A 144,179-nucleotide genomic window follows, 5' to 3' on the forward strand; every position below is an offset into this window, starting at 1 on the left:
GGTGGAGGCATTGATTAATCTTAGCTCCTTTGAAGAGGGGTGAGTTTTTACAGTAGGAGCAATAATCTACATCCGCGGGGCTAGGTGATGGCCTGGGATCAGTTCTGACAAACCGGAACGGAGGAAGGGGGTCTTCAAAGGATTCGTGGTGATGAAAGGGATGGATGGAGGTGTTAGTACGGGATGTGGTTCCGAGGCAGGGCCGCGCTGAAGGGGTGGTTTATGGCCCAAGCATGTGAGTGCAGGGGCTGTCAGTGCGCGAGGGATGCTTGCGAGGTCAGAGAGACGTGCTGGTGATCGGCAATGGGCAGAGAGGCCATGGTACTCAAAATGGCTGCTGCTTACGCACATGTATGAGCCTGGAAAAGGGACAAGACAGCGCCGATAATGTTTATGCTGCAACCTAGATTTTAACAGTCCTCCCTTTTCAACATATCTAGCCATCTTGTCAATCAATATCTATCCCCATTATGTTACGGATTTCCACTTCGTATAAAGCTTTCATCCGTTTAGCTTCGAAGTCCAGAGTCTTAGGGCAGATACAGTTCGCAAAAAGTGAGCACAGAGGCGGCAAGCATTGAACACCCAGGCAGAATCCACATATTATTACAATCGGTATCAATATGATCATAAACAACCTCCACCCCCAGTCTTTCACAGTACTCCAAAACCAGCTCCCAAACGACCATCTTTCTTGTTCCTGGTATCCCTCTGAGGAGAGTCTGTGGAGATGTTCAATGGCCTTGTAGACTGAGGGCGAATTGTCCGGCACGTAGGTGCAGCAGCTAGATCCGATGATGCGGCATGCTCCTCCACGATCCGCTAGAACCACATCTAGAACAAGACGGTTCTGAAGAGCCACCAGGCGGACCGCCTGAAGCTCGGCTGTGTTGTTCATGAGGATGCCAGCTGTGATGTTCATAGTCGTTTCAACTGCCTGGGCCAGATGTCGGATGGCGCGGCTGTTTTCCATCGGGCCCCAAAATGGAACGAGTCCCTTTACTGCGTCTAGGAACTGCGCTCCAGTGGAGTCTGCTTGTTCAATGTCCTTTGCTCGCTTTTGTCGGTGATCATTTGCTGGTGCCACATATGTCGGAGGAAGGACAAAAGCGATGTAGCAGGTGCCTTCCCAGCCCCTTGGGAGCCAGGTGTAGGCTTTGGTTCCACAGACAAAGTACATATTCGGGGAGGTAACAAAAGAGGGTGGATCAGTTGTGTGCAAGATCTTGGTGATGAGGCAGGAGCTGTGACCCACTGGTTTTGTCCCATGACCTTCAATGCAGACAAGGCCTGAAACATTCACCATGGAGAGGGCCACAGTCAATGTGGCGGCAGTTCGCTTCCAGAGATAAGAGAAGGTGGGTCTGGCTAGATTGTTAAACACCTGCATTTAAATTCGTTCCTTTTCAGGGATGTTCATTTGAAAGGTGGTGTTGGATGTCAGAGGGCAAAAGGGAGCAGAAGTTTTTCCAGTCTTGTTCAGCCACAACTCATTGTAGAAGTGCGAAATGGTTTCACCAGACGTTGCATTGTCCTTGTAACTGTCTTGCAAAACTATCAGCCAGGCAAGGCAGGACCCATGAACGGAAAAAGGCGAGGGAATGAAAGGGATAGAATGTTCAGTTGCATGTGGCAGCAGCCCACAGATCCAGCAGTTTGTGGCATTGGCAGCAAGGTTATGTTGGTGCAGCAACTGTACGAATTAATTGTTCCAGAATTCCTTGCGTCTTTCTCGGAGCTGGGGTGAAAATGAAATAAGGTAATGTTCTTTCATACTGGTAGGCTGTGCAGTGGTTAACAATGTCTTATGAGCGGGTACGTTTTCTTCTACAATCCAGAAGGTGGCCATGAGGAGGAGGCAAAAGAGAAGGGCGATGAAAAGGGCAATAGTCTTTGAGCTGTGTATTTTGTCAGTCTTTGGGTTTTTGTAGTGGATCTTCGGACGTCCGGTTGCTTCCATCATCTTCGTATCGGGCGCTTCCATCATCTTCAAGGGACTCGGTAGCGGGCAGAACCACAAACTTCGTTTAGCCTCTCTCCTGGTAGTCTTAGTAGTGTTAGGCTACCGTTCTGAGATTTGTAACTTAGTCAGTGGTTTGCTTAGCCGAAGCTCCCTCCTTTCGTCACAGGTTATACCCTTCTCTGGATGGCACAGTGGGATCGGGAAACTTTGCCAATTCGAGTGTCTCTGTATCAGGATAACAGCTCAGGGATGGTCGGTCTTTGTTCAGGAGCTCTTCTTAGGTGTCGACGTCTTCAGTTGTTGTCAGAGCCGGGGATATTTTCTTACAATGGTGCGCATGGAGCCAGTTCCGCTTCCCCTCCACTCGAAGAGCTGTTCGGGTGGTGATCAAGACTTGCCAGGGGCCCATCCAGCGGGGTTCCAGACTCTTTGCATGCTGGAAGTTCTGTATCAAAACGAAATCCCCTGGTTGGATGTCGTGTCCGGGGCCCCTGGAAGCATCAGGGATGGCCTGCAGCACTTGTTGATGGGTAACAGACAGTGTTTTGGTCAAATTATACAGATAGTCAGACATTAGGACGTCCGGGACGTCATGAATGGATGTCGGTTTTGATGCGGACCAAACGCACATAGGTCGGCCGAAGACGACCTCATAGGGGGTCAAGTGGTGTTTGGTGGGGGTGGAACGCATTGATAGCAATGCCAGAGGGAGAGCGTCTGGCCAGTTCAGTCCTGTGGTAGCCACTATCTTCGCTAGTTTGAGTTTCAGTGTGGCATTGTGTCTTTCAACCAAGCCTGCAGATTGGGGGTGGAAGACCGCATGAAACTTTTGTTTTACACCCAACCCTTTCAAGATGAGTTGGATAACTTCGGCTACGAAGTGGGGGCCATTGTCACTCCACAGAATTCGACAAAGGCCGTAGCGAGGGAAGAATTCTTTCAGTAGTACTTTCACAGTGGCAATGGCAGTATTGTCTCGGGTTGGATAGGCTTCTACCCACTTGCTAAATACGCATACGACCACAAGTAAATATTTTAGACCTCGGCACCTTTCTAACTGGATGTAGTCCATCTGTAGGACTTCAAAGGGATGATCGGGGACCCCAAACCCTCCCGGGGGTACGACAGTTCCATTCCCAGGGTTGTGTTGCAGGCATATCAGACATTGTTGGACCAAACGCTTAGCTGAGTCTGTGATCTTGTCATTGTGCCAAACTTTGGAAACGAGTTCGGCCATGGGGGCAGATCCTATGTGTGCAGGGGAGTGTGCCATGGTCAGTATGGGGATCAGGTACGAGTTGGGTAGCAACCATTTGTTCGTGTCTTTCGTCCGCCAGCAGCCTTCATCGTCTTTCAGTCCCACCCGTGCCCATTCAGTCAATTCGTGTGGTGAGCTGGCCATTTGAATGTCCCTAATAGTTTTCCTAGCGTCCTTCCATTTTTCTGCTTGTGACCTGGTCACGTACATGCGTGTCGTCGTCCTATTCTCGCCTGTGGTCCGGGCAGTGATGTCAGCCAGTGCATACCCCTGTCCAATGATGTCCGTCACCTTTTTGTGTGCCTGGCATTTGATTATAGCAAGTTGTTTGGGGAGGAGAACTGCTTCAGTCAGAGCGGAGACTAGATCTCCATGTAGGATGGGTGTGCCGTGTGAGGTCAGGAATCCCCTCTCCTTCCATAAGAGCCCAAAATGGTGAACCACCCCGAAGGCATACTGGCTGTCCGTGTATATATTTGCCGTCGTCCCTGCTGCTAGAATACACGCTCGTGTGAGGGCAATCAGTTCCGCCGCCTGTGCGGATCGCTGTGTGATGCGGGCTGTCTCAACTACAGTTCGGGCTGTGGTAACTACATAAGCAGCTGAGGTGGTGCCGTCGGGGAGTTAGATGCAAGAGCCGTCTACCCATAGCTCTCAGTCAGGGTCTTGGAAGGCGGTGTCTCGGAGGTCAACCCTACTCCTAGTCTGTTTGTCCGAGAGGGTCACACAGTCATGTATAGGGGACACATTGGGGTTGTTTTCAGGTAGGGGTAACAGAGTGGCTGGATTCAGAGTGGTGCATCTTTTCAGTGTGATGTGGGGTGCAAGCAGAGTCAGTTCGTACCCAGTCAGTCGTGCACTAGTCAGATGTTGCGTCTTAGTCTGGTTCAGGAGGGTGTCAACCGCATGGGGCACTAACACTGTAAGGGAGTTCGAGAGCACAATTCCCTCACTTTGTCGGATAGAGACAGCAGCGGCAGCTACAGCTCGAAGGCAGGCAGGCAAGGCTCTGGCTACGGGGTCAAGAGTGGCAGAGAAGTAGGCGCAAGGGCGTTGCTTGGGGCCGATGGACTGAGTCAAAACAGACAAAGCGCACCCCTCCCTTTCGTGAGTGAAGAGGGAGAAGGGCTTGGAGTAATCTGGGGTTCCTAGGACTGGTGCTGAGCAAAGGGCATCTCGTAACTCTTTGAAGGAAGATTGGCATTCGGGGGTCCAAGGGAGTGGGAAGGGGACATCTTTAGCCAGCAGGGAAAGTAGTGGTTTTACAATAAGGCTGAAATTTGGCAACCATTGTCGGCAGAAGGAGGTGAGGCCTACCAGAGAGTGGACTTGCTTCTGAGTCTTAGGGACGGGGGTTTCTAGAATGGTCTGAATTCGGTCGGGCGTAAGCTTCCTCCCGTCTTTGGACAAGAGGTGGCCTAGGTATGTCACTTGGGGTTGGCAGAATTGCAACTTCTTCTTGGAAACCTTGTGGCCATTTTCCGTGAGGAAGTGTAGGAGTTGGATGGTGGCTGTGACTGGAAGTGGAGTGGTGTCGGCAGCCAAAAGGATATCATCGACGTACTGTATCAACACCACTCCATCCGGTAACTGGACTGCATCCAGCTGTCTCTTGAGGGCCTGGCTATAGATGCTGGGACTTTCAGTGTAGCCTTGGGGTGCTCTACAAAATCTATATGAACGGGCTTTTAAGGTGAAGCCGAAGAGGTAGCGGCTGTCTGGGTGGATGGGGATGGAAAATAATGCGTTCTTGAGGTCAATTACAGCGAAGGTGGTGGCAGTGGACGGAATCAAGGTCAGAATGGTGGTGATGTCTGAAACTACAGGGTACTGAGGTACAACTACTTTGTTAACCTCTCGTAGGTCAATGATGAAACGGTACGCTTTCTCATCTCCCTCACCCTGCTTCTTTACAATAGGTAGGATAGGGCTGTTGCAAACATTGCTAACTACTTCCTCTACCACTCCTGCATCCACTATGGACTGGATAATCTTTACCAATGCCTTCCCGCCCTCGGGCGATATCCGATACTGTGGAAGTTTTGGGAGCACTGCGTCCTGTCGAACAGTTATATGTACAGGGTCAATCATCATGCGTCCTACGTCCGAATCAGTTTTGGCCCATAGGTACAGAGGTAGGGCGTCGAGTAGGGACAGGTCAGCATCAGTCATAGAAAACATGCATCGTGTGGGACAGGGTCTGAGCAGATTCGGGTTGTCGTACAGAATGACTCGAACTCCGTCCTGTGAACATCTAATAGTAGCTCGGAAATGTTTCAATAAGTCAAGTCCCATAATGGCGTCGGGGGTGTTGGAGGAGAGCAGAAATGTTGTGTCAGTGGTGTTATTCTCTAAGTCAAAGGAAATCGGTGTGGACAAGGGATTAGTGGAGGGCGTTCCATCAAAACCTATTGATGTTACGTGTGAGCCAGACAAGGGTGCCCTTGGAATCAGTCGTTTAGATAACGCACTACGTGTCGCTCCAGTGTCTACCAAAAAAGGAGACTTTGTGCCCAGGACCTTAGTGGTGACGTAAGGACCTTGCTGGTCAACATAGAGCTCGACTGGATCCCTCCCTTGCCCTTGGCGGTCCTATGCAAAGTCATGGGTGTTTTTGCAGTCAGACTGTTGGTACTGGTTCTGTCGGGGACGGTCAAATGTATTCGGTCTGCCTGGCCTGTCGTTGTTGGTGTCGTTCGTGTACCCTCGTCCCTGTCCTCTATTTCTTGGCCTGCCCGCTACATCTCTTGCTTCCCTATTTTTGTTCATTTCTAGCAGGACCGGACACTGGGACTTCCAATGACCGAACCCTTTACAAAACGCACACTGGTTCTCATCTAAGTCTTTACGTCCAGCGTAGGGTGCGGATGTACGGTCTCTAGGGGGTGGATTTCTAGGAGCATTTGATTGATAACTTCCTTTGTAAGGTTCCTTTCCTATGGTCACCCCTTGCAACTGTGCGATCATCACCCTTCCTTTCAGGTTCTTTTTCTTTTTCTCAGACGCCCTATCGTTCTTGTTCTTTTCATGCTCATAGTACTGGGCCATCTGAAGGATAGCCGCAGGTTTGGAGGCCGCCCAACTACTCTCACTAGTCTGTAGTTTCTGTGAGACTTCCTGCGACAGACCTTTGATGTAATTCTGGACAAACAGATGATGTCCGGATGCAGTGGTCATGTCCTGGCCACTGTAATCGGAAAACACCGTCTCGAACCGGGAGAAGTATTCTGATACGTCTTCCTGGGGTTTCTGGCGGCAGGCCGTTACTATCGACCAGTCCACCTTCTTTTCTGGGATCAGGGTTTTCAATTTCTGGACGATCTTGTCCGGGAGTTTTAAAATGGCTTTTAAGGGTTTCTGTCCGGGCTCTCGTTGCCTATCTATGCCATCGAGTTGTCCCCAGGTGTGTCCGAACAGCTCAAGGTGGTCAACTTTCTGGATTTTCTTCCACACATCAGCTGGCAGACATAGCCCGAAAAACAAATCGATGTCCGCTAGGGTCATAATCGCGAACCCAAGGCTGTACCTAGGTCAGTATAAAAGGCAGTGGGGTTCTTTCGTGAATCGGGTAAGGATTTTCGGAAAGTCAGGATGTCTTGTCGATCCCATGGTTGGTAGACCCAGTTATAAACTACCCTTCCCTTCGCATCTTGGTGATTAATGTCATCATGTGTTCCCTGTCCTCGTGGGGGAACCCAGTAGGGAGCGGACTCCTTTATAGGCATCATTGTGTCAGTTTTTTCTGCTCGGGGTTCAGTCGCTACAGGAGTTGTAGTCTTAGCTTCTAGCCTTTGTTCAGTGAGGTGGCGGAAGACTTCAAGCGTGCGCGTGAAGAGGTCCGTCACATCTCACTCGCCTTCGTCTCCAATATCGACTTTCCTATATAATGCCGCTAGACTCTCAGGACCCTTATCTTGGTACTTGTCCTCATAGACATTAAGGGTGTGGGAGCAAAATCGCACAACAAAATGTCGTCTGTGGCTATCGGCATATGAATTGTACATATCTGTTACATATTCTTCGCTCTCCTTCCGTTCCAACAGTGTTCTCATTATCTTATCAATCCCTGCTCGTTCACTTTTGCTCAACCGATTCATTCTTGTGGTATCTTTCCTTCTAGTCTCAGGGTCACCTAATGTTACAGCTAGTGCTGTATTCGGTACAAGGGGCTCGGCCGGTGCGGAGGCCGTGAGGACCGAGGTCCTAGTACTATTCTCACTTGCATTTGGGGTTTGTGGGTGTTGTACTGAAGGTTGGGAGGGAGCATATGGAGGGGGCATATAGATGATTGGGGGACCTAGTAATAAATCATTGTTCGCTCGTTGTTTCGAAGGTAACTCAGGGTAGAGCGTAGTGGGTGTTCTAACGGGACACTGGCCCGATGTTTCGGACTCTTGCTTCTGTTTAGCTTCCTCTCTCTCCTTTATCTCTTCCTCTAACTTTTTGGCGGCAAGGTGAGCTGCTTTTCGCAACTCTTTCTCTGCTCTTACTTCAACTCTCTTTTTCCGTTGCGCTGCTTCTTTGCGCCACATGCCGATACTATCAAGCATGGTAGGCGTTGTCTTATTGTTATGAAGGGCTGTTTCTAGTACTTCTATTTTATTGTCATCAAAGGATCCTATCAGTGGCCACTGACTTTCCTGATCCTTCTTTGTATATTCATGCCATAGCTTACTATAGGCTACGGCGACTATTCCGTATTTAGTGAACATGTCCTTATTAGGGGTGCCTTCCAGTGGAGCTGGATGGTTCATCTCTAATAAGCGGACCGGGCTGAACCAACTACCAATCAGTGGGGAGAAGATAGGCATGACAGATTACAACGGGTGGACAAAGGTCCGCGTTACCTACCCTTCACTATCTGCAAAGGGAGAGAGAATATTTCTATTCTTCCCCGTTTGCAGGCAGAGAATGTCTCAAAAAGCAACCAATGAACAATACTAGTATTTTCAGACAATCAAACAATCATTTCACAATTCGTCGTGTTACACGACCTTACCCGGACCGCATGGACAGTTTCTCGTCTTCCGCTTCCAGCGCCCGATCGTCCTCTATTCTCCGTTATTGCTGCGGCACTCTTGATGGTTCCCAGTCAGGACCGTAGATCACTCGAGAGAGGTCTGCTCGGAACCGGTGAAGTCCGGATGATCGGCTGCCAGACGAGGGTCTATCGGGCAGGAGCTCTTCCCGATCGTTGCAGTCGTTCACTCTGTCGTCAGGACCTCTCCCACTGGATCCACGTGTCGCTGATGGGCCCCACGCTTGGGACGCCAATTGTGAAAAGGGAGCACTTTCAATCGATAACCTTTAAGTATTGCCCGGCGTTAGTTGCCTCTCATACCACTCGATAATTATCAAACAAAGAGGCAGGCGCTGGAGACTGGAAGGCAGGAAACAGAGGTTTATTCCGTCGGAGCAGAACACATCAGATCAGACAACAAGGTATTGTCTTGAGGTGCTCTAACCGCATCTCTGAGGCCTGGCCTCTTATACACAGGTTTATGGCTTTTATTGCAGTTTATTACATGTAGCACATTCTTGTAAATACTTTGATGTATGGAAAGACATCCTCGGAATCCCCGCTTCAGGCCCGTTCCCATACATATCTACAGTAGAAGTCCCCACCCCGATCTCAGTAGGTGATGACTATCGCGCAGCTGGACATTCCGCCGGTTCCCGGAATGTGTGCGGTCGATCGGATCTCATGGGGTGGAGGCATTGATTAATCTTAGCTCCTTTGAAGAGGGGTGAGTTTTTACAGTAGGAGCAATAATCTACATCCGCGGGGCTAGGTGATGGCCTGGGATCAGTTCGGACAAACGGGAAGGGAGGAAGGGGGTCTTCAAAGGATTCGTGGTGATGAAAGGGATGGAGGGAGGTGTTAGCCGGGTACGGGATGTGGTTCCGAGGCAAGGCCGCGCTGAAGGGGTGGTTTATGGCCCAAGCATGTGAGTGCGGGGGCTGTCAGTGCGCGGGGGATGCTTGCGAGGTCAGAGAGACGCGCTGGCGATCGGCAATGGGAAGAGAGGCCATGGTACTCAAAATGGCTGCTGCTTACGCACACGTATGAGCCTGGAAAAAGGACAAAATGGCGCCGATAATGTTTATGCTGCAACCTAGATTTTAACAACTGGGGCTTGACAACTACTGGAGAGTGACACGTGATCATAGGTCATGTCCGAGTCAAGAGAAAGAAAATGGCATCTGTATGGTTCTCGGCCTACTCTGTTAGCACTAGAAACACAGGAAAAGAATAAACCTTTTCCTTCCAGTTAACACATAGACGAGTTATGCTATGTATATACCAAACAAAGAGGATATATAGATACATCATGCTAACATAATATATGTCCGATACTCCTCATGTAGGGGAAATCTAATTTTTATCCCTCAGAGAAGCTTCCACTTCCATATATGAAAGACCCCTGCACGGCTACTGCAGGTGCCCAGCCCGCACTTTGCATGGGAGAGAAGCTTGCACTTCTGTATATGAAAGACCCCTGCCCCGCTACTGCAGGTGCCCTGCCGGCTCTTTGTTTGGGAGAGAAGCTTGCACTTCTGCATATGAGAGACTCCTGCACCGCTACTGCAGGTGGCCTGCCCGCACTTTGCGTGGGAGACAAGCTTGCACTTCTGTATATAAAAGACCTCTGCACTGCTACTGCAGGTCCCCTGCCTGCTCTTTGTGTGGGAGAGAAGCTTGCACCTCTGTATATGAAATACCCCTGCACCGCTACTGCATGTGCCCTGCCTGCTCTTTGTATAAAAGACCCCTGCACCATTATGGCAGGTGTAGTGCTCGCACTTTGCGTGGGAGAGAAGCTTGCACTTCTGTATATGAAAGACCCCGGCACTGCTACTGCAGGGCCCTGTCCACTGTTTGTGTGGAAGAGAAGCTTGCACTTCTGTATATGAAAGAACCCTGCACCGCTATAGCAAGTGTCGTGCCCGCACTTTGCGTGGGAGAGAACCTTGCACTTCTGTATATAAAAGACCCTGCATGCTACTGCATGTGAAAGACCCCTGCACCGCTATGGCAGGGCCCTACTTGCTCTTTGTGTGGAAGAAAAGCTTGAACTTCTGTATATGAAAGACCACTGCAATGCTACTGCAGGTGCCCTGCCTGCTCTTTGTGTGGAAAGAAGCTTGCACTTCTGTATATGAAAGACCCCTGCAATGCTACTGCAAGTGAAAGACTCCTGCGCCGCTATGGCAGGGACCCTACCTGCTCTTTGTGTGGAAGAAAAGCTTGCACTTCTGTATATGAAAGACCCCTGCAATGCTACTGCAAGTGAAAGACCCCTGCACCGCTATGGCAGAGCCCTACTTGCTCTTTGTGTGGAAGAGAACCTTGCGCTTCTGTATATGAAAGACCCCTGCACTGCTACTGCATGTGAAAGACCCCTGCACCGCTATGGTAGGGCCCTACTTGCTCGTTGTGTGGAAGAGAAGCTTGAACGTCTGTATATGAAAGACCACTGCAATGCTACTGCAGGTGCCCTGCCTGCTCTTTGTGTGGAAAGAAGCTTGCACTTCTGTATATGAAAGACCCCTGCACCGCTGTTTTGAATGTGGCTTCCCGCCAATAAGCCACACCCAATCACTGCACTCCCACCTGGGAGGCAAATATATCATTACACCTTTGAATAATATACACTTTTAAGCATGTCTTACCACCCCTGACACAGCAAGACTACAACACAAAACAAACAACACCTTTTGAAAAGGAGTTGTATTTAACAAAATGCAAAGACTATCACTTTTAGAATAAGGATTGGGGTTTATTACATAATTCTCTCTAAACAAAGCCTGTCTCAGATACCAAATGCATTAGATTCAAATATATGTAGCAAACCTATAATCTAAAGGCATGAATCAATAACTGAGCAAACTTATAATCTAAATGGCATCGCAGACTGGATGAAGCTCAGTCGCCTGAAACTGAACTCAGACAAGACGGAAGTCCTCATCCTCGGCCCATCCGTCTCCGTCTGGGATGACTCCTGGTGGCTCCCTGCTCTGGGCCCCCCACCCAAGCCCACGGACCACGCACGCAACCTGGGCTTCATCCTTGACTCTCACGATGGCCATGCAAGTTAACGCCGTTACCTCCTCCTGCTTCAACACTCTCCGCATGCTCCGTAAGATCTTCCGCTGGATCCCCACTGGAACCAGGAAAACGGTCACCCAGGCCCTCGTCACCAGCCGTCTGGTCTACGGGAACGCCCTCTACGCTGGGACCACCGCCAAACTACAGAAAAGACTCCAGTGCATCCAGAACACCTCAGCACGACTCGTCTTGGACATCCCCCGACACAGCCACATCTCTGCCCACCTGAGGGACCTGCACTGGCTCCCCGTCAGCAAAAGGATCACGTTCAGACTCCTCACCCAAGCACACAAGGCTCTCCACGACTTGGGCCCCGAATATCTCAACAACCGCCTCACGTTCTACACGCCAACCCGCCAGCTCCGCTCCGCCAGCCCCGCTCCGCCAGCCTCTCCCTTGCCACCGTCCCACGGATCCGCAGAACTACCACCTGAGGAAGATTCTTCACCTACCTGGCAGCCAAGACCTGGAACACCCTCCCCACCCACCCACCTACGACTCACCCAGGACCATCTCTCCTTCAGGAAGCAACCGAGCAGTAGCAGCCCCTCCCCTCCCCCTGCGCCTTGAGACCCTAGCGGGTGAGTAGCGCACTTTACAAATACTCTTGATTGATTGATTGATTGAATCCATAATTATACTGAATAATAAACAAGCAATAACCGATATAAGGTAAGATACACTGGACGTCCTGCAAGAGATCAGAAAGATATATATATATATATATATATATATATATATATATATATATATATATATATATATATATATATATATATATATATATATATATATATATATATATATATATATATATATATATATATATATATATATATATATATATATATATATAGTAGAGGATTGCTCTGGATGTGCACCTCCCACACCACAAAGAAAACGCCTCAAATGATCACAGCCACTGGTTCACATCACAATGGCAATAACCACAAAACCCAATACATCACCTCATGCATACACTGCCCACTTCTGGCCGGGGGAAGTCTTCACACAGCCGGGAAACAGAGCTCGAGAAAGACACGTCTGCCCTCACGCGGAATCCAAACTCCCAAACTTCCACTTCCACCAGCCCAGTGGAGGCTCCCCCTTTTAATACAACTGAAAACGTTGGTCGAAGCTTCTAGCAAGCCTCGCCTCCTTTTCCCATCAGATTCCGTACCACTCCGTGCCCAGGACACAGCATTGGTTGATCAGGCCTTTGCTATGACTTCGAGAAGGAGCCTGTACATTCCTCTGATAAGAACGTTTCTACTAGCACACAGAGTGCAGAAAACAAGTGAAAGCAAAACATCTTCGTGCAGGACAGAAAGGCCCAAAGCAAGATGGAATTGAAAAGCAAGATCACATGAGAGCATGTCAAAGGCAATAGTCAGCACTGCCATAAAGCAAGGTAAAGTCAGAAAACAGAATGGTCAAAGCCAATAATAAGAACTCATAATTCTCACCAATGACACGTTCCTACACAACTGCACGCCTTCAAATGCACATCCTACACGCTCTACTCTTGGCAAGACTGTTCCACTCAGTAACAGCTCCCACTGAAAGACAGCAAGATTACAGAACAGAAGAGAAGCAGGCAAATGCAGGACCATCCTACATTAAGGAACACACTAAAATCAATTAAAATGGTGGTGCGAGGGTCATCACAAGGTGCCAAAATCACAAGAGAGGCTCATTTATTACAACCACTGTGGCAGGTGCCCTGCCTGCTTTTTGTGTGGAAGAGAAGCATGTACTTCTGTATATGAAAGACCCCTGCACCGCAACTGCAGGTGCCCTGCCTGCGCTTTGTGTGGAAGAAAAGCTTGCTCTTCTGTATATGAAAGACCCCTGCACCGCTATGACAGGTGTTGGGCCCACACTTTGCGTGAGAGAGAAGCTTGCACTTCTGTATATGAAAGACCCCTGCACTGCTACTGCAGGTACCCTGCCCGCTGTTTGTGGGGAAGAGAAGCTTCCACTGCTGTATATGAAAGACCCCTGCACCACTATAGCAGGGGCCCTACCTGCTCTTTGCGTGGAAGAGAAGCTTGCACTTCTGTATATGAAAAGACCCCTGCACCGCTACTGCAGGTGTTGTACCTGCACTTTGTGTGGGAGAGAATCTTGCACATCTGTATATGAAAGACCCTTGCACCGCTACTGCAGGTGTTGTGCCTGCACTTTCTGTGGGAGAGAAGCTTGCACTCCTGTACATGAAAGACCCCTGCACCGCTATGGCAGGTGTTGTGCCCTTACTTTGCGTGGGAGAGAAGCTTGCACTTCTGTATATGAAAGACCCCGGCACGGCTACTGCAGGTGCCCCGTCTGCTCTTTGCGTGGGAGAGAAGCTTGCACTTCTGTATATTAAAAAGACCCGTGCACCACTACTGCAGTTGTCGTGCCCGCACTTTGCTTGGGAGAGAAGCTTGCTCGTCTGTATATGAAAGACATCTGTACCGCTACTGAAGGTGCCCTGCCCGCTGTTTGTGTGGAAGAGAAGCTGGCACTTCAGTATATGAAAGACCCCTGCACCGCCATAACAGGTGTCGTGCTCACACTTTGCGTGGAAGAGAAGCTTGCACTTCTGTATATGAAAGGCCCCTGCACCGCTATGACAGGTGCCCTGCCTGCTCTTTGTGTAGAAGAGAAGCTTGTACTTCTGTATATGAAAAACCCCTGCACCGCTACTGCAGGTGCCCTGCCTGCTCATTGTTTGGGAGAGAAGCTTGCACTTCTGTATTTGAAAGACCCCTGCACCGCTACTGCATATGCCCTGCCTGCTCTTTGTGTGGGAGAGAAGCTTGCACTTCTGTATTTGAAAGACCCCTGCCCCGCTACTGCAGGTGCCCTGCCCTCTGTTTGTGTGGAAGAGAAGCTTGCACTTCTGTATATGAAAGACCCCTGCCCCACTACTGCAGGTGCCCTGCCTGCTCTTTGCGTGGAAGAGAAGCTTGCACTTCTGTATATGAAAGACCCCTGCCCCGCTACTGCAGGTGCCCTGCCTGCTCTTTGTTTGGGAGAGAAGCTTGCACTGCTGTATTTGAAAGACCCCTGCACCGCTACTGCATATGCCCTGCCTGCTCTTTGTGTGGGAGAGAAGCTTGCACTTCTGTATATGAAAGACCCCTGCAACGCTATGGCAGGTGCCCTGCCTGCTCTTTGTGTGGAAGAGAAGCTTTCACTTCTGCATATGAGAGACCCCTGCACCGCTACTGCAGGTGCCCTGCCCGCACTTTGCGTGGGAGACAAGCTTGCACTTCTGTATATGAAATACCCCTGCACCGCTACTGCATGTGCCCTGCCTGCTCTTTGTGTGGGAGAGAAGCTTGCACTTCTGTATATGAAAGACCTCTGCACCGCTACTGCAGGTGCCCTGCCTGTTCTTTGTGTGGGAGAGAAGGTTGCACTTCTGTATATGAAAGACCCCTGCACCGCTATAGCAGGTGTCATGGCTGCACTTTGCGTGGGAGAGTAGCTTGCACAACTGTATATGAAAGACCCTTCACCACTACTGCAGGTGTCCTGCCTTTTCTTTGTGTGGAAGAAAAGCTTGCACTTCTGTATATGAAAGACCCCTGCACCGCTATAGCAGGTGTTGTGCCTGCACTTTCTGTGGGAGAGAAGCTTGCACTTCTGTATATGAAAGACCCCTGCACTGCTATGACAGGTGCCCTGCCTGCTCTTTGTGTGGGAGAGTAGCTTGCACTTCTGTACATGAAAGACATCTGCACCTCTACTGCAGGTGTTGTGCCTGCACTTTGTGTGGGAGAGAAGCTTGCACTTCTGTATATGAAAGACCCCTGCACCGCTACTGCAGGTGCCCTGCCCGCTCTTTGTGTGGGAGAGTAGCTTGCACTTCTGTATATGAAAGACCCCTGCATCGCTATAGCAGGTGTTGTGCCTGCTCTTTGTGTGGGAGAGTAGCTTGCACTTCTGTATATGAAAGACCCCTGCACCGCTATAGCAGGTGTTGTGCCTGCACTTTGTGTGGGAGAGAAGCTTGCACTTCTGTATATGAAAGACCCCTGCACCGCTACTGCAGGTGCCCTGCCCGCTCTTTGTGTGGGAGAGTAGCTTGCACTTCTGTATATGAAAGACCCCTGCATCGCTATAGCAGGTGTTGTGCCCGCACTTTGTGTGGGAGAGAAGCTTGCACTTCTGTATATGAAAGACCCCTGCACCGCTACTGCAGGTGCCCTGCCTGCTCTTTGTGTGGGAGAGAAGCTTGCACTTCTGTATATGAAAGACCCCTGCACTGCTACTGCAGGTGTCCTGCCCGCACTTTGCGTGGGAGAGAAGCTTGCCCTTCTGTTTATGAAAGACCCCTGCACCGCTACTGCAGGTGCCCTGCCTGCTCTTTGTGTGGGAGAGTAGCTTGCACTTCTGTATATGAAAGGCCCCTGCACCGCTATAGCAGGTGTTGTGCCCGCACTTTGTGTGGGAGAGAAGCTTGCACTTCTGTATATGAAAGACCCCTGCACCGCTACTGCAGGTGCCCTGCCTGCTCTTTGTGTGGGAGAGAAGCTTGCACTTCTGTACATGAAAGACCCCTGCACCACTACTGCAGGTGTCCTGCCCGCACTTTGCGTGGGAGAGAAGCTTGCACTTCTGTATATGAAAGACCCCTGCACCGCTACTGCAGGTGTCCTGCCCGCACTTTGCGTAGGAGAGAAGCTTGCACTTCTGTATATGAAAGACCCCTGCACCGCTACTGCAGGTGTCCTGCCCGCACTTTGCGTGGGAGAGAAGCTTGCACTTCTGTATATGAAAGACACCTGCACCGCTACTGCAGGTGTCCTGCCCGCACTTTGCGTGGGAGAGAAGCTTGCACTTCTGTACATGAAAGACCCCTGCACTGCTACTGCAGGTGTCCTGCCCGCACTTTGCGTGGGAGAGAAGCTTGCACTTCTGTATATGAAAGACCCCTGCACCGCTACTGCAGGTGCCCTGCCTGCTCTTTATGTGGGAGAGTAGCTTGCACTTCTGTATATGAAAGACCCCTGCACCGCTATAGCAGGTGTTGTGCCCGCACTTTGTGTGGGAGAGAAGCTTGCACTTCTGTATATGAAAGACCCCTGCACTGCTACTGCAGGTGTCCTGCCCGCACTTTGCGTGGGAGAGAAGCTTGCACTTCTGTATATGAAATACCCCTGCACCGCTACTGCATGTGCCCTGCCTGCTCTTTGTGTGGGAGAGAAGCTTGCACTTCTGTATATGAAAGACCTCTGCACCGCTACTGCAGGTGCTCTGCCTGCTCTTTGTGTGGGAGAGAAGCTTGCACTTCTGTATATGAAAGACCCCTGCACCGCTATAGCAGGTGTCATGGCTGCACTTTGCGTGGGAGAGAAGCTTGCACTTCTGTACATGAAAGACCTCTGCACCGCTACTGCAGGTGTCGTGCCCGCACTTTGCGTGGGAGAGAAGCTTGCAATTCTGTATATGAAAGACCCCTGCACCGCTATAGCAGGTGTTGTGCCGCACTTTGTGTGGGAGAGAAGCTTGCACTTCTGTATATGAAAGACCCCTGCACCGCTACTGCAGGTGCCCTGCCTGCTCTTTGTGTGGGAGAGTAGCTTGCACTTCTGTATATGAAAGACCCCTGCATCGCTATAGCAGGTGTTGTGCCCGAACTTTGTGTGGGAGAGAAGCTTGCACTTCTGTATATGAAAGACCTCTGCTCCGCTACTGCAGGTGCCCTGCCTGCTCTTTGTGTGGGAGAGTAGCTTGCACTTCTGTATATGAAAGACCCTTGCACCGCTATAGCAGGTGTTGTGCCTGCACTTTGTGTGGGAGAGAAGATTGCACCTCTGTATATGAAAGACCTCTGCACCGCTATAGCAGGTGTTGTGCCCGCACTTTGTGTGGGAGAGAAGCTTGCACTTCTGTATATGAAAGACCCCTGCACCGCTATAGCAGGTGTTGTGCCCGCACTTTGTGTGGGAGAGAAGCTTGCACTTCTGTATATGAAAGACCCCTGCACCGCTTCTGCAGGTTCCGTGCCCAATCTTTGTGTGAAAGACAAACTTGTGCATCTGTATATGAAAGACCTGTGCACTACTACTGCATGTGTGTGCGATGGAAGCTTGCACTGCCGCTTTCCGTGCCTTAACTGCTCTGTGTGTGAGAGATATATATGCACTGCTGCTTCTTTTTCTCGGAGTACACCTTGCAGTACACTATGTACTTCCTTGGTGTACAAAGTTTGCGCTGCTGCCATTTTATGGCTGTTCTGTGCGTGTAAGGAAAGATTGCCCTCTTTAGTTCCACGGTGTACCTAGTGTACTTGAGAGAAGTTTGAATTGCTTCTTCTTTTGCTGCACATGTGTGCGGGGGTAACTTGTCTTGCTGCTACCCTGGATACAGAGGTGGTGTGTATGACTGAAGCTTGCCCTGCTGGGACCTTTGCTGTCCCCTGGCTCAGAATGCCATGGCCACAGAAGGACTCAGGCCCTCAATTCTCAATGGCAGAGATAGGATCCATGACTCTATCCATGCTCTGGCGGCTTTACCATGTCCTGATGTTTGCCAAGACCGGCCAGGACAAAAGCCCACTCACTGTCCCATGAGTGTAGCGGATCCCAGGCCCAGTGGTCATCCCCTGACCATGTCCCACTTGCATTGATATAACTGCGCTGGACCCGTTGTCACTCATCGTTCCACGGTCCGCACTAGGATGTACCGCAAGACCCGCCACTACCCAGGGCCACAGGTTGCACCTAAGTCGCACCAAGCCCACTCGGCAGGCTTTAGCCATGAGAGGGCCTTGCAGAACCCAAACACATAAACAAACAGAATCTGGGTGCCTGGTCATCTCCTGGCCCGTCCTTCATGCCCTAGCATTACTGGGACACAGCCCGCTTTCGATGTTCTCAACAAGTCATCACCCAGGCCCACAGCCAAGTGCTACCTTCATTCTTGGATGCACACGGACCCTCATACACTAGCTGTACTCTGGCCCAAACAAAGAGGCTCAAGTACCTGGGGACACTTCATTTGCTGAGATCACAAGGGTCCAAGAACACCTTCTTCGCCCTGACCTCACCAGGATTCAGAAAGCCTCAACATTATCCGGGCCCATTTAAGCAGGACCCAGGCCCATTCTTCGTGTCTCGGCATGTCTACAACCCAGACAAACTCCTCATGTTCCTCAGGTTCCATGTCCACTAGCCATGTATTGGCAAACTCAGGTAGAATCGAGGACCCAGGCCCATGTATCATGCCCTGAGATTTCCAGGATCCAGGCATACTCCTTGCATTCTTACTGTGCCAAACCCCACCGCTGCGCCCGGGTCCATTCTTCTGGGATCTTTAAGGGCTAGGCCCACTCACCATGCCCCTACTACCCTAGGACTAAGGCCCATCCCCACACTAGGATTCATGTCTGACTCACCATAACCTGGTCCATACCAATATACAACAGGACCCTGCCTCGTTGACTCGCCAGGCCCATACAAATATACAGAAGTGCCCTGGCAGACTGATACTCCAGGCCTATGTACATAAAATATACAGAAGGACCCTGCCTGATTGACTTGCCATGTCCTGGTCCATAGCAGATTGGCTCGCCATGCCCACGTCCACACCAATATACAGAAGGACGCTAGGGGACAGAATCGCCATGCCAAGGTCCATATGAATACAGGGGAGGACCCGGGCTCACTCTTCTTGCCCTGTGACCTCTAGAATCCTGGTGCACTCGTATTAGGGCTCGCGCTGCAGGATCCTGCAGTCTCAGCAAGTATTGATCTGCTCACAGATCATCAGTCTTGCTTCACGGAAGCCCGATCGTGTTATGACACTGAACAAGCCCCGCAGATAAATGCCTGCTCCCTAGCAGCCCTGCTCTCTATCGGGATACCTGCTCCCTAGCAGCCCTGCTCTCTGTCGGGATGCCTGCTCCCTAGCAGCCATGCTCTCTATCGGGATACCTGCTCCCTAGCAGCCCTGCTCTCTGTCGGGATGCCTGCTCCCTAGCAGCCCTGCTCTCTATCGGAGTGCCTGCTCCCTAGCAGCCCGGCTCTCTGTCGGTTTGCCTGCTCCCTAGCAGCCATGCTCTCTATCGGGATACCTGCTCCCTAGCAGCCCTGCTCTCTGTCGGGATGCCTGCTCCCTAGCAGCCCTGCTCTCTATCGGAGTGCCTGCTCCCTAGCAGCCCGGCTCTCTGTCAGGATGCCTGCTCCCTAGCAGCCCTGCTCTCTGTCGGGGTGCCTGCTCCCTAGCAGCCCTGCTCTCTGTCGGGGTGCCTGCTCCCTAGCAGCCCTGCTCTCTGTCGGGGTGCCTGCTCTCTAGCAGCCCTGCTCTCTGTCAGGATGCCTGCTCCCTAGCAGCCCTGCTCTCTGTCGGGATGCCTGCTCTCTAGCAGCTCTGCTCTTTGTCGGGATGCCTGCTCCCTAGCAGCCCTGCTCTCTGTCAGGATGCCTGCTCCCTAGCAGCCCGGCTCTCTGTCGGGATGCCTACTCCCTAGCAGCCCTGCTCTCTGTCGGGATGCCTGCTCCCTAGCAGCCCTGCTCTCTGTCGGGATGCCTGCTCCCTGGCAGCCCTGCTCCCTGTTGGGATGCCTGCTCCCTAGCAGCCCGGCTCTCTGTCGGGATGCCTGCTCCCTAGCAGCCCGGCTCTCTGTCGGGATGCCTGCTCCCTGGCAGCCCTCATCTCTGTCGGGGTGCCTGCTCCCTAGCAGCCCTGCTCTCTGTCGGAATGCCTGCTCCCTAGCAGCCCTGCTCTCTGTCGGGTTGCCTGCTCCCTAGCAGCCCTGATCTCTGTCAGGATGCCTGCTCCCTAGCAGCCCGGCTCTCTGTCGGGATGCCTTTTCCCTAGCAGCCCTGTTCTCTGTCGGGATGCCTGCTCCCTAGCAGCCCTGCTCTCTGTCGGGGTGCCTGCTCCCTAGCAGCCCTGCTCTCTGTCGGGGTGCCTGCTCCCTAGCAGCCCTGCTCTGTCGGGATGCCTGCTCCCTAGCAGCCCTGCTCTCTGTCGGGATGCCTGCTCCCTAGCAGTCCGGCTCTCTGTCGGGATGCCTTTTCCCTAGCAGCCCTGCTCTCTGTCGGGATGCCTGCTCCCTAGCAGCCCGGCTCTCTGTCGGGATGCCTGCTCCCTAGCAGCCCTGCTCTCTGTCGGGATGCCTGCACCCTGGCAGTCCGGCTCTCTGTCGGGATGCCTGCTCCCTAGCAGCCCTGCTCTCTGTCGGGATGCCTGCACCCTGGCAGCCCTGCTCTCTTTCGGGGTGCCTGCTCCCTAACAGCCATGTCCTCTGTCGGGATGCCTGCTCCCTAGCAGCCCTGTTCTCTGTCAGGATGCCTGCTCACTAGCAGCCCTGCTCTCTGTCAGGATGCCTGCTATGGCCAGGCTACTGCTGGGGATGGAGACGAGGACTGCACGGGCTTAGTACCAGTCATGGCTCCCACTGGGAGATGCGGGCACTCGTCCCTGATTGTAGAAAGCTTCACCCCCTCAGCACTCAGTGCCCACTTTGGATCCCATTACAGAAGCAACACACACTCTCCAAACGGCGGATTGGGGCCGGTAACATTCCCACCCAGGTGCACGCTCCTCTCTTCGAGATTCTATGATCCGGCCCTGGGTGGAGTGACCTTTTCAAGTGCATCCTCAAAGCCATCACTCGAGAGGAGTCACGTGGGATAATCAGTGCGAAGCCCCGAGTCCCCTGCACTGAGAGGCAGTGACGTAAGATTAGGCATGAACTTGGATTGAAAAGTACCGAGTGGAGCTTGCTATATTGCTAAACTGATGTTCTTAGTCTAAAAGTGATTGTGAACACATGATTGCAATCCAGAGGGGCTTGAGAATCTTGCACCTCCATATTCACATTTACTTTTAAAAATGCTGGGGTAAGGGAAGGTTTTATGCTAATATGCAGAGGAGTGCATTGGGGGACTCAGTGCATAAAGAGTTGTACTGGCGGGACCCAAAGTATAAAGAATCAAACTGGAGAAACCCAAAGTATAAAGAGTTCAATAGGAGGCCCCAAACGTAAAAAGAGTTGAACTGGAGGGACCCAACGTATAAAGAGTTGAACTGGAGAGACCCAACGTATAAAGAGTTGAACTGGAGAGACCCAACGTATAAAGAGTTGTACTGGCGGGACCCAACGTATAAAGAGTTGTACTGGCGGGACCCAACGTATAAAGAATCAAACTGGAGGAACCCAAAGTGTAAAGAGTTCAATAGGAGGCCCCATACGTAAAAAGAGTTGAACTGGAGGGACCCAACGTATAAAGAGTTGAACTGGAGAGACCCAACGTAAGGAGAGTTGTACTGGCGGGACCCAACGTATAAAGAATCAAACTGGAGGAACCCAAAGTATAAAGAGTTCAATAGGAGGCCCCAAACGTAAAAAGAGTTGTACTGGAGGGACCCAACGTATGAAGAGTTGCACTGGAGGGACCCAGTGCATAAAGAGTTGAACTGGAGAGACCCAACGTATAAAGAGTTGAACTGGAGAGACCCAACGTATAAAGAGTTGCACTGGAGGGACCCAGTGCATAAATAGTTGAACTGGAGAGGTCCAACGTATTAAGAGTTGAACTGGAGAGACCCAACGTATAAAGAGTAGAACTGGAGGGACCCAATGTATAAAGAGTTGCAAAGGAGAGACCCAACGTATGAAGAGTTGCACTGGAGGGACCCAGTGCATAAAGAGTTGAACTGGAGGGACCCAATGTATAAAGAATCAAACTGGAGGAACCCAAAGTATAAGGAGTTCAATAGGAGGCCCCAAACGTAAAAAGAGTTGAACTGGAGGGACCCACCCAACGGATAAAGAATCAAACTGGAGGAACCCAAAGTGTAAAGAGTTCAATAGGAGGCCCCATACGTAAAAAGAGTTGAACTGGAGGGACCCAACGTATAAAGAGTTGAACTGGAGAGACCCAACGTAAGGAGAGTTGTACTGGCGGGACCCAACGTATAAAGAATCAAACTGGAGGAACCCAAAGTATAAAGAGTTCAATAGGAGGCCCCAAACGTAAAAAGAGTTGTACTGGAGGGACCCAACGTATGAAGAGTTGCACTGGAGGGACCCAGTGCATAAAGAGTTGAACTGGAGAGACCCAACGTATAAAGAGTTGAACTGGAGAGACCCAACGTATAAAGAGTTGCACTGGAGGGACCCAGTGCATAAATAGTTGAACTGGAGAGGTCCAACGTATTAAGAGTTGAACTGGAGAGACCCAACGTATAAAGAGTAGAACTGGAGGGACCCAATGTATAAAGAGTTGCAAAGGAGAGACCCAACGTATGAAGAGTTGCACTGGAGGGACCCAGTGCATAAAGAGTTGAACTGGAGGGACCCAATGTATAAAGAATCTAACTGGAGGAACCCAAAGTATAAAGAGTTCAATAGGAGGCCCCAAAAGTAAAAAGAGTTGAACTGGCGGGACCCAACGTATAAAGAATCAAACTGGAGGAACCCAAAGTATAAAGAGTTCAAAAAGGAGGCCCCAAACGTAAAAAGAGTTGAACTGGAGGGACCCAGTGTATAAAGAGTTGCAAAGGAGAGACCCAACTTATGAAGAGTTGCACTGGAGGGACCCAACGTATAAAGAGTTGAACTGGAGGGACCCAATGTATAAAGAGTTGAACTCGAGAGACCCAACGTATAAAGAGTTGCAAAGGAGAGACCCAACGTATGAAGAGTTGCACTGGAGGGACCCAGTGCATAAAGAGTTGAACTGGAGGGACCCAACGTATAAAGAATCAAACTGGAGGGACCCAACGTATAAAGAGTTGCAAAGGAGAGACCCAAAGTATGAAGAGTAGAACTGGAGGGACCCAACGTATAAAGAGTTGAACTGGAGGGACCCAACGTATAAAGAGTTGAACTGGAGGGACCCAGCATATAAAGAGTTGCAAAGGAGAGACCAACGTATAAAAAGTTGCACTGGAGGGACCCAGTGCATAAAGAGTTGAACTGGAGGGACCCAACGTATAAAGAGTTGTACTGGAGAGACCCAACGTATAAAGAGTAGAACTGGAGGGACCCAACGTATAAAGAGCTGAGCTGGAGGGACCCAACGTATAAAGAGTTGCAAACGAGAGACTCAACTTATGAAGAGTTGCACTGGAGGGACCCAACGTATAAAGAGTTGAACTTGAGAGACCCAACGTTTAAAGAGTTGCAAAGGGGACACCCAATGTATGTAGAGTTGCACTGGAGGAACACAGTGCATAAAGAGTGAACTGGAGGGACCCAACGTATAAAGAGTTGAACTGGAGAGACCCAACGTTTAAAGAGTTGCAAAGGAGAGACCCAATGTATGAAGACTTGAACTGGAGGGACCCAACGTATAAAGAGTTGAACTCGAGAGACCCAACGATTAAAGAGTTGCAAAGGAGAGACCCAACTGTCTAAAGAGTTGCACTGGAGGGACCCAGTGCATAAAGAGTTGCACTGCAGGGACCCAGTGCACCCAATGTTGTGTCTCTTCTCCAGGGAGGTATGGAATTTGCAACTCTTAATTTTTTGTGAACGGAATTGCCTGACGCAACCCATCTCAATGTGCACTGGTTATTATGCCTCATTTCCAGGAGGCACAGAATTTTCAAATCTTCGCGTTTGAAACCTGAAGCGCCTGGTAAGCCTCATACCAAAGCACACCAGATGCTGTGTCCCAGATTGCCTAGGCAATGCCCTGATCAACGTCTACTGGATAGGGTGCTTCCTCCCATTGAGAGGCTCTGTTACTCCCCATTGATTGGGTGTTCCCTTTTTGATCCTCATCTTGGCGGACCAACTGCTGTCTCCACATCTGGTCCCTTCCGAAAACATCTTGGCGTCGGTAGTAGCAAGAGAGAGGATACACTGGGTTGAAGGAACGCTTATGAGACAGTTTAGAAGCAGGTCAAGAGACTGCGTGACTCCATTGTGTTTTGAGACCTGTGGGTGAACTTCCTGATTGGCTGCTAAACTCCCCTTGTTTACGTCTACCTCCAAATAAAACTTGCTACATTTCCCCACGTGCTTTCCAAGGACCCAAAATAAGTGTGACTTTGGCCGCGTGCAGCCTAGTATCGGGGAGGTGGGGCTGGTTATCTTCCATCTGGAGGTATAGGAAAATCAGGGTGCACTTGTGAGTGGAAAGAGGACAGGGCCACGGAGTCTACAGGGTGTTATCCAATGACCTGCTGGGTACCAGTAGCACTGCATAAGGGTGCAGAGATCATATGTGTGCAAGAGCTTTCCATATGGACTGGCTGATCCCTGTTGCACCGTGTAGCAGTGTAGAGTGAGTGTGTGTTAGTGAGAGGGATAGTCTGCAGACCGCCTGTGATTTACGACACTGACCAGCGTTGCTGCTGTATACGTTGATTTCAGGCCAAAAGTACAATATTTTTTACATTTGGTTTACCCGCGTGGCTTCACGCGCGGTGCTGCTAAAAAGTGTTCTATTTTCGTGTTCGTACATAGCTTTGATATCGTTGTGACCTGGGGTGTACCCTATAACCGTATGGGAATGTATTATCAGGATTGCTAGGGTGGGCCTGGGGTGGACAGCGTGTCGCACCGCATAAGGGTACTCTCTGTATGGGGGGGGGGTTAAATTAGAAATTGTCCACATTGTGAATACTATTGATATAACGATACGAGTGGGCCTAGTACTGCTAGTAATATTTCCAAATGTGTTTTATGCCGAAAAGTATATGATGTTCATGTTATAATGACTGACTATTTGTGTTTAAACATTATTTACATCCATCCTGTGTGAAGTCTCTTTTGTGACGCTCTGGCAAGTATTGTGATGAACACATAGCATCCGAGGAAAGCCTGGCTGCTCAGTGTCAAGCTATCCAAGGGTGAGCACAGGTTATACAGCGAGCGTAATCACCTGCCCTTGCCAGGGGCAGTAGGTTCTGCCTGGCTGGGGGCATCCCTTCAGCCAACCAGAAAAGGCCGGTGCCAACATTTGGCGGTCAGGCGGTGGGATAGGACCTGCATTTGCACAGCAGCGCGTAGTGAATGATTAGGGCGCCACGACTTATTTATTTATTTTTATTTTATGTAGCTTGTAAAGCGCACAGCTACCCCCGGAGGGGTGTCCCGGCGCTGGAACCTGAGTCTCAGAGGGAAGGAGGGGAACAGACAGGGGAAGTGTCATGAAGATCAGAGTCTGGAAAAGAGCCAGGTTTTGAGTCTGGCCCGGAAGACAGATTCAGAGGAACAGAATCTGAGATCAACTGGCAGGGAGTTCCAAAGTTTAGCAGCGATGACGCTGAATCCTCTGCCACCCATTCTGGAAAGTCTAAAGCGGGGAGAGATCAGGAGGCATAGGTCATTGGATCTTAAGGATCTGATGGATCGGGATATTAGAACTCGTTTTTTAAGGTAGTTAGGTCCGCGATCATTGATGGCTCGATGAGTCAGAGTGAGAATCTTAAACTGAATTCGGCTAGCCACCGGGAGCCAGTGCAGTTCCCTACGATATGCGGCAACTGACTGACGATAGGAAATGTTGCCAATCAGCCTCGCTGCCGCATTCTGGACAATCTGAAGCCGATCAGTCAGGTATTGGGGAGCTCCGGCATAGAGACTATTGGCATAGTCCAGATGGGACGTAATGAGAGCGTGGGTGACTGTCTGGCGGGAATCCAAAGGGAGATAGGGAAGGATTTTCCGGATCATGCGCAGCTTTAGGAAGCAGGCCGATGTGACTTTTTGAATCTGGGTTTTACAGGATAGAGAGTCATTGAAGTGAAAGCCCAGGTTGCGGGCCGAATGGACCGGAGAAGGGGCGGGATCCAATGCAGTAGGCCACCACCAGGAGGAGGGGATAGAATTTTTCTGGTTAAAAAACAGCACCTCTGTTTTGTCAGCGTTGAGTCGTAGATGGTTTTCCGACATCCAATCACTGATGTTGTTAAGACACCGGCGGAAGCTGGAGAACGCGGAGTCAGAGTGGCCCCTAAAGGAGAACACTAGCTGAGTGTCATCAGCATAAGAGACCACCCTGACTCCATAGGACTCCACCACGCCTGCCAGAGGGGCAAGGTATATGTTAAAAAACAGAGGGCTGAGGGCAGAGCCCTGTGGCACACCGCAAGATAAGGGTTTTTTCTCCGATCTGAAGGGCCTCAACAGCACCCTTTGACTTCTTCCAGAGAGGAAGGACTCGATCCACCTGATGGCAGTGCCGCCAATGCCCATCTGCCGTAGTCGGTCAAGGAGGATGGAGTGGGATACCGTATCGAATGCCGCGGACAGGTCGAGGAGGACCAGCATGGCCTCCTCGCCTCTGTCCACGCACTCTCGAATGGTCTCCGAGACCTCCAGCAGAGCCGTCTCCGTGCTGTATCCTGCCCGAAACCCAGATTGCGAATCGTGCAGTAGTCGGTTGTTCTCCAGGTATTCCGTGAGCTGCAGCTGCACGGCTTTTTCCAGAACCTTAGCAGGTTTGGGGAGGAGGGATATAGGGCGGTAGTTGGAGAATACAGTGGGATCGGCGTCTGCCTTTTTTAGAATTGGGATCACCAAGGCTTCCTTCCAGGTGGTAGGGAAGAAGCCATGGTGCAGAGAGGCATTCCAGATGGAGAGGAACGGGTCGGCTAGCAGAGGAGCCAATTCACCCATAGTTTTGGCCGGAACGGGGTCAGTGGGTGCGCCAGACTTGCAGAGAATGAGTAGTCTCAGAGCATCCTCCCGGGCAAGTTTATTGAAAGCATGAAGGGACGGGGAGTTAAGGGGATCGGTAGACTGGGTCCGAGGCATTGGCTCTGTGGGGAAGGAGACGCAGAGTTTATCGATTTTTTCAAGGAAAAAGTCCGAGAGTCCTTCACAAAGTTTCTGGCTTGCTGAGACCTGAGTGGTCCTAGCCGGAGGGGTGATGAAATTTTTAACAATGGAAAAAAGGGTTTTTGAAGAATTTTTGGCCTTGGCAATTTGGAGCGAGAAGTGGTCTTTCATGGCAGTTTTTTTGTGTTTGAGAAACTTTTTCAAGGCCTCCTTGTAGGCGAGCTTAGCCTCAGGATCGTAATTTAACCTCCACTTCCGTTCAAGTGCTTTACAGCTACTTTTTTCCTCGCGGAGGGAGGTTGAGAACCAGGGAGCGGAAGGACGGGATCTAGAGGAAGTAATGAGTTTCTGGGGGGCAATGTGGTCAATAGCGTTGATAAGGGAGGAGTTGAGCCTGGCGATATTAGAATCGATATCCGGGGATAGATGGTCCGACTGGAAATGGAATATCGGGTCAAGGGAGGCGCAAGTGACTATGTGCCACTTCCTACCCAGCTCTTTCCTGGGCACAAGAGGGATAGAATTGTGGTCTAAGGTCAGAGAAAAAGGGATAAGGTAATGGTCCGACCATGTAAGAGGAAGGGAGGGAGAAACAGTAATAGTGGGAAAATTAGCGAAAATGAGATCCAGGGTATGACCCGCCACATGAGTAGGGCCGGTAACAAGTTGAGTAAGATTAAGGCTATCCATGATTTCCAGTAAATTATTCGCTTTTGTGCAGAGGGAATTATCGACATGAAGGTTAAAATCACCTAGGGCCAAAAAGTATTGATGTTTCAAGGCTAGATCAGCTAACTGGTGGGTGAGAGCGGTAAGAGAAAGGGAAGCCGCCGTGGGGGGGTTATAGATTAGAGAGCCTGCTAGAATGACAGCCGCAGAATCGGAAACTGAAAAGTATAGGGCTTCAATGATACCAATGTTGGTGAGTTTGGTGATGGTCAGCTGGAAATAAGATTTAAAAATAATAGCTAATCCGCCTCCCGATTTTCCCCCTGCACGATTGACACATTTTATGTCATAGCCAGATGGAATGGCTAAATAAATGTCCGGGGAGGATGAGTCAGTCATCCAAGACTCAGTGAGGAATAAAATATCCCACTCCTCGGAGGAAATCAACAGCCAGATGTCATTGGCATGTCGGGGGAGGGAACGGCAATTGAGTAAGCCTGCTTTCAACGTCCGATGATTAGACGTTGAGAGCTGCGGCGTGGGCTCAGGAAGCGAATGGGGAAGGAAGGACGGGAGAGTGAAGTTGCATTGAGAGCAATGAAATGGAGCTGATTCAAGATGGATGGGATTGCAGGGGGAAGTAGTCGCACAGGGGGAGGGGTTCAGAGAGTGGAGCTGGGAATTGGTCCAACACACACGTGCAGAATCATCAGCATGGGCAGGGGGACAGGCCCTGGGCCCGGTCCAGGCCCGGACGGGCCCAGACGGGCTTGCCTTTGGCGCGCCTTCGGCGCGCAAACGGCGCGCCCGCTGCGCCCGTCCGCTGCGCTTCCTGGCGAGGCACATGATTTATACCTAAGCGGGAGGGCGTCACGGGGGCGTGGCCAGCTGAGGTGGGCGTGTCAGGGACGCGTCTCGCCCTCAGTGATGGCGGCGAAAAATCGTTGCAGCGCTGAGAAACGCTGTTCAATGCAGGGGTGAGTAGAGCTTTAGTTAAAACACAACACAATCAGAGTAGTTTTTAAAAACAAAGGGTTCACTCCCGGCTTCCGCCTCAGGAGACTCACAGTTCGTCAATGCAGCGCTGTCAGCTGTGCGCGCAAATTAAAGGTATTTCAGGGGGCGTGGCCAGCTGAGGTGGGCGTGTCAGGGACGCGTCTCGCCCTCAGTGATGGCGGCGAAGAATCGTTGCAGCGCTGAGAAACGCTGTTCAATGCAGGGGTGAGTAGAGCTTTAGTTAAAACACAACACAATCACAAAACACAAGTTTTGTGACTTCACGAAGGCAGGAGTGTTCTTTTTTCCCACAGTGTGCCTAAAGGATGGATTGGCCTCGGGGTCGGTAACTGTCATTCCCTATAGACCTCTAGTTCTGCTCTCTCTCGTTTGCCACCATGCCTGGGGTCCTACTTGAGGGGGACTTGTTTGAGATGGCTGATCTTGACGGGTATACGGGGACGTAGCTTGAAGAGTTCTGCCAGGAGAGGAGGGTGCTTGAAAGGGGAAGCGCCACAAAGCTGGAGCTTTAGAAAGCCATACAAGCATGTGCATAGGCCCACCCAGGGGGGTTAGCGAATGGTGAGAGCGATCCTGAGTGTAGGGAGGGATTGGAACTGACCCAGGGGTTTCCAAACAGACTAACTGGGAACGGGGAGCCCTGGTCATGCAGGATGGGGGATCTCCTTGGCCCCAGGTAGCAGGACATGCCCCTGGAGGACACACTGCTACCTGGGGCATGTCCTCTGAAAAGCCGAAGGACAAATGGGAGGCAAGGATGCTAAAATTAGAAGTTGCCAGACAGGACAACGAGCAGGCCCTAGCGCTTGCTAAATTAGTAAAAGAGCAGGTCCTTGCCAAATTGGAAACCAAGCAAGCCCTGACTGAGAAGAGGCTAGTCATGGAGGAGAAAAAGATGGCCCATGAGCTGAGCCTCAAAGAATTGGTTATTCGAACCCTACAAATTGGGTTTATTTGCAGCAACGGTGGCGGCACACCTGCAGATCCTGATAGTGGAAGTAGAGGTTGCATCTCCAAAAAGATAATACCAAAATTCCTATTAGGGGAGAAAATCAGGAAAGGGCTGGAAACCTATGAGGTAACTCTAAAAGCGCACGGGGTTCCTGAGGAAATATGGGAGGTAACTTAAGTCAATTTGTGCCTAAGGTGGGGAGAGACACCCTCTCCCTGCTGACACGGAAGGCTATGGTAAGAAGTTTGGGAGAGGACCCAAACAGTCTGCTCCGGAGGGGACGGATCTCTGACTTTACGCTATAAAGCCGTGGGGGATAGTCCTGAGTGCCTCACCACAGGTGGCAGAGATGCATGTTAGTGTAGGCAGTTCCCCGTGGAGCTGGGTGGGGAATTGTTCCCATTTTCCTTCTCAAGGTGGGAGGGTAGGCGGGCGGGCATAATCCCAGGATGCCTCATGATCCTTCTCAAAGGGATAGGGGATTCGGCGACGGGCCGACCCCCAGGAAACGTCATGTTCCTTCGGAGACGGGCCACAGCTCGTACGCCTTATACCCAGCCCCTGGGCCTGGTGCATTCCCAAAGAGAGCACCATGTGGGGAAACTGGCCTGTGCCAGAAAGAAGAAATCCACTCAGGGAGGTTCCCTGTTGCAGGAGGATGGGGAGGGGTGACCAAATCAGCAGCCCCCCAGTCCGGGACCTGGGAAGTACCCATCCCAAATAAGGGGTACAGGTTTCCAAGAAAGGGGGCAGGGGAAAAAAGAACTTAACCCAGTCCTCTGTCCAGTTCTCGAGTAAGGACTCAGAGCTAGAGAACCAGTTACAGGAGGCCATCTCTTACCCTGCCCACCGTCAGCGAGGCCAAAGGTCCTTGGGTGGCTGGGTGCTGGGTTGAGTGCTATTCCAGTGAACTAAGGTGGCCTGGGGACTTGGACGGAAGTAACACCCCCTGGATGGAGGGGGACACTCTCATAGGTGGGCCCCGAGATAGGGGCAAAAGAGGTCCTTCTGGGATTGTGGGGCCTAGAGCTGGGTTGGGTACCACCGCAGTGGTGGGCCATCATCCACGATCATTTGCCCTGAGCCAGGCAGTTTATCAAGGGAATGATTCAACGGCCCAGGCTTTCGGCTAGGTGAGGGTCATGTTGGACATAGCTCTTCTTAGGATTTTTACCTAAAAACGTTTCGCTTTTTCCTCCTAGTCTTTGCCAACTCTCTCTGCATGACCTTAGGAATCTGGGCACCTTCCCATTGTACTGGACAATGCAGCAGGAGCACTGTAAATGCAGACCAGAGCGAAAGGAGCACTGCAAATACAGACCAGAGCAGGAGGTGCACTGGAAATACAGAGCAACAGGAGCACTGCAAATACAAAACACCAGAAGCACTGCAAATACAGAGCAGGAGGTGCACTGCAAATACAGAGCAGGAGGTGCACTGCAAATACAGACGAGAGTAGCCGAAGCACTGCAAATACAGACCAGAGCAGCAGGAGCACTGCAAATACAGAACAGCGGAAGCACTTCAAATACAGAGCAGCAGGAGCACTGCAAATGCAGACCAGAGCAGCAGGTGCACTGCAAATGCAGACCAGGGCAGCAGGAGCACTGCAAATACAGAACAGCAGAAGCACTTCAAATACAGAGCAGCAGGAGCACTGCAAATGCAGAGCAGCAGGAGCACTACAAATGCAGACCAGAGCAGCAGGAGCACTGCAAATACAGAACAGCGGAAGCACTTCAAATACAGAGCAGCAGGAGCACTGCAAATGCAGACCAGAGCAGCAGGAGCACTGCAAATGCAGACCAGAGCAGCAGGAGCACTGCAAATACAGACCAGAGCAGCAGGAGCACTGCAAATGCAGACCAGAGCAGCAGGAGCACTGCAAATACAGAACAGCAGAAGCATTTCAAATACAGACAAATACAGATAAGAGCAGAAGGTGCACTGCAAATACAGACCAGAGCAGCAGAAGTACTACAAATACAGACCAGAACAGCAAAAGCACTGAAAATACAGAGCAGCGAACGCACTGCAAATACAGAGAAGCAGAAGCAATGAAAATACAGACCAGAGCAGCAGTATGGCTGCAAATACAGACATGAGCAGCAAAAGAACTACAAATACAGACCAGAACAACAGAAGCACCTCAGTTACAGACTGAATCAGGAGTACTGTTGATGCAGAGGAGTTCGTCAGATACACACTGGAGGCAGGCCTTACTCCAGGGTTCTGGATCTGGGAGTGACATGAAGAGGCATGGGTTTGGCAAGAAAATGTTTGGAGTGAGCAAAAATCAACAAACAATTTTGGGAGATCTGTTGTTTTACACTGACAGCAACGTAATATCTATCCAATTTTGACATATTGAAGAAGCAAAAATAACATTTCTAATGGGGCATGGACAATGAGTCTAATGTATGGGCCCTTTGTCCATGCCCTGGGCCCATTGATTAAAATGTGCTGCAAACAGGGATACAAAGCACAGAGGAGGGGTGCCGACCATGAACATGCTAGGAGCATCTCTGCTCATTGCCCATTAGGCATTGCCATCCCCAGGGATTACACAGGCAGGAGGATTTTGGCTACAGGGAGTGTCTGTTGCACGAGCTATGAATGTGACTGTGATATGGTACCATACTTTACCGTAAACTGTAAAACAAACTTTGGGGCATATTAACTAGAAACTGGCAGAGCGTGGTGTTACATCAAAATTGGTAACGCCACGTTCCGTCAGTTTCAAAATGCAAGGATGCGCTGTATTTACAAGAATGCGGTGCATCCCTGTGTTTCCCCTAGCACTGGTGCTGAAGAAGCTGCCTAGCGTCAGCGCAGACACCTTTTTGCCATGTTGCAAGGGATCGGTTGCTGCAGAACGCCGACCCTTTGAGAATAGACACGTCGTAGTTTGCGGATTCATTCCGGTTTACGAATTCCTTGGGCTGAGTCAATTACGATTTTCTACCGCTAATTAATCGGGACCACCCACCAAAACCTTTGGATATTGAGTATGCAGAGACTGTAAGCCTGCTAAATCAAGATAACTTAGTTCTACATCTCCGTCCTCTGGACAAAGGTGTTATTCAGTAACCTTGGGACATAGAGTGAAGAATTCTACTTGGTCCTCCATTTCTACTGGGGTTCACACTACTCCTTTGGTTGCCCAATGTTTTAGTCCTGATGAAGACTCGCATGGCCACGGTCCAACTTACCTTTAGGCTCTAAGACGAGTCGAAACGTTGACGCTTTTTTGATTACCTGGATTGTGTAACACATTTTCTAGTGCAATATAATTTTGGAAGCAATGTCTCCATTTAATGAAAATTGTGTATAGAACCTATATCACAGGCCAGGTCACACAAAAAAACATTGTATTGTGTCAATCGACAGATTTTGAATATAAATTTGTAAATATATTTGTATGTCCTTTGTCCTTCTTCCTTTCTATTAAGCACTTCATTTTCCTTATCTTATGCACGCTCGCTTTGGGCAACCTGAAAACTCTCTTATATAGAGATAGTGATGAATGCAATGAATTAAAATTGCTCCTGAATTTGTAATGATTGCTGTTGCTCTTTCTTTATTCCGTATACACTATAATACATTGAATGTACAGGGTTGATCTGTGAGACATATCCCATAATTAAGTTAATTTTTTATCATGTATTTATATATTCGATTCTAGTGAAAGTAATGGTTGAAGATATTTGAATAATGTTGCGAGGGTGGCTGTGCTGCAGGGGTGATTGTTTTTGTGTAGAAAAGGACACCTTTCTGCACATATATAATCTTTACAGGCGATTTGCTGTTTCCATGTGTGCTGCATTTCATGGAAAGAGCAAAATATTTTGCAGCAATGGAAATAAATATTTCCATCAGTCAACTAACTTAACGATGCTTATTCTAGCAGTCTCAGAAGGATGAAAGGCTGTGATGCCAATTCTGGGATTCAAACCACTGGCCTGCAAGGTGTATGTAAACCCCAGCTGGCAGGGGCGGCTCTAGGTTCATGGTGGCCCTGGGCAGGGAGCGTAGGTAGGGGGCCCCGGGAGAGGGGGTCCGAGCAGGGCGGAGCACGAGGCCCGTCAAGAGGGGGGTCAGGGTGTTTGGAAGTGGAACAGAGCCAGAGGCCGCCAAATCCCTGCCAGGGGCTGCCACGCAAATATGTATCCATCCTCAGAGGATTATTATATTAAGGATCTATATTGGCGTGGCGGTCCCTGGGGTTTGGTGGCCCTGTGCAGGTGCACAGCTTGCACATGCCTAAGGCCGCCCCTGCAGCTGGTGGTGTAATGCTGCCACATACACTTGAGTACACGAAAAACATGTGAATCAAATAAAATGAGTCATCATAGGTTGTCAGATGCAACAATTATCTTGCTCATTTTGCAACTGATTTTTTTCCCATAGTGCTGCAACTCAAGAATGGCCGCACGATAGAAAGAATATAAAACAAACCACTACCAAAGTACATGCTGTAAGTAAATTTTTATTTATTTTTGTTGTGTAAAGAAAAAATATTTTTAGATTTTTTTATGCCATTTTATTTTATTTGACTCCTAATTACTTTATGGTGGGACCTTTGGTTTTAATGAGTGTTACAGCGTGCCACTGCTGTTCATATGTCCATGGGAAGAGAAGAGTTGCCATTATATCGGTTTACATTCCTGTTAAGCTCTAACCTACCCGCACAGGCACGTGCCTGTGATGGAAGGGGTGAGATTATAAGTCAGTGTGTGTTTGGCCCTCCAAGCACACGTGAACAGTGGCGTAGCAAAGGATGTTACGGCTCTGGAGCAAGCAATTACAACATGCCCTCTAGATCGGTGGTAAAACATAGGCTTAATTTAAAATAAATGTACCCCGGTGCCACTGCACCCGCAGTACTATTGATAGCTATTAACCTGCCCGTGAAACAGTCATACAAACTGAGGTTTTTCACTTGTGAATGTGCCTTTGAGTGGTCCATGGAGCTCCTTCGTGTGACCCTCCCGGGCCTGCAGTGCGGACGAGGCGCACTGCAGCCGCAGACCCGGACAGGGGGGAGGAAGCGGTGCGCACTGCAGATTTATAGCTCATTAGGAAAGCGTGGACTCAAAGGGTCGCTAGCTAGCGCCGCTAGCTTGACATTTAATGGAACCACAAGAAGCGTACAAGGCCACACACAGACAGACAGACAGACCGACCCTGGCCTTCACGTCCCTGGCCGAACAGAGCTGCGAGCTCCATCCACACCAGCAGCGAAACATAAAACGACGTCCCACCGTGCAGCATTTAGTGATGCCCGGACTCTGAAAAATGCACCTAGTCTTGACATTCTTTATTTTAAAAAAATGCAGCGTTCCTTAGCATAGCAGGGGCCTTGAAGAGTGGAGCCCTCTGCACCGAAGGGCTGCAGGAAGCTGCGTCACGCCCCCAGCCGTCACCTCTACCGCACATGACGGGAATGCACCATTTCTTGCCTTGAAAGCACATTCTGTTGCTGAGCGTGCTTCTGTGAAGCAGAAGCTCCACCTTGTGGCCGATCTAGGAATGTCATGCACGCAAGTGGAAGCCCAAACGGATCTCTGCAGACAGAGACTGCGGAGGAACACAAACTGTAAATACGTCCTAAAGGATAAATATTACAACTCATAAAGAATAATGGATCTGTACTCGTGTTCATTTTTTCTTCTGACGAATACAAAATCCCTACCAACTTTTTCCATACACAAGAGGTGAAAATATAAACCGAAACAGACCATGCACTCGCAGTAACCACGTACAAAGAAATACCGCACCTGCATCTCGGAGGGCACAGTGGACAGAAAGAAACATACACGGAGCATTCATGCCTTCAGAAACGCGAGATTCATTGTGCTGGCAGACAGGACTGCAGAAAGCTTCTCGGATAAGAACACTGTCACTTTAATTGTTTTGGTTTATCCCAAGTGTTAAGGTAATTTTGCGCATGTGAGTTCATCCCAATATATATGTATCAATGACGACCACTGTTAAATTTAACATGCTTATTTCGGACATATGCCAAATGGGGGCATGGGGGGAGCGATGAACAGCAGAAGAAGGTAAAGAAGCAGTGCAGGCACATTCCTGGCTCGCTCCTGCTCTGCGTCCAGGCTGGAAATCTATTTCACATTTCCTTATACTCAGACGGGGGGGGGGGGGGGGGGTCACAGGGCAGTAAAACAGCCCACTTCAGTCCCCGCGGTGCAAGGGGTCCCCTTCAAGGGGCCCCACATTCAGTCAAAGCCTATGGATGCAGAACTCCCTGGACAAATGCCTTTCCAAGAAGAGGCGCACAGAGAGCAGTTTCGTGCAAAGAATTGGAGCGGCCCACGCGGCTGTCCTGGAAAGGTCTGCAATGGTAATCTAAACCTTTTCTTCTTCTGGAATGAAAATGAAGTGTCTTCAGAGACGAGTTCCTGTGCGCTTCCGATAACCAGGAGACCCTCGACTAAGTAGCAGCCCGGTGAAAGATCACCTTATGTCACAGACAGATGCTGAGACCCCCGAGTGTGGTGCTTTCTAGGTTACATGCTATAGCTGGAGAATCGGAACGATTGTGTAATGTTTCTCCAGATAAATAATTATCAGGGCAAGGCTGAAAGACCAGAAATACGATCTCCTGTTCAAGTTGAGTTTTTTAGGAGCTTTGAAATGAAGGAATTTCATGAGGCCAAGGTTGTGACTGTTGATTGCTTCAAATGGGCAACCAAGAGTGGTCTCGCCCAAACTGGTTTTGTGTCTCTTGATCTTCAGTTTTCGTGAGAGAACAGGCATACAAAATGTTTCTCTTTCGGCTTCATAGTTTCCCCTCGTCATTTGAAGCTTGTCTATAACAATGAGCCACACCTTCCCCTCGTATCTCCTCTCTCTGAGCCTTCCCCCTCTCCCTGTCTTTATGGTAAGCCCCTCTGGGTTCATGCAAAGGGAAGAAGTCTCAGACCTTCTGAAGCTTCCTCGTGCAATGATGGGGCAGTGTTGTGTGTTTTCTACATGGACTTTGTTGTTTTCCCTATGTTACGCTTGCTATGCACGATGCGCGTTGTGGGCCGCTTTTCCTTTTCACACGTTACTAAAGCACAAGCTTGTTTTTATGACACTTATAAGTAGCTCAAGTTTTTTGTCCTTTTACCTGGGATTTATTCTGCACAGCCAAGGCAAGGTCAAACAACACTGCTTTTTGTTATTCTCTGTGGTCGGACACTAGCACCTGGACATAATAGAAACACCCAGATGCTGTCTTTGAAAACACATGTTATGTCATATAACCCAGGGCATGTCCTTCTAACAATATGGATAGCAGAGACAGCCAGACAGAGCAAAGATCCTAAGAAAAGAGAGGTGCGTCAGCTGGGATGTAGAACAACTATATATGAATGTTAAGGTATGGGGTCCCGCTACCAAACTCAAAGATCTATAATCTATAATCATTTAGCTTTCGTAGTAAGGGTGGGGGTAGGCAACTCTCTCAGATAATATGACAGAACTCTTTATTATATAAAGTCTAATAGCTATGCTAATGACAATGCTGACCCGTATCTGTTTGCTAGTTGTGGTGCAACTAACGCACATTAGAGCACATTAGTTTAAATAAACACTGTAAACTTTCCTTGCGTCTCTTTTCCATTTATTGTGGACAAGTGCGAGAACAAAAGGGGGTAACCTGCTACCGCGATCCTGAGAGGGTTGAGAGTGTTGTGTTCTGGGGTGCCAATCACTTGTATCTCTGGAATGGTTAGGAGGGCAAGTGAGGCACTATGAGCTAGTCAGATTCAGGCCCGTAGATGCAGATGGGGTATGATGACTCAGTCCCTACATGCTGACGTTCTATGGTCCCAGGCATAGTTCTGTTCCTGAGCAGAATCCCTGCAACAGCAGGGTGCACACACCGCGGTTAGGCTCTTCATTGTAGATACTCAATCTAACCACAGATTCCACCCCTTAGAATATGACCCAGCCATCAACTGGATCTGGAGAATTCTGTAGCTGTGCTCCTGCCTCTCAATAGGTGGCATGCTGTGTTGAAATGTAAAATCTGATTCTCTCGTTTTTTGATTAAGCTGTGCCTCATCCATTTTTCACCCCTGCCCTGCTTTCAGCCTGGCTCTCTTCTTGACACCGCACCTGCATAAACATTGGTAAAGAATCTAGATTGGTGCTTTGTAGGCTGTGTAAACATGCAGAGTCAGCGCAAAAGAACAGCTGGCAATTTGCTCGAGGGTAATGGTTAATCCTCAAGTAAAGTCTACTCAGAAAGCATATCTTGTTATTCAGTCTTAGGATGTAGCAATTGCACAAGACACCGAGGCTGTCGATTCTTGCGGTTACCTCATTTGTGTGTTTTTCCCAACGCTCTATTTACCTCTGGTCGTCCCTTGTTTGTGATCTCTTGCTATAAAAACCCATGTAACCATCATTCAGTGTGCTCTCTCCTTGAGTATCTCTATGTTGCTTGTTGGACGGAGCCCCATTCATGAATGATAAATAAATGACCTAAAGTTTGTACTTCGCTCCACTGTTGATTTCTCCTTACTTGTTAAGAACCTGTGGGCTAAGGGTGACCCTGCACCGGTGGGTTATTAATAATCAACTTCCGCAGTTGCAGCTTGACACTGTCTCCAAACCATCCTGGGAATGTCAGAGCAGAGCCATATATTAGCACCACACCAGCATTCTGACGCCAGTTTCTGTACTAAAGCTTTCAGAGTCTGTGGATCTCATGAGCCCACAGACACGAAGCTTGAACAATTGTTGGCAACAGTGGGCTAAGTACTAACTTGGGACCTTATTAGATGTTAAAACGAACAACACCACAGCACGGGGAGGTGAGAAGTTAGTGAGAAATCTGCAATTAGAATATCCACCAGAAAGTGTTACAGAAGCGAAGTAACTTGTTCTTCTGATGCATACTTCTAACAGAAGATTGATACCCTTAGAATAGATACTAAAGCAATAGATACTTAAGGTGGAGGTTATGTGGCTAGGACTCAGGCCAAAAAGTCTTGAAAAACAGAGCAGACAGACCAGGCAGATCTCGCTGTCAAGGTAGTAGTACTTCCTGAAGGATCCTTCAAACACCCACACATGTATCGGCACTCCTCGAGCTAGTGCAGTGGCAGCAGAATTGATTGATTGGGGCAGATGTAGATGAAGTGGACTATCCACCTCAACAACGCCCTCTTCTGCACTGCCCTGGCCTTTTATGTACCTGATAAGTAAATGAAGAGCTGATTACTTCTGCACAGCGCTGCCCTTCTTTGCACCTGAGAAGTGAATGAAGACCATTGTTCGGTCGATGTAAAAGCTCAATGCCTGCTTTGCATCAAGCAATGGAGCCTTTTCTCTTTCGAGGAATAAGGCAGAGTGAAGAATGCGGGTAAGTTGAATGATTGACAAACATGGAAGGGTGTCACAACCTTAGGGAGAAAAACCGCTGAATCTTCAGCACCAACTTGTCAGGGAAGAAGGTAGAGTAGAGCGTTTGTACAGACAGCACTTGCAGCTCACTCACAAGGTGAATTGACATCATGGTGATAAGGAAGACTGCTTCTTAGTGTCTAGAGCCTTATGGAGTCAGTGTCTCGGGCACCACACCAGGACAGAAATTTGTCCCAGTGCCCAGATTAGATGATTTTTGTGAAAGTGCGTATGGAAACAAGGTTAATATCCACTACCTCAGTCCTGCCATCAAATGCATTTAGCTACCGTTGTTCAATTACCAAATATGGAGATTCATATTCAGGCCCCTGCCTTGCTGCTGAGAAGAGAGGTCCTCACATAGCGGAAGCTTGATTAAAGGGTCTTTCCTGATCTTTTTCAGAGCCTGAGGCAGGAGAGGTATGGGTAGTAAGGTCTACAGGAGTCCCTTGCTCCACTTCAACTGGCACACGTCTTCTGACAAGTGCCTTGTTGGAACTCCAGTGCACAAAATTGCTGACACTGGGCGTTCACAATGGAGGCAAATAAGTCTAGCCTAGGCTCCCCCTAGAGCTATGTAGATGCCCTGCACCACCTCGCGATGGATCTGTCACTTGAGATGTGACAAATGATGCCTTCTTAGTTTGTCCACTGTAGTGGTCAGGGACCCTGGAACGAGGTTGGCTACCAGAAAAATGTGGTGCCATTCCAACCCCCTCCAGAGGGTCAGAGGCTCAAGGCACAGGGTGCATGGCTGTAGTGTTATCTATGAGGATCTGCACCAGCCTCTCCTTGATGGATTTCAGGAAAGATTTAGAGAGCTAACCGCATCTCCAGAAGATTAATATAGAACAGGCAAATAGTCGGAGAACAGAGAGCTCCACCTGCCCCGTTGATGCCCAGCCTAGCAATGCTGCGTCTTTATAACTGTAAGATTTGTGTGGGGAAGGGAGAGTGGTCTCCCGTAGGTAAGGGTCATACAGGGACTACCAAAGATCCTGAGCCATCTCCATCGAGACTTGGATTGTATCCGGGAGGCAGCCCCAGTGCTGAGCCCACTGGGTTTTGTGGTTTCTTTGCTGGGCTCACATGTGCCACCTGGCCTTGTGGATGAGGAGGATGCAGGAGGTCAAGACACCAAGAAACCTTAAAGTCATTTTCACTGAGACCCAGGAATGATCCTGAAGCATCAGGATCATCCCTGAATTTCTTAAACTCACTATTGTGGAGACGTAGCCTGGAACGTCACGATGTCCAGAATTGCACCAATGAATGGGAGTCACTGTGTGGTACTCAGGTGGAACTTCAGCCGCTTTATGGTAAAGCCCAACAATGCCAAGATCTCAGCCATTGTCCTGAGGTGATCTACAAATGCATGTGGAAAACCTGCCTCTACCAGCTAGTCATTGAGGTACAAGACATGAACACCTGCAGGGCAGAGGTAAGCCTGACGGAGAGCGTGGCAAACTGAAAGGGTTTCTGGTCTACCTTGAACTGCAGGTAATGCCTGTGGGACTGCAGTAGGTGTATAGAAATAAGCATCCTGTAAGTCCAGGGACACCATTCACTCTCCTGGGTCTAGGGTGGATAGAATCTGAGCCAGCGTGAGCATTTGGAATTTCTGACCTGATGGATCTCCAGACAGGGATTAATGATGTGTCTGCTGCGGGGATGAGGATGGCCTTGGGAACTTGGGACCAGTTGAGGAATTGTTTCTGAAAGAAGGCACTTTGATGGAAGTGCAATGATTATCCCATAAGTGCACACTTCACATGACTTAAAAGTCGGGACCAGAATCCAATGAAACCTCTTGTGCAGGTCTATGACAGGCATCTGCCTCCTGTAGTCCCAGAATGGTTTTCAGAGGGGTCATGATTACTTAGCACACAATAATAATGATAAGAGTTGGGTGCGGAGCTCTGGATCAGTGTAAAAATATTCAGAAAGAAACCAACTGATATCAATAAGGGGGCACTTACATGCAGCTCCATTCTGCACTTCTGGAGCAATGCAATGGCTATGCAGAGCCACGTGACTCCACCTGCCAGCACACAGAAGTGCTGTTGAGATTCTCCACATTCAGTATGGCGTATGGGAATATTTTAAAAGTGAAAAATCTGCAACTAGTAGTATCCATGGGAAATATACTTACTGAAGGTTAGAAACTTTTTCTTTTAATGGATACATCTTCCTGCAGATTCTTCACCTTATATAGGAGTACCAAAGCAACACCCTCTGCATGGTGGGATTGAGTAGTGCCGGTTATCCAAGGATGCCATCCAGCACAACTCTGGGAGAGTGTTCATCACTGCATGCTTGCTCTGTAAAGTTGTAATTTTTAGCCAGAGTATACAGGAAGGACCATTGGCAGCTAGTAGATGTTACCCCCTGGAACAACTATATTGAGAGATGTGGAAGCAGCCAAGGCTGTAGTAGAGTGGGCATGAATATCCTTTGACCACCATGTAGCAGAAATTGATACAAAGGATAATCCAATGTGAAATTATGCTTTTGGTCACTCCCTTGCCCTCACGCGGTGCTGCTCACAAAGAACTAATCATGCACTCTGTCTTGTTGAGTAGGGCCTTTATAATAAGATAGCACACGACTACGGTCCAGTCAAAGTATGTGCTCCTCCTCGTTCCTTCCCTCATCTGCATGAGGGAAGAAAGATTGCAGACTGATGGCCTGACCCAAATGAAAATCAAAACCCACTTTTGCTAGAAAAGATAGGCCAATGGGAAGAAACAATTTATTTCAGAACACCCCGAATGGTGGCTGAACTGAATGGCCCTGAAGTTCTCCAAACCTAGAGCCAAAGCTTTTGCCACCAAGGAGACAATCTTCCAAGTGAGAAGTCGAATTGGGTAACTGTGCACCAGTTCCAATGGAGATGCCATGAGAAAAAGTCAACAGAAGATTCAAATCACACTGAAGAACAATGAACAGAGAGGAAACAAATACAACAACCCTTTCATCTAATGCGACATCAATCAATCAATCAGGATTTATAAAGCACTACTAATGCCCCAAAAGGGTATCCAGGCGTTTGCCGGTCCCAGAAAGGCTCAATCTAACAACCAGGTCTTGAGGGCCCTTCCAAATTCCAGAAGTGAGGTGATGGTCCGGAGCTGTGTGGGGGGCTGTTCCAGGTCTTTGCTGCAATGTTTTCAGACGCACTGCATTTTGACTGTGACACGCCTCATTTGCAGCGCACAAAATGCAGTTGCCGCGCATTCTCCCTTACCTGCAGGGTGGGTGGTCGGGTGAGTGTTGGCAGCTTGGGGGGCCCAGGTTAATGGTGCAAGAAGCACCATGGTTGTGTTTTTGTTTGGTGTCCTGTGTTCTCTGCGTCATCTTGGTTTTATAAATTACCCAATCCAAGATGGTACCATTCCCATTTGTCCCTATGGGTGATCCCCAATTCAAGATGGCAGCCATTTACTTCCTGTGGGATGCTTCCTGTTCCCCTTCCAGTATATAAGGCAGCGGCACCCAGTCTAAGTTAGTCTCTTGTGTTTCTGACTAGTTTTTCTTGTGCTTTGCTTAAGGTTGATTTTCTCAGCATTTCCAGATCTTCTGAATTCTTCTTGGATGTTTTTGTGCCTTCAGCTTTTCCTCCTTCAGAAGTGCTTGCTTTTCCTAGTCATCTCTTGGCTTGGGACACTCCCTGTTGGCAGGGTGGCTTCCAGAAGAGATCGCCCTTCCTTCAACATCAAGTTCATTAAGGAACCATAGCTGACCACCACGCCCAGCCATCAACAGATGGAGAAGAAGGAGCGCCATCCACTTCTACTTCAGTAGATGCAGGGAGTGTGGGCAGGTGATAGGGACTCGTAGCGTAGTCTTGTCGATGGTTGATGGAGATTCAGGCGATGGTTAATGTAGGCGGGTTCCTGGTTGTGTTGAGCCTTGTGTGCATGGACCAGTAGCTTGAATTGATACGTCTTCTGTACGGCGAGCCAGTGGAGTTGCCTGAGGTAGGGTGTGATGTGGGTTTATCGGGGGAGGTTGAGGATGAGTCTGGCTGCGGAGTTCTGTATGGTTTGAAGTCTCTGTAAGAGGTGTGCAGTTGTTCCTACATAGAGAGCGTTACCATAGTCCAGTCAGCTGGTGATGAGGGTCTGTGTGACAGTGCGTCTTGTTTGCAGGGGTTGCCACTTGAAGACCTTACGTAGCATGCGCAGAGTGTGGAAGCAGACAGAGGAGATGGTGTTGATCTATGAATTCATTGTGAGTTTGTTATCAATGATGATTCAGAGGTTTCTGGCATGGTCGGCGGTTGTGGTTGCAGAGCCTAGATATGATAGCCACATGGAGTTGTTCCATGGGTTGCTGTTGTTGCCGAAGAGCAGAACTTATGTTTTGTCTGTGTTCAGCTTCAGGAAGTTGTTCTTCATTAAGTCGGCAACGCTTGTCATGTATCTGTGGAAGTTGGTCCTGGTGGTTTTGGGCCATCAGTGAGTACACGAATGAGTTGGGTGTCATCAGCATAGGATATTATGCTGACACCTTGAGCTCTGACAATGTTGGCCAGCAGGTTCATATATGTTTTGAAAAGTGTAGGCTAGGTTGCACCACAGACTATGTCCTTGGGTTCAGAGGTAAAAGGTGGTTGGCAGACCCTCTGTGTTCTACTGGAGAGGAATGAGATGATCCATCTGAGTAAGTCCCGTTGGATGCCGATGTGCTGGAGTCTTTCAATCAGCATGTGGTGGGATACAGTGTTGAAGACTGCAGAGAGGTCAAGGAGGATCAGTGCTGCTGTTTCTCCTCAGTCGAGGAGGTTTCAGACGTCATCGGTGGCTGCGATTTGGGCGGTTTTGGTATAGTGATTGCTGCAAAGCCGGATTATGAGGTGTCGAGTAGCTGGTTCTGCTCCAGGTGTGTTGCGAGTTGCTTGTTGGTAGTCCTTTTCAGTACCTTGGCTGGGAATGGGAGCAAGGAGATTCACTGGTAGTTTTTGAGTTTGCTGAGGTCGGTGGACGTTCTTTGAGTAGGGGTCTGATTTTGGCATGTTTCCAGGCGTCGGGGAAATGTTACAGTGATGATTGAGGTTTTGAGGTGTTGAGCAGGGTGGTGAGTTCCTGGCCGATGCTTTGGTTTCTGAGGTTGAAGATGTGGAGTGGGTATGGGTCTTCGGGAGCTCCCGAGTGGAAGGATTTAATGATGGGTGTGATATCCTGGGCAGAGATGTGGTTCCAATTAGCCAGTCTGTGGTTCATGTCAGTTGCAGTGGTGGCAGATCTTTTGAGGAAATCCATAGATGTAGTTTGGGATTCAAAGTTTCTGTAGGTGGTTGAGGTCTGTCCATGGAAGAAGTCAGCATGATTGTTGCACAGCTCTTGTGAGAGTGTGATGTTGTTTTAGCTGGTAGCTGGGTTGGAGGATTCCTTAACGATGTTAAAAATTTCCATGCTGTTATGGATGCTGGTTTTGATGTGCGGGCTAGTGCTGTCTTCTTTGTTGCCCTCAACAGGAGGCTGTAAAGGTTGAGGAAGGTCTTGAAGGCTGTCCTGTCTGAGATTAAAGAAGACTAGAGGGTCCGTGGTAGAGCTAAATACGAATGGAGAAGGAGGCAGGGAAAAACTAGGTAGAAAACAACAAAAACCTCCCCAATACCAATTATTTAAGGTACGGCAGTGTGTCCATGATATGATTGATTCAATTTTCTAAGAGACCAATGATATTAAATAAAACACACAAGCAATACTCAATATATTCAGACAGCCTGATTCATGAAAACCGGATTCTGCGATTCTCAATTAGCGATTAACTGCGAATCGCAATTGAGAAATCGCAGAACGGTATTCATGATGTTTTGCGATAAAAAAAGCGATTCGCACGCGGCCGCAAAATCCGTTTGCGATTATCGATAATCGCAGAAAAATCACTATTTCCGGCTACATCCGTGTCGGATTTGCGATATCGCAAATAGAGATATCGCTAATTGCGAGATCGCAAAAAGCGAGATCGCAAAATCGCGAGATCGGGAAAACGGGAAGTCGCATTTCGAGCACAGTGATGACATCACAACCAGGAAGCAGCCAGTTCCCACCCCCATTCACCACAGTGAGGCAGACCTCAAGTCAGCAACTGAGAGAGCTCCTGCAATTTACCTTGGATTACCACTTTCCAACTACACTGCAGCCATGTCTGAGGAGGCAGCACCTGGGCCCAGCAACACCACAGGGCGCAAGAGAAAGCTAAAGTTCTCCGAGCAGGAGTTGGAGCACTTAATTGAAGGGGTGGTGGAGAACCACTCCAAACTGTTCGGGAAGGACTCAAGGAGGGTGCCCGAGCAGGAGAAACGCAGGATCTGGGTGGGCATCGCAGCCGCTGTGAACTCTGTGGGTGTGGCCGACAGGTCACTCGACGAACTTAAGAAACGTTGGTACGACCTCCGAGGTTGTGCCAAAGAGAAGGTAGCTGAGAGGCTTGGAGAGTCCCTGGGCACTGGAGGGGGAGGACCTACAGTCCCTCCAAACACCCGCATGGAGGATCAAGTAGAAGACACGCTGGAGGCTGAGGCGTGTATCGGAGTCACCCGTTTGGACTCATCCCGCCCCACCCAAGACATCCAAGGTAAGTGGCATGCGACTGCGACCCTGTCCCCTATGAATGGCCATGACCATATAGCTTCCCATAATGTCCCATTGTCATGCCATTGGTGCACATCAGGTAATGCCCTAAAGCATTGTGGGACATGTAGCGTGGCCACAATGTAGAAGTACCCCAATGCAGCCAGACAGGTTCAAAAGTACGCAAAGCCATAGGCAGTCAGGGAATGTCACCCAGCATGCATGTAGCAACTGCACGTGTGACAGATACATGCAACTAATGAACGTCCACTTCCCCTCACAGGTGGCGCAGACAGCAGCGACAGCGAGAGGCTGCAAATAGATGAGGAAGCACAGGATGAAGAGGAGGTGCTGTCACATACACAGCCTCCTGCGTCTGCCGCAGCAACAACCCCTGTAGCCAGGTCCACTACCAGTGTGCCTCCAGCCCCTGCCGCAACCACAACCCCTGCAGCCAGGTCCACCACCAGTGTGCCTCCAGCCCCTGCCGCAACCACAACCCCTGCAGCCAGGTCCACCACCAGTGTGCCTCCAGCCCCTGCCGCAACCACAACCCCTGCAGCCAGGTCCACCACCAGTGTGCCTCAAGCCCCTGCCGCACCAGCAATGCCTAGCTTGACTCCACCATCAGCTGGAGCAACAACATCAGGTCCCGCGACAGCGGCGACACAGCGGCCACCCACTGTGTCAGGCCAGCAGAGCAGGCGTGGCAGGTCTCGCCTGCAGACCAATGCTCCCAGCACCAGGAGGGGGAATGGACAGCGGCTGCCAAGCATGAGTGTGGAACGTTGCATGCTCAGGATTCACCAGCTGCAGGCACGCCGGCAAGGGGCCATACAGCTTCAGCTTTACAACATTGGCCGCAATGTGGCCGGAGTGGGGGACCGGATGGACCGCATGACGGCAGCCATGGCAGGTGTGGGGGAGGGGATGGCCCGCATGACTGCAGCCATGGAGGCCAACACAGCTGCAATGATTGCGCAGCGCAACACAGCCCGCCGCCGCCACCGTCAGCTACTGACCCGGCTGACGGCGTACACACGGTCAAACTATGTTGTAGGCAATGCCACCTCGCAGCTATCGCGCCGGTCCCTGGCGCAGCAGCAGCAGCTCATACAGTGCTGCGAGGATGTGGCCAGGGTACTTGAGCACCTGACCACTGCCGTGACCGCACTTCACCCTGCTCTACCTGCCACTGTCGGGGGTGATGATGCCAGTGAGGGGACATCAAGTGTGAGCAGCCACTCTGCCTCACACGTAGGGGCGCTCAGACGCAGCACCATGCCCACTGCAGGGACACGTGCGGAGGCTGAGGTGGGGCCAGAGAGGCGCGCGGGTGCTTCGTGCCGGAGGCGCACCTGACTGAATACTACTTGTACAGGCACAGGCTGAACATAAGCCTGCCCTGTGTATTGGACGCAGCAATATGCTGAGATACTGTTTGCATTTGAAGGATGGCCACTGCAACCTTTGTTGTGATTCAAACAATAATATTTAATTTAGCATCCCACATTGGCGTTGTGTCATTATTAAATTTTGCATGCAATTGTGATTTGTTGGGTGAGGGGAGAGGGTGCACTAGAAACTGTTCATTGTGATGTGGTTGAGTCGTCTGTGGCCTTCAGCTGGGTTCTCCCCGCGTGCATGGCGCGCATGTGCAGGTGGCCGGTCGTCCCCTTCCGATTCACTGCCAGAGATGTCGACAGGTATCCTGCGCTTGGTAGCAATGTTGTGTAGTATAGCACACACAGCCACAATGCGGCAGCAAACTTCAGGACTGTAGTACATGGCCCCACCTGTCTTGTGAAGTATGCGGAATCTGCTCTTCAGCAGCCCAAAAGTTCTCTCAATGCAATTCCTTGTGCGTATGTGTGCTACGTTGTAACGCCGTTGCTGTGGTGTAGCAGGGTTGAGGTATGGGGTGAGGAGGTATTCACACAGGGCGTAGCCACTGTCACCTGAATGAGAGGAGCAGAGGGTGAGTGCCTGTGCAGCGCAGCTACTTCATCGCAGTGTGACATTGTGGGCAAAGTGTACTTACCAAGTAGGTGTCCTTCCCCGAAGTCTCCCCTGGCCAGTCGTGTGTGGAGGCCGCTGTGCCGGAATATGAATGAGTCATGTGTACTCCCCGGGTACTGTGCTACTATGTCCGTGATGTATGTCTTTGCATTGCAGACCATCTGGATGTTGAGGGAGTGGTAGGACTTGCGATTGCGGTACATGGACTCCGTTGCAGCTGGTAGGCAGATGTGGATGTGGGTACAGTCAATGCATCCTATCACGTGTGGGAAATGCGCAACATTGTAGAATTGAAGCTTGGTCTCATCCAATTCCTGTTGGCTTGTTGGAAATTTGATGTGGTGGTGTAGCTGGGTCAGCATTGCGTCAAGGAAACTCCCTAGGCAGCGGGACATGGTGGGCTGGGATATCCCCCCAGCAGCCGCAACTATCCCCTGGAAGCTCCCGGAGGCCAGGAGGTGCAGGCTACACAATACCTGGACATGTGTTGGCACGGCATTGGTCCGCCTTGTTGGGTGCTGCATCAGGGGGGCAAGGTCCTGAATTAACTTGATGATCATTGCACCATTCAGGCAGTACTTTGCGTAAATTTGCTCTCTGGTTTGGCCCAGCAGGGTGACCCGCTGGCGGAAGATCCTGTCCTGGATTCTGCGTCTCCTCCGTGCTGCTCGCTGTAGCCTTCGCCGCCTGACCACCATGTACATTCCTGGCATTGTGACGCTCCTTAAGCTGATGCTGCTTCTCCCTAAGTGTGTTTGGTCAGGCCAGCACCAGTTGCTGATAGGCCAACGGTTTTTCAAATGTTTTTTTACTATGGGTTTGATGGTTACCACCTGCTTTGGGTTGTCCTTAAATTGCGCCTCGCAAAATGCGATTTTGGGGTTTTTTGCTAATTGCGATTTTTCATGAATCCCGATTGCGAGGAATTTGCGAAATCGCTATTATTTTCGCAGAATCCGTGATTTCTCGCTATTTCCGATTCGCAAATGGTCTACTGCCGGGATTCTGCGAATATTTTAGCAATAGCATAAATATTCGCAGCTATTGCAAGCTCAATTTCGCTTCATGAATCAGGCTGAAAGTCACTTAAGTCATCGATAATACATATTTTGAAGGAAAAGTGATTTTCACTTTATTTTTACACTTTTGAACAATAAATATTTAAAATCATTGGTCTGTTGGACAATTTCAGTCATATCATGGACACACTGCTGTATCTGAATAATTGGTTTTGGAGACGTTTTGGTGTTATTTGCCCTGTCAGAGATGTCTTTTCTGGCACAGCATCTCCTTTCCAGCTGTTTGTTGTTAGTTCTTGGGCATACCAACTGGCCATTCTGGAGGATCTTCTCTGATTGTTGCACTTGATGGGAACTATGCTGCCAGTGCAGTAGATGATCCAGGCATTGAAGTTCTTCATTCCCTGTTCCAGGTTGGTGGCAGAATACCGGTTGGAGGTGTTGAGTGCATCTGTCCAGCTGGTCTCTGAAATTTTGCTCCAGCTGTGGTTGGGGGTGCTGGCCATCTTGGGGGTGGCGGTGTGGGGGCTGGGGATGCTGAAGTTGATGATGGAGTGAACGGTCAATGTGAGTTCTGTGTCATGGCAGTATTTGACACTGTTGCTGGATGTGAAGATGGAGTCCAGGATGTGTCCCACATAGTGCGTGGGGTCAGACACAATCTGGGTCAGTCCGAGGCTGTTCATGCTGTTGAGGAGGTGTGCAATGTTGCTGTCGCTGGGGTCATCAGTGTGGTAGCAGAGGTCGTCGAGGAAGATGTAGTTCTTGGAGTATAGGGCTAATGGCGCAATGTCTGCAATGGTGTTGCAGAAGCTGGAGGGCGGGCCTGGGAGTTGGTATGCGAGGGTGCCTCTGATGGTCTTCTTTTCGTCAGTGTGATGATTGAAGTTGAGGTGTTTTATGGGGGAGTGATGGTAATTGTCATCTTTGTAGTGCACTTTATGGTCTCTTTGTGGATTATGGCTGTTCCTCCTTCTGGCTTGTTGGTGCGGTCCTGATGGGTGATATAATATCTGTTGGGGATCGATGTGGCAATGTCTGAGGTGGATGCGGGTTGAGACCCGTCTCGGTGAGGAAGACTGTGTTGGGTGCGAGGGTGGTGATGAGATCTGAAAGTTCGATGGCATGCCTGCACATGGAGCGTGTGTTGAGTAGGCAGTGGAGTAAGTGGGTCGCTTCTGGTGTGGTGGGAGGATGGCATGGTGCTTTGCGGCATGACGGTGGTCATGCTGGTGTAGGAGAAGGTGCAGGGGAATGGTCTACTGTAGCGTTCAGTGTGGCATGGTAGTAGTGTTTGCAACGTCATCTGGTGTTGAGTGCATGGAGGACGGCTGCGTTGTGCCTGCCGGTGGGCATGAAGCCAGGGGTCATAGCGCAGGCATGGTCCAGGCGCGGACGGGAGCAGATGGGCTTACGGCCTCCATTAAGTTGGTATGGGAGGAGGGAGGGGAGCTGGGAGGCAGTGGGCGGGGTTAGGCAGGAGGCAGGAGAACAGCGGCAGCAATCGGGAGGTGAGAGAGGGAAAAACGGGCAGCAAAAAGTATAAAAACTAAGCAGCAGAAATGGCACAAGAAATAGGCAAAGGAATTAAGCAAGAGAAAAGCGTGGTCAGACAGAAGCACAAGAATGAAGCGACAAATGGCACAAGAAATAGGCAAAGGAATTAAGTAAAGAGAAAAGCTCAAGAAATAGGCAAAGGAATAAAAGCAACGAGAAAAGCACACAAAATAGGTAAAGGAGTTAAGCAAAGAGAAAAGCGCAGTCAGACAGGAGCACAAACAGTTGAGCAGCAAAAGTAGTGAGACTACCGCAGCTGGCCACACTAGGGAGAGCTTGGTCTGGGCCATGAAACAAAGACGTTTTGAGCTACCTGTAAGGGTGGTTATGGCAGTCTAATAGGCTTTTACAAAACCACTGCTGATAAGGGAACAATTCAAACTGTTGACACAATCGAGTGGTGTTGGATCCAGCAGTGTCTGGTTTGCTGAAGGGATGCCCACATCCAGGCAGAACTTACCACCCTCATCAATGGCAGCTGATTACACTCACTGTACAACCCGTGCTCTACCCTAGGGTAGCTTGCCGCTAAGCAGTCAGATTAATATCAGAGCCAATGTGCAAAGCAAAGGCAGAGCCGTCACTTGCGCTAAATACACTTAGTGTCACAAGAGACTTCACACAGGATGTATGTAAAAATGTTTATATTAAATCATTATAACATGAACATCATATACTTTTTGGGCGTAAAAAACATTTGGAAACATTACTAGTAGTACAAAGGCCCACTCGTAATGTTATGATATCAATAGTATGCTCACTGTGGACAATTCTTAATCTAACCCTCACCACCCAATTGAGAGAGAGCTCCCTTATGAGGTGCGCGATATCAAAAATATGTGCATTAACAATAACAGGGGCCGGAGCCACACGGGTAAACTCCATGTCAAATGTAATGTGCTTTTGGTATACAATCAACGTATGAAGTTGTTCCGCTGACCAGTGTCAAAAATTGCAGGCGGTGCGCAGATGATCACTCCCACTCATACACCCTCAGCACCACACAGGTATCAGCCAGTCCGTACAGAATGCTCTTACACACATACTGAATCAGAACCCAAATGTGGTGCCACTGGCATTAGGCCCACATTGACCTGCCCAGCAGGTCAATGATTCACACATCTTCAGATCCATGGCCGAAGCCTCCCTCCAACCTGTAGTTCACCCCAATTGTCCTATACCCCCCGATGAAAGATAATCAACCCCATCTCCCAGACACTGGACCGTACGTGGCCAAAGTCACACTTAGTCTGGAGGTGAGAATATGTAGCAGTTTTATTAGGAGGCAGACGTAAACAAGGGGAGTTTAGCAGCCACTTGGGAAGTTCACCCACAGGTTTCAAAACACAAAGGAGTCATGCAGTCTTTTCACCCGCCTCTGAACTGTCTCGGAAGTGTTTCTCCAACCCAGTCAATCTCTCTTGCTACTACCTGGTGCGAAGATGTCTCTGGGACAGGCCAGGTGTGGAGAGGGCAGTTGGTCTGCTCAGATGAGGGTCAAAATGGAATAACCGATGAATGGGGAGTAACACAGGGGAGCCTCGCGATAGGAGGAGGTGCCCCAATTGGTATACAATGGTATGGGTCGTGCCCAGGCAATCTAGGCACAGCTATTTAAAGTCAAAGGGCTATCCCTGGAAAGGTTTGTAGACAAAAGAGCTATTTCCTAGATGTCATACTCTATTCTCACTTACTCACCATACACACTGAATAACTCATCTCAATCACTGGTCACAGACTAGAATGTAACGTATTACAGTCTTTTTTATTTAAAATATATAATAAAAGAAATCAGTGAGAATTCTGTTGAAAACTACTGACTACATCAAATTAGAGACATCTCATAATATATAAAAAACAATGTTTAAAAACAAGGCATAGTACAATTGCGTATCTACAATATATTCAGAAAGACAACATATATATGTAACACATTAAAAAAATTGGAAGCAAAATACATAAATTTCAAACCACAAGGATAATCATATAATATATCATCAGTTAATGAGACAAAACATACAACATAACCCCTTAGTTTCAATAGAGCACTCAATATTGCTACTGATTAATTGATTCAAATAACCTTCACTCAAATGAATGGGGATTTCCAGTATTTTACAATGGTATATCTCCAGGCTCCCCTTGGTTTTTATGAATTCGGTGCAAAAAGTGCGTCGACGCGTTTCGGTGTTGTAGCCCGTTGATATGGTCACTCCTTCATCAGGACAGTATTATTGTTTGGGGTCATCAAGTTCAACCGACCATTTCCTTTCTCTAGGATCTGTGATGTAGTTCTATACCCAGACCTTAGCACCTTAGCTGCGGGTGTGCACTCACCACCTTGCCCTGGCCAGCCAGACTCCGGTCTACCCCTTTGTGGGTGCGATTGACCTGGGGCGGCATCACAGGTTCCTTTCCACTTGTTTCGAAGCCTGCAATGTCAGGCCTCACCCAGGTGTTAGAACACCGGGGATTCATGTATGGGGTCAGTTCGAGATGGCAGACCGGGCACCTATCCACAATGCTGTGGGTGCCAGGGTGCATCCTCAAGCCTGCCAGGGCAGGCTGGACACGTATTTGAAACAAAGTAATGGCCAGGGCACACACCCCAGAAGGTTGGCCTCTGTGTGGAACCAAGATATGATTTCTGGGCGCTGATTGTAAATCTCAAGTTGTGGCAGAGGGTCAGAGTGCACTTAAGACTCTGCTTTCACCAACCAGTCATCCACGAATAAAAGTACATGGACTCCTTTCATCTACATTAAACCTGCCAAAACTGCCAGTACTTTCATGAGAACACGTTGCTCAGTCATCAGGTCGAACAGTGGGGCCATGAACAAAAAGTGCTGGGAACTTACGGTGAACCTCACAAAATGCTTGTAGGCAGGAAGGATTGAGAGATGGAAGTAGGGATCTTGGAGGTGCAGGCATGGCAGCCAATCCTCAGCATTGAGGGCAAGCAGAACGTGGATCAAAGACATCTTGAGTATGTTCTGCCAAATTAACAAGCTATGTATGGGTATGGTGGCCTATGGGCCTCAAACGTCTGTCTGTATATAGGTATGGATATTTTTGGTATTTCTATAGTACTAGCCTGGCCACAAGGCAGAGGAGAGATGTTTAGGGTCAAAGACAAGCATAGTTGTGGACAAGCTGTAAACGATTATTGCATTTTAATTTAATAATATTCTCTAAAGTGGTGAGCCTTCAACTCTTCCCTAAATTGTAGCAGCTTTGGGGAGGTTCTGAGGATAAGGGGGTGTTGATCCAGGTGCACAGACGGAAAAGTTTGCGCCCTTATTTTTTTCATTTTTACACTTCGTATTCTACAGTCTGATGATGTTGTGGCTACAGTTGTGCAGAGAACCACAAGAGATGTTCTACTTGGCTGCAAGATCAGTGTGGATGCTGGTTGAGATGGCTTTGTAAGTGATGCACCTGTTTTTCGAGATCGTGTGGGCAAGGGTACCCAACTGAGTTCCAACATGGTGTGGATAGTGTGATCACATTTCTTGAGGCCCAGGATGAGACATGCTTCAGTATTTAGGATACTCTTAAAGGGTGCCATTGTGGAGTCTGAGTGGCTATGGAGTATGGCACTACATCATCAAGATGCAAGAGTGCAAGGGCTTGAATAGCATTTCCGACGCCTGAAAAGGTTTCACTTTCTTTAGAAGAGAGAGATGATAACAGGCTAGCTTTATTTTTTGGCAATGTGTTCCTTGAGCTTGAGGTCAGTGTTCAGAGTGAATCCAAGTGATTTTTCACTGGGTGAACGTTGAGGGTTGGAAGTCAAAGTGTTAGATATTTCCTTTGCAGAGGGAAAAGTTAACTCCAACGCTTCTGCTCCTTTTTATATTTTCATAGTGAACGAAGAGACTTCTGAAGGAGGACCAGAGGAGAGTTAAGAGATATCTACTTCTGGAGAAGTATCAAAAAGCTTTTACTTTGTAAATCAAGTTATAGTCCCGCACTAGGGAATGAACTGCCAGCTTAAAGGTTATGCCTACTGGAAAGGGCGAGGCTGCCAAAAGCAAAGACTTTTTGCCCCATAGAGTTCAGTCTTTTAGACTCCCAGTCAGTAGAGGCCTCGGAAAAGTCATACGAGTTCAACTTTTTGAAGGAAGCACGGGCCACCAAGCTTTCTGATAAAGGAAGTGACATTCCTATGTGACTCTTAGAGTCTATCCATTCGTATCCCTTCCCTATGTATTTAGAGATAACTCTAATCACCAGTCTCTTCTTTGTGTGGCTTTACATCTTGTACATTTGCATTTTTTTCTGTTGGTATCTTTTATGTAACTCATGTAATCCTAAATCCTTATGTTTTGCAACTGGTTCTTATGTAAAGCGCTCTGACACCTTCGGGTAAAGTTTGCGCTATATAAAATCGCCTTAAATAAATAAATAAATAAATAAATACCGGATCTTTGGATCACATGGGGCAGGTGTGTTGTCTAGCTATTTGTCTATATGGTAACAAAAGCTGAGGGGGTCCCGTGCTAAACATGCGGAACGGGCCCCCTGGTTTTCGCCCACCATTTTCCATGACGATCACTAACCAGGTGGTGTCTTAGCGCCTGATTTACAGTTTGGCAGACAGGCCACTCTGCTACAAAAGTAGCAGACATCATGTCAGCCGTAACATAAGAGCATAATATTCTATGGCACATGTAATATGGCGAATGGGATATCCATCATGTCTCAGAAGAAGCCAACACAACATTAGGCCCTTAGTGCATGGCATCCCCCGTCACCTAAGGGTCTTCAATATGGTGAAAATGGATTTGCTAAATTTTCCTCTCATAGAATTCAAATACCATAGTGAAGCATGTGCTTTTTACTGTCTCTTTACCAGTGGATATAGGACTGTTTCTGAGAACGTTTTCCCAGCCTACTTAAAGCAATCTCAGGCACAACGCCAAGATTCTCAAAGTTAGGACAAATATCCCCCTTTTTAGCTATATTGATGATGTGAGACCAGATGAATTTGTTGCTGGAGACTGAAAGAGGAGCAGGAGTAATGTATGGACAGCAGGGTAACATCTCCTAGAATGTACCCTTTAATTACAGATGGTTAAAAAGGAGGGTATGTTGGGTACGAACTTATAATTTGATTTTATATTAAGTGCTGACATCATGTGCTATTTGTGCAAGCATTCAATGTTAGTGCAAAATCACATTTTGTTAGCTTTAAGATGATGAAGGGCTGAGATGGCCCACCTGGATCTCACATCTCTGAACAGGTGCTTATACACAGAAACACGTGACCATTACTACTGGGATTAGAAATCACCTTGCCTTGACGAGTACAGAACACACACATCTAAGGACCAGGTTTATTACTCAGTCAAACATCTTACAAGGATTAGAATCTGTGCCCTGAAGATTTCAAACAGATCTCTGCAACATGGGCTCAACCCCCTGATCTCTCTTATGTTGGATTTGGGCCAATTACCACAGGGTACACATACCAGAAAGGGAGATCTGCTTTCAAATTGTACCAAAAAGATTCGTTTTACAGTGCTGTGAGTGCCCGTACTTTAGGGCACTACATTAACTAGAACAGAGATGCTGTGCAAGAGTGCATTGTGTGGTCAGTACTGAGATACCAGTACCTACTGCAAGTTTGGGGCAGGCACACGGTGAGGATTCTGTTTGTTTCAGTGTTCGTGTACAAGGTGAGGTGCACCGTGCAGAAGCAGCCATCGGCCAGTCAGCAGCGAGTGTCAAGTTATGTCCATTCCTCACTTCCAGGTCACTGGGCCACCAGAAGAGATCCCTAGGGAGCATTGCATCCTCCCTTCATTAGGTGAAGCTCTTGAAAGCCAATCAGCATCACTTTCAAATGTTCCCTCTGCCTGCCCCTCCAAATCATGTCCTGACAGTCCTCACAGGCCACTGCACCACTGGAGAACCGCCCCATACAGCCTCGCAGAAGATTTGTGTCAGCAGGCGACTCAACACAGCCTATCGGTAGCCATACATATGCCAACCTCCATGAGCGTCCTGTGGTCCAGACATTCACAACATAGGGCAGACCAAGACAAAAGCATCACTTGGGCTAGCCATCCTCCCAAAGTCCTCCTTACCCCGTGTCCTCAATATTCCACCAACATCCAGATCTTTCAAGCATCACACTAGCCACTTCCCGCTCTCAGAATCCCATCAAGCCCCCTTAGGCCACATCCGCAGATACCCCAAAGAAAACAGGATCTTGAAGAATTGTCTTTGAAGATTTCTTAGAGCTGGTCATCTCATCCTCCATGCAGCATTCCAACACTACCGTTCTTTGAGTCTACAACCAACCCTGTGACACCAGCAATAAAAAATGAAGAAAAATCTCACATTCCTCAATGCCCTGGGCATCAAACAGCTCCTCTCAAAAAACACCAACCACAAAAGTTACATCTTTAAATGCATCCTATCAACATTCTCTGAAATACCCTGCATGAACCCACTACTCCTGAACTATATGGATTACTTCACCATTCCTTTGTTCATCCTCTACACCACGACAATACAACGAGGGCAACCAAAGAAATAAAATCCAACTTTCTGCATTGTCAAGGTTCTCCCATGCATTCCCTCGTAGAAGACCTCATCCACCTGTTGAAAACCACAGAGACTGCACGAGATGCCATCACCAGACATCCACAACAGTACACTGAAAACCCACATACAACGCATCCTCAAAAATGTGATCCTTGAAACTGAAACCTTCTGCACAATGGTACACCCAAGAACTCTCCAACAAGCACACCATATGCAGACAGGAAAAGTAAAAGGAGATGATTACGGTCTCAGATGACCTCACCCAGTCTAAACCATTCAGCTATGTATGCAACGGAGCAACAGCTATTTTAAAGACACCTTCTACACACCTAACATCAGTGAATTAATTAACAGAAGTAAAGCTATTTTTAAAGGCATTAAACATTCAATCGATGCTATTCCAGTTCCTCGTAACCCTCAGTCAGCTGATAAGTGTAATGCTATCAACTAATTTTTCACCAACAACATCCCATATCAACAATACAAAAACAATGCCTGATCTACCTCCTATCCCTCATCACTCCACCACCTGGTAGACCACCTTCAAGCTCCACTCTCATACAAAACTCACCTACATCCTGAGCTTGCTGAAGGCTACTGCACATGAAGACAACATCAAACCCTCCTTCAACATCAATTCCCTCCATGAATAAGCCTTTGCTCCCATCCTCATTACTGTCAAAGTCTCCCAAAGCTAAGGAACCTTTCCATTCCAAATGCTCTCAAGACAGGATATATCCCGCCATTACTAAAGAAGCTGATGTTGGACCAAGACGTTCTGGCCCAATAATGCCATATTGCCAAAGTATGTTTTTTAGGAAAGAATTCACCACCCTTTTCCTTGAACAGATCAACAACAACAATTTTCTAGAGGACTATCCGTCTGACATCGGACCACAATACAGCATGGATGCAGCGACTCTTCAAGTAGTCAATCACATCCTCCTCATCAACAAAAAAAGGACCACTGCAACCTGATCCTGCTTGACTTCCCCATAATCTTAAAAAGCGTCCACAGTCTTGCAGTGAGTCAATCCCTGGAAACTATCATGGACGTCTCCACGCAGTCCTGCAGTGGTTCAGATCGTACCCCTCCACTTGTCATTCGGCTATGAGACACATGACCCATCTAATGTGGACTACCTCAAGAATCAATTCTCACTCCCATCATCTTCAGCTTCTATATTGAAGTATTTGGATCCCTGGTAACTGACAGCAACATCAAGATCGATCCACTTACTGACGACATCCAACTCCACCTGAACATTTCCTCAGTTGATGACATTCAGCATTTCAGAATCTGCCTCAAGATAGTAAACAGTTAGATCGCAGGCAACCACCTAAAGCTCAACTCAATAAAGATAGAGTTCATCCTATTGCTCAATAGCTCCTGCCATCCACAGAAGCAACTGTGGCTCATTGACACAAACCTACTCTGAATCATCCCCAGCTGACTGACAGTCCAAAATCACTTGGGATCACCCTTCACACAGAATCACATTTAAAGAACAGATTGCTCAGAAAACAAAGATCGCTTGGCACCAACTCTTTCTCTTGAAATAAACAATGCTCTTCCTCCCTGAAAGTGACTACCAATAACGGTGCAATATCCAGCCCTTACACACGGACCAAGGCAATTCTTTGCCCCATGCCCTATACCACACCACTCTGGCATCCCATAAAGACATCCTACACACTGCGCTACATCTCACCATGGGCCTTTGGAAATATGACTGTATCACTACTCTCAAGGAACATCACTGGTAGCCCTCTGTACTTATATCATTCTCAGGATCAGCTGCATCACGTAAAAGGACACTGGAAACTCCACCTTGACTTTACCGGGTCAGGAAACTAAGGACCTCAAATATAGAGCACCGAACCAGAAGCCATGACATGCCGGACTAGGGCTGAAAATGTGCTAGGAGGTAAAGATACAGAAGACCGGCCTAACATCCCTGCTGACATCAGTGCTCCAACCCTCCTGACATTCAGGAAGATGCTGAAGACCCACCTCTTTAAGGCGTTGTACCCCCTGTTCCCACATTAGATACCGCACTCCCTATCTCACCGATCATCCCCTAACTGAAACCATGGACTCTTGCTTTCTTGTTCAGTGTTCTGTTGTTTCCTGCTTAGGTTTGCTCTATATAAGTACTCATACATAGCAGTGTAACAACATATACAAAATACCATTCTGGAAGTGAGGAGAGTGGTGCTGCACAAAAGGTCTGCAGATTTGCCACTGTAAATATTCAATATCAAGCTCAAAACAGAGGTGCGTTGTAGGAGCCTTATTTCAGTGCCTGAGTTCAGTAGGTATTCACGGTGCAGGTCCGACCACATCCACACTGTGACTTGTATTTACACTAAGATATCCATGTGAGGCACAAGACAAATCTGGGGGGTATTATGAGAGCTCTGAGTGTGTCAGTACTGGGATAACAGAGCCTGGTGCAAGTTACAATAGAGAAGTCTTAAGCACGCTTGTTGGATCTCAGATTACTGAGACTGCAGTACACGGAGTAGGTCAGGATAGACATATGGGGATGTCTCGATGCTTAGATAGTAGTGCATGGTGTATTTCAGGATAGAGATGTAGTCTTAGAGTATGGCTGATGCTCAGCACTGGCTTAAGACTGCAGGGTGCGGATAGGCATAGAGGTGAATTGTCACAACTACGAGACTGTCCCAGCACCGGCATAGTTTTGTGGGATGCAGATCAGGATAAGGGTGCATCGTGAGACCTCAGTAGATCTCTCATGACTAGCAGAGGAGTTAACAGTGCAAAGGAGGGAGGAGATATCTTGGGAGGGATTAGTGGATCTCAAGTCAAATACCCACAACTGGGTGAGAGGCGCACTCAATATCCACACAATGTTTTCACTCTTCACTATACTTATACAAGGGTGCTACACTATAATCATGTGTTGGCTCCACATTAATACTAATACTCAAACCATGAACAGGATAGACCCGCTCTAGTGTGCACTGTGCCTGTTGAACTGTATGTTCACAATTTTCAATCATTAATTAATAACAAACAATAAACATAATACCACGATGTTGATATATTACATATCACTATTCACTCAATTTTTCTTTTTACAGAAATTGTTTACTTTTTCATATTAATATTCCATTTATATGTTATTTCATCACATATGGTAACGATACAACTTGTTGAGAAGTACTTCATCTCATTACGATTCATGAAAATTTTTATTCAACTCTCAAATTTCAACGATGCTTCCATAATTGCTACTGAACCAAATTTAATCTCTGGCCCAATAGTGGATCTGCCAGTACCCTGAAAGCAGTACAGAATGTTGGTCACCCAGTACTGCAATAACAGTGCAAGGTGCAGGGCAGAATACAGGTACATTGCAAGAGGTGAATGGATTTCGCAAAACTGGGTATCTGTGCGCTATGAAGTTCAGGATAGAGATGAATTGACATTTCATAGCATATCACAAGTAGTGTGATAGCATGTATATAGCATTTAACCTTTCCCAGGTCAACTGAAATATGCAGCAGAGAAAGCAGACGCGCTAATTAAATGAGATGCCTCGAAAAGCTACATTTTGCCTTGAAAGAAGGCACAGGAATGTAATTTTCAGAAATTGTCCTTCCTACTACCCAGACTTAGATTGTACAACATGTATACTGTTGACTCAGAACAAAATGATTCAGCCTACACACACGTCTTGCAATAAAAGGTATGTCTCATTTATTTGTGCACCCTGTTTATCTCCTAAATTAAACTTGTATTCTGTTTCAAGTTTACCCTATGTTCACAGTATACAGCCTCCAGAGTCCAGTTTTAAAATGTACCTGTTTCTTATGCCTTCCAACAGGTAAAACTTGCAAATGTAATCTGGGAGGACCCAATAAAGGGAAATTAACCCTCTAAACAGGATCACACGGACCAGGTGCGTTTTCGGAAATCCAAGCAAAAACCAGTGTTTCCAAACTGCCTTGTGTCAGGTAAAGTAGCTCACCCAGGCCTCAATGTATCTTTGTAATTTGTTGCTTGTTTTGTTCTCCCAGTTATGAACTCAAGACGATAAATACCATAATGCAAACAAAATGAGGACTGGATGGCCTTGTTTCTCCTGGCATAGTGTGATATAAGTGCTCAGAAGAAGCAAGAAAATATTTAAAAAGTATTAGTTTGACGTCCTAAAAATGGACTTTGAGCTGCAGCAAGTGAGAGTACAGGGTAGAGGCCAGGAAGCATGTGCTGAGTTATACCTCCCTCCAAATCTGGACATGAGCATTGAAGCTTTTTTTTTTTTTTTTAATAATAACAAGGGAACCCAAAAGGTACCTAGGGACCATGGGCAAACTATCTTTTTTGAGAAAACAACGGTCCTTAGGATAAACAGCATGAACAATACAATGAAATATAGACTGGAATTAGTACTATATCAAACCATTTCAGTACCCAGCCGGGCCTGAAAAACTTTATTCAAATATATACATGGGTAAGCAGGACCACCAGGGGGGTCAAATTGTCTATCTGATAGGGTACAAGCCTGCACCTATCCAGAAATCACTCAAATCACTCAAAAGAGGTTCAAGAGTGAGAGATAGAAAAATAGAAAAAGAAAAAGACAAGAAATATCAGGCAAGAGGGACGTGGAAGCCAACTGTCCCTTGCATTTTACATCAATTTTAAGCAAGTTCGGACAAACAATTACTGTAATAGGATAAACACAATGGCAAAAATTACAGAATTGCTAAAAATGTCGACGGCGTTTCGATCCCTGGCTCCTAGTGAACTGGGATCATCATCAGGACTTTGTGTTAAGTTGCCTGTTTTGCTATTGGAGCACCTGTCAAGTTCTGTTACACTGCGAGAGTCAGGGGTGGGGGTGAAATTGGCGCTGGTCGAATTGAGGATGATTCCTCAGAGACTTTGGTGGACAGAGAGTCGGGACCTCAGGCTAATGGCTGTAAGTCACTTGACTGGGTTGATGAAAATTATTATTCCAAATGGGGGCGTGGGCTGAAAATAATCTGCACGCTCTGTTCGACAATCGTTTCAATCTTGCTCACGAATCGAGCAGTGATCAGTCGGCAAGCTCAATGGCACTGTTCCGACAACGCGAGAATCCGGAAGTGTACCTGTTCCACTTCCGGATTCTCGCGTTGTCGGAACAGTGCCATTGAGCTTGCCGACTGATCACTGCTCGATTCGTGAGCAAGATTGAAACGATTGTCGAACAGAGCGTGCAGATTATTTTCAGCCCACGCCTCCATTTGGAATAATAATTTTCATCAACCCAGTCAAGTGACTTACAGCCATTAGCCTGAGGTCCCGACTCTCTCTCCACCAAAGTCTCTGAGGAATCATCCTCAATTCGACCAGCGCCAATTTCACCCCCACCCCTGACTCTCGCAGTGTAACAGAACTTGACAGGCGCTCCAATAGCAAAACAGGCAACTTAACACAAAGTCCTGATGATGATCCCAGATCACTAGGAGCCAGGGATCGAAACGCCGTCGACATTTTTAGCAATTCTGTAATTTTTGCCATTGTGTTTATCCTATTACAGTAATTGTTTGTCCGAACTTGCTTAAAATTGATGTAAAATGCAAGGGACAGTTGGCTCCCACGTCCCTCTTGCCTGATATTTCTTGTCTTTTTCTTTTTCTATTTTTCTATCTCTCACTCTTGAACCTCTTTTGAGTGATTTCTGGATAGGTGCAGGCTTGTACCCTATCAGATAGTGAATTTGACCCCCCTGGTGGTCCTGCTTACCCATGTATATATTTGAATAAAGTTTTTCAGGCCCGGCTGGGTACTGAAATTGTTTGATATAATACTGATTCCAGTCTATATTTCATTGTATTGTTCATGCTGTTTATCCTAAGGACCGTTGTTTTCTCAAAAAAAAAATGAGCATTGAAGCAGCTTGTGCAATGGCTCTGGGGCCCAGAGGCCTGAGGGGCCCACTGAACCCCGATTATTGCTGTATTCCAAAGTTCAATAGTGGCCAGAGTGCCCATTCCTTTCCTTGCACTAGGGCCAATGACACATTGGCTATGCCATTGGGGCTGGGCTGGCGTATTGGACAACCCGTCAGTGCCAGAAGGGCTGGCCAGGCAGGTCAGTGTGCAAGTTATTGCTTTAGCACTTTGTGGGCCTGTTTTCTGGCTGATGGTTGTGCTGTTTTGCTGATTGATGTTTTTCCTGATATTACCACAAACCCTTCCTGCAGTAAGCACACACACATACATGCAGTCTCCCGCACCCTGCAAAATACCTACAAGAGTGTCCCTTCATAAGTTCCAAACTACTTCGAATTTCAAATCTGGGACACTTTTTTAGCTATCTGATATGCTAAAGGAGAGTACTTGTATGTCGGCTCCCAGGCCTATTTTCTCTCCCAGTCCAACCCTAGCTCGTTGTGCTTGTGTGGCGGATGGCACCAGATCGATGGGGGAGGGTTAGCTGCCAAGGTTTCTCAATGCTCAAGAGTGGCTTTTTTCATGGTTTCAGTGTACCTGTGAGTGACATTCAAAGACCAAATGTGTGACACTTCGTGTGACACTTTCTCGCAAGCAAAATCAAGCAATAAAGTAAATGGAAACATACATATGAGAAATTACACCAATTTAAGCAATGAGAAACTCTAAAAAGATCTTGAAACTGATGCGAATTACTTGAACTCTGCAACAGACATATCAACCCTTTGCGCTAATTTATGGTGAGTGAAAACTGCCACAAGACAAAAATCGATTTTCTCCAACAAACATTTATTAGTCAACTATTAAAACCCGGTATTTGCAATGTGCAAACTAATCACCCCTAGGGATCTCAAGGCACTGGGGGCCATCGGGGAGATTAAGCGAGCTATTGCCCAGAGTCACATGGTGCTGAACTGAGCTGCCACCGGTGCCGGGAATCGAATGCCCTGTGCTCCGGAGTAAGCCGCCCTGGCCGCTGACCCACACCTATTACATTTTTATTGTTGCCTGAAAACTGTTGGGCACGTAAGTAACTCTGCAGCAGGTCAGGTGCTTTCAAACCCATGTTATCTCTGAGCACAGCACCCCACCCCAGCTCAGCGCCAGGGTCGAGCTGAACCACAAGTAACAAAAGGATGTCTGTAACAAAAGCAGTAACCCACTGAGCTATCCACACACAGTTCTGCCATATGAATGCCAGAGTTCTTTGCAGCAGGCATAGTAACCCTCTGTGCTACTTTATGGCGAGTCAACTCAAAACTGCCACTAGAAAAAACTCCATCCCTCTCCAGCAGGCTTTTTGACTTACCAACTCAGAGTCACTGCCAGTGCTGGGTAAAATGCCTGCTGTCTCGCGCTGCAGTCACACTCACTGCAGACATCTGCTCAGACAGGGGCTGTGACGCGGACGCAGGAGTGAGTTGCCAGTCCTGAGGGGAGGACAGGCTGGCACAGTGGGAGACACCCCTCCTATCTGTAGTCCTGCATTTCATCTGCTGTGGAAGTCGAGGTGTGAGCTCATGCCTGGCAGTTGGCACCGATGTCCAAGTTCAGAGCCGTGCCCCGTGCCTTTTAAAGACACTCAGGCTAAGCACCGACTTCTCACCTGGCCAGACACGGTTGTCCAGCAACTCCCCACACATGACAGGGCAGCATGTGTGGAGGTCAGGAGAACACGATTTTTTTTAATGCGTTTTTAAATAGCGCGTACTTTACCCGAAGGCGTCAGAACGCTTCACAATAGGAACAAAACTGATACATGAGGAGAACATTACACGTGAACACAGTGCTTGAAATGGAAAAACAGAAGTGCAGCCCTGTACCAGCGTACCTGCATATTTCTGAGAAGTGCTGGTACTCTCCTATTAAAAGTAGTATGTCAATCTTGAGAAGTGCAGGTATTCACCCTCTCAAAATAAAAAAGTGCTGGTACTCAGTACCGGCCCATTTAAAGCACTGCGTGAACAGATTACAAAAGCAGACGTTAAGTTACATGAGGTAAAAGTGAAAATTGTGAGCAAACAAAATACATGAGGTAGCAAACAGTGCACAGGAGGAGAAAGTGACAAGTCTGCAGGTTACAAGAGAAAGCAAAGTACAATTAGAGGTATAAAACTGCAATATATGCTAGACACTCAAGTCAAGTCAAGTTTGCTTTATTTCGATTTTGGTGTAAATCATAAAAGCATACACAAATATACATTTATACATATATACTATCAGCAAATAATTAATAAGATAAAACCGTCATTAATACATTATATGTTAAAAGAGGATTAAACAACAATATACAGTTTAAAAACAAGAGTGATTAACAACCAATAGGAGAGATACATACGTTTAGACGAGTGGTTTTAGTTTCTAACGATTAGGTTCAATAGTGCCTTGTACGTTACTTAGGTCCATGGTCCTGCGGTATCTAACGAGGCATTTAAGGAAACTGGCCACAATAAAAACCATGTATTCCCCCTGTAACATTTGTAAAAAAAGCAAAGCAGGACGACACTGTCTAAAGCCATTGTTCCTTAAAAATAGGACAAGCCATTGTTTCCTAAGATATCTATAAAATTTGCAAAAGAGAATAGTATGCAAGGTGGATTGTGATGAGATATTGTCACAAGGACAGGGAGTAAGGTCTTTGGCCCAATTATTCCTAGTGGGGAAGGTAACCAACCTATGGAAGAAGTTCATCCTGAACCTGACTTGTAAAAATCGTTCATAACTTGTGGTGCTGTAAGTGAGATACGGCTGGATAGTGGGCGCTGCTTGTATCATCAGGCTGTGTGCTACCGAGCGTTTAGAAACCTCTAGCGCCAGTCTCTGTTCATCATGATAAGCAAGACATTTTGTTTTGAGGACCTTCCTTGGGATCTCACGAATTGAGCAAGGGTCTTTAAAGTATTTATCCCATCCCAAATCATGAAAAAACCCAGCAACGTAACACAGCCACGTTGAGTTTTTAAAATTATCCATAGACAGGCATTCCATGATGATAGTCTGGGTCAAAGTCGCTTTTTCAGAAGTCCAGATCCTTCGCCATAGAAGCAAGGGTTCAACTTTGGCCAAATCAGTTACATACGAGAGTCCCAGCTCTAAATGGCAGGCAAAGGTACCTGAGCTGCTCGGTACTGCAAGGAGGAATCGTAGAAAGGAATTTTCTATTCTCTGTATGCTACCCGTGGGCACAAACCCCCACAGCCCAGCCCCATACAAAGCCACGGATAGACACTTGGCCTTGTAAATCATAATAATTTCGGGGGGAGCTCTCTTTCCCAATTTCTTGGCAAAATTTATCAAGGCAGAGGTAGTTCTTAGGAAAAGCAGTCTGCGCATTTCTACCACTTGCTTCCAAGACAGTTTATCATCTAGAGTTATGCCCAGGTAGGGATAGGTTTGGGTTGCCGCTATTTTTTCCCTTTTGAGATAAATTCCCCTCATTTTGTGCTTGTGTCCAGACCCTGCCCTCATAACAAAGGTTTTCGTGATGTTAATTTTCAGGTCCAAGCTAGCCATAAAGTTAGAGTATCTGTCCAAATTCTTTTGTAATTCCATGAGAGTGCGTGCCAATATAACGGTGTCATCAGCATAAAGGAGTGCTGGAATGGGGCGATTGTTTACCATTGGGAGGTCCTGGGACCCCTTCAGCATTTCTGCTTCCAATCCATTCGTGTACAGTGTGAAGAGGAAGGGTGCCAGGACACAGCCCTGCCTCACACCCCTCTGTACCGAGAACTCCTCCGTTAGTTCCCCCCCAACCCACAGCGTACTTGTGCTGTGGCGTTTGAGTAGAGTTCTCTCAGAAATTGCACTTCATTTGGGGGGGCCCCCATATCCAGCAGGATTGACCAAAGCTTGGAATGAGAGACACAGTCAAACGCCGACGACAAGTCGACATAGACCATATACAGATCGCCACCCTTGATAGAGACATACTTATCGATCAAAAGTGACAGGTTTAATGCCTGCTCAATTGTTCCCAGTCCTTGGCGAAATCCATACTGGAGGTCCGATATGATACTTCTATCTTCAGCCCAGTCTTGCAAAAGTTCTAAAATGACTCGGCCTGCCACTTTACCAAAGGAGTCTAAAAGGGAGATTGGGCGAAAGCAAGAAACCAAGCTCCTATCCCCCTTTTTAAAAATAGGAACCAGGACGGATTTCGACCATGAATCCAGCAACCCAACATTGCAGGTTGCATTCAAGACCCTGGTTAAGAGGGGGGTCCAAAGGTCCATTTGAGCCTTAAACAAATCAACAGGGACCCCATCAGGGCCAGGAGCCTTCCCAGTTTTGCTGGCTTTTAGGGCCTGTTCAATTTGGTTCAGTGTGAATTGTAAGTCAATAGGATATGGACTAGTTACTTTTCTACAAAGAGAATGATCCTTTTGTCCGAGATCTCCAAATTCACAAGTTTCCGTGCTGAGTGAAAAGATCTTCGAGAAGTGCTGAACCCAATCCTTCTCCTCTATGGCTACCTCCAGCTTTGGGTGATCATTTTTGGCAGTTAAAAAAGGGGACCTAACAACATGCCAAAAAGCGGTCGAGTTCTTGTGTTTACAGCTCTCATGTAGCTGGTCCCATAATTGGCTTTTTAATTCCTTTTTTCTTAGCTTCAGCTGTAAATTACATTTCTTCCTTAGCCCCGCTATCTCATGTGGGATCCTGGCTGATTTCTTCAGGGCTTTTTTCAGATTGGAATAGGCAACCGTGCACTCATGGTTAAACCAGCCTTTTTTTGTCTTCTTTTGTGCTTTAGTTCAACCCAGAGGGCCTCTTTTATTACTTTAACAATTATAGCAAAATGGGCAATAACCTCCAAGTCTGTTGAGTCTAGAGTAAGACATTTTAGAATGGAAGAGAAGGCCCCTTCTACCACCGTCTTTGTTACTTTGATAGGGTCTGCTTTCTCCCATTTTAGCGTATAACTATTCAACTTATCTAGAACCATGTTGTTTTGTGTTAAAATGGTACCAAGACCACTGTAATATTTACACATTATTGGTATAGAGATACTAACTGGGGAATGATCGCTCAGTGGAATGTCATGTGTTGTAAAAAGAACGTCTGAGGTTCTTACCCCACTTGAGACTAAAATAAAGTCTATTACTGATTGGCACCCCCTTCCATGAAAAGTTGGTGCAAGCACAGGGTTTGCTTTGTTCAGGTTATTAGCTATTAACAAGTCTAGTTCAAAGATTATTTCGTTAAGGTGATTACCTAGTATGTTATGCTTAAAGTGTGTAATAATGTTTCCAGATTCGTCAGAGACTCCACATGTGTACCCACGAAGACATGGTCCCAAGTTAAAATCCCCACCCCAGATGATTTCCTCCTTCTTAGTAGCCTTTCTCTTTGATTTAGCAAAACAGAGCGGATTTTAGACCCCACAATCAATGCCTCAGCATCGGGCAAATTATTATAGAAGTTCACGATGATAAAACCTTCCCTGTCGTTTAATGATAGCCTAAGGATCTGAAAGTTAATCTCCATCGCTATAGTCACTATCTCCCGTGTGTTGAGGAGGTTTGCGACAATGTTAGGCCCCCTTTTGCCCGTCCTGATGTAGACGGTTGGGCAGGCGAAAAATAAGTTCGGAAGCCCTCCATATGTATCACATCAGGAGACCAGGTCTCCGTAATACTATTATATCGAATTTAGGTTATTGTTAACTTTGACCCGTTGCCCAGCCACGTTCCAGAATAGAGTAGTGATGCGTGATTTTACCTGCCCCATTTCATGTCTATAGCTCTCTAACATTGGGCTTTCCAAGGTTTTAGAATTTGGATTTTGATCACTGATAATAAGTGGCAGAGAGTGACTCAAGTTCGTGGGCTTTATTAGGGTATCCATCCTACCAAGGCTATCAGTCTGCATGGAATTTATATCTGGATTAATGAGAAGTTTTTCATTTCCCTTTGTTGCCATTTGGGTCCTCTCGACAGCAAATTTTAATGGGTCCCCAGACTGAAGTCAATCGACTCCTTCCATCCCCGATAGAGCCGCGTAGTGGTTATATACAGGAATGGAATAGGCTGGGGCCTGATGCTGAAAAGGGGGCTTCGTTCTGGAACCCGTTGCTGGAAGCCATGCCTTTGATGGAAAATTTGATTTAGAGGGGAAGGCCCAAAATGATCATTCCAAAATGAGGATAAGGGCCTTGGGTTGAATACTTGATTTCGAGGAGGAGGACGGTGGAAATCATTCCGAGATTGAAACACATTATAGTTGTCCCTAGGTTGAAGCAAAGGCCTAACATTGGTTGTTGGGGCCACTAGACCTCTGGGATAGAAATATGTCAGGTCATGTATTGCTATCAAGTTACTGTCGCTATAAGGGATCCTATCAGTAATATATTGGGCTGCTCTGCAGTCCCTAAAATGTATTATTACAACATCGCCCCTTATATTCTTTTCCCTTCGACCCAGCCAGGGAGTGCGCCTGACAAGTAGGATTTCCCCATTTATATCAGGGGGCAGTGGACAGTTTTGTGTAAGCCAGAATATGACTTTATTCCTTAACTGTTGTTGGTCTTCTCTGTTTCCTTCCATTAACAATGGCACCCCAGTAAGAGCAACCACGAAAGGGGCGGTTTCCGGGGGCAAATCTACCATATTTTTCTCAGATGGGAAAACCCTACTAATATGCCATTGGTCTTTATATTTGGGGGTGCTCGGGTTTGGGGTTTGTTGCTGAGGATTAGGATTTTCGACTACTACTACCACTTTTCCCTTATCTTTAGGTTTGCTATTTGTGCCTGTTGTTTTGGAAAGCATTGGCTTTGCTAACTTTCTATTGTCTTTGGCTGAAACTTTTGACTCATCGGTTTTTTGGGTAACACTCTTTTGGGCTGGGAAGACAAACAAGGGTCCTGGTTGGGGCTTTAAAGTGCCTTTTGGAACCCCTTTGATCTCGCCAATGGCCTGCTCCAAATTGTCCAACTGATGGGCAATTCTTTTTAGCCTCTCCACCAGTGGTAATATCATTGATCTAACTAACTGCTCCATGCCACCCAACAAGTCTTTAGTGACTATGTCTTTATTTGAAGTGTGTGTAGAGGTGATTGATGCAAATGGGGATGGTACCTTAGGCGAAGGTTTTTTTACACTCTCTAGGTTGTTATCACTCATCTTAACTTTGTGTTGTCGCCCGCTCCCCCTCTTTCTTCTTTTCCTAGGTGGTGGGCCATGAATCTGGGGAGTTATAGGTGTTGTTTTTGTTTTATTAGCAGACTTCGGATGAGGTGATGAAGTGTCCACGAGCACTACCATTTCTTCATCAAAATTTGAGAAGGAGGTTGTAAGATTTGTGTTGGGGTCATTAGGCTGAATTTGAGGGGGGGTTTATCCCTTCGTAATAATGGAATACTGTCATTGAAGGATCCGTCTTGACCCTCACTTATGTTGTGCGTTACAAGGACCGGTGACAAAACGTGTTCAATTGGGCCTAAAGACGAACGCCTATTCTTCATCAGTTCCACTGAGCGGCGCCTTGCAGCACGTCTCTCTGCAAGGATGGCTTCTCTGTCAGTTTCCGGCGTGTCCCTTATAAAAAAGTTATCTAATGTGCCTTGATTTTGACCACTAACCACTGCAGGTTTATCTTTGAGAAGGGATGGTGTCATTTTGAATAAAGGGTGCTAGTTCAAAATAGTTTGAGATAGGCTGGGAGTACTGGTGCTGACCCAAACAATTCTTTCGGGCTACGTACCCTGTTAAGTCTTGTTTAAGTTGTTTTATCGGTTCCTCTTGTTGATATGTCCAGACGGCCGGGGTGTGGGGATCACTGGATCGAAAAACCAAGGGAGTGGGCCTGGCCCGGGGCCTTGGAGGGCCGTAGAGGGCCCGCCCTTTTCCCGGGCTTAGCCCCGGGCGGCCCGTTCGCGTCCCGCGACGCGAGGGGTATCCGCAATTTAAAGCGCCTCCTAGCGCGGTTCAGTGCGGCTTCCGGTCGCTAGGGATGCTGGTAATTGAAGCCCCTCGCGCTGCCCCCCCTCCCCCACCCCACTGCGGCCGTGCTCAGGTGTTTCAGAGCAGCAGCGGCGGGAGGAAACTCGCGTTGGCCGGCACTGCAAGACTGTGGCTGTGTCTACACCACGCCGGGTGAGAAGCCGGCGCTGCAGCAGAAACAGGAGGGAAATGCGGTCGAAGTGCGTCCCAGGAGCAAAGCAGCAACACCGTGTTAGGCACAAGAACAAATGTTACATAGGCAATGGTGGCACTTGTGCAAGTATCAAAGGCAAACAAAATTTGAGAGGTAGCAAACAGGGTGTTACAAGAGAAAAGTGGTGTGTGCTGCAGTGTGCATGTTACAAAAGAGTACCAAACACAGGTACAAGGATAATACTGCAATAAATGGCAAACACTCCAACCACAAGAACACACTGGGAAGGCACTTCCATAGTCATGGAGCATAGCATTGACCTCAACGTATTTAATTCCAGTGGGCGGGGCCCCCACTCGGGCTGCAGCCTCAACTCCTGGGGGCACAGACCGACAGGATTTGACATTAAAACATCCTTCCTGCTGGCTCACCGAACCGGGTCCTTTTGTGACGGTCACTGGCCAGCAGGCAGCTGGCTGCATTGGAGCACAGAAGCACCACGTGTACCCGAGAGGCGCTAGTAACCCCACTCTGGCAGCGCCGTCGAATATGAAAACACAGATGCCCTCCTGCCTCAGAATCATGCCCACCGCGGCCGCAACAGAAAGGTCAGCGTCATTGACACTACACCTTTGGGGAGAAAAATACAAAATGGCGGCCTACCTTGCCAATTTACTCAGCAAAAACAAAACGCCTCCCTGCCTCAGTAATGACTGTGACACACAGCCATATATATATTAAGTAATGGAATGAGGATTTACAGTCTATCCGCTTGCTGTTGCATTTTGGGAAACAGACAAGTATGGAAAAAAAACGTTCTGTTACAAACCGCAGCAAAGGATGGAAACTGTTTTTTTTCTTCAAAATTAGATTTTTATTAGCATGTTTTTTATTTAACATGTTGCATTCTTATTTCAGCACATGTATATATTACATTTGTTCTGCACACAGAGGGGCAAGCAGGAGAACAAAAGACAGTTAGTTCAAGTCACAAACTGTTTCCGTATATTTGATGGAAACAGTTTTTTAATGTAAACTGTAGGCATAATTTAAAAATACAGAACACTACCATCTTCGGAACACTGGCTCCCTCGAGAACGCCTTCAAATTATGAAGTGATTTGTAAACAGTCTCTTATATAAAAACACTTTTCGTTCGTCAATGTTATTTATTTTAACAGGCAGTGACACAACACCCGTGGGGGGCTGATTCATGCAGAGCACCGGCGGGTTCAATGTGTGACAGTCAGGCCACGTGGTCCCGCCTCCGAAGCAGCCGCAGGATGTCTCAGCCAATCAATTACTGTCAGCTGCGGCCAGCCTGCAGCGCGCGGCCCGAGGTGACAGCAGCAGTTGCAGGCTGCAGCCTACTTAAATAATTATGTTGAATCTGTCAAATTAATTAACTCTTGAAACGCAGAGAGCGCCGCGGCCAGTACGACGAGTCTCCTCTGCAGCAGCGAGCACACAGCTCTCACGTGCCTCTTGTTTATGTAGCTCCTCTGGACAGCCACGGACTCCCAGCTTCTCTCGTAGCGCAGGTGGCGTCAAGGCGCTAAATATGCGTGGCTAATGCATTTTAGTGCAGTGATGCGAACCACCACACTAAAATGCATAAATCTCACCCCTGAGGCGTGGTACTTGGCAGGGCTGGGGAGGGGTGTGAAGGGTCTAACTTTGGTGAATGAAAATTATTCAGCAAGGAAGCGATGGGGCTGGGGTAGAGACGCTCCTTCAGCAATGCTCATTGAGGGATGCTCTCTCTGAAGGGCCCACCCATTCTCTAAATGCGCCTTGCAGAGCTATGTCTGAAAGAGAAAAAAAATAACAATTGTGTTGGCTTTTTGCCCCGGGTCTGCACGGTGTCAGCTCAGAGCATGATGCTCACTACAGCGGCTTTAGCGAGACAAAGACAGTCTGTGGGACCCCTTAATTTATTGATGCTTGAGGCCCCCACGCACCGCAGTGGTGTCCAGTGTGCCCTTAATTCGTCTGTGGACTGCTGGGCCTGAGAAGAGTTTGATCCCAGCACCCAGGAGAGGCTGCAACAGAGTCTCATTGGTAGACAGTTGAGGCTCAGAGATATGGGAGAGGGACTGCAAAATCTCAGTCAAAATGTTAGATATTTTCTCGACCGAGTGCAAAATTAACTCCAGAGCTACTGCTCGCCTCTGTAGCAAACAAAGAGTCTTCTGCAGGAGGGCCCGAGGCAAGTGAGTTCTCCTTCGGGAGAAGTATCTAAACTACTACTTGCATTTTGTAGATCAAAACTAGCCCAGCATCAATGTTACTGGAGGGAACAGGTTGTCAGCTTGGAAGTGCATGTCTACTTCATGGCGTAATCCTCATCAGCCTGGGAAAGGGCATCACAATCAGTCAGATCTTCCAACCTGGCAAATCTCTGGGCTCTGAGTGGATGTTGCCCCAGGTGCATGAGGAGAACAGGCCATAACCTATTCTTTTGCCACTCACATGACTTAAACCACCATCTAGTGCAGCGTCAAAAGCAGCTCCAATGGCGACACCAACTTCTTGGATGGCGCTGAAGTCTAAGCCTGAGGAGTCGTGGAGTTCGCCACTGTCAAAATCAAAGCTGCTAAAATCAGCAAACCCGCTGGAGAGAGGGTGGTTGGTCCAGACGGTACCATTGCCATACGGAATAAATCCAGCACAGCCAGAAAGCCTCAGTCTGCACGGGGCAGCCATTGGATTCGGAAATCCCTGCTTGGTTCCAACAATGAGGAAGGATTTAATGTCCGAGAAATGAGACATGTACATCAGTACGAGCACAGGATTATATAAATTACTACACATTTGAGGATACATCAAAAGGGATGTTACATAAAGAATTAAAAGGTAGTGTATGAAAGAGGGGTGCTGTGGTAGATGTTAGGAGATGTTGATAAGTCCTAGGGGGTGTCTGGTAGTAGAAATCCTATATTGTACATATCATTATAAGTGTGGCTAGAGTAACATCTAAGAGACGAGTGGGTTGGAGGGGATGGGGTGGAGGGGACGGTGTAGTGTCATGTGATTTAATAGGCGGATTGCTAAATTTAAGGCAGTGTTGCGGATCTATGAGGGCTGTGGGTAGGAGGTACTGGTAGGGAAGGATTTCCCATTAGGGGGTGGGTTGCGTACAAAGAGGTCTAGCATTTCCCAAATAGGTTGAGACTTTACAGTCTAGGCTTTGTTACTAGATTGAGGTGTGCTCATGCTTCCTAAATAGGTGACCCAGGCCCACCAGGTGAGGTATGAAAAGTTGTTGTTGGTATTCCAATCTATCAAAATTACCTTGATGGCAATGGTGAGTAAGAGGTCAAGGAGGAAGAGGGCCATGTCAGGGAGGTCGACTGGGGGATCTGCAAGGAGTGGTCCCAGTATAATATGCAAGGACTTGTTCCTGTATATTAAGTGGGAATGGTAGGAGTATAGTCATTTTTAATATTTTTTGTAGTTGTGCGGATATGTCACGCAAGTAGTTGAGGAAAAGAGAAAAACATGTGTTCTTCGTTACCAGGAGCCGATTTGCATGATGACCAACATGCGTTGGTGTCTTTGAATTTTATCCAGAACAGTTTTGCTGGGGTCTAGAACATGAAGTGTGCCACAAAGAATTTGGTCTGGGTTAGTGAGGGTATTAATTTACATTTGAATAGGTGTGACCCTATCTTCGCCCAAGTAACTTCATTAGGGGGAATGAGGTCTTTAGAGGGAAAAAAGGCAGCCTATTTCTGTGCAAAGGGTGGGTGACGTGGAATTTTGGGAGTGGTGAGTATTTTGTAGAATTCTGAGGTAGCATGGCAACCCATGAGAATTGATTGAAGTTTTTGTAGTATGGATCAATTTTGAATGGGGCAGAGCTTAGATATCATGGCCTTGATCTGAAAGAAGTCATAAAAGTCTCTGTTTGAAAGATCATGCGTATGTTGTAGCGTAGTGAATGAGAGAGGTTCGGAATTAGTGTAGAGGTCGGATATCGTTAAGATTCTTTTGGACCAAGGGATTATGAGTTAGGAGTTTGGATTTTCTTATTATGCCATAGAGATGCAAAAGATTATTTACGAATATTAGTCACAAGGGTCAACTCCAAGGTCAAAATAGCAGAAATGGTATCCTTAATGATTGTTTGTGATTGTTTATAGGGGCAGTATATCCTTGTGGGGGTCTGACACAGGAGGATTCATGGAGCTGGTGACCAGATCGGGTGACCGGCGGCCTCAGGACTGTTGTTAGCTGACCGCCACAACTCTGTAATAGGGTATCAGTTGATTTAGGAGCCTCGAATATTGGAAACTCGATTTCTTCAAAATAGAAAATCCCTTCCTTGGGAAAGACTGTTCTAAATTCCCCCACTTGGAGAAGAAGTGCCATACATGTGATACCAGGAAACCTAAAACTAGTCTCTAGTCGTGGAGACAATATAGACACCCTCGGGATGGAATTACAACCGACAACAAGGAAAAACACAGGAATTTAGCCCTGAAGAAGTCACTGTGTACTCCTTGGTAGCGACGAAACACGTGTTGGCTAGGCTAAAGCTTTGAACAAAGGAGCTTACAATATGGACAATAAATCCTGGATCCACACAAAGCCATGGACGAAGAGTGTTCCTTTTTTTCACGATTGTATTTACTCGTTTTGTATACTACGTGCATGTGCAGGGGACTTTTGTGCTTTCTGTTAGTGGTCTATCACAGTTTAGGGAGAGGGGTGGTTCTCCCTACCCTTTGCACCGCACTCACACATAATTACACCCAATAGTATCCACGCACTGCCTAGGAGCGCCATCACCCTACTAGAACAACCACCGAGCATGTGGTGACCTCCTCCAGCAACCCTGCTCCAAGAAGCCGGTGTGGCCCGCAGCCACCTACCTCCATGACCCCTGGGGACCGGTGCTGTCTTCAACACAGACTCTTGTCTCCCGTGGACAACGGATTTGTCCAGTCAAGAAACCAACACAAGGGCTCTGGATCCAGGTGGATCCACTACACTTGTACCACTATGCCGACGCCCACGGCCAGAGTCCAGGTGACCCACCACCCCAGTGAAGTCTCCCCGGTGATCCTGACCTCGGATCCAATGTTGGACTACCTCTACTGACCTTCCCCCGATGCCTGCAGTCTCAACCTGAAGAATCTCCCAACTGCACCCGGATCTGGTGAGAAAACCAGACGCTTAAAGACACCCCTGCACCCGCAGGCCCCAGGCCTCGGTGTGCCCAACCAAAGCTGTCCCAGCATCACCCTACTTTCCAAATTACCTCTTCAGTCGTGGGATTCCTTCAGCCGACCTTCGAAACCAAGCCTGCAGCGGCTTCCTCCAATCGAGGATGTCTATTGGTTTCAACTGGCCCCCCTCGACACCTCCTTTACACTCTGCACCCCGCCGGCCCAGCGTGGCTGGTGGTGCAGTCTCTATGCTCTTTGGTGGCCCCTCCAGTGCTGATCTTAACCCCCAGGGCCTGTGTCCCTGAACCGCAGGTACCTACCTGTAACCGGGGCTTCTTCAAGGTGCCCCCAGCCTCCATAGGATAACATTGGGCCCAGTGACCTCTGCATCCGGCTGCCCCAGTGCCGCTGGTGGTGCAGTACCCACCTAGGTCCGACCCTTGTCTAGTGTTGACCAAACCCCTGGAGACTGAAACTCAAAACAGCCTACTTACCTGTAAGTTACTTACCTGGCTTCTTTCCCATTGGATTGCATTGGTCTCTCATTGCATTGTACTAAGTGGGATCCTGAATATAAAGTATCTCTTTCTGTACTGAAAAGCATTTCTTGCACATGTAAAGTATTGTTTAATGCTATACAAACCTAATGCCAGTAATTTGAAAGTATTGCACAGTAGTCTACTTATCTTTAACTGAGTTCAACTTAGTTGCTAGGAATAAAAGTAACTGAAGCAATATTTTTCTACAAACATTGGCCTGGATTCAGTCATTGAGTGTGTGTTCCTGTCCTGTATGAGTGTGTACACTAAATGCATTCACATTACCCTCTGATAAACTGAACTGCTCAGCCCAGCAACCACTAAATTGAGAGTAAAGTATTATCTACTTTAACCTCTGCCATACCTTTGGGGACTCACTCGACTCTGCGCAAACTATACCTCTTTTTGGTATAGTATATCCAGAGCCAGCTTACTGCACTTCCCATTTTTAGGGATGACTATGATGATGGCTTCAGGGGTAGATCCTGTGACTGAGCCAGAGTTAGCGAAGTGGGGAAGAGTCATCTCGAGTGTGTTGATAAGCGAATGGGTGAAGGTTTTGTAAAACACGATTGGGAACCTGTTCGGATCCATTGCTTTTCCAGAAGGGATGTTTTTGATGGTGCAAATGATCTCTTCCCTAGTAATTGGCCTGGCGAGAAACTTTCCGCCTGAGTTGGAGATCTGTTTAATCAGTACGTAGTTCAGAAATTCTGAGCAAGTGCCAAGGGGAATGTTAACTGAGGGTGCATACAGCTTAGTGTAAAGTGTTGAAATACTCTAAGTGTACTATTGGAAGTGGTTTGGAATTTGTTTTGGGTGCCCTTAATCGATTGGATGATGTTGGTATTGTATTTGAACTTTAGGTAGGCCGCCAAGGATTCACCAGCTTTATTTAAGTAGAATAGTTTTTCTCTGTCTTTGCGCATGAACCCAAAGATGTGCACGCTTGTTAACTATGCTATTGAATTCATATTTCAGGCGCTTTAGGGTTGCCATAATGGACGAGTCATTATTCTGCCGCTACTTTAATTAGTTGGCTTTTATGTGTGATGATAACTGATCTAGGGTTGTGTTTTTTTTTTATAACAAAGTTTATTTGGTTATTTTGTAATGTAATGGTCAAAGGCCCTACAATGACCTGTGTGTCCATAGGGATAATAATTGCATCAGTAACCATTGCTATGATAGTGAATAATACCTGCCGAACATGCAGGTAAAACAATAATACAACCAGTATGCAGACAGTTGTCAATCTCCGTAATACAGTACATGATTCATCAGATTTGAAATATACATCATGGCAGAGTTGTAATATGACCAAATGATATACCATAGGGTGATACACATCAGGGATCAGAGGGTGCCACTCATGGATCCTCCTCAGGCAGGGGGGGCAGGTCGATTCCACGATATGACGCCCACCGTTTCCAGAGCATGCAATGTTTTCTGGGGCAACCCCAGCCTCAGGGATGGCAATCTCAGCCCCCATACATTTATCCAATTTGTTCTTCCATTTGCCTCTTGTCGGGGGAGATGATGCCTTCCATCCCTGTGCAATATCCCTTTGGCGATAGTAAGGGCATGGAATAGCAGATGTTGTTTATAGAGCGGTTCCCCCCAATGTAGTCTGTGGAGTGTAATAAAAACAGTTGGGGTCTAGTGGGAGCACCCATCCCAGCACCTCATTAGGACATGAGCAAACCCTGTTCCAAAAGGTCTGTAACGCTGTGCAGCCCCAAACTGGACCCATCTTCAAGGCCACACCTCAAACACTCTAGGGACTGAATAACCCCCATGTGCCACAGTCGGATCCTAGTGTGATATACTCTATGTAAGTATTTGAACTGAATGAGCCAATAGCATGTGGAGACTGCCGCGCCGCTCGGACTGGCAATAGCTTCAGCCCAATCATCGTCTGTTAATTCAGGAATGTCTGCCTACCAGGCCAGTCGGGCTTTGTCGAGGGTGGTAGAAGTGTGTGTCGTCAATGTTTGATATATTTGTCTGATTTTGTGCAGACCGAGGTCCCTCATAAGTAGACGGCCCTCCAAGGGTTGGAACTCGGGGAGAGCCTCTATATTACGGCTCTGAGGGGAGAGAGCGTGGCAGAGCTGTACAAATTTATATAATTGTGATTTGTGGAGGCCAAAGTCTCTCTGCAGTTGTTTGAATGATTTTAGAGTAGTCCCCCGTAATGCATCCCCAAGGGTTAAAATCCCCACCAGGTCCCAACCCCGAAACCTGCATAGTGTGGTTGCTGTTTGGAGGTGTGTGCCGTACCACAGGGAAATTTGTATCCAGCACGCCTGTTCAAACTACGTATATGTGTGCACAGGCTGGCAGCTATTTTGTATGACAGTGAGTCAATCACACAGGGGGTTCAGGGTTAAACCCCACCTGTGGCACCATCTCACGTGGATTTAAGATACACAACACACACACTTGATGTGGGTGCCACTGCCTACCGCATATGTATAAACCATGTCTTCTGTGCCTAAAGAAAACATCACATCATGTTAGGAACACTGAAGGTATTAGAGGCCTTAAACATCAAGAATCAAGAATCCTAAGAACTCGGAGGGCAATTTTGCCCTTGTGCGATACTAAGGAGTACATTAAAGGATATATAGTTGGTTGGAACTTAGTGAACTTTATATTGGTTACTGTCTTTCAGCCGGGACCATTCGCAGAGGCCTCCATGCAGGTCTCTGGTGTGTTGTCAAGGAACACACACAAATTACTCTGTTCAGAGTAATTTGTGGTACCATGATAGATAATCTTGAATTTGGCTGAATCAATGAAGGAGTGCTGGATTGCTCTGTCAAGTATTGGAGGTTTGAGAGCTAGGAATCCTTTCCTTTTGATAACTGTTTCTCTGGCTTAATCCTGAGAGATGCTAATCCTTGAGCCTTGCCCGCTGAGATATTTAACTTTCTCCATGTGTGCTAGGATGAGTTCAGAATGTTGATAGTGCCAGGGTCGAAAAAGTAGTGCCTGTGGAGCTGTTATATTCTTGGGTTTATAAGATGGGACTCAATGGGCGCATTCCATTTCCAAGTCCTTTTTGAATGTAAGGGCCAAAGTTGGAGGAATTCATGTTTGGAGGAAGGTCATTACAGAAGGCAAATTGTCTTCTATTCCTTCTGGCAGAACAAAAATCCAGAGATTTTCTCTCCAATTGCAGTCTTCCAATTCAATTATTTCACGCAATTGATTTCACGGTTGATAGGATGTCGTCGTTCTTGAGAAGATGTTTGGATTGTGCTGTCAATCGGTCTTCTGACATGCTTATGAGATTTTCAACGTTTGTTAGCCTCATGTTTAATTCCTTGAGGTCTCTTCAAATTGCAGCAATCTCTGTTTGTAGCATATCAGTATTGTTCTTGGCACTTTGGGCAATATCATGAATGTCATAGAGTTTTTTAAGGAATTCTTAAAGGGTAGACTGGCTCTTGTGTTTCTTTTTGATGGAACAGTCAGGTTTCAGAACTTTTTGCTTTAACTTTTTAGGATTAGTTTTAATTTCTTTATCCTTGGGTGAATTATGGTCCTTTTGGTCAGTCATGTTTGCGATGAGAGCGGTGGGTTTTGGTGCGGTACTAAATTGGGCAAGTGGTACCAACTCAGTCTGAGGTAGGATAAAACTGATGATGTATCAGAATGAGGTGCACCACTAGAGTTGGTGTGGCTAAGGTTGACTATTAAGTGATTATTCTAACAACACATGGAGAAAGAAGAGGCTCATTGTGAGTACTTATTGATTACTTATTGATTCTCCGAACTGATCTGCCCATCAAACCTTGGTCTGTGTACACTTGTAGGGCTTTGCAGAAAAAGATTGCGTATGGAGAGGTCTCACTCGGTATATTATGGGGCTGCTACAGGATATATGATGGGCAGCACCACAGTACCACACAACAGCCCAACAGAGGCACTAGCGCTCCCCAAGCTACCCGTGAGACCTGCAGGGACACAGTCCAACAGGGTTTAAAAGGCAGCATGCGTTAGATTCATGAAGTTGTGCTTTATGCCTTATACAGAAATTATGATGGACAGCACAACAGCACCATACAATAGCACAACAGAGGCACTGAAGATCCCCAAGCTTCCTGTGAGACCTGTAGGGCCACAGTTCTGTTCCCAGTTGATGCTATAATGGTTCTATATACATAGGTTTACATTGCAAAACTGCTCTCAGTAAAATGTGTGAATTACATTCTGGCCCATACAGGCTGTATCAATCAATCAATTCTCTCTTTATTCCGATATTGAACATGAATATCCATAAAAGCACAATAAAAAAGATAAATATATACAATCATAATAAAAAAAAGAAAAACCAAATCAGTAAAAACCACACGTATATATACACAGTCCTCATTATCATTCTGCTGTTATATTACACAGTGTAAAGAATTGATTTACGAAATCTAAAAACATTTTTTTAAAAGGCAGAAACTGAAGCAACAGTTAAAACATTGTCTAAATTCTGGATAGCTAAAAAAGCTGGGCGACACTGATTAAAACCCATTATCCTTATTAACGGCATAATCCATCTTTTCCTTTGGGCAACATAATATTTGCAAAATAGCAAAATGTGCATATCCGATAGTGTTGACAATTCACCACAAGGACATTTATTTAGGTCCTTAGTCCAATCGTTCATTTTGGGATAGCTAAAAAATCTGAATAAAATATTCAATCTAAAACGAATTAATAGGGGGCGTGGCCAAGATGGCGGGCTGAGTGGACGCACTCGTCGTGAGCTCCGCCGGCCCTGGGCTCTTAAATCGTTGAAATTGCGCTGATCTCCCCCCCAGGTCGCTGCAATTGGCGGCGCAACGGAGTGGCAACCCAGTGTAGCTGCCAAGGGGACACAAACGCCTGTAGCTGCGCCTGAACGGTCCCGGACCCGGAGCCATTGCCTGGAGCATGAGAGGCCCGGAGCGCGGGCCGGAGGTGGAGCCAGAACTTGCCCCATGGCGGACGTCCACCTCGGTGGGCGCATCGAGGCTGCCGGTCCTGCCCCCCGGTCCCGGACATTCCCACCCGACCTTGCGGAAGATCTCGGAGGTCCGAGTTGCCTGACCCCCGGAGGCGAGGTAGCAGGGGTGCGGGCCTCGGGGCCGGTCGCTACGCGAGGCCGAGGCTTGGGCCTACGCGCCGGACCTCGGAGGCGCTGGAGGACGATGTGATTTGTGGCGACCCATCAGATGTGCTCATCGGGTGCTGTGCCGCACCCCCGAAGACACGAGTGCCCTACGGTGAGTCGAGGCCCCTGGGGAGACCGCTGGAGGCGGTGGCGCCGCTGTGAGGGGGTCCTCACATGAGGCCGAGGCTGCGGCCTACATCTCCCGGAGCGCCCCGGCGGAGGACTAGAGGCTGGAAAACCTCGCTGCCGGCTGCGAAGGGGCTCAGCCGCCTGCCCGATCTTGGAGTCGGCCCTTATCGCAGTGCTGGCCCCTGAGCTGACGATGCCTCGGGGAGGCCTGGAACCGAGGCGACCGGTGTAGTGACGCCCACCCGCACTCAACGGAGGTGAAGTGGCACGTTGGGCGAAAGGCACAGGCTCCCCTGCCCATATTGTTGGGAAGCATACATCGGGCCGGATCGAGGGGGGCCCCCCGCGGAACGGGGGACGCTGGGGCTCGTGCCTGTGGTGCTGGCCGTGGAGGAGGCAGAGACAGGGCTAGGCCGGCCGGGCCTGGAGACCCTAGTGGACAGCCAGTCCCCGGAGTGAGCAGACCACAGCCCGATTTACAGACCATCGGAGGGGGTCAATCGGTGGTGCGGACTGACCCACTGGATCCTTGGTGGTGAGGTGCGGAGGAACGAAGGCTTGGTTTGAGGCGTGTGCCAGTGGTTGGACAGAGGCCCCACGGACCGTTCGAGAAGGCACCTCAGCGGGAAAGATGGCGAACAACAGAGGGACCAAGAAGGGGGAGCGCACGTTGCCGGACATGCTGAGCAGGAGCAACGCGAGACAGGACCGGGGACAGCAGTCTCCAAGCCAATCGGGTGGCTCCCATGGGGCGAGTGGAGGGGAGCCGCCGGTCACAAGATCCTTCCTTGAATCCCTCTTTAGCTCATTGCGGGAGGAGTTTCAAACGCTTAAGCAGGAGGTGGCTGGAGAGGTCCGAGAGATACGGAGGGAGGTTGACGGCCTAGGAGATAGAGTGACCACGGTGGAGGACGCTGGCCGCGCCAAGGATGAAGAGATCACACAATTACAACAGGAGGTTATATGGCTGCGGGACCAGCATCTTGATCTTCAGTCGCACGCCGAGGACCTTGAAAACCGCTCCCGGAGGAACAGCATCCAAGTCCGAGGAGTTCCTTCCCGGGAAGAAGGGGAGGACGTGGCTGCGTACCTAGGGGACTTATTCAGAGAAGTGCTGGGTGAATCTGCCGCTTTTCCCATCCGGATCGACAGGGCGCACAGAGTAGGCCTTCAGCGCCGGTCCTCGGCGCCTCCTCCCGACATCTTGGCCTTCCTGCCGGACTATCCCCTGAAAGAGAGAATCCTTCGCGAAGCACGGAAGAGGTCATCCTTGGAATTTCGAGGTCACCGGGTAGCCCTTTACCAGGATCTGGCAGCATCCACCTTGCAGAAACGTAAGGCCTTCAAAATTGCGACTGACTTCCTTCGGGAGCATGGCACTCAGTACTCCTGGGGGCACCCCTTCCGCCTCATTTTCCATTGGAACGTGACTCTACATCAGCTGCGTTCCCTTCAGGATACGTGTGGGGTGCTAGGAATCATTGCTACAGACGACGGATCACACACGCCGCGCCATTGCCGCGTCACTAGAGATGGGTGGCAGACAATCCCTGGTCGACGGTCTTTTACTTCCTCAGCACGGGCAGACTCGCCTACTGTCAATGCAGACTTGGACAATGCAACGCGGGGTGTGGCCAGTGACACAGCAGCTGGTGAGGTGGCGCTGACGGCTTGAGAGAACTCCGGGGGGAGATCGACATCGCCCTAACTGTAATGCAGGTTTGAGGGTCCGGGGGGGGGGGGGGGGGGGGGGGAACGGGGAAGTGCGTGGTGGCTGGACGTCCACTTTTGTGACTTTCCACAGGCTTGTCCGTTGAGGACCGGACTGGGACAATGGGTTCTTGGGGTTCTTTGGGGGTCCGAGGGGGAGGGGTTGGGGTTGTTGAGCCAGTTCCAGTTGTGGGTGGGGACTGGGGTCAGTTGGGGAGTTGGGGAAGAGGAGGGGAAGTTTGGTGGGACCGGGAGTGGGAGGGGTTGGGAAGGGGGGTGGGACCCGGGAGTTGGGGGGGTGGGGGGAGGGCCGTCCAGTGTGTGGTGGCTGGACGTCCACTTTTGTGACTTTCCACAGGCTTGTCCGTTGAGGACCGGACTGGGACAATGGGTTCTTGGGGTTCTTTGGAGGTCCGAGGGGGAGGGGTTGGGGTTGTTGAGCAAGTTCCAGTTGTGGGTGGGGACTGGGGTCAGTTGGGGAGTTGGGGAAGAGGAGGGGAAGTTTGGTGGGACCGGGAGTGGGAGGGGTTGGGAAGGGGGGTGGGACCCGGGAGTTGGAGGGGTGGGGGGAGGGCCGTCCAGTGCACAATGGGGTTCCTAGTCATACAGGCAATATGCGTGCTTCTTGGTTTGCTCAGACTTGAATGCTGCACACACATCTATGCTTTTCTCTTTGCTCTGCTGCCTCTGATGGAATGCGGAGCTCCTGTACTCCCCGCCTTGCTGGAACGGGGCCTCTATGCTTTCCGTTATGTCCCTTCACATGCCCCCAGACAAATGTAAAGTAGTTACCCTGAATGTTCGGGGTTTGAATAATCCTGTTAAGAGACGGGCAGTGCTTTCTCTTCTGGAGAGCACTCATGCAGACATATGTTTACTCCAGGAGACGCATCTGCTGCCGCAGGACACACATAGGCTACGCTCTCACAAGTTCCCGTCACAGTTCTTCTCCTCATGTACCACGAAGACAGCGGGGGTGGCGATACTAGTGGCCAGACACTTCAAAGGGGAAATCCTCCACAAATTCACCGAACAGAAGGGCAGGTTGTTGGCTTATCAGTTCAGGATAGGGGGTCTCCCTTTTACGGTTGGATCCCTGTATAGCCCTAATGAACGACAAGATCGTTTTCTGCGTGCGGCGGTCGAGGACATCACTGCCTCACAGGATAGACATATCATATTAGGGGGAGACTTTAACATAGTTTTTGATTCCACAATGGACAGGTCGGCGCAGCGCTCCCCGCAGGTCGGGGAATTCTCCGCTGATTGTAGAGCTCAGTTAGCTGAGGTGGACCTCCTGGATCTCTGGCAACACATGCATCCCACGGCTCGGGACTATTCGTACTATTCCCGCGTGCACAAGACGTATGCGAGGCTGGACAACCTCTTAGTCACTTCCCCGGTGCGAGCGCTGACCTCGGGGTCCGAAATAGGTGTACTATCTCTATCGGATCATGCCCCGGTTGAGGCCACGTTATGTCTCCCTCCGGCGGTTTCCCCTCCCTGGACGTGGCGCCTCCGCGACACATTGTTGCATAGGAAGGAAGTAGTGGACCGCATTGAGGAAGCGACCCGGGAATATCTAACCCACAATGACAACTCCGACACCAACCGGGCCACGCAATGGGCGGCCCTGAAAGCTGTCATCTGAGGGGAATTTTTGGCGATTTCTGCGGCCGACAATAGAAAGCGACGAGCCAAGAGGGATGAACTCACAGATAGGGTTTGGGAGCTTGAGCAGATCCACCGGAGGACAGGAGCCCCCAGGATTTGGCGGCAGATCAAGGAAGCGAGGAAGCTCCTGGCAGCTTTGGACCTCGACCGGGCGGAGTATGCTGCTCTCCGGCTGCGCCATACTTTTTATATCGGGGGGGACCGTTGTGGCAAACTGCTAGCTAATAGGCTCCGGGTGACTCGCCAGAACAAGTTGGTGAAGGAGATCTCTGACCCGGCGGGAGCGGTGGTAACGGAGGACGCTCACATTGCGGCCGCCTTCTGCAGGTTCTACGCGGATCTTTATGCGGGAGAGCCCCCGGATGAGACGGCTATGACCACCTATCTGGATTCGGTCACTCTGCCCTCTCTGGATCCCTCGCAGGCAGAACACTTAAATCGGGCTATTGGGGTAGAAGAGGTGATTTCCGCTATTGCCAGACTCAAACATGGCAAAGCACCGGGCCCGGATGGATACACCGCGCTCTATTACAAAACGTTTTGTATGACGTTAGCCCCTATCCTTACCCGCCTCTTTAATTCATTTGCTGAACCGGGAGCCATTCCACCTGATCTTCTGCGGGCTTCTATCACAGTCATCCCCAAGCCTGGAAAAGACCCTAAGCGTTGTGGATCTTACAGGCCGATCTCTCTTTTGAATATTGATCTGAAGCTGTACACGGGGATCCTAGCGGCACGTTTAGCCCCTTACTTGCCCGGTCTTATTAATCCTGACCAGGCTGGTTTTGTCCCAGGGAGACAGACGGTGGACAATACGAAACGGATCGTCCACCTGCTGGAGAAGGCCTCCCGGATCCCGGGGGAACGAATGATGTTAGCGGTGGATGCGGAGAAGGCATTTGACCGAGTACACTGGCCCTATTTGGAACGGGTCCTGGTGAAGGCAGGCATAGGGGAAAAGTTCCGCTCCATGATTTTTAATTGTTATAATCGGCCGTCGGCAGTCGTCCGCGTAAATGGGTATACCTCTGGGGCCTTTGACATCGAACGGGGCACTCGGCAGGGGTGCCCGCTCTTGCGGGTGCGAGACAACCAGGCAGTGACGGGAATACGGATGGGAGGGTTCACACACGCCATCAGCCTTTATGCCGACAATGTCATCTTGTCGATTGCCGAACCCCGGTCGGCCCTACCGGCCTGTATAGAGGAGCTGGACTCCTTTGGAACGGTCGCAGGGTTCAAAATGAACATGGGAAAGTCAGTGGCCCTTGATATCTCCCTCGAGCCGGCCACTAGGACCTATTTGCAACATCGGTTCCCCATGCTTTGGTCGTCAGGGGCTGTACCCTATCTAGGGATCCAGATTGCTCCCACATTACCGGCTATGGTGTCGGCCAACTACCTGGCCCAAGGTGCCAAGATCAGGGAGGAACTGGGCCGGTGGAACCGAGGAACTTTCTCTTGGTTGGGCAGGATTGCCGCCATCAAAATGACGGTCTTGCCCCAGGTGCTTTATCTGTTCCGGGCCCTCCCGCTCCAACCGCCGGTCGTGTGGATTCCACAACTACAGGCAGATGTCTCGCGCTTTGTCTGGCAGGGTAAGAAACCCAGAATGCGCAGAGCTCTCTCGCTACTGGCTCCTGAGGCGGGAGGCTTGGGAATCCCTGACTTCCGTAAATACTTCCAGGCAGCGCAGTTGCGTTATTTTGTGGAATGGAGTCGGTGGGAGTCCGATAAGCATTGGCTTTTCCAAGATCAGGCAGTGGCGGAAAGACCCTTGCAGGAAATCCCGTTCTTGCGTCGACCTCACCGGCCCAGGAACTTATACGTCTCCTTTATTACCAGGGTGCCCCTGAGGGTGTGGGATGCTACTAACACCTCATATGGCCTTACCACGTTCCTGTCGCCACTCACTCCGTTGGTGGACAACCCGGACTTCACACCAGGAATGGAGAAGGGGGCGTTTGCACACTGGAGACAGGCGGGGTGTAGAGCCCTGTGTCATTTGTATGGCCCTGAGGGGGTAGTCCCCTTCCTGCAGTTTCGCCAGGAGTTCTCACTCCCTGAGACCGAGCGGCACCGGCCGCAAGTGAGGGAGTCAGCTGATCGGCTTTTTCTTCCATTCGAAAGGTGGTTGCTGTCACGAAAGTCTGATTCGAAACTGATCACGGACCTTTATAAATTACTGCAATCACCCTCGACACACTTTCACCACCCGGGGAGGGAACGATGGGAACGGGAGCTGGGGAGGACGTTGAGCCCTAAGGAATGGGAGCATATATCTTATAGAGAAAGGCACTCTGCGTACCACATGGGTCTCACTGATACATTCACCAAGATCTCCACCTATTGGTACTACACACCAGAACGGGTCCACGAGTTCGATAGTAGCAAGGAGGATACATGTTGGCGAGGGTGCGGACATAGGGGCACACTCACACACATTCTATGGGATTGCCCATTACTGGAGCCTTACTGGAAGGAAGTGTTGGATGAAATTGACTCTCATTTTAGCATTGAATTGCCACGCTTCCCCGCCTACACCCTGCTAGGGCTCCCGAATGGCCTGATGTATCCCCTCAGATCCCGTAGAGGCTGGCAGATAGCTATAGCTTTAGGGTCTGCAGTACAGGACATTCTGATTCATTGGCACACTGCTACGATACCCTCCATCACAGGTTGGCTCCATAGGCTATGGCATGTATTCGGCATGGAAAAATTGTCTCTCACAGTGGCGGGTGATATAGAGCAATTTAATGAGCTTTGGCAACCCTTTCATTCCTTGTTGCTTTCCGAATTCAAGGAGCTCACCTGCCCTAAATACCTCCGCCTTCTGCGGCTTACAAGCCCTGTCACTCCTGCCCGGTGACCTGTTGGGGGTTTAATTCTCTCTGTAGGAGGTCGCTTCTGATGTACATTCTGGATAGGGCTGTGCACTGGACGTTGGGTGGGGACGGGGGGAGGGGAGGGTTGGGCAGGGGTGTTGGGATGTTGGGGGTTGTGGGGGGGGGTTCTTTTTTTTTGCAATAGAAATGTCACTTCATGCTGCGACAGTTCACATCATGTATCGCTCTGATGGTATAGCCTACTAGAACTGCATTTTCTGACTCATTGCTAGGGACCGGGACTACCCACCCTGTTATGGCGCCCTTTTGATGTTATGTATTTGTCCCAGTGTGTTGTGCTGAATAAAATACCTTAAACCTAAAACGAATTAATAAAAACTTTTCAAAGCCTTTCATTTTCAATTTCAAATATAGCTGGGTTTCGCTAGTAATCAATACCAGTTGGTGCGCCATCACTGTGCTTTTCCTCATCTCCGAGCAAAACCTTTTGTCCTCCAGATGTAACATACATGTATGCTTTAATTCTTTTCTGGTTACATGGGACATAAGAAGAGGATCATCAAAATATTCACGATGGCCAATCTCCACAAGGAAAGACTTTACATACACCAACCATCTTATGTTTTTGCTTTTTTCTATAATCATAGCGTCTTTCAAGATTGCTCGATTAAAAACGCACTCCTCCGTGGTCCACACTCTGTGCCATAATAACACTGGATGAATTTTATTTACATCCTCTATAAAGGTTGTCCCAGCTCCATATGGCAATTATAAGTGGACACACTCTCAGGGACTGTTAGGAGATGTCTCAGGAAGGAGTTTTCTGCTTGTTGTAATGATTTGACATTAGCGTAACCCCAGATCTTGTCCGCGCTATATAAAACTTTCAAAATAAAATAAAAATAAATATACCAGCACCATATGTTGCAATTGCAATACTGGTTGCTCTATATATAGTTAAAAGTTCCCTAGTCGGTTTTTTGTCCATTTTTCTTGCAAAATTTTGTACGCCATAATAGATTTACAAAACAACAATTTCAGTGTGTTAATTGTTGTATTCCATTGGCCAGTTTGGTCAAACAGTATTCCCAAATAAGGAAAAGTTTGGATAAATTCCAGGGATTTAGAGTTTATAAACATGGTTTTCCTATTCTTTAATGCCCCTGGACCGCAATTCATACAGTAAGTCTTTGAGGCATTTACCCTCAGATCTAAATTAGCCATGTAATTTGCAAAGGATGTGATCATCTGCTGCATGGCCAACGGGGTTAGGGCCATCAGAACCGCGTCGTCCGCTTATATTAGCGCAGGGATCGATCATTTGCCTATTAGCGGCATGTCCCTACACTCCCTAAGTAGTACCTCTGCCAATTCATTGATATAAATTGTGAATAGGAAGGGGGCGAGGACGCACCCTTGCCGGACTCCTCTGGCAATTTTAAACATTGTTGTACATTCCCCATTCCTACCATATCTTTCTGTGGCCAGTGCTTCCCTGAATAACTCTCTCAGGAAGTTAATTATATTCATGTCAACATCAAGTTTCTCTAGAATCAGCCACAACTTGCTTTGGGTTACGCAGTCGAATGCCGACGACAAGTAGATGAATGTTAAATATATGCGGTTTTTACTTGCACTTACATATTTATCTAGAAGAATGTGCAAGTTAAGGCCCTGCTCTATAGTGCCTAGATGTTTCCTGAAACCATATTGGAGATAACTTATTATAGAGTGGTCCTCGGCCCAAACCTGTAATCTGTTCAGGATTACCTGCCCAAAGATCTTAATGGTAGAGTCTAGCAGGGATATCGGGCGATAACAAGCACATCTTGATCTGTCTCCCTTTTTAAATAAAGGTATTATGATTGACACATACCAGGAGGGTAATAATCCATTTGAACAGGATGCATTAAAAAGTTTTGTGAGGATTGGGCCCCATAAAGTCATATTATGTTTGTATAGGTCAACAGGAACCCCGTCAGGGCCAGGAGCCTTCCCCCCCAAACTGGCCTTAATGCCTGCCATGACCTCATTCAGTGTTATATTTTGATCTATGTTGCTACTTTTCGAGGTTGCCTCATCCTTTACATCTATTAATTGAGACTGGTCCAGGAGACCCACCATACTATACAAACTTTCGTAGTGTTTCACCCATTCTGTACCCATTATAGCTATCTCGATTCTAGCTTTGCCTTTGTCTTCAAAAAAGGGTGCATTAACTGCCTTCCAAAAGGCTGCTACATCCCCACTCTGGGATGCCTCGCACAAAGATTCCCAAGCCTCCCTTTTTATGGTTTCCTTCCTTTGTTTCTGAACACTTTTATATGCCTTGCGACTTTCCTTAATTAGATAATAGTCGCAGTGAGAATCCTTTAGAGGCTGTAGAAGACCGCAGGCATTAGATTTATGAAGTTGTGCATTATGCCTTAAGCTGTATAGCTAGGTCAGGGCTCTTAGTGATCAGGCAATCAAGCATTCTGGGATCAGGTTATATATGGAGGAGATCAGGCACTAACTGCAGAATCCATAGATCTAGTGTTGATCTTTTCATGAGAGTCACAGCTACGGCAGTAAATCAGAGCAGAACAGGAATCAGATCACAGATCAGGGGTCAGAGAGTCTCAGCAGCAGCATAGATGCCACAAGGCCCATACTCTGTGTAAGCCCAAGGAGGCAGGTCTAACAGGCACAGAGTGCACTGTACTAATCCAATGCAGCTGCTCATGTACTGCTTGCTGCCTGTATAAAGTCTTTCTGTATAAAGACTGCAAACAACACCTGCAAATGCCCTAAAATGCCCTAAAATTAGGCAGGATGCTGGCAGTGGCGCATACTATAATTAGTAGCTGGATGGATGGAGGCCACAGAGAGTGCTGATGCTGGATGTGGGTCGAAGGCCACGAGGACAGCTCATCAGTGCACGCTGGAGAAGCCGGGAAGACAGGTAGGATAACGCTCCCCTGAGTCCATGTAAAATGAGGCCTCACTGCATACGTTGCTGCTGCACGCAGTGAGAAGTGGCTTCGATGCTGGTCTCTCGATAGACCCCGATGGCTCTGTGCTGTGGTCTGGCCGATGGATGAGATCATGCTCACACGCTCACAGTGCTGATATCAGCAACCCCCCACTTAGCAATAATAGTTGCACTGCACAAAATGAAAAGTCCACACATGTTTTTGTTGGGAAAACAGTTTGCTGCAGGTTTATTACTTACAAGGAGTATGCCAACTTGGTGGGTTAACTCCCGGGCAATCCAAGGGCAGGCAGCGATGACAATCCTAAGCTGCTCTGCCCGCCTGATGAGCCAAATTGCAAGTGGCCAACCCAAACGGTGCTACCATTTATGTGGGGGTTATCCCCCTTACATACCATGGACCTCTAGTCCATCACTTTTACTCATGCCTTTTTAGGGGCACAGCTTATCCAGGCAAGCCCCCGGTTGCTCAGGGTTACAACCGCCTGAAGTACTAGTGGGGTGCAGTCGTTTTCAATCAGGGTCCAGCCGTAAAGACTCCTGGGATTTTGGAATAATGCATCCTTATTATGCTCCTGAAAGGGTACCCCTCATATCAATCAGCCCCCGGATCGCCCTGTAACTCCACCTGCAACACAAAAGGATACAATAATAAATTCAATTTGTTTGCCAGCCCTACCACCGGCATGCAGGGTAAGCGGATGGGAGGGTGACACTGTGTCCAGTGGGGGACAAAGAGGGTGGCTAATGGGTGGGGCAGGTATAAGTACTTGGCCCCAGCCCACAGTGCACCGGAAATTACCCCACCATGGCGCCGGATGTAGGAGGGACTCTCAGAGTAGAGGGTCCCTGCAACAGGGCGAGAGGCGCTGCCTAATGTGCACTAAGGTGGCTGCCCTCTTACAGGGCCCAATGCATGCGCAGAGGGCCGCCGCACAGTGCCGATATCGGTAACTCAACTCCCCACTTAGCAATAATAATTGCGCTGTGCAAAATAAATAATCCACACAAGTTTTGTTGGGAAAACTGCTGTAAAGACTCCTGGGATTTTGGCATACTGCACCCTTATTGTACTCCTGAACGGGTACCCCACGTACCAATCAGCCCCCGGATCGCCCTGTAACTCCGCCAAAGCCCTGGATGTGGCCACCATCATATCCAGTCAACCCCCAACATGGCAGGCTCCATAACCTCCTGCAATGTGCGGTTACCAATCCTTCAAGCTGGACAATTTCCATCTACCTCCGACAGGTTACCAGTCCTCTAGCTGGACAATTGCCATCTACCTCTACAGGTGTTACCCGTCCCTATTGGGGCAACCTTGTGGTGTATGCACTAAAGAGACCATGCCTTATTTACCAGGCCCGTCTTATTTTATATTATTTTGAATTAGAGTTGAACCAATCCCTCCTGCTTGGTGGGCTTGTGCATGGCTTATTTACCCTTCCGTAAGCAAGATTGATGGCCTCCACTTGAAATGGGAACAACTGTTCTCTGTTTTATCCGCAGCTTTATTTACCCAACCGTAGGCATGTTCGATGGCCCCCTCACCCCCCAGAGTTGGGAACAACTGTACCCTACTTTAACCACATTCCAGGGTGAAATCCCTGTGGTGCCATCTGTGCCAATAAGAGCCTTCTTGTTAGGTGTTTGCGGGTCGTGCATTTACCCATCACCGCCCAGTCCCTGATTTCAGGATACGCTGGAAAAACATGTTGGAGTGCGCCTCCCAGGACAATTGTGGATTTTTTAACACTATACCCTTATCTTTGCCTGCTGGCCTCCACCTGTATGGGAGTACAACGCCGGCAAGAATTCTTGCCCCATAGGGAATGCAAAACTATTGCTCTCACATAACCATAGTTATGTCTGATTTCATCCACGGTGTGCAATATGTGCCTTATATTTTGGGTTGACTAAGCCCTTGTTTACCCCCCCCCCCCCTACATGGGTATTCCCAAATAGAGGTTCAACCGATAACCGTGTGCCGCACCAGTAAGTGGGAAATGTACCTGCTCCTTTTGACTTTGAAGGCATGCTGTGGTCTGGTAATTGTCAGCATTTGTGCTCCGAACCCTTCTTTCTCCACCCTATTGGAGTCACAGCACACATTTTTTTGGAATGACAACTTTGCGCAACCCACCTATTTAAAACCCACTCTGTTTGCGGGCCCCTAGCCTGTACCCTTCTGCCCAAGTACTGGCAAATGTATGCCTATAGCATTGCATCTACACCTCCTTATTCTGCTTCATTTCATGCCCATATTGCATGCAAGCCCCTCACTGTCTGACTGCGATATTTAGATGCAGTGTCGCCATGCTGATGTCCCCACCCTAACCCAAATTGTCCACTTTCCAACTTCTGCTTATGTGTATCAGGGAGCAGACAAGTGGGTGGGTACAGGAGAACAATATGTACCGATACCTGCCCTTTCTTGAATCATGGCAATGCCAAATGTTCTTAATACATTGTAGCCTTTTTGTGCTCTTACCCATTATATCCCCAACTTAGGAAATGCAGCACACTTGTTAGATGACAACTTCCACAACCTGCCTAGCTGCCACAGCTATAGGGCGGGTGAATTTTAGCTTTACTGAAGCAATCTGTAACATGCCCTCGTTTGCAGCGTGCACCTACTTTGCTGAATTGACCAGACCTTGCACAGACAGTTTTATTGATAAACTATGGCGAACAAGTTAATGGTGTTATATCTGGTTTCAGTGAGTGTGTATCCCTTATGCATGATCTTGCAAGCACCCATCCCAGACAACTAACATTTCAAGTATTCGGACAGGGGCCCTAGCCTTGTCTTCACCCTCTGTGAGGTGAACTGGACTGCTATGCCAAGCGTCAATGGGGCCTCGGCAATCACATGTACCCGTCCATCCTGTGACACAACCGCTGTGATAACTAATCTGCTCCATATCCATGGTACTTTGTGGTAAATCCATGATGGCAACAGCAGGGCCTTTACTGGGCTTTAACCATGTTGCTTAATCCAGGAATTGGACCTAGATCCAAGGATTTTCGCAAAAAATTAATTGCCCTCCATCAGAATTAAAGGCCTGTCTATTTACTGGTTTTGCCACCTAGTACCGCCCTGGTTGGTGATATGGAACCTTCTACCAGGCATAAGCTGACAGTCTTGCATTGCCATCACACCACTTGTGCCCCTTGTAATCACCCTCCATCCTCCTGTGCAGTAGTCATTTTGGCTAAAAGCCAAGGGGACCTTGGAATTCTCTTTAACCCTCATTTCCTCTGCCTGATGGCAGGCACCACTCACCGCTTTACACATAGGGGCGCCCCTTCAGAAGAGTATGAAACTGTCTTGCTAGAGTGGCCACTCCAGGCTATTATACTTTTACTGCATGCCCAGCTTCAGGTGCTTATACCATAGTGGCTTTGCAAGCTTGCAAGTCTGTATACTATAATCTGTCCATTAACTTCCTAAAGGACTTTTCCATGTGCAGTTGCATTCTGTGTTGTTCAACTTACCCTGCTCAAAGGCTGTTTAATTGTGAACCATATGAGTGGTGCGGAACATTATTTCGGAGTCTCACAGTTGCAGTTTCATGTTCTGGTGCAGTCCCCATTTATGTGGTTGCTACTGGAACCCCTCTGCCTAATGTGCATGGCCTAGGTGCATAGTTCAGCTCCTTTGCCGACCTTGCCTGTGGCTCAAGGCAAACTAGCCCCAGCTGGGCATGATGCTGCTAGGAGAGACCAACTGCTAATGGTGGAAGAAGCATGGCAAACCATCGCTGCCACTGCTGATATAAAGTGTGTGTACTTGCCCTGCCAAAACGAACCCCAAGACGATTGTTGGTGACTGTCCCCACTATTGTACATGACGGCGCAACTTCTGGTGGGGGTGGCCAAGTAATAGATGCCCTTGTACCCTGCTTGACTAAGTTGTGCGATTCTAAGCAATTGTCTGAATTTTTCCTTGTACCTTTGTTTGACATAAGGGCACCCTCAAATGAATGCAGTCGGGACATCCACTTTATAACTTTCTCTTGTATTTGAATGTTGAGCTATAATGTTCTTCATCTATTGTAACAACCCCAGGGGTTCCTGCTTGATGCCCTCCGATAGAGGCCAGTGATGCCCCACCAGGGGTTTATCGACCACTTTGAGGTAATGAAGAATTACTTTACAATATCCTCGTAATAAAATTGGGGTACATTTAATACCAGTGCTAGGGGCGCACTGTGGATCCACTGACAACTAATCTGCCCTTGCTCCGTCTGGGTTTCCTAAGCACCGGTTTCACACACCTCGTCCTACCCCCTTGGATTAACAGAATTGACAACCCCGAAAATTTCAGCTCCCCTTTAACTATCCACTCTGCAGTCCTACTGCCAGTACGAGAAAAGGAGTTATTACATTTGGCGCACTATCATATCACTCACCAATGATCTAGCTTGAAATTAAATAAATGTCTGAAACGGGTCCTTCCCCATATCCTGGTCACAATCATAGACCAAACTGTGACCAAGATACAGCCCTTCGCGCTAGGCCCACCTGGCCACATCGAATGTACTCTGTTATCTACATTAAGGAACAAGTCAGGCCCGCTGTTTTATGAACGATGTTGTCCTATGATTTTACGCCAACCTCGCTAACTCCGAACACCTTCACTTCCAGATCCACATCGACCCCAAGACAACCCTTAGAGGCACCCTCCTCTACAGACCACCAGGACCCCGCGCAAAATTCAGTGAAGACATTACGGACTTCATCACTCCACACGCACTCCCCTCCAAAGACTACATCCTTCTGGGAGACCTCAACTTTCACCTTGAAAAGATCAACGACCGCAACACCGCCACCCTCTTAGACAACCTCGCCAACCTCTGACTTAAACAACTGGTCACTTCCCCCACCCACATCGCAGGTCACACACTCGACCCCATCTTCACCTCCAGCAATCACGTCTCCTTCAGCCACACTACGGATCTCCTCTGGACTGACCACAGCTGCGTTCACTTCACCTACAACAAGCCGAAACCCATCATCCACCTCCAACCAACTCTACAAAGAAACTGGAACAAAATCACCACGGATCAGATCTCCACATCGCTCCTTCGAACCTCCCCAGCCCTCTCTTCTAACGCCAACGAAGCCGCCTCAAACCTCACCCTTTGGTTATCCAACACCGCCAACACCTTAGCACCACTGAAAAAACGTCAACACAAACTTGGCAACAAGAAGGCCTCATGGTTCAACGATGATCTCAAGAAGTCCAAGAAACTGTGCCGCTCCCTTGAAAAGGCCTGGAAAAAAGACCCATCCACCAGCAACAAGGACGCCTTCAAAAGTGCCACCCGTACTCACCACCAACTGATCCGAAAAGCCAAGAAAACAGCATTCAAGGATCGACTTGACAACAACGCCCACAACAGCAAGGAACTTTTCAACATCGTCAAGGAATTTTCCAACCCATCGGCCAACTCCAACGACATCACCCCCTCTCAAACCCTCTGCGACTCCCTAGCCTCTTTTTTCCACAACAAGATTGCTGACATCCACAACAGCTTTGACAACCAACCCGGAAGCCAACCCACCCTACCATCTGCTGACCATCTTCCCCCCGTAAACACCCTTAACGCCTGGAACCCAATCTCCACTGAGGACACCATCCGCCTGATGAATTCCATCCACTCTGGATCCCCCACGGACCCATGCCCTCACCACATCTTCAACAAAGCAGACTCCGTCATAGCACCGCACCTCCGAGACGTCATCAACTGCTCCTTCAACTCCGCTACCTTCCCAGAAGACTGGAAACACGCTGAACTCACCGCCCTTCTGAAAAAACCAACAGCAGACCCCACCGAACTCAAAAACTACCGCCCCATCTCGCTTCTTCCATTCCCGGCCAAAGTCATCGAGAAAGCCGTCAACAACCAGCTCGCCGCCTTCCTCGAAGCCAACAAATCACTCGACCCCTCACAATCTGGCTTCCGAGCCAAACACAGCACTGAGACCGCCCTCATTGCAGCAACAGACGACATTCGAACTCTACTGGACAATGGAGACACAGTCGCCCTCATCCTCCTCGACCTCTCTGCAGCCTTCGACACAGTCTGCCACAGCACCCTTTTACAACGCCTCAGAAACATCGGAATCCAAGGAAAAGCACTGGAATGGATCACCTCGGGGGGCAAGATGGCGGCTGCTTAGTTGCAGCCGAAAGCAGCAGAGCAGTGAAGCTCGTACGAACTCCCTCACCGAGATCAATGGCAACGGCTATCTATAGCTTTCATAAGCTATGAGCCGATGGGTTTTCAGATGTGGCACCTAAAGGAAGTATAATAATTCCGGCGGAACCTTTAGGAAAGACTTTTGGATGCTTTTACCGCTTACCTGTCGTGGCTCGGCGGTACGGCTGCTCCAGGTGCTGACGCGAGCGGCTCTCTCACTGTGCTCCAGTCGGAGAGCAAGATGGCGGGGCTCGGGTGAAGCTTCACGGACGCCGCGGAGCAGAACAGCGTACGAGGCCAGATCACTGAGGATTGCAGGACGGGACGAGCAGCTTGCATTAAGGAGACTCCGGGCAGGAAAGAGGCGATCCGCTATGGCTCCTAAGGTCAACACAGGAGGGAAGTCAGTCACTGAAAGAAAGAAAAAGGCTGGAATGGAAACGGCGCCGGGTGACACAGATGGCAATTTGCAGACCCCTCCGGTAAGAAAACAGGTGGTGGGCAGAACAAGACAAGCAACAGCCACAGCTATGGCCCCAATAGCCGACATATTTGCAAGGGTTGGCAGAGAGAAGGGGGCAAAAAATCTAATACCACCACAGGAGGGGGGAGAGCCTGAAACAGGGATTACTGTCACTGGCATCATGATTGACTCAGAAGTAACTGTTTTAACTGATCCTCTCCCCCCCATGAACACTAGAGGACTATGCTTAATGGAAGGGGACGATTTGAGGGAACCCGAGCATGAACTTAAGCCTGAACTCGACCTGGAGCCTAAGTATGAGCCTGATATGTCAGGCAAATGTGATAGCGAGACCATGGGGAATTTGAAAGAGACTGACAGCAACATCATATCGTGTGAACCAGGGGTCTCTGACACCGGTAACACCCAGAGGAGTCCAGAGGACTTGGTTGATGTCGTGAATATGGCAAAGGATCAAGAGGGACCGAGTGATGGCTTACCTATTAAGGAGAATCTTGTCACCAGCGGGGAAGCTGAGAAGGGGAAAGAAAATGAAACGGTCCCGAGTGAGTGCTTCTTCTCAGTGTCTGAGGGGGGGGAGTGGTCAGATGATGACGAAGATGAGGATCTTGGCTCCAATGCTGTCTCAGATCCAGATATAGAAAGTGATCCTGAGCCTGGCTTCCCCGCAACAGCAGTTAAACCACCAAAGAAGCGTGAGCTTAGTTGGGACCATTCCTCAGCACTGCCCCTGCAGGGGAGCCCGGGAGGTGGAGCCGCACAGATGTCGTTATTAGAGACTATCCATAGCGAGATTCTGGCCCACAGAGAGGAAGCTCGGCAGGACAGTCGAAAATCTCAAGCAGCCGTGAAGAAAATCCAGGGAGCTGTTAGGAAGTTGTCTAAGGCCTGTATCAATCTGGGAGACCGGGTAACTAATCTGGAGGATAGAGTTGTCTCCACGGAGGCGGAGGCAGCAGCCGCAGTCAATAAGGTCGAAGCCCAAAATGCACACATCACAGATATTCAGTGGAAACTGGAAGACATTGAAAATAGGATGAGACGGAATAACCTTCGGGTTCTTGGGGTCCCCGAAGGGGTGGAAGGGTCCGATGTCAGAGCTTACATCATTAAACTATTCGAACAAGCATTTCCAGAGCTGTCCAATTGGATTTGGTCAGCAGAGATACAGAGAGCTCATCGTACTCCATTTAAGATCAAAAAAGGCACTAAAGAAGGAGATAAACCTAGAGCTATCCTAATCTTTTTGGGTAATTTCGTGCTGAGGCAGGCAATTGCGGAGAAGGCCAGACCGGATGCTAAGAGGAATGCGGTTGGGATTTCGTTCTTTGTTCGCCCAGATTTTTGTCATAGTACAGTGGAGAGGCATTGGAGACTAAGGCAGCTGATCAACCCGTTTCAGCAGAAGAAAATGCAGGCCTATCTAATTAATCCAGCCCAATTGAAAGTTATAAGCGAGGGGAGAACTTTGTACTTTACCTCTGAGATTAAAGCTAGAGAATATCTGGATTCTCATGGGAAATAGAACAGTCTTGGATGTATGAAGCATTTGTCTTTGTTTCTAGTTGTATAGAAACTATTGGTGAAGGTTCAGGTGAATTTGTAGTTTGGGTGTCCACTTTATTTAATAAAAAAAAAAAAAAAATGTCTCAAGGGGGGGTCAGAATGAAGAGTTAAAGTATAATAATATTAAGAGCTTCACTGCTCTCACTGCGACCATCACACGCACAGGCTAAGTCTGAGCGCCTCACTAGCTAGGGAGCAGGGGTGGAGGGAGAGGGCGGGGAATGGGAATGGGGGGGGAGGAGGGTGAGGAGGGTGGTGGGGGGAAAATTGAAAAAAAAGAAAATAAGGTGTATTAAGGTAAAAGTTGTTAACATTAAAATTCAGCAGGAAAGCTTAATACAAAATTATGTCATGCATTAAAATTTGTACAGTTAATGTAGGTGGCTTGAATGACGCAAGAAAACGCCAAAGGGTGGAGCATTTTGCTAAGTTTAACAATGTCGATATTTTTTGCATACAGGAGACCCACCTTCCTTGGGCAAAGAGAAATCTGATGAAATTTAGGGGGCTTGAAATTTTAGCCTGTTCATCTCAAACGTCAACTATTAGAGGAGTGGCCATTTTAGCTAAACCTATGGTTGGAGGAGCAAAGCGGTGTAAGGCTGACAGTGCAGGGAGATGGGTGATAGTTGAACTTAATTTAGGTTGTACAATATGTGTGATATATGGCTCAAATCAGGATGATCCTGAAATCTTTGATTGTTTGGAGGGGGAGTTAGCTAATTGGCCAACACCCATAATGGTCTGTGGAGATTTAAATATTTCAGTAGACTGGAGCAAAGCAGATGATTACTCTGGGCGGAAACCCAAAGTGTTCCGAGCTCTCGACTCCCTTATGAAGTCACATGGTCTCAAAGATGTGTGGGCGGTCAGGGAACCCTCGGATCCTTGTTTCACTTATTTCTCCTGTCCTAATCTGAAATATACTAAATTAGATTACTTTTTGATTTCCTCCATGGAGCTGAATAAGGTGCGAATTAAGAAACTCCCAAAATCAATATCAGATCACAATCCTCTAGTGCTGTACTATGATATGCCTAAAATAGAAAGAAAACGAACCAGTTGGTCTTTCGAGAGAAAATTGTTATTAGACACCAGATTTGTTCAACATCTTAAAAAATGGGCTGTGGAGTTTTATGATACCAATAGGTATAGTGCGTCTCGTAATAGTGTCTGGGATGCCTTTAAGGCTTCTCTTCGAGGAGAGACGATAAGCTGTTCCGCCAGGATTAGGAAAGATGACAAAAGGGAGATCGAGAAGTTGTTAGATATGCTAGTGGTAGCGGAAGAACAGCATATTAAGGATTTAGGTCAGGGACGGGAGGGACGGGAGAGTCTAAAAAGGATAACAGTTATCAAAGCGGACCTGCAGAAAACAGTCACTCAGAAAGAAACTAGCGAGTTTCAGGCTTCCAAGGCAAGTCGCTATGAAACAGGAGAACAGGCGGGTAAGGCACTTGCCTTGCAGATAAGGCAAAAGAGGACTAAGAATGTAATCTCCCGTATACAGGATGAAGATAAGGAGTATACAGAGCCCAAAGATATTTTAGGAGTCTTTCAGAATTTTTATCAGAACCTTTATAATAAAGAGGGCGTTTTGGGTGAACACGGATCAGATTCAGGCTATGTGGATGATGGGCCTTGTCTAGACATTCAAACTAGAGAAGATCTCGATAGAGATCTAGATATGTCAGAATTAACTAAAGCCTTACAGGAACTAGCCTCAGGTAAAGCAGCAGGACCTGATGGAATCCCTCTAGAGGTGTATAAATGTTTAGAAAAAGAGATCGCCCCAATTTTACTAGATTTATTCAATGGTATCTTGTGGTCAGGTTTAATTCCCGAGTCCTGGAAGGAAACTAACATCGTTATCTTCCACAAGAAGGGGAAACCTAAAGAACTGCCGGGGTCCTACCGACCAATATCATTCATTAATGCTGATACCAAGCTATATTCTAAGATCTGGGCTGGCAGGTTGGGGGGGATCATCGGGCGTCTTGTTTCCCCGTGGCAGCATGGGTTTATACCTGGGAGAGGTACTACAGAACACACTAGAAGAGCAATTGCGCTATTTGATGCCCATGATGCCACGGGGGGGGGGGAGATGGCCATGATCCTCCTCGACGCTGAGAAAGCCTTCGACCGAGTGGTTTGGGACTTTCTCTGGGGGATCTTGGTCGGTAGAGGCTTTGGTAATAATTTTCTGAGGGCAATTAAGGCTATGTATCTTGATCCCGTGGCTCGGGTTATGGTCATGGGGGAAAGGTCTGATAGAATAGTGATAAAGAGGGGGACACGCCAGGGGTGTCCTTGCTCCCCGATCCTATTCTCCCTATATATAGATCCTTTTATTCAAAAAATTTTAGGCTCTCGACAAATCAGCCCTGTAGTGTTTAATGGCTTCACTACAAAATTGCTCGCATACGCTGACGACTTGGCGATAACTACATCTGACCCTCATCAAGCAATGCCAGCGTTGGTTCAATTGGCCAACGAATTTGGGCTTCATTCAGGCTATCGGCTAAATGAGGGGAAAACGCAGATAATTTGTACTAAAAATATAGTGAAGACCGATCATAGATTTGTAAATTCAGCCACATACCTTGGAGTTAGAATTAATTCAGCAGTCAAGAAGATGGTTGAAGAGAATTATATCCCCCTTATTAATGAAATCGAAAAGGATTTGAAAAGAATTGACGTCTTACACCTATCATTAATTGGTAGGGTAAATGTCTTAAAAATGACGATGTTCCCTAAATTGTTATACTTGTTTAGGGCTATCCCACTGCTGTTAGAGGAAAGTGTGCTGAGGAAAATCGAATCCACATTTGTTAAGTTTGTCTGGCAGTACGGCAAAGTTAGACGTTCAATTAATTATATGTCACTACCATGGGACAGGGGAGGTCTGGCTATGCCGAACCTCAGACTATATCATTTGGTTTGCCTCCTTACACAGATGAACATACTAATTCAACCGGACCATCTAACATCTGAAGATCGTACTGAGAGTCAGGTCCCTCCCTCTATCTTCGAGCTGTCATTGGGGAGGAAGGCTTATGGGTTATTGCACTGCGAGTTAGATCGAAGATACTATAGGAAGGCTAGGTATAAGATCATTGAAGGGGTCTGGGGGACTTGGAAAGCTATCAGTAAAATCATGAAGATTCCCAAAATAAATAGCAATGTAAATCTTTGGAAATCAAATCTATTTCCATATCTGGGCCAAAGTGTGTACTGTACTGTATGGAGAGAGCATGGGATAAGATCTCTGGGTGACATCATGAAAGGTGGTGCTCTCTATAGTTTTGACGACCTACAGAAGATGTATGGGATCCCCGGTACCCACTGGATTTTATATGAACAAATTTCTCAAACACTATTAGCACAAAGACCAAAGATTTTGATACCCCCAGATAGTCAACTGGTTGAGTACCTAAAAAAAGGGGGAAAGAAGATAGGTACTGCCTACAACTTTGCGTTGCTCGCCCTCACAGATGATCTGGAGAAAACTGAGGCCACATGGGCACAAAAATTGGGGGATCCGGATGTCGATATAGACCTAGCCCTAATATTAAGTAAGAAAGTTTTTCGTGCAGTAAACTTTAGGTCTCAACATTATAAGACGTTGTTTAACCTATATTATACCCCTGCGAAATTGTATGGGTGGGGAATTAGAGAAAATGATAAATGCCCCAAATGCAATTCAGGCCCGGCAGACCTATTGCATATGTTTTATGATTGTCCTAGTTTGGTCTTAATACGCAGTGAAATAACTTTATTTTTGGAGGGGCTGCTAGGTATTAATATCAACCTATCCCCTACCCTGGTTATTACAGGGATAGACAATAAACATCATGTTGAGAGAGATACCCAAGCGTTATTGTTCATTGCAGTAGCGGTATTACGAATTCTTATCTCGGCTGGGTGGAAGGATACTGTTGCTCCTACATTTCAAATGTGGTTATCCAGATTGTTAGGTATGCATAACCTAGAAGCATGTTTATATGAATTTAAGGGGAGGACAGCTCGAGAATTTGGTAGAAATATTTGGGAGCCCTTGAAGAAATGGAGGAACTAACAAAAAGATAAATTACATTACTTATGAGTGTTTTAAATTGATCAATGTATTTATAATAGGAATATGAACCCCCCAGGAACTATGAATTATGAATGTACATTTTTATACTATGTTTTGTACTGTGCTGACTAACTTTTTTTTTTTTTGTAACATTCTGCATTTTATACATGTATAATTTTTCAATTGAATATGTATTGGATTTTAATGGAATTACACCTTATTTTTCAATAAAAAAATGTTGCAATTGTGTCATTTACTAATGTGGTGCTTCCTTTTAAAAGACATGTCCAATTGATTTTATGAATGTCTTTTTGAAGTATCAAAACTAAGCAGAACAAATGTTCAAAAACCTCAAAAAAAAAAAAAAAAAAAAAAAAGGAATGGATCACCTCATTCCTCACCGGAAGAACCCAGAGAGTCCGCCTCCCACCATTCAAGTCCGAGGCCTCTGAAATCATCTGCGGCGTACCTCAAGGATCCTCACTCAGTCCCACCCTCTTCAACGTATACATGAGCCCCCTCGCGGCCATCGCCCGCCAACACAACCTCAACATCATCTCTTACGCGGATGACACTCAACTGATCCTTTCTCTCACCAAGGACCCCAGCACCGCCAAAACTAACTTACACGAAGGAATGAAAGAAGTCGCCGAATGGATGAAACAAAGCCGTCTGAAACTGAACTCAGACAAAACAGAAGTCCTCATCTTAGGTACATCCCCCTCTGCATGGGACGACTCCTGGTGGCCGGAAGCCCTCGGAAAAGCACCCATCCCGACAGACCACGCACGGAACCTGGGCGTCATCCTGGACTCCTCACTCTCAATGACCAGACAAGTCAACGCCGTATCCTCTTCCTGCTTCAACATTCTTCGCATGCTCAGAAAAACATTTCGCTGGATCCCATCCGAAACAAGGAAAACAGTCACCCATGCTCTAGTCACGAGCCGACTGGACTACGGAAACACCCTCTACGCAGGTACCACCGCTAAACTCCAGAAGAAACTACAACGAATCCAAAACGCCTCAGCAAGGCTCATATTAGACATCCCACGCAACGAACACATCTCTGGTCACCTTAAAGACCTCCACTGGCTACCCGTCAATAAGAGGATCACTTTCCGACTGCTTACCTACGCACACAAATCACTCTACGACATCGGACCAGATTGCCTCAACTCTCGTCTGTCCTTCTACACCCCCTCCCGCCAACTTCGCTCTTCCAGCCAAGCCTTTGCCACTGTACCTCGCATCAACAAGACCACCATGGGAGGCAGATCCTTTTCATACCTGGCTGCCAAAACATGGAACTCACTCCCCGCTTACCTTCGCCTCACCCAGAATCACCTAGCGTTCAGAAAGCAGCTTAAAACGTGGATATTTGACAAATAATCATCCTCCCCTCCCTAAGCGCCTTGAAACCCTCTGGGTATGTAGTGCGCTATACAAATTTTATGACTTGACTTGACTTGACCTTGGAGAGCAGAACCTCAAATATGCAACCTTGCAAAAAACAACTAGCATGGCATGATCTGCAGCACCAGAGCGTCACGCTGCCACTCCCTGCCTAAATACTGAACCAGGTTAAGCTTATGTGTGGCCTCGAAAGACCCAACTCTCCGACCATGCCAGCAATAAATTCAACTGCATCACCTCAGGCAGTTAAACCAACTGCAGAGTAGCATGCACAGCTCTGCCCGCGAAGAATCGCCTGCCCCTTCGAGCAGACCAAGCATCCCTCGTTCCGCGAGCCATCCGAAGTGTCGATGGTACATGTCGGCTGTGTGGAAACTCGGCCCACCCATCTTAGACATGCTGGACACGACCCTGTTCAAAGTCAAAGAATAATAGTTAGAGGCATGTCAGAAATAGGCCCTTCATCCCTTTTGACTGAAACAAAGTATTGCTTAAAAATGCATGTTTATCTATGTACAAGTCGTCCCCATTTGACTGGCACCAGGTGGACCTTAAGGAGACTTATCCTGCACCATTATCAAATGTGCCATCTGCACGCTTGAAACATTGGACCTCTTGCCAGCCAGGACTATTGACTGTCACCGGTTGGTGGTTGCATAAGGTAAATATGGAACAATTATGGCTTCTTTGAAACTATTAAAAATGCCTCAGTTCTGAAATGATGAGACTGTGCAAGATCGATCATGAGTTTCTTAGAAGTTACTTCACAATCACAAAACTCCACCAAATTACAACTCTATCTCCGTGCGTGTATCCTGAACGTGGGCCACCGCCGGGTAATTTTCCTAGCAAAACACTGCCACCTGCGTTGCTTTCTTTTAATAATTCTCTATCTATATCGCTGTTCTCCATTGCACGGCCTCGCCCCGCAGGTGTTGGAGCACTCTACATGGGCAAGGTTGCCTCACCAAGGCATTGGTCACCTCGGTTTTGGTGCACATACAGGCAGACTCAAGGGGCGAGCTCGCTGAATAGTGGGCGTGGCTTAAAACACAGAGGCTGAAAACGTGTGCGTAGCTTGGTGTGCCGCCGACTGGCACCCACGCTCCTCACATTCAAACGCGAGCAAACAGCCGACAGCATGAGGTGAGATGCGACCACCCATCTCAGCGCGCCAAGGTCTACTCCATTCATTTAAGGAATTGGGAGGGAGGGCGAGGGGTGGGAGAAAAGTAGACCAAAATGTTTTGAGTGTGAAAAAGGCCGCTTTATTAGGAAACAGGTGCACATTACAATAAATAAACCCTGGCAACGCCTTACAAAACTATACCTCACTAAATAAATAATTAACTACGAACCCCGCCCCCCACCCCCTCCCCTAAAATTCTTTGGCCCCTCCCCCACCCAACAATACAGCATTAAAACATTACAATAACATTATAAACATAACATCATTAATAAAGCATTACGTCATCAATCAAATCATTGCATCATCACTTAACCCATTACGTCATCAACACCCCAATCACATATTGAAAGCCAGGCCCTCGATAACCAGAAACCCTGCCTGACCCTTCACCCCTGTCAATACCCCCCAAAACCTGAACGGTCAAACAATGACCAACTTCCCCTGTACCTGTCAATCAATGAATCAGACCAATACTCACCAAAACTTTACAATAAAGTGCACCGAGACAACAAAACCTCGCCACCCAGAAAGGTAGGGGGGGGAGAGGAAACTACACCACCTCCCTTTCTGCCCCCCCAACCAGGAAAATAGAAGCAGAAACAAACAAAGTTCAACGCTGCATTGCCAGTGAACGTGCCAAAACTTCACGCAACTCTAACAAATAGAGGTCCATCCCCACTCTAGACAGGTGAACACCATCATCCCTGAAAAATTCCACTGTCTCAAATCGAATCTCTCTATGAGAAATCCTGCTGAAACCAAGACAACCACAACATCTAGAAACCTCAGAATTTACTTTTTTCCTGGCTCTGTCAACAGCTCTGGGATTTACCGCTCCTCTCCAAATCCTACGCGGAATTAGTTCAGTCCAGAAAACATGGCACCCAGCCCAAAACTCCTTGATAAGGCTCAAATCTTTCTTGATAGCTCGCAACAATACAACACCCTTAGTGGTGCAAAGATCGTTCTCCCCCAGATGAATCACCAGAATATCAGGACATAGCCCGCCCACCATATTGTTGTTGAGACATGGAATTAACTCTCTCCAGAGCATACCACCTTTCCCCTTCCAAATCAAATTGAACATGCGAGCATTAAAACCCAGAAGCTCTCCGAAGTAACTCTGCGCCGCCTGGACTCGGGCCCATTTCACGAAGGAATGCCCAACTATCCAGACTGTCACCACAGGAGAATGGGGCCCAGCAACAGATCCTATAAAAGAAAACAGAGTTAAAGCTCATGGGAAGGAAGATGACGCATGCGCCTCCTCCGCTTGATTTCTCACGTAGCGCTGAAAGCAGTTTGAAGGCCACCGCCCCAACCTCATGATATCCCTTTGTGTCCAACCTCTATTAAAAGCTTCAGTTGCAGCACCAATCCGGAAAGAATGTGTACCATATAAGTTCCCATCCAGACCCAAGTGGTGCCCTTGTTCTCTAGCCCAGCCCTCAAGCATTCTTCTGCCAATCTCCCCCGCTGAAGGAGAATAACCCCATACCAACTTACCCATGAAAGCTATCCCTGCCAATTTACCTGCAATGGTTACCCTGGTTAGACCTTTATCCATGAGATCTAAAATGAAATTTACCACATCCTCAGAACGACGCCAAACCTCCTCATGCCTGCAAGCGCCGGACTCCAGAAACTCCCTCCAGGCCAGAGAATAAGCAGAACGCGTAGACACAGACAAAGAACCTACCACCAGTTGTAAGACCCGACGTTGCCTACGTGCCACAGATGAATCGGCATCGAGGTCGGTGCTCTGTCTGCCTCCCTCACCAGTCCACGGAATCTCCCCCACTGTGAACGAGACAGAGCATCCGCAATGTCATTGTCCACACCAGGAATGTGCAAAGCACGAAAGTGAATGTCGTGTTTCAAACAGCACAGCACGAAGACTCTCATGAGCTTCAATACCTGTTCATCCCTGGCAGACTGTCGACTAACAATCTCCACCACAGCCATGTTGTCCACACGAAAAAGCACTTTCTTGTGTGCCAAGACCTCCCCCCACAGGGTCAAAGCCACCAGCAAAGGGAAAAGCTCCAAAAAGGTAATGCTGCGACCACCATTCAACCACTCATCCGGCCAACGTTCCGCACACCATCTTCCATTCCAATACAGACCAAATCCATCACTGCCAGCTGCATCCGAAAACATTTGCACATCCCACTGGAAGTCAACGTCCCGAACCAAAGGAACACCATTAAAAGAAGAGAGAAAGAATTTCCACATTCTCTAATCTTCCTTGACACCCGCAGACAAGCGAACACGATGGTGAGGCAAATGTTGCCCTGCAAGAGCCCTGCCCAATCTGCGACAAAAAGTCCTTCCTGCTCTCACGACCCTACAGGCAAAATTGAGATGGCCTAGCAACACCTGAATATCTCTCACCAACACTTTCCGTTTTGACAACATGGTTTCCAGCAACTCCAGCATCTTCACTTTTTTATCCTCAGGCAAGCGAGCCCGCATTGCCACAGAATCAAGTTCAATTCCCAAAAAGGACAAAACAGTGGCAGGACCCATAGTTTTTTTTCGGGAGCCAAAGGAACTCCCAGATCCTCCATGAGCCCTTGGAAAGTGTCCAGAGCAGACTGGCACTCCGTGGAGCCCAGGGACCCGACAAAGAAAAAGTCATCTAGGTACCAGTGAGTGACCAGACTGATGAGTAAAGTACCATTGTAAAAAAGTACTGAAACACTCAAAAAGAGCACATGAAATGGAGCAACCCATCGGCAAAGCCTTGTCCACATACCATTTTCCTGAAAATTGTATACCCAGTAGACACCAGTCATCCGGATGGACAGGCAGCAGCCGGAAAGCAGACTTTATATCACACTTGGCCATCTCAGCAGCTGCGCCCGCGGTCACAACAAGTGACATGGCCACGTCAACTGAGGAATAAGAAACTGAAACAGCATCTGGATCAATAAAATCATTGACAGACGACCCTTCCGGCCATGACAAGTGTTGAATAAGCCTGAATTGTCCCGGATCTTTCTTCGGGACCACTCCAATAGGTGATATTATCAAATTAAGGATCGGCCAATCATGAAAAGGGCCAGCCATCCTTCCTTCATGCACTTCTTTATTTAACTTGTCTTGTGTGGTTCTGGGGGTTCGGAACCTGTGTTTTAAATGTCATGATTCTGTTATGAATTTGGTATCAGTGAACCGCAAATGATGAATGCGTTATTCATGAGTATTTTCATCATGTTACACCAATGGATTCACTGTGCATTTGAAGGTTTTGCATTGAACACTTGGGTTTCATCTTGTGAATAGCAGCCATGTTATTCGTTGCCCTTACAGTAGGCTCTCCCCATGGCAGAGCAAGCATTTAAAGGACATAACCTTAGCATGGGTTTGTGCTGACTTCTGCATGACCTGACGACAGCTGACCCTGTTGCTAACCTCCCAAGCCAGTTCCTTGTTCAGCAGCTGGCGCAATAAAGTTCAAAGAGCAGGACATGTCCGATCTTTTATGGCACCGTTCCCACCGCTCCTATCTCCGTCCCATCTGTTCCTGCCTTTCCTTTAAGACATGTTCATCGATCTAGTTGAAGGTTTTATGGTGGGTTTGTCCGGCCTGATTGAACAGGAAACCAAGCATGTGTGCGATCCTTTTTTTAGCCTGGACTTATCTTGAAAGTGGTGCTTTGTGTGCACGTCCTGGGAGTGACTAATAATAATAAGGAATGTGTGTGCCTAGAGCACAATTTTCTGTATAAAAGGCCTGTGCGAGGCCATGCAGACAGACTCCCTCATTCAGTTGCTTTAAGAGTGGCTGGGCGACGGAGCCTCACAATTAATCATAATAAAGATGTCTTTTCATATTTCAGATTCTGTGTTGATTTCTTTGCCACTTTTGAATGGACTACTTATTGGTAAGACCCCTGAGAAGGAGTATTGTAAATATTTGGTTTCTTCAGTTGGCGCAACCAACGGGGCCTCATCATGAAGTGACTACCTGGAGGAGAAATTTTTCAGAGAACAGAATTCTGCTGGGGAAGGCAAGACAGAAATCTACTAAAAGAGGTACTCTGTGCATGGAGGTTCTGGGGGATTCTCTGTCTTAGCGGCCCAGTATATTTTTGATTTTTCTGACTTAAAACTCTCCAAAAGATGTCACTCCTGACTGAGCAACCCTTTTTGGCGTAAGTTTTTTTTAAAGAGACTGTTAGTGCAGTTAGAAATTGGCAGTTAGAATTTGGACACCTATTTGTTTGGTACAGCTTTCATAAGTATTTGTGGGTCGCTCCCAGTTAGCTTTGTTGTTCCGTTTTAGGAACATTTGTTTCAAATTTGTGAACTTGGCATCTGTTTGACATTTGCTTTGTACTTTGAAACTTGGCCTTTGTTGTTGAAACTTGGTTGTTTGATTTAAGTGGGTCGCTCCCACTTTGTTTGGTTCTTTGTATTATTTGAAGATTGCAATTTTCAATAACCGAGGGTTTGCATATTTGCAAATGTATCGATGGAGATAACCCCTTGAAGTTTGATGCTGGATTAGTGAGCTATAAGATGCCTGATCTTAGCAAATTTGGAGCTTTGTATTGGCCAACTTTGTATACGCTTGAATTAGCCGGTTTATCTAAATAGGTTAGATTTACAAACATATTTCTTCCTTGGTGATTTTGCATCCGCAGGGAACTAAAATATGATATAATACATAACAAGGATCCTTTGCTCTGTGTAATTTTATGAATGGTTATGCAGAACGATTTTTGGTGTTCTGCCAGCTACAGCTAGTGAATTGAGTGTATTTTTTGTTTTTTTACACTGTTGAGCAGTGTTTCTTGTAAATATGACTTACAGCTATGTATAGTCCGGACTGTCCTGTTTTCGTTCTGAGTGTTGATTTGTGGGTTTAAATGTGTGTTTGAATGCGTGGTTAAAATGTGTGTTTATATGTCTATTTTGTTTGTGAGTTTTGTTGTAAATTGCGACGGCGCGATTTACAAGAAATGGTTAGAGAGCGCTGCATTGTGTCTCCCAAATGTTTTCAACACTTTCTGTTTATGTCTGAAATGAGCTCAATGTGTGTGGTTCACATTTAATGGATATAAATAAGGCCCCAGCCAAAAACGAAATTACATGTTTTTGCAGAAATAAATACATTTACAGCGTTTTCACTTACATGCACTGTATTAAATGTTCACAGGCAAAACGTTTTTAGCTGCAGTATATTTGCATAGGAATGTTTCTTCAGCCAGCAATTTTTTTGCAGTTAAACACGGGTGGAATTTTGCATGACGGCCCTTTTACATGACGGGGCCCTAAAAGTGACGCAGAATGTGACACTTTTTAAATTAGGCATATGCGCTCAGGTTTGTGAGTTAATGCATCTAAATAATAGGCAAGGGATGTAGCGGGCTCTTATATGTAAAACAATCACAAACAGAAATAATTGGGTTTTATTAGAAGACAAAAATTATTAAATATGGAAAAATAATTAATAAAAATTTGTACTACCAAAATCGTTTTTTAATATTTATAAAGCTCTTAGCATTAAAATGTGATTTACGTTATGTTGCATCACTAAAATGACAAGAATTCATGTGTATAAATTCGCTTGCCATAGGCGCCAGCAAGCTCATTTTTATAACGTATAAATTATTATTTTACCATACCTAACTCATGGATTATGTAATAGACTTTCTAGTAATTCATATTCTGCAAAAAGATTGTAGGATGCTCATTTTTTAATGCCCAAAATAAGAAAGTCGATTTTGAGTAAATTCACTGTTTAAACTGCATTTTTGCTTTCCTTAAAGTGTCTCAGCCTTAAGCAAATGCATGCATTTAGGTTTTGAGATAAGGTTGTGCTTTCTTGTGATTCCGTGGGTTAATGTGCCAATACACAGGCTTGTTTTAATATAAGGATTGGAGGTTCTATCTTCAAGCTAGGCCTACGGAAAATTTGCTTATTTAACACTGATGAAGTGTGTGCCATAGGATTGCAACAAGTAATTACTCTCAAAAACTGGTCTGTGTGTCTTTAGCTTTTGAGACAAATTGACAGTGAATGTAGTCTGATAATATGGGAATAGTGATAATTTTAGCGCCTAAAAAGAGAATTTTTTTTAAATAGCTTGAATTATTGCAGATTAGATCCAGCCTACTGGCTTTGTCAGCTCCACTGTGGCAGAGGCCGGGGGCTGGGAGAATTTGCAAAAGCTGGCTCAGCGTGCTCGCTGAGATGTTCTCTTTTAAGTGTTTCCCCATAAATTATGGAGAAGGCCCCTCGTGTGTTGCCATTTACAGCCTCTTAATTAGGCCTTTGTTTCCAAGGAATGCAGAATGACCTCTCTGAACGGCTGCTAAGGGTGAGGTTTCTGGTTTCACCGTGGTAACATGAAGGACCTTGATTTAACCGGGGAGATGAAAAGGGGTTTCTTTACACATCGTGTTAAATGCTTGGCAGGACTGCTACATTGTGTTTCCACGTTAAGGAAAATAATGTTTGCTAACTGTGTTTATTTTACAGAAAACGAAATGATACATCCAGTCTTAGATAAAAATAACATGCAGCCCTTTTCACACAATTTTGAAGGTTATAGGCCTAGTTAAAGAAATTGCTCATTAAAAACAACATGCATATGGAGTATCAGTGTAACAATTTCTTTTAGAACGATAAGAATAAGGTGGTTTTATGTCGAGAAGTCACGGTTAAGTGATGTAAAATATTTCTGTGTCTCTTCCAATGTGTTTTTTGGTGTTGTGTATTTTTCTGCTTTTTGCCAACAGATTGCTTATGGATTGTTCTTAAGAGGAGAAGACACGTGAGTTTGGCTAATTGACAAAAGATGTGTTTTTGCGTCATTTCTTTAACAAGAAAGAAATGTACATGTTTCTGTTTGAGGTATTTACAGCTGTCATGACATATTATATTTGACAATGGACCTACAACTGCGTTGTGCTCAATGTCAAACGGTGGGAGTTTGGACCTGACAATTTAGACAGGCCCAAATATTGGGTTTTTGGCTGCAGGTTTAAAGTGCATAAAATACACATGCCATGGTGCTGCATTTTTGTATGTTTTGTTTATGTTGTTACCATCACAAGTTCTCCTGTGTTCTGAAGAGGTCCGTATGACGATACATACCGCTACACAATTATTGGATGAATTTGGTATAATGATACATTTCACAGATATGGTTTGCATACTGTGAGGAAGAATGGCAGCACTTTTACCAGTGCATGCCTACGTTTGGCTATATTGATAAGAAAACTAAACAAATATAAAAGGTTCAAAGTGTATCACCTGATGTTACTTACTGCAAATTCCCTTAAAGGAATATGCAGCCCTAAATTGTTATGTATCCTTGATTGGACCTAAGGATAGAATTATAGATCTGTGACTCACGGTGACCTAATTTTTATATTGCATTATTTAATCATGTTTTGTTTCCCAAATAGCATATGGCTTTTGTCCCTTGAAAGGAAGCCAGGTTTCATTTTTTTCCTCTCCCTGAAGAGAGAACAGGAACATAGAATTAGAATTTGTGTAACTTTGGTCTTTTGTGTATTCCCCGTTCTCTTGGTGCTGTGTCACATGCCTGAGGCACCCAAGCAAACTCTTGTTCTTCCTATAGATTTTTCTTTTGTTGTTCCGCCCCTGACCAATGTCGCATTATGCTTAGTTATTAGGCATTTTAGTTGTGTCCTAATTCCATTTCCCCTTTTCCCATATTCCTTTCACCAGTCAGCCCATTTATTATTATGGGTGTATTGTTTATGTGCACACTTCTAGACTGTAGTTATGTATTAGGGACCCCCCATGTTATGTAAAATATTTTTTTCAGACTGTCAAGGTAGTGATAGGCTGGTTCCAATGTCTATTTTTAATTTTTCAGTTCTCTTGTGTTCCTGCTGCTTTAATTTTTTGGTGGGATTAGATGAGTTCTAAACATGCAAATACCAGGACTTTCTAGTGTTTGTTCTTTGTCTTCACATTTGATCATTAGCCTTTTGTATTGCATAGTGCACTTAATGCACATTTTTAAAGGGACTTTTCTTCATATCCTTGATAATCTGAATCATGTTATTTTTCTATTCGAGATGTTCTAGATAAGGAATTTAGGAACACCTAGGCTTAGTCATTGAGGGAACACATGTCTTTACCCCATTAGACAATGTCACTGTGTGAGGAAATTCATTTGGATAGAATTCCTGTGTAGCTATAGATGACAGAGAATAATGAAAAGGACATAACTGAAGATTCTAAAGATACTGTTTTGCCCTTTTGCCTTTGCTCTTGTATTTTATGCTCATGGCACATTGTCACTCCCTTGCAGATTGCAGGCCACCTGCTCACCAGTCCTCTTGTTAAAGCACATGAACTGTTTTTTGTGCTTGATTTGAAGGAAACTAACAATTGTGTTATATTCCCTACATCACTAGGCTCTGCTAAGATCTTCCAGAGTTAAAGGAAGAGTGATTCCCTGCAGACCTGTGATCAACACTAAGCTCACACCCCATCAGTGACCGCTCTAAGATGAACAGATTTCCTGGCTCTACACTTCTTGCAAACAAGGAAGTCGCGAAGCTGGACAACGTTCATCAGCGCGACATCAGTGATACCTCCAAAGTAAGGCATTTGATTTGCGAAAGGCGTTGCAGAAGAAAGGAGGAGCTGATTTGTTTATTTGTTGTTTGGGCTCTGTACCTGTTATGTGCTGGAAAACCTCTGTCAGTGTACATTCCCTTGAGCCCTTGGCCCGAGTTTTGGCCACATTCACACCTCTTTTGCTTTGCACCAGTGGAAAGGCAGTACATCCAAGGATCCACGTTTGGAAAAAGGCACTACATTCTGGTGCCCATGAGAGAGCAGCTTGAGCGTCCTCTGACACTAAATAATGAGTGTTGGAGCCTGAAAGTGCTGCTGATTTTGCTGGTCATTTCTAAATAGTGCTTGGATCTGCACGAGATGCTTTGTGCCCTTGATCAATGAACAGCACATCATTTGTAGTGTCTGCCACAAAGAAGAGACACTGGTGCATTGTTTTGAGACATTGAGACTTTCGAGTGAGCTGTGAGTGTTTTCCCCGGACGGCACTCCAACTAAACAGTATTGTCTCCTCATGAAAGGCCTGACTTGAAGAGGCCCAACGCGAAGAAAACACTGGAAGCGGATTTGATGGACTTTGGGTATTTTCTGTGAGCTTGTATAGACTCGAAGTTTGGAAACTAATTTTTGCTGCTTTGCTGGCATTGTTTTAAAGTACTATTCTGTTTAGTAAAAGCAGAATAAAGTCCACTCTCTGTGGAAGAGTATTCCTTTTTCATCTGAGAGCATTGAGCAGGAACACCACTGTTTCACTTGAAAATATAATAAATTACTGAAGTGCGTAGGAAGCAATATAAAACGTTATTAGAAAATTCTTTGATTTGCTTTCTGCTTAGGACTGTGCAAGTATTACGCATTTGACCTTTTGTTGTTCTTTTTCTCTTGCTGAATTGTATTATGGTTTTTTGTTAAATTTTTGATTGATTACCATTTGCCAGTTGCAGGGTCACGTAGGAGTACCAACGGTTCAGTTTGTGACCTGAGTAGTGGCAGTAGGCCTGCAGGACCTGCAGTGTCCCTATGACCTGCTAATAATCACAGCTGAAGTACTCTACCAAGATTGCGTGAGCGACATTAGAAAATGGAGATTGTATTGAGGAATTACGATAAAAAGCAAGAGATGAAAAAACGAAATCATAGAATATTGTTCTCTAAGTGCGGTATAGCTCTATCTATTTTAATACTTTTATGTATTTTATTGGTTACTATATCTTGGTTTGTTTCCTCCTACACAATTGACGTCTGCACCAACTTCCCAACATACTCTTTCTGTTTCTTCACATGAGCTTCATATTTTACCTGAACATGAACTGGTTAGGTCAGAGTTTACTGATAATTCCTTTGGTACAGTATTTACATCAACACCAGCTAGTGATGAATATAGACATGGTCTCAGAATTAGCATGAGTATAGGTTATTGCCTATGTGAGGGCAAAAGGATGCTCTGTGGTTCTGGGGGTTCGGAACCTGTGTTTTAAATGTCATGATTCTGTTATGAATTTGGTATCAGTGAACCGCAAATGATGAATGCGTTATTCATGAGTATTTTCATCATGTTACACCAATGGATTCACTGTGCATTTGAAGGTTTTGCATTGAACACTTGGGTTTCATCTTGTGAATAGCAGCCATGTTATTCGTTGCCCTTACAGTAGGCTCTCCCCATGGCAGAGCAAGCATTTAAAGGACATAACCTTAGCATGGGTTTGTGCTGACTTCTGCATGACCTGACGACAGCTGACCCTGTTGCTTGAGGCTAACCTCCCAAGCCAGTTCCTTGTTCAGCAGCTGGCGCAATAAAGTTCAAAGAGCAGGACATGTCCGATCTTTTATGGCACCGTTCCCACTGCTCCTATCTCCGTCCCATCTGTTCCTGCCTTTCCTTTAAGACATGTTCATCGATCTAGTTGAAGGTTTTATGGTGGGTTTGTCCGGCCTGATTGAACAGGAAACCAAGCATGTGTGCGATCCTTTTTTTAGCCTGGACGTATCTTGAAAGTGGTGCTTTGTGTGCACGTCCTGGGAGTGACTAATAATAATAAGGAATGTGTGTGCCTAGAGCACAATTTTCTGTATAAAAGGCCTGTGCGAGGCCATGCAGACAGACTCCCTCATTCAGTTGCTTTAAGAGTGGCTGGGCGACGGAGCCTCACAATTAATCATAATAAAGATGTCTTTTCATATTTCAGATTCTGTGTTGATTTCTTTGCCACTTTTGAATGGACTACTTATTGGTAAGACCCCTGAGAAGGAGTATTGTAAATATTTGGTTTCTTCACTTGCACTACTGCGCCATACTCAGACGCTGATTTCAGATTAGCAGACCATCTCCTTTGTCTGGAACCCATGTAACCCAACTGGAATCCAAATTCAAAACCATCCAACAATTTTTTCTTCACAGCTTCATCATCATAATCCTGAAGTGCAAGGCGCAACTTCTCCAACTTAACCGGCATATGAGCCCTTGGGCCCAACACCCTGAGTACCTCTGGATCCCCTACCCACTGAAAACTGTTGGGACGTCCCCGAGCCACCTGCACCTGACTGTTTCCCCTGTTGACCTCCTGCTGGCTTGTTATCCCAGCATCTGGACAATGGGTGCCGCCTACCGCAGCCAGAGCATTTGTGTCTAAACTTTCAATACTCTCTACTACTGGACCCTTTGTTGAATTCCCAGCATGTGCCCATTCCAGACTGTGTGTGTGAAGTACTCCCCACCCCTCCCCGGGTGGGTTTGCCCTGAAAGGGCCGGTAAATTAAGGGGAGACCACTGGCTGTAAAAATAGTCTTACCCCCGATGCAGATCCCATGGTATGCTGCCATAAGTCAGTGTCCAGCTCCCCCCACTTGGCCTCCGGATCCCAAGCCATCCTGGCCCTGAACTCCTCATCATATTGGGACCAAGCAAACCCCCCGCCAGTAAGCTGTGCCTTGCGTATAACATCCATGTATTTAAAAAGAGACACGCTGCGCTCTGGAAACTTTTCACAGTATACACTCGCATAAATAAGGAATGCAGCCGTCCAATTTTCAATGGTTAACGGAACTCTAGGACGTTTTGCCAACTCAAACTCTTCTTCTTTCGACCCTTCTTTGGACCGGACTTCCCGGTGTAGTAGCTTAAGAATTTCAACATACTCTCCCTTCCAAATACGTTCTTTTGTAGCCAACATCAAATGGGCACCCAAAGGCTTTGTGACCCCCATATAAGGCAACTTTTTAATTTTCAATTCCTTGCTGGCCAATGGCTCTTTTACTGCACTTGGAGCATCAGTGCTAGTACCACTCTCCACTTTACCTGTGACTTCTAAAACATCGTCAGTGCCCACAGCAGTGTCTTTAACGTAACGTCCTTTCAGCAATCTCCCTTCACCAAAACCAACAGTCCCTTCCCCTCCTGTGCCCACAGACACCATAGTAGGTTTGGCCTGTGCAGCTAATTGCTCACCTGGTAACAAAGAGACCACTCTCGAAGGCTCCGCCCGTGGTGCTGAAACCAATGTATCCTGTCTGCGAGGCGCCCTGACCGACGGGCCGTGCTCTCTTCTCCCTTATACTTGACTTTGCACCGCTTGAGCCTGAAAAACACTACCAGACACATGAGAGGGTTACCCCCCCTCTACGTCCTGTAACTCTCCTTCCTCTGGACTATCTTCATCATAATCCAGGACCACCGAATCAAAACCAGTAGGCAACACATCACTACGGGTCTTACCTAACCCGGCATCAACAATATTACATTTTAGTGGTTGTGAAGAACCTCCAGGGGGGGAGCAGACTGTACCCACCTGTAACTCCCCTTGCGCTGACTCTGTGGCTCCATAGCCGCCAGTAAGGTAGGCCACCTATACCTGCTACTCGTTGGGGCCAGCGGGGTCACGCCGGACCCTCGTGTGCTGACCGCGGCGGGTTCCCTCGGTGGAACAGAGAGGGCCGCGCTAGGCATTCTCCTCACTTCACCTCGGCGAAATTGGACTGGACCAAGCCCTGCCAAATCTGGACCGCCGCATCTATTCCTGCCCTGAAAAGAAAAAGTTTGGACTGGTGTGCTAGGATCCCTAACTACAAAACCTGGCGCAGACCCTGCCCCCTGCAAATCGAAACCAACAAACCTCTCTTGAAACCTATCCAAAGAACGGCCTCTATTACTCCCCCTCGAAGGCACCCCCCTGACCAGAGAGTCGCCTATCACCTCTTCATCCTCACTACCGTCCAGATTATCAACCGCCACCGCTGAAGAAGAAGCCCGAAGAGGAACCCCTGTACGCCAATCATGACCCTCACCATCTTTCTGCAACCCACGCTGCGCCAAACCCGCCGCACCAAAATGCTCCCATCCTGGAGAACCAAACATGAAAGAGGGGCCTCCTGCACCCTCCGACCAATATGGAACAGCATCCCTAGGCCCTTGTACAGGCCCACCACTTACTTGCCTGAAACCCCTGTCATGCTCCGATGTTGTGCCAGTGAAACCAACACTCCCGGCACTCCTTACAACAGGTCGCCAAACCCCTGCAGAAGTACCCATCACTGTCCCTCCAAGCCCCGAACTCCCTGCACCATGTACATGACCTGCAACATTGACATCACAAGAAAAGACACTATGGCCCACCTGTGACCCACCCCTACCTTCCCTCTGAAAACGGTCATCCACCTCCCTGAACCCAAAAGACCCAGAACCCCCTGGCCGAGAAGCCTCCTGCCCCCAAACCATACACGAAACCGAACCCCCCTCCCCCATCTGAGCCCACTCTCCCTCTCCCTTGGAACCCCCCCCCCCCCACCGACAATGCAGCATCCACAGAAGAACCAGGAGTAGAAAACAACAAGCAAGCACCACCTCCTCAGGCTCTAACTGACGCTTAAGCAGAGGGTCCGATGCGGAGTGCTTCTTGCTACCTCTCCGCCCCCCCCTCCCTCTCCTGCCCGCTGATGGAAACTCTGAAGCTAACGCTTCAACATGCGCCACACTGCCCACGCGAACCGCCGAAGAGACAAGCAGCGAGCCTCCAGCTTCACCCACCCGCCCTGCCGTAATGTCAGCTACCGCCGGAGCTCCCCCCGCCCCAACCGCCGCTCGAGCTCGCGCAGCAGGGGCCGGTCGCGCCTCAGTCGCGCCCACCAAGGGAGCACCAGACACCGCCGGAGCCCCCCCCTCCCCAACCACCACTCGCGCATGAACAGGAGGGGCCGGTTTACTCGTACGGGACCGGCCCCTCTCACTTACCTGCCCAGAGCGTCTCTTCTTCGGCGAGGAGCACGCCATAACCGCTCCAGACACGCCAGCGGAGGCCTGACGCTGAGGGCGCGCCGGGCCCCCTCCCACCAACAAATCCATGCGACCAGCTTCGGACAGAAGCCTCATCGCCTCCAAAACTCGATAGTCCTCCATTACAGCAATATAAATGGCAGCAATAAACACTAATGAAACTACCCAAAAGCTCTCTAATTAATCACCAGACACAAAAAACGCTAACTGTCCTCCTAGCCACCAGGTCACCAAACCTAAAATGGTGGCTAGGAGGCGGGGAAACAAGAATTTATAATTGGGCTGGCAAAACCTACTAGGCCAGCCCAATTCCAGAAAGTTCTGGCTACTGCGAGAAAACATATATAACCAAAGAGATTCTATCAAAAAAAGTGAATAAGGTGATGGTTTTTTATTTTAATTTTTAACTATTTTAGAAGTGGTACTAGGCTCTCTCTTAGAAGTGGAAAGATGAGAGCACAATGTGCTTGTTAAAATGCCCCTCACACACTAAAAAACCGTTAGTGTCATGCTTCATCATAGGGGTCTTCCCGCCCCTATAACGGGACGGGGCGTGCTACGACCAGACGGACTACGCGGGAGCACTTAAGTTGTGACAGAGGCTATGTGTGGGTGCATGGGTATCAGTGAAAGTGTAGGGACCTAACACAAGTGGGTGTGAAAAAAGGTAAAAAAGTTTAAAAATTCCCTGGCTTAGTAGAAAAAAACAAATTTATTAGCTTCTCTAGCTGGGAACATTAAGAAGGGGTTGTGTGGTAGAGCATTAGCTGACTACCTAGTCGACATGTTTCGTAAGCAGTCCCCTACTGCTTACTCATCAGGACCAAATAGCGATCCCTACTTGTTAGTACTCAGTTCTATGAAGTTATGCCTACTGTCCTACAAACAATTCAGCAAAAATCAGCTGGCTGTTTGTGCTTCGGGGCATGAGTTGGCCCAGGTGAAGCAAAAAGCGATACAATGAGTATAAAAAATTGACCTGATATGGTCTCTGTAAGGGAAAAGAGAAAGAGAGAAACCAACATATATGCGTAAATTAGCATCATAATCTGAATTTTTCCCATTTTTAGTCATATTCAGCCAGATGCATCATGCATCCATTTTGCGATTCCTTATTTGCGAAAAATAAGGATTCGCTAATAAGGAACAGCAAAATGCTATGCATGAAGAAATCGCATAAAAAATAGCAATTTCTTAGAATTCCTTAATTGCGACGCGCAAATTGTGAGTCGCAATTTTTTTTTGACAATCTCAAATTGAGATTGTCTTCCCATTCATTCCTATGGGCCAAGAGGCCCATAGGAATGAATGGGAAGACAATCTCAATTTGCGAATCGCAATTAGCGATTCGCAAATTGAGATTGCGATTTCAAGGGTGCATGGGTGTCCAAAGGACACCCTGTTGCACCTCTGTGCACATATGTTGCGCACACACATGCCCTTATGGCATGTGTGTGCGCAACATGAAACCTTGAAAAATGCACTTTAGTGCTTTTTTCAAAGTTTTAGCAAATTACCATGAAGTTGTACTTTGTGGTAATTTGCGTGCCCAATTAGCGAATTCGCTATTTTTGAAACTTTCATGCATTGCATTTAAGGAATCTCAATTTGAGATTCCTTAAATACAAACAATCGCAATTTAGCGAGTTCTCAATTTGCGATTTTTGCATTTGGGATGATGCATCCAAAATGCAAAAATACCGGTCGCAAAGGGGCAGATTCTGAGAATCTGTCCCTTTGCGACCGGTTTTTAGCTTGATGCATCTGGCTGAAAGTTCTTTAAATGTAGTTATTTCAGTCCTTAGTGCTTTTTGCAGAGTTTTTTCACTGTTAGCTGTATACAGCATTCTCCCCATTGTACAAACGGATGGAATTTAATAATAAAGTTTAAATTTCAATCCGGTCTGTCACTTCACAGTTTTTAAACTGAGAATGTTTGCACTAACCCTGCTCCCCAAACGCCCCCACCCGCGCCCCGTAGCTTTTTATCTGATTGTTGTGGCCTGCTGTGAGAGACTAAAGCTCCCATCCCCTGTCTAAGACTTGCTAATTGTGCTGCTCACCTCCTGAGGCCTGGGATGGGCGGAGATGCTCCATGCTGTGCCTCCTCTGCCGGCCCATTGTCATTCTGCCCATGGCAATGAACCTGCCTCACTCTGTGACCTGCTGAGAGTCACACTCGGCGCTGTAGCAGCCTTTCTGGTAGGAAAATCGGCCCAGGTATGTGGGCCCATCCTCTAGAACCAAGTCTGAATCCAGGGGGGGCAAGCGCCCCCTCTTGCCCCCGCCCCCTGCGGACGCCCATGAGTAGAACACGTGGATCCTGCTTTGCGTGGGAATTAAGGCAGGTGTTACTGCCAAAGCAAACGCACCGTCGTATAAAAAATATGAAAAGGGCACCACCGCTGCTTTATGGCAGGACCAACCAGCACACAATGAAACCAAGGCAGGATGGGGCAGAACCCGAGACCAAACCCCCGCCACTCGGCAACCGAGCCTGTCCACTGTCCAGGTCACCAAACGGAGGGCAGTGTAAAAGTGGGAGGAGCGCAGAAAGAGGAAACCTGCCCGCAAGAACATGCCCACGTTGCTCTCCTAACTCCCTGCCAACCTGTAACAGGTAATGGCCCGGAATTTGCCCTCACACTAGGGCACAGCCCGCAAGCAGGCCGGCGGACGTGAATCCACGCCTGGAATGCATCACACTAGCCCACTCTGGGGCCATGCCTGTTATCTGCCCTAGGCGGGCTCCTCACCAACTGCTGATGGTGGGTCTGGCTTAAATTTGCACCCGTCGGCTATGTTACCTCTGCCTCTGAACTCTGAAGAGAAACCTACTCCCACAGGACAACCCAGGCCCTCCCGCAGACACCGGGATCAGACCGCAGAAAAGGGCGCCTCCCTGTAAGGGCAAACAAAACAAGTGATGGACAGAATGTGGATCAATGTCACACTCGCACCCCAGTCCAAAGATCTGGGCCCAAATCCATCGTTTTTTTGCACTCCACACCACCCTGGGTTAGACAATGACGATATGCAAATCAGCTCTGACCCTGTGCCCCATGGGAACAGTCCAGTCCGAACTACAAAAGCCATGTCCTTCCCAGAACGGAATCAAGCATCCGAGGACCGGACCGGTTTCGAGGTAACACCTCTCATCAGCCCGGCTAGCTTGACTCCAGTGGTGTGGAGTGCCTGGGACCCACGTCTGAGCATCCCCAGCGCACTTATGGAGGCATTTGCAAACAAAACAAGTGATGAACAGAATGTGGATCAATGTCACACACTCACCCCAGTCCAAAGATCTGGGCCCAAATCCATCGTCTTTTTTGCACTCCACACCACCCTGGGTTAGACAATGGCGATATGCAAATCAGCTCTGACCCTGTGCCCCATGGGAATAGTCCAGTCCGAACTACAAAAGCCATGTCCTTCCCAGAACGGAATCAAGCATCCGAGGACCGGACCGGTTTCGAGGTAACACCTCTCATCAGCCCGGCTAGCTTGACTCCAGTGGTGTGGAGTGCCTGGGACCCACGTCTGAGCATCCCCAGCGCACTTATGGCGGCAATTGCAAACAAAACAAGTGATGGACAGAATGTGGATCAATGTCACACACTCACCCCAGTCCAAAGATCTGGGCCCAAATCCATCGTTTTTTTGCACTCCACACCACCCTGTAATTTTCGCCCTGTAAGGGCGGCAATGACCAATCTGCTCACCCCCCATTTGCCCAGACAAGTTTACAATATTTAACAAGCATTTACAATGCAATGGTCTCGGCATCATTAAAGGTAGAGCTTTTGGCACTGCTCATGACATTTCTTTTTTTTTTTTAAATCATCAATAAATGGCATTGTCATTTACATTGCCAATAGCTTAATCGTTAAATAAATGGCATTGTAATTTACAATGCCAATAGCTACACCCTACAGAGCCAACCTCACACAGACAGAGCCACCCACACATAGAGCCACCTACAAAACAAATAAATGGCATTGTCATTTACATTGCCAATAGCACAATCAGGGAGGCAGAGGCAAGAAAAATGGTACAAACAGGGTGGCAGAGGCAAGAAAAACGGCACAAACAGGGTGGCAGAGGCAAGAAAAACGGCACAAACAGGGGGGCAGAGGCAAGAAAAACGGCACAAACAGGGGGGCAGAGGCAAGAAAAACGGCACAAACAGGGTGGCAGAGGCAAGAAAAATGGCACAGGGGAGCAGAGGCAAGAAAAACGAGTGCAATCAGGGGGCAGAAGGCAAGGGTTCAAAGTCTCACTAACTGGGTGTGCAGGGGAGTGTTTACTTAATCACTGCCGGTTGCACGCAAGCATCACACCACACATCCACCACGAAGCAAGCACAACCCAAGATAGCAGATTACAGCCTTGTAATTCTGGGCAGGACTGTAATTCGTAAACTTTAGGCTTTAGACATCTATGCAGCAGTTCAATTAACTTCACGACCAGTCTTACACGCAGAGCACCAGATATGAAGCAGTCAGCGGGCTCAAAAGGGCACGAGTCTTAAATGCAGCCTGTGGAGAGCTTCTGCCTGTACGCATTTCAAGTACAATGCAGATCGCGCCTCGAATGCACTTCTTTCTCCTGCACTTGGTTTCACATAGCGCCGCTAACACACCTTTAATGTACAGATCAACAAAGTTTACAGTTCGAAACGATCCGTCAGTGTTTTGTTCAATGATGCTTGTTTTTTTTCACCTTATGTATGCAATAAAACTTTAATAAAAACAAAAAAAGTCACCCACAAGAAGCACAATTTCTGTATTTTCTACTTTTCAATATAAGTACAGACCGAAAACACATTTTTTTTGTCTGTATTTCTCTGTAACAGTCAGTAAAAGCGGAAAACTAGGAGCCTTAATTATGCTGCACAATTCAAGTCAACACATAGCAACCCCACAAGGTCAAATCCATATTTTACTATAACTGTTTTTAATGTGTAGTACGTTCTGTCCCAGTTTAAACTAGCAGCTCTACAAGCAAAGGTTTGTTGTTGCCCGTCTTTTGATACCACCCGCCGATGAAAGAACTGAATTTCTGGACCGATAGATGCTTACACACTGAGGTGTATTACAGTAGGGACTGCGTGCTGTACCCAGAGCAGAGCAACATTCTTACCTTGCCATCCATTGCCTTCTGTGAACTCCTGGTTACATTGAACATACTTCTTCTAAATCGAGCTTTTGCAGAATAGGGGACAACTGTTTCCATCTCGGGCATTTGAAATCTGGATAAAGTACCAGATGGAGCACTGCTGCTTGTAATAAAAGCGGCGGACACTTTCCGTCAGTTTCCTTTTGTCCGGCCACCCCAACGTGAGATGTTTCCTGACTTCTCTCTTATCCTCGTCGAGTTCATAGGCCTCCTGCCACTCCTGTGCGCTGATGGCTGTCTCGTGGTCCTCCATGCTGGCGACCATCTCTTCTGTGTCGGGGGTGACACTCGGAGCTTCTTCCATTGCTGCTGCCCTGCTGAGGTAGTCCGCCACCCTGTTCTGCGTGCCCGGGAGGTACTCGACATCGTAGGTATAGTCTAGCAGCTTCAGGGACATTTTCGCTATTCTCGGGGTGGCAGTGTCGTGGCCAGATGACGTCAGCACCTTGACGAGCGGCTTATGGTCTGTTTGGAGCTTGAACCTCGTGCCCCAGATGAACTGGCGAAATTTATTCAAAGCCCATGTGACGGCCAGCATTTCCTTTTCTATCACGCTGTACCTCTGTTCCGTCGGGGACAGTGCCCTGGAAGCGAAGCTGATTGTTTCCTTCGTTCCGTCTGTCCTCTCCTGCGCCAGGACCACCCCCAAGCCCTTGTCGCTCGCATCTGTAGTAACGATGGTCTTGCCCGTGGGGACGTATCCCTGTAACGGAATGGCCTGGCTGATACAGTCTTTGATGGATTCGAATTCGGACTGGGCCTCCCTGTCCCATTCGAATTTCGTATTGTGCCTGATCAGTTGCCTCATCCGGTGCGTCCTAGTGGCAAAATGTCTTACAAACTTGCTGTAATACTCGGCCATTCCGAGGAATGACCGCACCTCTTCTTTGGTCGTGGGGGCTTTGGCGTCCTTTATGGCCTTGACATTCAATTCTTTCGGTAAGATGCCATGCGTTCCTATCTCGTGCCCAAGGTAGGTCACTGAGCGAGACCCAATTCTGCACTTGCTCCACTCTGCTGTCAGTCCTTTGTTCTGTAGCACTCCCAACACCTGGTGCAGTTTCCTGTCGTGCTCATTCTTGTCGGAGCCCATCACCAGGATGTCGTCTTGGAAGTATTGCACTCCCGGGATGTCTTTGAATAGCCTGTGCATGAGCTTCTGGAACACGGCCGCGGCGGATGCTAGTCCGAAGGGCATTCTTCTGAATTGGTAGCATCCGAATGGCGTTATGAAGGCCGTGTATTTCCTGCTCGCTGGGTGCAGTTCTATCTGGTAGTACGCAGACGTGAGGTCTATGGTGGAGTAGTGCGTGATCCCTTTGGTCTTGGCTAACATCTCTTCAATTCTGGGGAGTGGGAACCTCTCCACTATGAGATTTTTGTTGAGCTCCCTCAGGTCCACGCAGAGCCTGACCTTGCCGTTGGGCTTTTTAACTACCACCAAGGGCGATAGCCATTCCGCGCTGTCCACCGGCTCGATGATTTCTAGCTCCTCCAACTTCCGTAATTCCTGGCGCACTGCCTCGCTAGTGGATATCGGTATGTTTCGAACCTTGTGCACGACTGGTTTTGCTCCCTCTTTGAGGACCATTTTATGCACGAATTTCTCCAGCTTGCCAACCGTACCTTCAAATACTTTGGAGTATGCCGCCTTCCAGTCTTCCTCCTTCGAGAGGGGCCATTCCTCTGTCAGCAAGATCTGTTCTCTCCCTCCTGGGTTAAGTACGATGCCGAGGGCACCCGCATCTCTCCATCCCAGCACCGACGGGCCCTTCTCCGCCACATATAGGGTGCACGTGGCCATCCTTCCTCTGAATTCGAATTTCAGGTCTCTGCATCCCACTAGAGGAATGGCGTTTTCCGTGTACGAGATGGGTCTGATATCTGGTGGCCATAGGTCGGGTCCTAAAACCGGGGCGAAATCTTCCTCCCATATTGATCTCTGCACTATCGTCCAGGGGGATCCTGAATCCACCGCTACATGTACCTTGACGCCTCCGATGTGCATGTCTGTGCGGGGCTTGTCCCTTCGTTTCCCCGACACGTCCAGCACTTGGTCCTCTATGCATAGTACCAGGTCGTCTTCTTCCGGTTCATCTTCCCCACTCGCTTCGGCTGTGGCCGCTTCGATGCACTTTACCGTTGATTTCATCCCTTTCTTCCGGCAGACTTTTTCGAAATGCCCCGTCAGTCCGCAATATGAGCACTTGGCGCGAAACGCAGGACAACGTCTGTCCTGGGCTGCGTGTGCGGCGCTGCCACACCTGTAGCACGCGAACTTCGTCCCCTGGCTGGAGCGAGGCATCTGCTTCCCAGGCCCTCTCGCGTCCTTCCTCAGGTCTCCACTGACATTTCTCTGTTTGCTGGAGTGGGGTGCCTCGTCGATTTTATTGATCATCTGTTTTGGCGCGCTTTCTCTTTTTGCCGCGTCTGCGCCTCTCTTCGACATTTCCGCCTTTTTGACCATTGCCACGACTTCCTTCAGGGTAGTCTCATTCATTGCCCACAGCTTGTCTTGGACTGCTCTGCTGGTGGTGTGCATTACGATTTGGTCCTTGATGTATTCGTCTTGCAAGTTCCCGTACCTACACGTGATTGCTAGTCGGCGGAGGGCAGCCACATAGTCGTCGATCGATTCTCCCGCCTCTTGTTTCCTCTGCTGGAAGTTGTAGCGGTCTATCGAGACACAGACCGCTGGGCGATAGTGGCTGTCTAGGTCGTCCAGTGCATTCACGAAGACATCCGTTTCCTCTGCACCCCTCTCCTTAGGCACCAAGTTCTTATAGACCCGTACCCCTTCTGGGCCTAAATTGTGGAGCAATAGTCTTTTCTTTCTATCCGGTTTGTATTCACTTTCACTTTCGTCCTCTAGCGCCTCGATGTAATTGAGGAAGTACTCTTTCCAGTCTTCCCATTTTAGTTGGGGTTCGCCTGGCCTGGTCAGGAACGGGACTGGCGCCATTAGTGTTGACGCTTGACTCGTCATTCTGGCTTCACCTCTGGGTCCTCCTTCCTGGGCTCTTTGGGTAGGCTCACCGGACGCTCTTGCGTTCCCTGCCGTGTCACCTGGGCCCCTTGGGCTGCCCGGAGTATTGTCCCTTGTGGTGTGCGCTGTCTGTGCACCTTTCTCCCCTTCCTCTGGAGTGGGGGTGTCTCCCTTGGTTGCCAGGATGCTGCCTGGGGGTTCCTGGAGCCTTGGGTCGCACTGACCTGCTGCTATGCCTGGGAACGTTCCTTCCTTCACTGTTGCGCTGCTGCCACGCCCTTGCTCTTGTGTGTGGTACCTGTGCTTCACTGGCCCGTGGATGCCGACTGTGGAGGCGTCCTGCGTTCTTCTTCTTTTATTTTTCAAGCACCTGGTGGTGTTCGAATCTCAGCCTCGTCGCCACTGTAATGTTCCTTGCTCCCCCACAGCATACACGGAGACTTCTGGTAGTAGGAAACAGGTTTATTCATACAACAAGAAATTCAAATGGCTAAGGGCGCCGAGCGTCTGGCTATGACCATCTCCAGCCGCCAACTGTCACTCTCCTGTTCGCGCCTTTCCTTTCATAGTCCTGCGCGTGCGCCGTGCCGCTCTAGCTTATGACGTAACGCGTCCTCACGTAAGCGTCCATAAGCTAGAGCGCATACCACACTGCTGAGCCGAGGCTGTGCCCTTTAGGCCTTTACTTGGCCAGCCGTGACAACTTCCACACAGAGGATTTCGTTGCGTACAGTCATCACGCTGAACGCCATTGACTCAATTCAATCTAAACACAAAAACTCCTGCGTACAGTACCTGGTATTGTGCAAATGTTTTTGTTTTTTCCCCTCTTCTCCCTACTTAAAAGTATCGTCCTCAGAGAGGGTCCCCATGTTATATACAGCACCCAGTACTTCTGCAAGGTCTCCCATCCAAGTACTAACCGGGCCCAAACCTGCTTAGCCTCAGAGATCGGACGCAGTGGCGTCACTAGGGTTGGTGTCACCCGGTGCAGGTAACTCATGGTGTCACCCCCTCACAATTTACCGGATGGACCAACTCACCCTCTGCCTGCACCATGTCCCCTCTGCCTGCACCATTTCCCCCCCTGCCTGCACCATCTTTCCCTCAGCCTACACCATCTCACCCTCTGCCTGCACCATCTCCCCTCTGCCTGCACCATCTCTCCTCTGGTTGCACCATCTCTCCCTGTGTCCACACCATCTCCCCTCCGCCTGCACATCTCCCCTCTGCCTGCACCATCTCTCCCTCTGCCAGCACCATCTCTCCCTCTGCCAGCACCGTCTCTCCCTCTGCCTGCACCATCTCCCCTCCGCCTGCACCATCTCTCCCTCTGCCTGCACCATCTCTCCCTCTGCCTACACCATCTCCCCTCTGCCTGCACCATCTCACCCCCTGCCTGCACCATCTATCCCTCTGCCTGCACCATCTCACCCTCTGCCTGCACCATCTCCCCTCTGCCTGCACCATCTCTCCCTTTGTCCACACTATCTCCCCTCTGCCTGCACTCTCTCTCCCTCTGCCTGCACCATCTCTCCCTCTGCCTGCACCATCTTTCCCTCTGCCTGCACCCTCTCCCCTCCGCCTGCACCATCTCTCTCTCTGCCTGCACCATCTCTCCCCCTCTGCCTGCACCATCTCCCCTCCGCCTGCACCATCTCACCCTCTGCCTGCACCATCTCACCCTCTGCCTGCACCATCTCACCCTCTGCCTGCACCATCTCCATCTCTGCCTGCACCATCCTTCCCCCTCCGCCTGCACCCCCTCGCCCCCCTGCTGCTCTTTTAACCCTTTCCTAGTCGTCTCCCCCCCCCCCCATGGTTTCTCCCTCACAGATCTCGGCTTTTCTCAAAGTGACTGAAATAAAGTCGCATTAATGTATTTCGGTTCTTCCTGAAAATAGAATTAAAAACGAAGAAAAGCAAAACTTCTCTGCACTGTTCAACTTTCTTAGTGAGCATAACAGCACGGTTAGATACCATTATTATATTATGCTTTCTTTACAGTATATGGCATATACCATCACTTTTTTCGCAAAGAAAATAAACTTTTTCTACCGTTTCCAAGGGCTGTAATTCTTAATGACAGGTTACATAACTTACCGATCTGAGAAAAACAAAAGGCTGACGCTGACTGGCCGTCACTTGAAAAAGTGACTTCTTCCATATCACCGGAAACGGCCGCACACTCTTCCTTCTTGTCGGTTTATATAATTAGAGTTCACAAGCAAGACTATATTGTGTTGTGAATATGCGTGTATGAGAGAGTCAAATAAACACATTAAAATTGTGCTTTGAAATCGTGCGCACGCCGCTGATGATAAGTTTAAACATACACACAGCAGAGACGAGGCTGCAGAGCTGTGTTACATACACAGCGTAACCATTTGGTGTCACCCCAAGTGAGGGTGTCACCCGGTGCGGTCCGCACCCCCGCACCCCCCTAGTGACGCCACTGATCGGACGCATTCAGTGTGATTTGGACCTAGGCTGCAAAGCTAAAGAATAACTTTGTTCGGTGATTGCAAACACATTGCCCCGTGTTTTCTTGAAAAAAAGCAGGCTATGCTAGCTTTATTAAATTCACAGCCACCCTGCACGAGTGGCCAGAGGCGTCGGACAATTAAGTGGCAGGCTGGTCGCAGGAACGTAAAATCCCAGGTTTTCACCCCCCACTGCGTAGCCCGTACGTTAGTCCCCGCGAACCCTGTACTACAACAGGGTCAGGAATGTGCATTTTTGCATAGCTAGTACGCGGCGTCGGCACTCAGCTGTGACCAGTCCTCCTTGTTTTATCGAACCTGGAAGGATGATCGGCAGTTGTGAACACAAAACTAAATAAAGTTTTAGAGATAGCCATAGGACTGCCCCCTCCCCCCACGAAACCACAGAGAATCCCTTCCATGGCGTTGTACGAGTCCACCCAGTACCCCCACAGACCCAGTCGCGCCTCACAATACTCGCGCCGGGGGGGGGGGGGGGGGGGAGACTCGCGCGGGGGGTTTAAAAATACATTTAAAGAAAACTTACCTGACTGCCCGTGTCCACGCCAGAGCAGAGGAAGCGGCTCTTGTTTTCGTCGTCAACCGAGGAAACTGCGGTGGACGGAGATCGTATCTTGGATGGCGTCTGCATGCTGGGGAGCAGCGGGGAGAGCACGGGAGCGGGCACCAGCAGGGGTCCCCAGACTGGCTGCTAGAGATACAGCCTTGGCGATGTGTGGGCGGGAGGAGTGCCGGATCCTCTGCACGTAGTGTGGACCTTGAGGGCCGGCTGTTTTTCAGAGGCTCTACCCCCGGCTGGGCTCCACTGCAGTGGGAGAGACATCAGAGGTTTTGCTTTGGAGTCTCGGCGGTTTTCCTGTGCTGGGACCCTTCGGCAGTGGCGGGAGATATGGGCCTTGTGTTCAACACAGCGTGTGTGCAGAAAAGCGCAGGAGCCGTGTGCTTTTCCTTGCACCGCTTGTGGGTGGAAAAGCGGCAGGAGCCGATAGCCTCTGAATCAGCACAGCGTGTGTGCAAGGAAGCGGCAGGAGCAATTTACTTCTCCTTGCATCCCGTGTGGGCGGAAAAGACTGCAGCTGGGCTCCGAGGTGCTGGGTGGAAGCCCCATCCGCCGTTTGTGCCGGAGCATGTGCGATCTGCATCACCGTACTCGGCGCCGGCTGGGCAACAATGGCGGCCACAAAGCTTACGAAAATTTCGGATTCGGGGGCGTGTTTTGCTGTCCTGAGTGACGGACGACGTCAAGAGCTAAAGAACAGCAAAACTTACGCCCCCGAATCCGAAAGAGACGGGGCTTGTTTGGAGTTACTCCCTTCTCTTCCAATGGCTGGCCTCCGTTTAGGAAGCCAGCCAATGAAAGCGAACGGAGCAGAACGGCATGTTTAAACTGCCCTACTCCAAAACATAAGATCTCCGGACCGGAAGCTGCGCTTTGCGCAGCTTATAGGTCCCTCGGCCTAAAAATGGGAAAAAGGAAGCAATACTATAACAAAATGTACCACGTTATGCACTGTAATGAGCATTTTTTTGCCGCATAATTTGGTCCTGTCCTGATGCATAATTCCAGTGGCCCTGATTATAATTCATGCACTGGAAGTAACACAAGGACGTCCATGGCAAAAGAAGTAAGGAGAGGGTGGCGGAGAGCGAAAAAAAATCACTGCCAACAAGGCATAAACCCTGCCTGGCTACCAACCCCCGGGTTCGCGCCGCTCACATTGTCCCCTATAATTGTCCGACCAGGCGTCTAATTGACAACAATTTAACACTATTGATGGAATAATACAATTCACCAGCGCCCTCCTTTCAGTCTGTAGCATTTCTGGCTTTTTATATCTATCTCTTATTAATGGGGAATGGATCACTTGTACCTGTGTAACCAGGGTCAGGTTTTTCTACCGTCTTTTTAAAAAAACATCCTCTTTCACGTACAAAGGACGTCTGGTGGTATATCTTGTTTCTCCGCCTGGTGAAAAATGTGACAGCATCATCATTGGGTTTATTTTCGATATGCTATCCTCCACCCAAGGGAAGACCTGCTGGTTATAGCAGTAGTGATCAGTGATAAAAAAAGAGGGAGTTCTCAAGTGAGGTGAGTTAAAAATATCCACATTACCTGAACTGTAGCTTTATTCAATTCGGTATGTGGCGAAGTAAAAACAGTGTGGTGAGTAAGAAGACAAGTTACTGGTCTAACGCACTAATTCGTCCATGTGAGTGGTCAACATGTTTCAGCCCCTTTTAATTGCCCTGACGGGTCGGGGGGGCTTTCTTCAGGACCTAAGATTGTGAAGGCTGAGTAATGTCACAGACTATGATCAGACAGTGTGTCAAAAGCAGACTGCAGGTGAGTTGTCAAGGCAATTGGTAGTGGGTATGTGTGGACTCCAGCCTTCAACAGGTCACAGAGGCACTGGGTGGGACAGGTAAGTTAATCTCCAGATGGCAGGCTGTGAGTGCAGACAGGCTTCTGCTCTTTCCTGGTTTGACCTGCATTGGTTACCAACTACACTTTAATGCTCAGAGACGTCTTTCCTCTAATAACTTCATTGCTGCACGAGTCGAGTCTCATGATGAGAAGCATGGTCTGGTGATGCAGTGGGCTAATGCATCCACTGCAGGGATCTGTGTTTGACTTCACAGTCATCGATTTAATCTCCAACCAGTACCCTCAGCCTTTCATAGTACTGAGGTTGATAAAAATGAGCACCACAGAGTTGGGTACAGTGCAAGAACAGAGGGAGATCCAGCTGGATAGCGGGATTTGGGATCCAGGCTGGCCCCAGTGAAATATGCTGAGTTTGTTCTGTTGAAGTTTGCCAATGCTGGAACACATTCAGCAGTGCTTGCAGAATATCTGCTTTCCGTTCAGATGAGCAATCTGCAGTGGGTGAGGGATGTTTCTTATTTTCATGTCCAGCATGGCCCATTAGAAGGGCCTCACTTGAATGGCCGTCACCTCTCCTTTTATTGCCATCTCAACATGGTTGGGAGATATCTGGAGGCTGACATCTAGATGCCAGTGCACTGGAGGGACCTAAAGGTGCACAGCTTACCATCATAGGATCGTTTCCGGGTCAAAGGGGGGCGCTGAGGTCAGGCTAGTTGGAACTGGTCTGACTGGTGAGTGTTTAAAAGGCCGGGGAGCGCGGGAAGCCTTCTCTTGTTCTCGTGCTCCTCAGGCCTGCCCTTTGCCCCCAGCCTTCTAGGAGGCTGTTATCTTTTTCCCCACCCACCATCCCCTGAAGCAGATAGTCATTCTTGTGTGATAATGTTGTTTGTATAGTTTTTGGTTTTCTTTTCCAAAGTACCTGGGTTGTGGTGTGAATTTTTATCCTTAGGACGTTTTTCCAGTTTACAGGTCAGTAATCGTCGTATTTATTAATATTACTTGGTCAGGCGGTAAGGTCATGATTGGTGAGCAGTCAATTTAAGGTCCTTAGGGGGCGGCGCCATTCTTGAATGGGGTCGCCCAGGGGGAGGGACAAGTGGTCTCTCCTAGAACTCCAGGGGCGGTACTTCCGGTTGGATGGGGGGAAGGGGGGAGTCACACTTTCTTTAGGTTAGTTGGCCACCCCGCACGTGCACTATGACATCACTAAACGCCGCAGAGTGCAGGGCCCCCCTTTGTTAATGGAGTTCATGGAGCGTACGGGGGTAACTGGGGGGGGGGGGTACCCTCTCGGTAAACGGGCCCTCTGCGCATGCACACTCATATGTGAGGGCGTGGCTGATTGATAAGGATCTGACACCAGTTAGCGACCTTGCCGCAGGCCCAAATAGGATATGCAGAAAAAGTAATAATGTGTGATTATGATTCAAAATATTAGTTTCGGATAGGAAATACTTTGTATTAGAAGTATGTTAAGGTTAGCCCTTTGATACCTGTCTACATGAATAGTAATCTAATGTCAATTACGTTTTCTGCATAAATAATTGCGTAAATATTGTTTATTTCAAATTTTTTTATTTGCTTTTATGTTTTAATAAATACGTTCTCTCTCATGTTCAATTTTTAATAACTGTGGGGGAAACATGGGGCAGGGGAGGGGGAAGGTCGGTAGTCCCTGACCATATCGCAGCGAACACATGTGCTAACTTATGATGAGTCAAAACTATGACTAGATAGAACACAGATCTCACCAGTAAGGGAATGTCACTGTCTGAAAAAGAGGGCATGTGCTAGTAAATTAAATAATTCAATTTAGGCTGGCCAGTCAGAGGTGAAAATGGCCACAGCACCTGACCTTCCAGCAGGGCCTCTCAACCCCCTACCCCGCCCTCCAACTATGACCTAAGTGCGAATGCCTGGTCAGATGAAAGACTTTGTTTTAGTTCTGGGCAGGCTGGCCCCATGGTGACTGAGGTGGGAATGCCTCAGCAGGCACAAAGCAACCCTTGGCTTCTCAGCGAGCTCTTTGCACACAACCCCCTTCCCTCACTCACTATGGGCTGAATGCGAAATCCCAGTGGGGTCGGGATCAGGTAAAGGACACAGATTCTGGGCCGTCCACATAGGGGAGAGGGGAGGAACAAGGGCGAGGAGAAATAGTGCAAAGGCCACATCTTCACACTCCTCCCTCCCCTTCGCCATGGCCTCAGTGTTGCTGCTGGTGGAGGAGGGGTAGAGGAAGTACACTGCTTCTAGGGCGGGGTGCCCCCACAGGGGCCAAGGTGAAGGTGTCAAAGCCACAATACTGGCTGCTGCAGGACCAAACATCCCTACCCTATCTTCCCCTCCTCTAAACTTAGCACTGTGCGTACCTAGCCCCCCTGCTCCTGCCAGCCCCATAGGACTATGGCCTGTGCTGGCATGCAGGGTGTTGGGAAGTGGCTGGGGATGCAATAGGGCTCAGTGGGCAGTTAGAAGAAGCTAAAAAAAAACCTGGCCCACAGCTGTCACTCTGGCATCAGCCCATGCCTGATAACCCACTTTGCCAACCTGACCCTGAAAGTGTCCCCAGGCCAAGGAATACAGTTATTAAAGTGGTGGGCTCAGCAGAGCTCCATTGAGAGTTCTAACTGAGGTTGTTTCAGTTTTCTCCCACCCAATATTTATACACCATGTATTCAGTGATTGCAACACACATTGGGAGACTACACATAGTTTGCAGAAGGACAGCATGGATGATATGAATCCAGCATGAAAGACATGACTCTGCCTTCTTTTGTTTTCAGTAAAGGCAATTTTTCTCATGGAAACCTGGTCTTTTTCCAGCTATTCCATTTTTTATTACATCTTTTTCAATTTTATTTTTGTACATGAGAAGTAGTTATTTTAATTATTTTTTCCCCATTTCCTATTTTTCTGGGGGCCCCTTGCAACGATTTCCACCCCCTATTTGTGTGCCCACATTAAATCATGAGAGGAACCAGGAAGGGTTCCACTCGCAGCCGCCATGTCGGAAGGTTGGCGGTCTAGTCTTCTTCACACCCGCAGGATGTGGCAACCACAGGATGTGACACCAGCGAGGACTCTCTACCCACACCCCTCGAGAGACGCAGACAAGTTATTTGAACAACAGGCAAAGACACAATGGTAATATCCTGGCCTGTTCAAGGGAATTGCTTTTTTATACTCCCAAGGGATTTCACCCAGGTTACTAAACCAGGATTATGCTTTGGTGTAGTAAGTAAGACATAGCCGCCACTCTACCAATTTTTCCCACTACCTTAATGGGAAACATTAACGGTCACCCAGGCCCTCGTCAACAGCAGGTTGGACTACGGAAATGCCCTCTACGCAGGAGCCTCGGCCAAACTCCTGAGGCGACTTCAACACATCCAGAACGCCTCTGATCCTCGACATCCCTCGCCGCAGCCACATCACACCCCACCTGAGAAACCGGCACTGGCTCCCCGTCAACAAGAGGATAACCTTCAAGCTCCTCACCCCCGCACACAAGGCTCTCCACAACACCGGACCAGCGTACCTCAACAGACGACTCAGCTTCTACACCCCCACCCACCAACTCCATTCCGCCGACCTCGCCACAGTCACCCGCATCCGAAGAGCGACCTCCCGCAGCAGATCGTTCTTCCACCTCGCCGCCAAGACCTGGAACACCCTCCCCACCCACCTACGGCAGACCCAAGACCTGCTGACCTTCACCACCCCCCAGCGCCTTGAGACCCTAACGGGTAAGTAGTGCACTTTACAAATGATATGACGGATTGATTGATTGATTAATGCTTACGAGGTGATTGGGCATGATTTCCCCCTTTTAGGTCTCGCCTAGGCAGCACGCATTTGGTGCTCTAGGAGATGACCTTTAGTAATTGGTCTGCCCTTTTCAAGCACTCATGCTTGTGCTGGCATCCACCTTGCGGGAGTAAGCAGCGGCGTGCAGGGGCCATCTGTTTGCAATTAGCGTGGCCGCGCGTGCTTGTTCCTCATGCTCCTTCTCTCTTCCATGTAACTGCTGCATCTCACAACTCTTTTCACTCTTTGTTTGATGCCTTTGAGCCTCTTTTTACTCTTACTCTCATCTACTCCTTTTTCTACGTTTTTCTATCCCCTCTGAGCCTCTTTTAACTCTTGCCTTTTGCTTGCTTTTTTGCCCTTCTGCATCTCCGCTTTCTCCAGTTGTTGTGCCAGTTTCTGTGCCTTCTTAGCTTTCTGCGCCTCTTTCCCCCATTCAGGCCTTCTGTCGTGCTCCCCACATCTCCCTGCACATTTCCCCGCCTCCTTCCTTCTTATGCTCAGAGTTGTGCTCAGTATTTTGAAATCTATTTACGTGTCGCTCGTTTTTTTTCCTAAATTTTGGGTAGACCATTTTCTCTCAGACATTCCATTGTACTTTTAAACAGCCCTGAACTGCAACTGCCTGCCATTCCCTTTCAATTTGTCCAAAGTTACTACAAAAAAAGCTGATACTTTTCATTAGGATTAAATGCGACCTAGCTTAAAATACTGTAAAAGTTTAGCAAACGAGAGACACGCTGCCTTTTTATGCACCACAAAGCGCGTGCGAATAGAAGAACAGCGCCTCTTTCTCTCATTTGCTAAACTACTACAGTATTTCATTCTACATCGTGTTTGTGGTTTATTTAAAACTATGTACTTAATTATTCAAACTTTAACATTTATAGCAGCATTTATGCAAATTAAAAGGCTGTGTCTTTTCCAATTGCTTTTAGGGGCATCTGAAAAGTTGTGTCTTTTCCTTCAAATTTATGTTTTGAAAATGAAAATGCTGCGTTTATAGGTATACTGTCCAAATAATGTGATTGTTTATGTATCCAACGTTTGCATTTAAAAAACATAGATAAGAGCTAAAACACATGCTGCCTTTTAGATGCCCTAAACGCACATTTCCCACCAAAACACGACTATTTACTGTATTGAAACTAAAATATCTGTAAAACACACCAGACATGGTTTTGTAGCTACATCAAACTTATTTGCAGCTGGTAAACTAAGGTCATATCTCGACGGGAAGCTTCCCATCCTGTAATTTCGGACAATTCGCTGCAGGGATACATTCCCAAACAAGAGCCATATGCAGCTCAGAAGAGTGATAGCAATCTTTATAGCAATGTGTGTGGTTTCACAACACAACCAGAAAATAGTTAGCCCTAATCCAGCACCCCTCCCATCCCCCTTGTTGCACCCTTCTCCCTTCCAATACAATAAGATCTCACTCAGCCTTTCCGAACAGCTTGCATGCTGGCAGCGTCTCTCTACCCCAATCTGAAACAATTTACGCAAACAATGTGCCTACACACTCGCTTTCCAACCTTAAAGAAGCCTTTATATTAGAAACAAATAGGATGCACACTTCCATGTAGAAATATCAAAGCATCTCAACAGAATGCAACATTATCAATATAAATCAATAGAAATAAAGTCAAAACCACATGTCTTTGACCCTTTCCATGCGTTGGACAGCCACCGGCCGGCTGACGTCACGGTAGGCGTGTACGTCGGACGGCCCCCGCGCATACGTGGAATTCACCCGCGTGGAATTTGCCGCACCGCACGGGTGGAATTCGTACACAATTTGCATGCGTGGAATTCGCATGCGTGGAATTCACTGCACGCGTGGAATTCACCCACATCAGCTGTTATAATATTGGTTACTGTATAGCTCATACCGAATACAACTTTTACATAATTTCCACGGTTACAGATGGGATATTTCAAAGGATAAAATCAGATTACAGTCCTAGAGTCACCCTGACATGTGGTGACCTTGAGGAATTTACACTGATTAAGGCCCATTTACTGTCCAGACTTCAGGGGACTGTTACAAGATCTCCTCCCAGGGAAAAGTCAGCCAGCGTGTTACACTATTTTGGTAAGGCTTCAGTTTGATTACTTTGTTTCGTAAAGCATATGCTTTAGCCTCCCTCAAAAGACCCACCCGCTCCTTCCATTGACCCTCGACTGACTCGTCATCCACCCTCCTCTAAACATGTCCTGAGTCAGTGTACCACCCCTCCTTTCCCTCATGGTTACGTATCCGCCCCTCATCACCAGTAACTCTCTGTTGCATGAGCCATTGGATATTCAAAAATCACACAGGAAAAGAGATATGCATGTTGTATAGACTGGTTTCTGGTGCCCCTTGGCATCTGACCCCACACAAGCCTTCCAAGTGTTGGTTATCATATGCCACTGTCGCCAGTTCTGACACAATTTGCCTACAGAATAGGTAGTTACAGAATGGCCACTTTCAAAACGGGGATCTACCCTGACCTGTGTAAAGCCGTGAGCTAAACCCAGAAAACGATGTTGGCATGAATCAGCACTTCTGTGCCAGAGCAACCAGCCTTCGGGATCCAAACTGGATATGTTAAAGGAGGAAGTCAATAATAGAGTTTGTAACTCTCTCATGGAAAATGTAGTAAAATTACCCCAACCAGAATATTCCTCTAAATCAGGAAAGGAAGGAGTATTCAATCTTTTAGGAGTAGCCAATCCAAAGCATGTTTTTTGTGAAATAGTAGAATTCAAAAACAACATATGGTTCGGGATGAGGCATGCATGGTGCAAAGCCTCAGTGCCTTGCACTAGCCAGATTTTAGAATCCCAAACTGATTTAAGGTCAATTGTATCCATCCACAACTCGTAGCCCCCAACAGCCAAGTGGTCTAAAAAGGACTTCGAATACAATAATTTAGTATCGGTAAGTCTGACTTTGGATATGGATTTATCACCCATTTTAAAATAAAAGGCTTTAGGATTAGATTGATTAAAATCTGTAAAATAAGTGAACCTTCTCAAAAAGGTAGCAGAACTGCCTTGTATTGGAGCTGGACAGTGTTCCCACTGGGTGAAATTTACAGTGAGTCTCCTAGTATTAGCTTTATGAAGGTAGTGATTGCCAAAATATTGATAACAATATAAATCACCGTAATTAGGAGACTCCAAGTACAAATCTTCAGCATCAAAGGCAGCATATTTCAAATCAGAGAACAATGAACCAAAGGTAAATTGAAAAAAACCCCATCCAAATATAAGTCCAAGGGGGAATTAAAAAATGTTTTTTAAACAGTCTTGCCAAATTAGAAATTTTCGAGGGCTTTTCAGATGTGTGGGATACAGTGTCAAATGAAAATCTGGATTCTGTAGCCAAGCGAGCTTGCAAATCAGGCATCGATAAGTCAGTAGGGTAAGTATATTCATTGTCATCATGTTGAGTACCAGGCAGAATACTCAATAAAGGACTGGAAACTGTAGGCAACTTGAGAGCAACATCAGACGCAAGATCGGAAACCGGGGCTAAAACAGAATTTCTCAAAATCGAAGGACATGAGACTGCCGGTGTCATACTAAGAAGAATCGGCCACTCTGTGTCTCTTGACATTTTCAATGGAGATATACCTGTTCTCCATACGACCTGGAAGTGGTGGTAAAGGATTAGTTATTTACCTGTAATCCTAGTTCTCTTCCGGGGGTATCCTCATCAAAGTCATAAGCATAAGAATATTCCCGCCCATGTGCGGGACCCCGGAAACACTATATTATATGTGCCCCACATATATATACATATATATATATAAATAATATATATATAAAAAACAAGCAATAGCAGCCAAATCACATTAGAGCTGAAATATGCTGTGAAGAATTTCCACCATACATGAATAATAAGCATTAGAAACATGAGAAACAACACCAAAGATTGTTTAGAAATTGTTTTAATGCTCAGAAAGCAGTAGAAATTCTCATAACTCACTGGAAGCATAGGAAGCTCCCAGGCTGCATTGCAAACACACAGTCTAAGAAGACTGAAAAGCTAACCTGTAGCTGAATAGCAAAAAACGGACACTGTGCCTTTAAGGCACTCAAGACCCCCTGTATCCCATCATGCCCCAGGGGTGGCAGTTAGGTCAGTTGTTCTTTTCGGAGACTGAAAAACAAACCCAATAACAAATAGGTTAACAATATCTCCTTATTAAAGAGTATCCTTTGCCCGGGGAGGCGGGAGGGTTGCTTATGACTTTGATGAGGATACCCCTGGAAGAGAACTAGGATTACAGGTAAGTAACTAATCCTTCTCTTCCAGGGGATCCTTATCAATAGTCATAAGCATTAGAATAGAATAGCCAGCCTCACCTCATCCCTGCGGGCAAAGGAAAGATAAGACAGAAATCTCATCAATAAGCCTGAGTAGACAAACAGACTACCCAAACAGATTCCTCAAGGAGGCTTGCCCTACTTGAGTATCGGTCCTGGAATCAGAGTCGAGGCAGTAATGCCTCGTAAAGGTATGCACTGATTTCCAGGTTGCAGCCTTGCATATTTCCGACATGGGAACGTCATGCAAGAAAGCCACTGTAGCCGCCTTCCCTCTAGTGGAATGCGCTTTTGGAGACATCAACAAAGGTTTTCCTGCTAGTTGATAGGCCAACTTAATGCAAGAGACACTCCACCTGGAAATGGGCCTCTTTGCCGCTGGAAAGCCAGTCCTCATTGCACCATAGTTCACAAACAGTTGGTCCGTTTTCCTAATCCCTTTAGTCTTTTCCAAATAAAACTTAAGCACTCTTTTAAGATCTAAGGAATGAAGTGACCGCTCGGCCGGGGTCGTAGGATTTGGAAAAAAGGAAGGGAGGGAAATAGACTGATTTATATGAAAATCAGAGATGACCTTAGGCAAGAAGGATGGGTGAGCCCTTAGGACTACCCTGTTATGGTGGAATACAGTATAAGGTTCCTTTGCACAGAGCGCTTGCATCTCACTGACTCTGCGCGCAGAGGTAATTGCCACCAAAAAAGCTGCCTTCCAAGAGAGATGTTGTAAGGAAGCCTTGTGGATGGGTTCGAAAGTTGGAGACATTAACCTTGATAGAACTAGGTTTAATTCCCATGGAGGAGAAGGATTTCGCACAGGGGGATACACTTTCTTCAATCCCTGGAGGAAATCCTTGACCACTGGAACCTGAAAGAAAGACACCTGGTCAGGCGACTTCCTGTAAGCTACAATAGCTGACAAATGCACCCTAATGGAAGCGTACTTTAAACCAGCTGTTGCGAGGGAAAGGAGGTATGGTAAGATGACGTCCCCCTGCCCCTTAATCGGATCCAAATGATGATCCCTACACCACAAGTAAAACCTTTTCCACTTGAAGGCATAGGATGCTCTCGTGGACGGTCTCTTAGCCTCCTTCAAAATGTTCATGCATTCTGGAGGCAGGTTCAAATGTCCATATTGCAGGACCTCAAGAGCCATGCTGTTAGGTTCAATGATGGGAGGTTGGGATGCATTATCCTCCCGTTCATTTTGCTCAACAGGTCCTGTCTGCAAGGGAGTCATTTGTGTGGACACACAGACAGATGTAGAAGGTCCGGATACCACCACTGCCGAGGCCAGTCTGGAGCAATAAGGATCATTTCCATGTTCGTCCTGAGGAGCTTGGAAACCACTCTCGGAATCAGAGCCAGGGGAGGAAACGCGTATGCGAACATCCCTGCCCAATCCAACAGAAGAGCGTTCCCCTGCGTCCCTGGTCTGTGGAACCTGGACGCGAAGGCGTGGCACTTGGTGTTTTCGTCGTCTGCAAACAAGTCTATGGATGGACGTCCCCAGCAACGAAAAAGCTCTTCTACTACTTCGTCGTTTAGCACCCAGTCTGGCTGATCTTCGAAGTGCCTGCTGAGTGCGTCTGCTTTGACGTTCAACTCGCCCGGAAGATGCACCGCCACTACTGTGAGACCTCGAGCGAGAAGCCAATGCCATATTGCCTGAGCCTCTCGAGACAGTGGGCGAGATTTTGTGCCTCCTTGCTTGTTCAGATAGAACATGGTTGTCGTATTGTCCATCTGAACCAGGAATGAGTTGGATGTGATCGCTGGCAGGAAAGCTTTGAGAGCCAGGAATACCGCTCTGAGTTCCAGCATGTTGATGTGGTATGTCTGCTCCTGCGCAGACCACTGGCCTTGAATCTGAAGCGGACCCATGTGTGCTGCCCAGCCGTGCAGGGAGGCATCTGTCACTATAGATTGGGACGGAATGGGCTGGTGAAACGGCACTCCCACCATCACATTGTGTCTCCGAGTCCACCATCTGATGGACTCTTTTGTCGCCTGGGAAAGATGGATTCTGTCCTCCCAACGTCCTGTTGCCTGGTCCCACTGATCCTCCAGAGCCTGTTGTAGAGGACGCATTCTCAGCCTGGCGTTTGGGATGAGAAAGATGCAGGACGCCATGGAACCCAGTAGAGACGCTACTTGTCGTGCTGTTGGAGGCCGAGACTCTAGCAGAATCCCACATTTCTGGTTCATGGAAGAAAGTCTCTCCTCCGAAGGAAACGCTTTTCCCACGCTTGTGTCCAGAACGGAGCCTAGGTAGTGGATGGATTGCGTAGGCCGCTGGACTGACTTCTCCAGGTTCACATGGAGGCCGAGCCTGTGAAGCTGTTGCAGGCACAGATGCAGATCTTGCGTTACCCGTACCGGAGATGGACCCTTTAGGAGCCAGTCGTCCAGATATGGGTAAACGAAGAGACCCTTCTTGTGAAGAAAAGTCGCCACCACTGCCATGCATTTGGTGAAGACTCGTGGTGCGGACTTGAGACCGAAGGGTAACACCTTGTACTGGTAGTGTTTGTTTCCCACAACAAACCTTAGGTACTTGCGATGTTGTTGCGCAATCGGGATGTGAAAGTACGCATCTTGTAGATCCACCGAACACATCCAATCTCCGGCTTGTAGATGAGGACATATTTGGTGAAGCGCCAACATGCGGAACTTTTCCTTGACGATAACCTTGTTTAGGAGTCGTAGGTCGAGTATGGGTCTGAACTTGTCCTCCTGATCTTTTTTGGGGACAAGGAAATATCTGGAGTAAACTCATTTTCCTCTTAGAGCGAGAGGGACTTCCTCTATCGCTCTCTTTTGCAGCAGGATTTTTACCTCTCGTCGGAGCAAGCTTAGTTGGTGAGGGCAAGAGCTCTTCGGAGGGACGCTCTTTGAAAGGGCACGGAAACGTATCCTGTATCCATTGCGCAGTATATTCAGCACCCACTGATCTCTTGTGATGCTGACCCACTCTGCCAGGTGATGTGAAGCACTTCCTCCCACTGGAGTGGGCAACGGCGTCAGAGGAAGCCACTGTTCAGGCCTTTCCTCCCCTCGTG

This window comes from Lissotriton vulgaris, chromosome 7 (genome assembly GCF_964263255.1).
Source record: "Lissotriton vulgaris chromosome 7, aLisVul1.2, whole genome shotgun sequence".
In the NCBI taxonomy this organism is placed as follows: domain Eukaryota; kingdom Metazoa; phylum Chordata; class Amphibia; order Caudata; family Salamandridae; genus Lissotriton; species Lissotriton vulgaris.